This window comes from Salvia hispanica, chromosome 1, assembly GCF_023119035.1.
Source record: "Salvia hispanica cultivar TCC Black 2014 chromosome 1, UniMelb_Shisp_WGS_1.0, whole genome shotgun sequence".
NCBI classification, from domain to species: Eukaryota; Viridiplantae; Streptophyta; class Magnoliopsida; order Lamiales; family Lamiaceae; genus Salvia; species Salvia hispanica.
This window is the reverse complement of record NC_062965.1, coordinates 42,782,506-42,926,684: the sequence shown is the minus strand read 5'-3', so window position 1 is coordinate 42,926,684 and position 144,179 is coordinate 42,782,506. Positions and strand designations below refer to the sequence as shown.

General features: G+C 35.5%; 10 protein-coding genes and 1 pseudogene across 16 annotated transcripts; 7 read left to right on the top strand and 4 right to left on the bottom strand.

Annotated features, from left to right (window-relative positions):
* Positions 1-9,662: 9,662 nt before the first annotated feature.
* Positions 9,663-12,835, bottom strand: LOC125202800 (protein CUP-SHAPED COTYLEDON 3-like). Its single transcript, XM_048101273.1, has 3 exons — positions 12,516-12,835; positions 11,411-11,676; positions 9,663-10,257 (listed from the first exon to the last, which is right to left on the bottom strand). Exons 1-3 carry the CDS (start codon positions 12,682-12,684, stop codon positions 9,856-9,858), a joined length of 837 nt encoding a protein of 278 aa, XP_047957230.1. The 5' UTR covers positions 12,685-12,835; the 3' UTR covers positions 9,663-9,855.
* Positions 12,836-33,492: 20,657 nt separating this feature from the next.
* On the top strand, positions 33,493-40,613 carry LOC125201587 (annotated as a pseudogene).
* Positions 40,614-50,169: 9,556 nt separating this feature from the next.
* Positions 50,170-52,780, top strand: LOC125223226 (ABC transporter I family member 19-like). Of its 2 annotated transcripts, XM_048126275.1 has the most exons (7): positions 50,170-50,405; positions 50,526-50,686; positions 51,034-51,085; positions 51,384-51,520; positions 51,882-51,968; positions 52,184-52,487; positions 52,567-52,780. In XM_048126275.1, the coding sequence occupies exons 1-6, from the start codon at positions 50,270-50,272 to the stop codon at positions 52,469-52,471; spliced, it is 861 nt and encodes a 286-aa protein (XP_047982232.1). In that variant the 5' UTR covers positions 50,170-50,269; the 3' UTR covers positions 52,472-52,487; positions 52,567-52,780. The 2 variants fall into 2 exon arrangements, with proteins under 2 accessions (XP_047982232.1, XP_047982223.1); XM_048126266.1 differs by having other exon boundaries at positions 52,184-52,692.
* Positions 52,781-54,072: 1,292 nt separating this feature from the next.
* On the top strand, positions 54,073-63,093 carry LOC125223206 (serine/threonine-protein kinase tricornered-like). 2 transcript variants are annotated; one of them, XM_048126243.1, is made up of 17 exons: positions 54,073-54,295; positions 54,524-54,574; positions 54,863-54,940; positions 55,026-55,353; positions 56,290-56,464; positions 57,970-58,053; positions 58,134-58,375; positions 58,471-58,684; positions 58,893-58,972; positions 59,253-59,337; positions 59,981-60,112; positions 60,194-60,307; positions 60,395-60,442; positions 61,898-61,985; positions 62,243-62,299; positions 62,647-62,700; positions 62,786-63,093. In XM_048126243.1, exons 4-16 carry the CDS (start codon positions 55,118-55,120, stop codon positions 62,685-62,687), a joined length of 1,596 nt encoding a protein of 531 aa, XP_047982200.1. In that variant the 5' UTR covers positions 54,073-54,295; positions 54,524-54,574; positions 54,863-54,940; positions 55,026-55,117; the 3' UTR covers positions 62,688-62,700; positions 62,786-63,093. The 2 variants fall into 2 exon arrangements, with proteins under 2 accessions (XP_047982200.1, XP_047982191.1); XM_048126234.1 differs by having other exon boundaries at positions 54,146-54,295; positions 54,882-54,940.
* A 1,007-nt stretch (positions 63,094-64,100) lies between these two features.
* Positions 64,101-65,429, top strand: LOC125223218 (protein SCARECROW-like). The gene has a single exon (XM_048126253.1). It carries the CDS (start codon positions 64,128-64,130, stop codon positions 65,358-65,360), a length of 1,233 nt encoding a protein of 410 aa, XP_047982210.1. The 5' UTR covers positions 64,101-64,127; the 3' UTR covers positions 65,361-65,429.
* An 8,606-nt stretch (positions 65,430-74,035) lies between these two features.
* Positions 74,036-81,668, top strand: LOC125201061 (casein kinase 1-like protein 11). Of its 2 annotated transcripts, none has more exons than XM_048098954.1 (14): positions 74,036-74,704; positions 74,781-74,821; positions 75,302-75,371; positions 75,918-76,066; positions 76,157-76,252; positions 77,035-77,105; positions 77,714-77,775; positions 77,867-77,930; positions 78,096-78,180; positions 79,789-79,915; positions 80,057-80,130; positions 80,207-80,264; positions 80,787-80,917; positions 81,228-81,668. In XM_048098954.1, the coding sequence occupies exons 1-14, from the start codon at positions 74,629-74,631 to the stop codon at positions 81,486-81,488; spliced, it is 1,365 nt and encodes a 454-aa protein (XP_047954911.1). In that variant the 5' UTR covers positions 74,036-74,628; the 3' UTR covers positions 81,489-81,668. The 2 variants fall into 2 exon arrangements, with proteins under 2 accessions (XP_047954911.1, XP_047954909.1); XM_048098952.1 differs by having other exon boundaries at positions 74,038-74,704; positions 80,784-80,917.
* A 692-nt stretch (positions 81,669-82,360) lies between these two features.
* Positions 82,361-84,022, bottom strand: LOC125206137 (60S ribosomal protein L14-2-like). Its single transcript, XM_048105432.1, has 5 exons — positions 83,898-84,022; positions 83,719-83,820; positions 83,050-83,179; positions 82,856-82,968; positions 82,361-82,586 (listed from the first exon to the last, which is right to left on the bottom strand). Exons 1-5 carry the CDS (start codon positions 83,898-83,900, stop codon positions 82,530-82,532), a joined length of 405 nt encoding a protein of 134 aa, XP_047961389.1. The 5' UTR covers positions 83,901-84,022; the 3' UTR covers positions 82,361-82,529.
* Positions 84,023-91,282: 7,260 nt separating this feature from the next.
* On the bottom strand, positions 91,283-94,142 carry LOC125201700 (tRNA(His) guanylyltransferase 1-like). The gene is made up of 13 exons (XM_048099917.1): positions 93,998-94,142; positions 93,802-93,933; positions 93,689-93,733; positions 93,418-93,578; positions 93,266-93,324; positions 93,122-93,184; positions 92,660-92,925; positions 92,441-92,572; positions 92,316-92,360; positions 92,082-92,248; positions 91,870-91,955; positions 91,595-91,708; positions 91,283-91,521 (listed from the first exon to the last, which is right to left on the bottom strand). Exons 1-13 carry the CDS (start codon positions 94,099-94,101, stop codon positions 91,342-91,344), a joined length of 1,554 nt encoding a protein of 517 aa, XP_047955874.1. The 5' UTR covers positions 94,102-94,142; the 3' UTR covers positions 91,283-91,341.
* Positions 94,143-98,386: 4,244 nt separating this feature from the next.
* On the top strand, positions 98,387-105,671 carry LOC125214038 (rab GTPase-activating protein 22-like). Of its 2 annotated transcripts, none has more exons than XM_048114902.1 (12): positions 98,387-98,569; positions 98,822-98,924; positions 99,405-99,500; positions 100,394-100,497; positions 102,552-102,748; positions 103,015-103,122; positions 103,209-103,297; positions 104,000-104,105; positions 104,628-104,725; positions 104,859-105,122; positions 105,209-105,292; positions 105,380-105,671. In XM_048114902.1, the coding sequence occupies exons 2-12, from the start codon at positions 98,829-98,831 to the stop codon at positions 105,392-105,394; spliced, it is 1,257 nt and encodes a 418-aa protein (XP_047970859.1). In that variant the 5' UTR covers positions 98,387-98,569; positions 98,822-98,828; the 3' UTR covers positions 105,395-105,671. The 2 variants fall into 2 exon arrangements, with proteins under 2 accessions (XP_047970859.1, XP_047970850.1); XM_048114893.1 differs by having other exon boundaries at positions 103,000-103,122.
* A 4,523-nt stretch (positions 105,672-110,194) lies between these two features.
* On the top strand, positions 110,195-113,392 carry LOC125213067 (glycolipid transfer protein 1-like). 2 transcript variants are annotated; one of them, XM_048113434.1, is made up of 7 exons: positions 110,195-110,326; positions 110,869-110,998; positions 111,998-112,053; positions 112,156-112,286; positions 112,471-112,606; positions 112,925-113,056; positions 113,161-113,392. In XM_048113434.1, exons 2-7 carry the CDS (start codon positions 110,881-110,883, stop codon positions 113,194-113,196), a joined length of 609 nt encoding a protein of 202 aa, XP_047969391.1. In that variant the 5' UTR covers positions 110,195-110,326; positions 110,869-110,880; the 3' UTR covers positions 113,197-113,392. The 2 variants fall into 2 exon arrangements, with proteins under 2 accessions (XP_047969391.1, XP_047969382.1); XM_048113425.1 differs by lacking the exon at positions 110,195-110,326 and adding an exon at positions 110,443-110,539.
* Positions 113,393-114,541: 1,149 nt separating this feature from the next.
* On the bottom strand, positions 114,542-132,592 carry LOC125217599 (protein TIC236, chloroplastic-like). 2 transcript variants are annotated; one of them, XM_048119130.1, is made up of 24 exons: positions 130,244-132,592; positions 129,677-129,875; positions 129,504-129,563; positions 127,456-127,560; positions 126,391-126,531; positions 126,150-126,212; positions 124,061-124,291; positions 123,877-123,960; positions 123,632-123,789; positions 122,993-123,506; positions 122,024-122,191; positions 121,847-121,906; positions 121,351-121,473; positions 120,307-120,582; positions 119,310-119,375; positions 119,040-119,171; positions 117,247-118,071; positions 116,879-117,159; positions 116,502-116,758; positions 115,920-116,158; positions 115,592-115,783; positions 114,991-115,263; positions 114,744-114,897; positions 114,542-114,711 (listed from the first exon to the last, which is right to left on the bottom strand). In XM_048119130.1, exons 1-23 carry the CDS (start codon positions 132,313-132,315, stop codon positions 114,751-114,753), a joined length of 6,666 nt encoding a protein of 2,221 aa, XP_047975087.1. In that variant the 5' UTR covers positions 132,316-132,592; the 3' UTR covers positions 114,542-114,711; positions 114,744-114,750. The 2 variants fall into 2 exon arrangements, with proteins under 2 accessions (XP_047975087.1, XP_047975078.1); XM_048119121.1 differs by having other exon boundaries at positions 114,542-114,897; positions 130,244-132,591.
* Between the last annotated feature and the right edge of the window lie 11,587 nt (positions 132,593-144,179).

Here is a 144,179-nt window from a genome sequence, read left to right as displayed (position 1 = left end):
CAGCTGATGTAAGTTTATGCATATTAGGATAAAAAAAGCTAAGAAATCTAACAGGTTGTGCCTCTTGGCTTGCTGCAGGAAATTCGTAAAATTCATGAACATTTCACAGTCACTACATGCTTTCAAATTTGGACATTTCTTTGATAAAGTAAATACATATGTTTCTCTGAGTTGACATTAGATTACTCCTACAGTTTAGATACTAACATTGTATAACTAATTTACAAGCATTATGCAGAAGAAAGAAACATAGAAAATATCCCTATATCGCCATTCTGATCCTAAAGGGGTGAGCCAAATCTTGTCTTTTGTTATTTAGAATTAATTCAAATTAATTTGATATTAATTATAAATTACTAATTCAATAGGCTGCTAAAGAAGAATAAGTAGAAGAAACAAAAGAGGACACAGTGGGTGATAACAATAATGAATCAGCCTCCCCTATCTCACCACCAGCTGCAGACCCAATGGATGACGTACAGGTTGAAACGAACAAAGAAAAGCAACGGGAGAAAGAAAAAGAGAAAGAAGAGAATATTGTTAAAGTAAAATAACTAAAACTAAGATTAAATAGAATATTATTTTTATAAAATGACTGAATTGTTGTTGACATGGCTTAAAAGTGTAGTTGACATTTGGTTATAATTGTTGTTGACATGATTTGTACGTGTTGTTGACATGACTTATAATTGTTGTTGACATGGTTTCTATGTGTAGTTGACATGGCTTATAATTGTTATTGACATGGTTCTATGTGTAGTTGAAATGACTTATAATTGTTGTTGACATTCTTCTATGTGTAGTATGTAACATAGTTGACATGGCTTGTACGTGTAGTTGACACGATATGTACCGTAGTTGACATGACTTGTACGTGTAGTTGACACGATATGTACCATAGTTGACATGACTTGTATGTAGTTGACATTATATGTGCGTAGTTGACATTGATTGTACACATAGTTGACATTATATGTTTGTTAGTTGACATGAATTTTATATGTAGTTGACATTGCATATGTGTAATTGACATGAATTGTATATGTAGTTGACATGGATTGTACACATGGTTGACATTATATGTGTATTGTTGACATGAATTTGTATATGTAGTTGACATGTTAATTAAGCCATCTGTACACCCAAAATTAATAATCCAAACACACTAATCAAGATTAAAGACCCACTAATGATGATGATCAAAAGTTACTACGATGGACAATCACTCATTCACAATTTTCACGCAATGTCAACAACATGTAGTTTATGTCAACAAGGGGGTATTTTGGTCATTTTTCGCGCGATGTCAACTATGGAGACATTATGTCAACTATGATGTCAATAGAAAACGTTATTTATGTCAACTACGATGTCAACAACAAACGTTTTTTATGTCAACTGTTATATCAACAGCAACATTTTACAAAATAATTAATGTCAACAACAAATATTTTCATATCAACGACCTATATTATTTATGTCAACAACAACGTTTTACATGTATATATAGTTGACATTGTTTTCGTACTCAACAACAAACATTTCCATGTCAACAACTTATATAATTTATGTCAACAATAATATTTTAGGCAATATCACAAACACCTTATCTACACAACTCACAAATTCTAGCAACACAATCGAATTAAAAACTGCATCCATATATTTCACAAATTAATCGTGATTGTTGGACGTCAAATAAATCGCCTTCTCAAATTCATCTACATATTTCACAATTCCATCTACAAGTTCAAAGCGGGACCCACAAACCGAAGTGAATCTATCCCCCAATCACGATGAAGATGGAAGCGTGGGCGAATTTGTTGAGCCAAAACAACAACCCTTTCTTGCCGACATACAGCCCCACCGCCTTCTTACTCAAGCTCATTGATTCCCCATACATATATGTAACTACATATATGTAGTTACATTATATATACTAATTGTATATTAGCCAATAGTTTCGTTCCTCGAACTTGAATTAAGCAACATCAACTCAATCCTAAATAAAAATAATAAAAGTTATAACTCCATGCCTATTACATGATTAACAAAACAAATCCATGGTTATTACACTTCTCAACCGTTTGTATAGCACCATATACATGATTGTGGAATTATAAGCACCTTCAAGTTTCTCTAATATGTCATCCTCATCATCCCTATAACCATAATAATTTGCATCGATCTTTTTGTATATATCATACCTACAAACATTGAGTATGTTAGACAACAGTAAAGATTGCAAAGACATTTATGCTGTTGATTTATAGCAAAACAAGTAATTCAATAAATGAGTGACTATAGATCAAATTTGAGAAAAGCTATACAGCATTGCAAGTAAAACTTTCCATTGGCCATGTCCGATAATAGTGCAAGCCTAATAGCGAGAATATCGATGTCAACAACTCGTATTAAAATGTCAACAACTAAAAAATAACACTTGTAATTCACATATTAATAGCGAGAATATCGAATGTCAACAACTCGTATTAAAATGTCAACAACTAAAAAATAAGACTTATAATTCACATATCATTGCGAGAATATCAAATGTCAACAACTCATATTAAAATGTCAACAACTAAAAATAACTCTTATAATCCACATATCAATAGCCAGAATATCAAATGTCAACATCTCGTATTAAAATGTTAACAACTAAAAAATAACACTTATAATTCACATATCAATAGCCAGAATATCAAATGTCAACAGCTTGTCAACGACTTGTATAAAGTGTCAACAACTCAAAAACAATTCTTGTAATTAAAAAATATCTTAATTTTTAAAATTATGATCCTTCGATCTGTTAATTGTATAAAATGTCATGATCCTTTAATACAATCGTGTGAAAATAATTATGAGATAATGGATCCTTGTATTTCTTCTAGTGTTCTGCCCTTGGTTTCTAGAACTAGCTTTGTGATGAATACCATTGTCAGACCACTAACACTCTCACGAACACGAAAAAAGTGTCTGAACCGAAACCACCACTCTCAGATCCAACACCTTCTCCACACCAACAATTGAAAATCACAAACTAGAACAAAGGCTCACCTGCAGAGCTCCACTGTGCTACGAAGTTGAATGAATATGTAACATTCCAAGAACCGAACCAGTTAACAAGATTCACCAGGCTACCGGCTAAACCCTTGGCATGTATAGGAAATATCTGAAAAAATAACACGATTGTCAATAACACGATTGTTAATTAAAAAATAACAACAGAGGATTGACCACACCTTCTCCAACAACCAACCAGCAACGACTCACCACTTCCTCGTAGCGCCGCGAATCGATCGCGCCGCCGATTCTCGCGATTAATCACCGCTCGACAACAGCCAGAAGAACCACGTCAGCGCCGCTGACGTGGTGTCTCTTCCGGTGAGGATGAAGCAGATAACGACGTCAAAGACGAATTCCTCATCGGATTGACCAGATCTGAGAAAGCTAGAGAGTAAATCCTCCGATTCCTTTTCTCTCATGATTTTCTTTGCGAATTCACGAACCTCATCGATTTTCCCCTTAGCTTCTTCTCCTTCCCCAAACCTAGGGCATGGTTGATCTTCAGGAGAAAAGGACTGTTCGATTTGAACCTCTCGCTGATCAAATTGAGAGCGTAATCGAACACCGACGAATTGCAGCTATCAACCGCCGTAACAGTGGAGGAATCGTCGGAATTGACTGGCAAGCTCTTGAAAAACGCGTCGGTCATGGTTTCATCCGCCTTGGAGAAATCGAGCAAATCATCCACCATAAAATGGACGACATTATTGTTGTTGCCATTATCCACCGGCGAGAATTCAGCATAATCAGCCGCGAAGTACTCCATTACTGAAATTGCAGATTAAAAAAATCACAGTTTCTCTGTGAAAAAAGCGGAGTAACGATGGAGAGAGGAAAAGGAGAGAGAGGAATGGTGTCTGTTGAAAGTGAAGGAGAGGAATGCTGAAATTACTATTCTATCCTTTTATAATAAATTAATCTAAAAATATTTTTTGTGTGGAAAAATCTGGACCACTCATTTAATAAAAATGAGTGGCTGATATTGCATCTCATTTCTCAATTACCCTAAAAAATCTCAATTGATCATGGACCTATATATATATATATATATATATATATATAGCACCCTAATCCAAAATCAAGACCAAATCTCCATCCTTAGATTTTAAAATGAGTGGATGAGATTAAATCTTATGAATCTCAATAAATAGTAGACAAAATATCAACAAAAGGGTAATATCGTCATTATGTTATCATATGATAATTTTCGTGAATTTTTTTATATCAACATAGTGTATTACAAATATCAACAATGTGATATAAGAATATCAACACTAGTACAAGAAAATATCAACACATATTTTTTGAGATTTTTACATGGTTTATTTTTTGATTTATTTATTGATAAAAATCTGGTTATCAACATTTATGAAAACTAAAATAAAAAATATCAAATTTCATCATCCGAACGTCGTCGGAACATATGCAATTGAGATCTCGTTGGAATCCTTATATAATTATCTTTAATTTGATATATTTTTTGCAAAAAAATAATTTAAATTGAGAGAGTTACGTAAATTTAAAGTTTTAAAATGATTTTAATGAGAGGGAATTGACATTAATACACTCTAATTTTATTTATTAAATTTTCTTAATTAAAAATATAATCCATGTGGCATTATTTCAACCACTAGATCTTCTAATCTAATAGCTAAGATTTAGTCTTAGTTTGGGATTGCTAATTAGTTAGCAATTGATCACTCCCTATTAATAGTATACTATTTTTTCGGTTTTTTGTTTTTTTTTTAAATTTCAGTTTTCGGTTTTTCGATTTTCGATTTTTCGATTTTTCGGTTCGGTTCGGTTTGGATTTTGCACTAAATTCTGTTTTTCGGGTTTGGTTTGGTTTTGGCAAAAAATCGAACAGAAACATGAATGCTCATAATAAGCGAAACGCTTTACTTTTGCTCTCATTTTGGATTTTTTGACATAATGGCATTGCCATAATAGGGTTAAAATAGTAATTTGACCTTATTATTAAATCATTGTTTTACATGTATACTCTTTTACCTTTAGGTCATGTTTAGTTTTTTTGGATATAGCAAGAATTGGGGTTATTTCTGGGAGATTTCATCCGTTCATCTTCATGGATCTAAAACCACTAGGCCCTAAGAAAATGCCAAAGCCCGCACTGTTCCTATTTGATTTACCAAAATCCAAATCCAAATCCAAATCCGACATTAGTATTTAATTCCCTTTACTTTTGTCTCTTCACAACTTGTATTCACAGAATTAATACTAACTTATTATTCATTAGAACAATTCTTTTTATTTATAAAAATAATAACTTTTATTTGCTAGTAACTTTTATCCTCATAATATTAACTTTTATTTCCAAGGATAACAAATTTTATTCATAAGAATAATAACTTACTTTTATTGGAACAATAATTTTATTTTACTAAAACTATAACTTCTATTTGTACAATAATTTTTTTATTGATAATAATAATAATAATAATAATAATAATAATATTTATTAATTAAAATGATTATTTTTTCACAATTATAATAACTCTTATAAATAGCAAAAATAAATAACATTTGTCCGCAATAAATAACTTTTATTTGCAACAAACTATATTAGAGTAATAAATTTTATATATTAAACACTATAATTTTTCATAATAAATGTAAATTTTATCCCCAATAACAATACTCTTCATTCGATGACGAAGTGCAGTTGAGTAAGTAGCAATCTCCCTATCTATCCAATAAATCAAAGGGTTTGAGTCATCAACTTTTAAATAGATAACTATTATTGATCCTTTTAAAACAATATATTTTATTGAGTACAATAATAATATTTATTCAAAATAACAATAACTTTTCTTGAAAATAGCAATATATTTTATTTATTTGATAATAAATTTTATTAATAATAAGAATAACTTTTATTAACTAAAATAGTTACATAAGGACATGGGTATTTTCTCATAAAATTAATAAATTAAATTCACAAGATTTATAAATTTTATTTATAAGAACAATAATTTTTATTTTATATTTTTTGAAAATCACATGGGTATTTTCTCATAAAATTAAATAGCATGTACAAAAAAACTCTAATTAAAATTACAAATACTCTAATTAAGACTTTATGTAATTTAATCAAAACCATGAATACTATAAATATGAACATAATAAGCATGGTTTAATTTAATTATCATAATCTAAGATATATCTATCCAAAATAACAAAATGGTACATTAGTCTATATTTAAATTAAGCTTATGGAAAAGTGATATAGGGGCATTATGGCATAGAGACATTATTTCTCTAAATCACTACCCTTCTAATAATAGTGTAAAACCTTTTCGTGAACTTCTGTTGGGATATTATTTAATCGGGACTTTGACACACAATTTGGTGGAATAGTAATACTAGCATCTCTAAATATTACTCCCCCCATCTCACCATAAGCGAAACGCTTCATTTTTGCATTCAGTTTGAAAAATTAAGTTGAAGTAGAGAAAAAACATAAAGTACAAGATAGCATAATGTAGAAAAGATTCTTTTTAAAGATATTCTCTCTCTTACTTTACATTTTTTTCACTTTAACTATTTTATATATTATTTTTTCCAAATGAGTGCAAAAATGAAGCGCCTCGCTTATGGTGGGTCGGGGGGAGTAATTACCACTATCCAAATTATCAAGTTTAAAGGGTTGTGAAAACTCGCAGCTATTAATAAGTCAAAATAGTTTATAATGAATCATATATGTTCAATGTTATATACAAAGATTGAGAAATACTAATCACTAAGACTTTGTCTTTATGTAGATAGCATTAAAGATCAATCGCAACTTTAGATCTATTTTCAGTATTATTCAACGCCAATATTGTTAGTTTTCTGAGGTCCGCAAGTTGATTAGGGTCCAAAGACGAGGGACAAGGTTGCACGAAGACGACCCAGACCACGCGGCCGGGTGGCAGCCATTGGAGTGCCAAGGATTTTCCACCCGACCAGGTTGCTGACGCGAGCTGAGAGTAGGAGTGAGTACCTGGCTAGGTACTCGGTGTACAAATCCTACCCCGTTGGGTGGATTTCACATAAATGTCTAGAGAGTCCATCCAACCAGGTGAAACTTTTCCCCACCTTGGCTGTGTAGATTAAGAAAGACCAAAGTCTATTTTTGGTCCCCTACATTTTCCCTAAAAAACGTTTTGGTTATAAACAACCTTTTAGCCCTAAACAATATATTTTGGTTCAAACTTAACCTTTAACCAAATTAATGATTTAATTATAATCTAATTAATATAATTAACTTAATATTAAAATTTATAACAAAATTTACTTAGAATAAAAACTGATTAAATTTAAAAGAAATTTGCTTAAAATAAAAATTGAAAGGAAATTTGCTTTCATAAATTAATCATATAAATTTTAATATTAATCTAGTTAAGTTAATTAGGTTTACTAGATTATAATTAGGGTATTAATATATCACATGTTTAATTAATTTTTATCGAGAAACAGGAAAGAGTCATTACAACAAAAGGGACTAAGCTAGGGAAACGGTATATTTTTTTGTTGAAAATACAAAAATTAATCGTGATTTGACACATGTCATAATAATTAGAGTGAACTACATCCCAGAAGCTGATCTTCCCCTCACCCAAGGACCAACGAACTTTGAGAAGTACAAAATTTATAAGTTATACTCCCTCCGTCCCAGATAATTCGTCCCAGTTTTCCATTTCGGTTCGTCCCACATAATTTGTCCCATTTCACTTTTACCATTTTTGGTAGTGGACCTCATATTCCACTAACTCATTCCTACTCACATTTTATTATAAAACTAATATGTAAAGGTAGGACCCACATTTCACTAACCTTTTCAACCCACTTTTCATTACAATTCTTAAAACCCGTGCCCGGTCAAAGTGACCCGAATTATCCGGGACGGAGGGAGTAATATATTAACATCTTTCATCCATCAATAATAAGTCAATAAGACAATAACCATCGAATTGTCGATTATAATAACATGGATGCTTTTAAAACAGAAACATATTACTCACTTGTTAAAATCTTGGTAGTTTAGATCAGGTTGAACAATTGATAACATCTTCGATTTGGGCACTTGAATTTTGGTAGCTTGAAATTTCTATCAAATAAAGAAATGGTACGAGGATTACCACCCATCGAGCACCCCGATCAACACGTTTGAACGTTAGTTTTAATACAAAAGATTAAGTTTGGATTAAAACATACTATTTGATACCCAAGAGGTCACATACTTTACTTAGTACTCCCTTCGTTTCTTCATAGTTGAGCTATTTTTCTATTTTGGAAAGTTACTTCATAGTTGAGTCATTTCCATATATGGTAATATTTTTCTCTTTCTTACTTTACTATCTCTTACTTTATTCTCTCTACTTTATTCACTTTATACTTTATTCTCTCTACCTTTTCCTCTCTCTTATTTTTTTATCTATTATTTAATACAGCCAACATTCCTTTCTAAAACTCCTTACCAAAAAGTTTCGCCTCAACTATGAATAAACGGAGAGAGTATATAGGATTAAAAAAAAATTAGTGCAAATGTAGGGGAAAAAATGAACTTTAGTCTTAAAATCCAGATTTAGCATTTGAGTCCACTTTAGAGTTGTCTTCCTAGTACAAATAGATTGTGGGAACTATTTCACACTCCACTAAGTTTTAAATCATTATAAATTTTATAAAGTCTCTTCCAGAGAAAATTAAGACTTCATTTTTTGAGATCTATTTTATTCACTTCTTGTGGTTGCATTTGTTTTTCAATCAACTAGAGTAAAGGTGTGTTGCCTACTAGATTTAGTGTTCTAGTTGAGTGGAGCCAATTTAGAATTAGTCTTTGGCAAAAGTTGTCAATGGAGGTTGTCTTCAATTCTATTGAAGAGGTGTGATTCTAATTTCTAATTCACAACACTCCTTTATCTTCGTTGTTTGCCATCTTTTATTGCTTGATTTTTACGTAATTTGGTGTTGATTCAAGTCATTTTTTAAGATTGTAGATTTAGTAGTTTATTCGCCAACCTTTATTGCTTTATTTTTAGGTAATTTGGTGTTGGCACACCACTAAGTGATCATGTCAAGTTAGTTATATTAGTAATGCAATTAGTCTTAGTTGGTTTCTCACGTTTCTTCTTAGTAGTGTAGATTAGTTTCCCATGTTTCGTTATGCTCCATTATCTTAAGTAGTGTGTGGCAGAAAGATAGGGTTCAATTGAGTGGTTGATGTATGATCTTGATAGAGAGGTGAATAAAGGATTTTTTTTGTTGTCCGTGGATGTAGATCACATTGATCGAACCATGTAATTCTTCAGTGTGTTTCACATTCTTCGCTTCTTGTCGTTTGATTGTTCGAGCTCAATTCTTAACATAACAATAGATGTATGTTTTCAGATACTGCAAAGTAAGCCATTGCTCTTCAGAATCCAGAATGCCTCAGTCAAGTTATCTTCTCTCTTTGCAAAAGATTTGAATCGTTACCAACTTCTTCGAGCCTACCTCATGATCAGGTAAGACCTTGCTCCATTGCCGGCCTTCTCTATTATATGCTTATTTGCTTATTCAAATTGATATTTGATAAGAATATGATTCCTGGATCCATTGCAAGCATGATATATGAATATATCCAATTCTTTTTCAAATGTACAAATTAAACACAATCCCCATCACACATCACTAACTACAAACACATACGGACTAATCTCCGATCTAAACATGCTACATCACATATGCATACATATATATAAGTAGATACCATTAATGAGCGAGCATCAAATCCCACAAACCTAATTAGATGAATACTAAGCTACTATCATCAACAAACCGCATATCTTCAGGGCTCGATGGCACCATGTTCGAGCCATCGAAATCGAATAAGAATCCGTAGTCATCCTCACACCTTGTAGATTGATCACCCAATTTGTTGTGGATATAGTCATGAGAGCTCGAGCGATGAGGCTGGTGGTTCATGTGATGGTCACAAAATAGGTCGAAATCGAGCCCGAGAGAGGTGCTAGGGTTTGGGTTAGGGTTAGGGTTAGGGTTGCCTATGTGGTGTTGGTGGGTAATGTTGACACGTTCATTATTTGTGGAAGAAATAGTCAAATTATCCTCGAAATTTTGTGGACTCATGAGATTGTTGTAATTTTCACTTCTTGATTTGTAGAACACTCTGCATAGTACCCAATCTTCCTGTCAAAGAAGGCCATAGATTAGTTAGATAAATCAATTATTTAATCATAATAGTACCTATATTTCTCTAAGCGCATGTAAACGTCCATTTTGAAATGAGATTTTTACGATCGTTATCTTGTAGATGCTATATATAAAAGGGAAATTTGACATAAAAACCATAAAGTTTGGAGGAAAATTATGTACAATTTGGAAGTCAAAATACTTTAACCTAATCTTATACTCTCTCCATTCCAACTAAGTTAAGTCAAAATTTGTGGACACAGAGATTAAGAAATATGCTGAAAAGTACAAGAAATGAATAAAGTAAGATTGATTGCATGCTTTGTTTTTAGTTAAAAAAAGGAAATGACTCAACTTAGTAGTGACATTACAAAAAGGAATACGACTCAACTTAATTGAGATGAAGGGAGTAGTATTTTTTATATTTTATATTTAAATCCATGGCTTTCGTGAGTGATGATATACGAGCCCCCCAAATCTAAATCATTGAGGCAATTGAGAAAAATGCCTAAGTTGTGATAAACTCTATGTGGCTATTTTTGAAAGCATGCGGGATTCACCAGAATTTGATTAAACTTAGAATTTGATCAAATTTCGTGGTTTTTCTAACAATTTGCACTATATAATAGTATTGGTTTTACAAAATCTAGTAACAATCACCCATCATCTTTTAACATATGTATGTGTGTACATGTCCCAAGCCCGTGTCTTAGTGTGTGGGGAATATTATATTCAACCACTTCTATTGAAATACATAGCATATAAAAATATTGATAAATACATCAAACTTTATAGCTCTTGTTTAGGTTATATCATACTCATGGGGTGTAGAGAGAGAACATCGACAAGGGAGAATATTTAATGAATATGGTTTTTTTTTCTAGTAAGATATTTTACTAATGATGAAATTTTCAGAAATAATGTGTGTGTGTGTAGGAGCTAGCCCACAGGATGAGAAGGCATAAAAGAGAATCTTTGAGGTAATAATTTCAAAGGAGTTTCGTTCAAGTTTCATACAACATGATTGGCACCTTAAGTCGAAGTGACTGGAAATTTCTTTTTTTACATAGCTTCACACACAATCTTTATTCCCTTTAGTTACTAAATCAACACAATGAAGGGACAAGTAAGCACAAATTAAGGAACCAACCTTAGGCGGGACATGTGGGTTTTCAAGGCGAAATTCGTGCATAATCCATCCGGTTTTGGTCCCATTAGGAGCTCTATTTTTGTAAAACACCAAAGTTTTCCTCATCCCAATGACGCCCTTTGTCCGGGGATCGAGAACTGCCCGATCTTTCCCCGTGGCCTTCCAATAGCCGGAGGTGGTGGCACGGTTGGTTCTAAAGCCGGTCGCATACTTCCGATCCCGGAAGCTAAAGAAGTACCACTCCTTGGAGTTCAATTTAGCCACATCTTCAAATAAGTAATATGTCATGTCATGTTGGTTTAAGTGGAATTAATAGCTTGATAAATAGAAATAAATATTGGCAAAATTACACGTCTTTCTTAACGCGTTCTTGACATATATGCCACGAAAGAAATTAATGGAATTGTACTTAACATGAAATGAATTATTAGGATCTCATCATTTACATTATGTTGCTTATGTGACAATTTCTGCTAAATAGACAATAATTTGGTTACAAGTCACCAAAGATTCGCAAGGCATGTTTGTGGATTTAGGAAAGTAATGTGTAGTGTGTCACCCTTTTCTACATAGATGAGAGAGTTACTTCTATGGTGAGAAGTCTATGTCACACATTTGTACACACACACACACACTTTTATATATTTCGATATAGTAATATTTAATCCTAATATCGGTGATCAGATGGCAAAGAAAAAGTAAGTATGAAAAAAAAATCTATAAAAACATTCTATATATTACGTGTAGTTAAAGCTTGACACTACTTAAAAAAAAAACTTGTATTCAATTCAATCTCTTTTGCTAAAAGAATGCAACTGAGAAATCCCTTGATAAGGTTGTGAATTTCGTAGTACTATTTCTCAAAATCTTATCCGATTTCTGCATAATATTATAAATAGAATTGCATGAGAAAAAATAAATAAATGTACATATAAAAATATGCATGGCTAGCTACAACAAAAGACACATACAACAAGTAAGTTCGTCAATCAAAAATTCAGTTGTCTCTTAGATGATGAAACAAGAGAACAAAATTTTCTTGACATAACTTTTTTTTTGCATTAAGGTTTGTTAATGTAAACAAAGAAGCGATAAAAAGACCTACCGGGAAGCTGCCATGGCTCGCAAACATGGAGATCGATTTCAACCAAAGTGCCTCTTAGAACTTGTTCATTAGTGATCTTTTTGTAGAGATAATGAGAAACTAGCTCCTCGTCGCTCGGATAAAACCTGAAACCCGGTGGTAGCGTCTCTCCAATGTCTCGTAGTCCCATTTCTTGCCCAATATAATGATAATGAAATACTGATGATCAGTAAAAATAACTCGAATTTTTTTTCTCAAAAAGGGATAATCTCTACCTCTATTATATGCGTGTGCATATGTGTGTGTGTGTGTGTATATATATATATATAGTGAGAGAGAGACACGATATAGCTTAGCCAACTTGGACTTTCTTATATACATACATATAGAATTGATATAAATATATACACGTATATACGTACCAAAGTCAGAAGAAATCTTAATGTGGGCAATAATAGGCTGCAATAAAAGAGTAAACTCCAAATTCAAGAAACAAAATAGAACCTCAAAAACACTACTTTTAATCAACTAAATTCCGATATAGTAACTTGTATTTTTTGTGACCTTTTTTGAGGGGTTAATATATGTGAATAGAAATGCTACGTGACAAATATTATAGATTCACACACAATGTATTGCTCAACTACAATCTACTAATTCTGTGTACTTGGTCTTTTACTGTCCTTTTTCGTCAGTTTCCCGCAACAAATTGTGGATAAAGTTTTGAAATTATTTAATTAATAAATGGATATGTTTTGAGGATAAATGGCCTAAAGTAAGAAACAAATAGGCTCTTGTTTACTGTATTTGAATATATACTTGAAAGGCGAACCTAACTTGTGAATGAAAATATTGTTTATTTTTGTCAATATCGAATAACAAGTAAACAGACATCTACATAGAGTTGTTATATATGCAAAATACAATCTAATGACGAATTGCAAAAGCATCCAACACGACAATCATCATTAGATAACACAGAGGTTATTGTTAGGCCATTTTAGAAAATGCAGATTTTTAAATCATTGAAGATCATATAGGTTAGTTTCAGATAACCTGAAAATCATTTTTTTCTTGTTTTTGGTTCGTTTTAGAAATTTATACTTTGAGACAATGACACCCGTATTTTTCCAATTCAAATTTCTAAATGAATTAAAACGATTTAAAATAAACTTTGTGTGATTTATTAATGAACCTCTATATTTTAGTTAAATAGTATCAAAATTAGTTCTATTTTATCACAACTCGATCGACATATATGTATTTATTTACTTTATGTGTGAACTGACTTGGGTGATTTATTTAGCATATCCTTGTAGTAATAGTAGATCGACCACAATCTCATCAATGTAAACTAGATTAGCTACTCTGCAAATTAGGGACGGCAAATCGTACAGATTGAGTAACTAGTATTAGATCTCGATAATTACACAACCAAATAAGGCCTATCATGAACCCGATCTGTTAAGGATTGGGTCGCTATAGTGTCAACCTAATAACGACCCAACCCAATATGCCCACTCAAACCCGACCTGTTATGAAAATTCTCAACCTGAATACGAACCTGACCTGCTACCTTTAAAACCGCTTGCACTCGACACGAACCTATTAAATATCACGATATAATATGGATTTACACGACACGTTAACAATATGATAATGACACGAACTTGATTTACATATATAAGAACTGATATTATTCGATTAAACCCGATTTACGCGATTAAAACCTTATATTAAATCTGATTTTTTAACCTAATTACACGATAAAAACCTGATTTTCATGATTTAAGCAGGTTACTCAAACTCATCCCAGTCGGACCCGAAATTATCGGGTTTCTAACGGGTCAACCATTAATTTCATGTCATGTGACTTTAACGACATACTATATTTTAATTAAGCAGCTTAAGTATTTAAACATCAAGAGTAGAATTGCAGATTAACAGAAGATGGATATATATGGAGTCCTAGCCTCCTAGGTAATTCTATCAAGATCAACATGTATTTATTTAAAATATGGCCTATGATTTCTGAAAGATATCTCTCAAAATACCATTCTTAATCAGTCTCATATATTCCAAAATCCCAATAAACCAAGAGTTGTGTTAAATCAATAAAGATCCCTATATGGCTATAATGTTGCATCTCGAACTCCAATCAATTTGATTGAATTGTATTGACATGGATAACCATGGTAAAATTCAATTAAAGAGGAGACACACACACTACATATAGCTAGATCTATCTAAAAATTTAAACTTTGAAGGTGATAGATGAACAAATAATCACAAGGCTTACTGATTTAGAATGATAATCATGAGATAGCAAAATCCATCTTGTCCTTTCTTCATCTGCGAATAATTTAAATTCACGAATTATTTGTGGGTCCAGGACTTGGTTTTTTACCTGAAACCAACATTCCGGTGCAAAATGAGAGAAATCCTAGTCGAAAATTAAAATATTTTTTTTCATTTCTAGAATTATTCGTGTCATATGTATACGTACACGTATATGCATATACGATGCATTATTCATATATACAAATTATGAGAGTGCTGTGGTTTAGATAGGTTTTATCTCGTAGTAATAATTAAGTTTGAGAAGATTGTATTGAAAATAAGAAAATCCCAAACAAAATTATAGGTGTCATACTATGTATCATTAAATAAACAATAATTAGTGTGGAGTATATGGTTTAGATCATGAGAAAAAGTGGGACCTACTTAAATTCTCCAAACTTCAAAGTGTCGAGAATCCGTGTCGCAGTATTTGATTATAAATGAAAATAAGTGGTCACAAAATGTTTGAAAGTGTACGATTTTTCCGAACCGAGCCAAATAGAATTTTTTTTTACAAATTTAGTTTGATCTTATGTGCCTAGACGTGAATTTTATAGGACTAGTCTAAATTATATAAGAAACGACGTTGTTTCGGTGTCATAATTTTTGAATTTAACATTGGATAATATGTGTTTAATATGAATAAATATACTCCTTGTAGATCTGTCGGGTTTAAAGAATAAACAGTCGTAGGAAATTGACATCAATCTTAAAGTTTGTGATATCAAAGATTGCTTTCAAAGGTCATGACTAGCCGTGAAATGATCTATGTAGTTTAGTATATGAAACGGCGTTATTTTAATGCCCTAATTCTTGAATTCGACATTGAATACTAGTATGTGTCTAATGTGATAAAATACGTCTCGTAGATCTATCAGAAATTCGTCCAAAGTTTATCATTTTTAAAATCTGAATTAAAACTTCACTGATTTTAGTTTTTGGAAGTATCAGTCGTTACTCCTACTTTAAAGCGCCCTAAAATTCACGGAAGCAACCCTTTGATCAGTGCATCCACGTAATCATTTATTGAAAAAATTAAGTTTCCCATCGAAATTAATTTGATGATGATCTAATCTTTAATTAGTTAGAAAGATAAGGAACATTTATAATCGGTCGCTAGCTACGAAGAAAAAAGATTAAAAGACTTTAAATTAGTATTAAATAAAGGCAAAATAAAGGTATAATTACGTTTTCGACTAACATATATGCATACATCATTTTATCGCATCAAAACTGAAATTGATCACGAAACCGGATTAATTTACTTGTAGCAAAATAAATTAATTCGTAGTTTAACAAACCCTATTACGGCCACGTCTCAATGTCATATTTATTGAGCTTATATTGCTTAATATAATACCCTATTTACTCCTTATTTTCTTATTTTAATTATTGATATCATTTTTACTCCTACTAAATTTTTAGACTTTATTATTGTATAATTAAGAGTGTATTAAATATTCTGAACCATTGAATCTAGTAGTCTTGTTTTGTAGTTACAAATATTAATCTTCAAAACATTGGCAATAAAATAATTAATGAAGTGAGTTCACAAGAGCATCATTCATTTTGTCGGACGTATATATTCTAACAATTATTAAAGATAAGAAAATGTTGATACAAGCAATCAGATTACTCAATTATTCATGAAGAATCAGTAGAATTTCTTAATTTGTCTACGTCTGTTCCCAAAATTATACGTTTATAATTGTGTTTAATCGCATCACTTCAACCGCATGATTGCTCTGTTATAAACTGTGTTTTGTTATATTCTACTCATTTTCATATCAATTGATGCCACGTATGTTAATGATCACCTTAAATATACTTTAATATGTATTAAATTATCATTTAAATAAATATATAAAACATATATAAAAATAAAGGATGCCAACTTCATAATCCTGAAATATATATTAGTCTAGATCATAAAATTAGGCTTTAATTAATTATAATCGAACTTCAAAAGAAGATTGCTAGTTATGGATCCAAAGTCTATGTAGCAGTTATATGGAGTTCTATTTATCTATTGCCAAAGAAATAGAATATAAATTCAGAACTCTTAAAAAGAACTCTTAAAAAGTGCGTCCTATAATAGACTGAGATTTTAGGATATATTATTTTCAGAGGCAAATACAGCTTAGAACATCACCCTTATACAAACAAGTACTATACATGGTCTAGTCTAGCCGTATCAGTTGCTCTTATGCTTTGCACCCGTTTTGGATCTTAACTAAAATACAAAAAGAATACATTTTGTTAATATTGTTAATATTTTACCTTCCATAATTTTTCTCTTAACTTTTTATTAATCTTTTTTGCCATACATAGTTTTCTTCTCCCTTTTCTATTTTTAATTTCAACATTCTAGTACTATTTTTACCTTCTCTCGTTTTTTATTTTTTTACTTTGTCTGAATTTTTATTCACTTCTATACAAAATTTCAAAATTCTCATCCTAAATTTTTTATATTGCATAAATTATGTTTCTAATTTATTTTACTTTTCGTTTTTCTAATCTTTAATTTTCGTTATCAAATTTATGTCCAAAATTTTAGGCCTGCTTAACTGGTTCTCCGGTTCTCGGGTACCCGGAATCGGAACCGAAACCGACCGGGTAATTGAGGAACCGGGAACCAGAGAACCGGTTCCGGTTCCGGAACCGGTTCTAGTATTTTTCAAACTTTTCGGTTCCGGTTCTACCCGGAATCGACCGGTTCTTACCCGGAACCGGATAATATATTAATTTCAGATTTTTAATTTTAGTTTTAATAAAATTTAATATTTTTACTTAAATAAAATTAATCCTATTCCTAACTTCCTAGCCAGCAACTATGGAGTACATATTTTTCATTTGATATCTCATCATTTTTTGTATTCAATTGAGTTAGAAATACATCAAAAGAATGTGCTTCAAATATAAAGATATGCTTTCAATTACTAACATATTGTATAGTTTATCTAATTTTTTTCGATTAACCTATATAGTGTATATTTTGATACACATCTATATCGTTAAGAAATATATGACAAAATCAAATACTACTACTTTGAAACTATATTGATTTATAAGCCTTATATACAAATAGACTATATATATACTGGGTGAAAATAGGCTAGCATATAGAAAATTAAAAATAACAAAACTACTAATTTTGTGAATATCTCAATCATTGAAGTAATCAATTTCATGACTTATTTTTCCTTCTTAATGTTTTATTTGTTGGAAGGTATTTTGCTGAGTGAATACAAATAATATTGATAATAAAGATATTAAAGAATTGAAATTTCATGATTAGGTTTATTTTGTATACCACTTTTGAGACGTAGTTGGGCATAAATCACATGATTAGTGGTCAAAAACTATATTTTTACTCCATGTTAAAAGTTACTACTGTATTATTTTAGATTTTTAATATTTTGATTTGTATTTTTGTGTGTTTATTTAAATTTTTTGGCATTAATTGTTATATTTCTAAATGTTGAATTATTTAAATAAATCAAAATTAAAACTATAAATCAGTTCCGGTTCCGAACCCGATCCAGCCGGATCCGGTTCCGGTTCCGGTTCCAAGATTCATGAAAATTTGTAACCGGGTACCCGGTCAACCGGACCGGATAGAACCGGAACCGGCCGAATAAGCAACCTACAAAATTTTATATTTTACCTCCTCTCTTTTTTCTAATCTCTTCCTTGTCTCTCATATTATACTTATAATTTATGTTCAAAATTCAATATAAGATTCCAATAATATAATCTTCAATTAAGAAATTATTCTTCTAATTTCACCACCTTTTAAAATTTCTCTAAATTTTTTTTAATCTTTTCTTTGCCTCTCATACTGTTAATTTTGTGTTCAAAATTCTATACAAAAGTTTTCTATTTAAATCTCTCGTCAACAATTTCAACCAATGTCTATTACCTTCGGAACGAAATTGTCATCTTCGCAAGAAATTGTTCTCCGAATTTCATCACCCCTTTAAAATTATTGACTAATATTTTAAATCGTCATTCATTTTTTCACTTTGTTTTCCTTAAATAAAATGTTAAAAAGATGACGCAGTTAAAAGTATCAGCCATGTTTTGAATATACAAGTTGTTGTAATTATTTATCGTACCCTTAAATAAAATTTTTGAATCGGCCACCGACTGTTTTGATGTTTTGTAATTATATTTCAATCAAATTACATCTAGCTACTATATATAGTTAAATCAAATAAAATATTAATTGCAAATATATATGGTCGCCAAAATTATAGAAAGTCGTCATCAAACCTCTCCCGTTTCTAAATCAAATGTCTAATAAATTAACCTAATGGAAGAAACAAATATTCGCTCTATAACTTTTATCAAATCTAAAATAATATAGAAGCATATAATATAAAAATGTATATTCATTTGTCAGCAAAGGAATTTGCAGGGCCCTACACGACGGTCCCATTTAGCGAAGTTTATAGTTAACAGTTAATTATGTTTTAATTACAATCTTCTAAATATATTGTTCATTTATTGTGCTAAGAGTATATAGTTAACATTCTTAATCCACTTAATTAACAACATAATTAAATATTCTTTCTTATCCATGTTTCAGTATAATTAATGCTCCCATATTTTTAGTTTAGGGATAATATTTATAAAAATGCTTGTATCACAAGATCAAAAAATAAGTTTATGGTAAAAAATTATAGTAATGCTGTCTAATGCACCCTTTTGAGTCTTTGACGATGGGAAATTCATGTCCCTTTTCTTCTATTTTTTGTTTCTTTTATAAGGTGCGCAAGATATTAAAATTATTGCATTTAAATATATTAATTTTGGAGAGAATACAATATAAGAAAAATAATACTCCTTCCGTCCACATTAAGTGGCTCAAGTCTTTTTTTTCGTCCGTCCATAATTAAGTGTCTCATTTATCTTTTACTATTTTTGATAATGGACCTCACATTTCACTAACTAATCTCACTCACATTTCATTTTAAAATTAATGTATAAAGGTATAATTCACATTACATTTCTTAAAACTCATGTCAAGTCAACTTAGACACTTAACCGTGGACGAAGGAAGTAACTAATAAGAACACTTTTTTATTCAACTAGAGACATTATTTTATGTTTGTAAATATTTTAAAATACTACAAAATTATTGTTTCCGTCTAAAATTCACCTACTGGATTGTCGTGTTGTTGGAAATAATAGAAATTAAAAAAATATATAGCTGCTACCTGTTATTCTATAATAATTGTGCGTGGATATGTACGTGAAAATAACAAGAATATCGACATAAACAAAATGTCAATTTAATAGATTTTAACCTCATTTGATATTGATCAGAGCTAATTCCCAATTATTGAAATCCCATTATTTGGCGTATAGCTTCTATTATGACGTAAACATTTTTGATTGAATAAATTGGTTCTCTCATTTTCAGGTTTGTAGAAAACTTCCCGTAATGACAAGTGTTCAATAATTATTAATTTGCTTGATCATTTAAATTTATCATCATCACCATCTACAAAGCGTGTGACCAATGTGTTGAGCCCCAGCACCGTCGCAATCGCTATATAATTATTTTCAAAATTTTGTGTAAATAGTAAAATATGTGTTGTAGTTGATAATTATGAGGGTTTAATTGATGGATATGTTGGTTTCTGGATTTACAAGAGATAAACTAGCTGGGCGTAATACAACCCAAGAAGAAATACAAATGGAAACTGAAATTACAACTTGAAAGAAGATCGAAACAAATAGACCGTGAAAGAATTAGCCGAATCGAGGAGGCCTTTTTCCGCAAGTCGAGATACGCCCCGGTAGTGCTCTTCGGATTGGCGTTTCGTCCCCAAAGATAAAACGACTACGTCTCTGGTGAAGCAGCACCGCTATCAGCAGAGCTCCGGCGAACTGGATGGAGGAGAGGGCAGAGCTTTCGACAAAAAAACAATGCAAAGAGAGAAGAGAGTGTATGATGCAGATTCTAGTTTTCAAGTGTGTAGAATGCTAGAATGACTAGCCTATTTATAGGCTCAGTCCACTGTAGGGGTCAACGCAGCTTTGATGGCTGTCATCAATGCCAGACCGTAACGGTCGGGCGTTACGAGCCGTTACAAGTTCAGAGCTAGAGAGGTTGAATCTAGACGCTTCTAGATTCGATCATGACGTGGACTGTCACGTGTCAGCCACGTTGGCTTACCGCGTCATACTGACGAGGTGTCATCCCGCTTGGCTCGCTGACGTGGACACGGTGGTGGTCTAAAAAGAACTAGACCCACTAGCCTTGGGCCAAGCCCAAGCACCAAGCCCACGACCAGGCCCAAAGAACAGCCCAAAGACCACCCAAAGACCAATTGTCAAGATCCAAGGACAAGGAGAAGGACAAGAGCACGGGCACGGGCACGGGCACAAGCACGGGCGCGGGCACGGGCTCGGGCTCGAGGCTCGCAGCTCGCGGCGGGGCGGGCGGCGCGCGCGTGTGGGCTCTTACAGCCCATCTTAGTCCACTATAATTATTACATGTTATAAGCCTTCTTATTAAATATTACTCCCTCCGTCCCGCTTTAGGAGTCCCGGTTGATCAATTTTGGGCGTTTCGCTTTAGGAGTCCCGGTTGAGATAAATTAATAAAAAATGCCTACAAAGTGTTAAAAGTGGGTCCCAACATCCACTACAACTAATAAAAACGTGTTAAAAGTGGGTCCCAACATCCATTATAATATTTATTTATTGGACACTCAATTAAAAGTGGGTCCCAACATCCACTACAATATTTATTTATTACACACTCAAACACTTTTTTCTTAAAACATGTGCCCGACTCAACCGGGACTCCTAAAGTGGGACGGAGGGAGTAGTTTAATAAGGTTGTAACTTCCAATGTGGGATAATTAACTCTCTTAATTATTCCCTAAGCTTCTCTCATAGCTCATTAAATTTGCAATTTTGCACAACATTAATCCATTATTTCTCACTCACCGGGAATCGGATTTGAGAAAATGAATATACCACGGTCATCTACTCCGAACGTAGATCGACGCTATATCATTTAATTTCACAGAATTAAATGTCTCGTTGAAATTATAATTTGGTCAAAGTTCATTGACCGGCATAGATTCCAACAATCCCCCACATGAGTGGAAATAGTCAAATGCATATGCATGCAGACACAAGCTTAACCCTCGAGAGGTATATAAGCATAAGGATAGGTAGCTTTTAGCTTTGAATCTTCCATAGTCAACGCCATCAGATACACAGGCGGCCTAGTAGCGCGATGCTTTGAACTAGTCCCCCACGGCGTGCACCAAGACAATGATGTTAACACTTAAACACCTCAACCTCATCCGTTCTCAAGTTTTGTGTCCTTTGCGGCCTTGGACACCACTTTGGATTCATAAATGTGTAATTTGAAGCGGCCACACTTCACACTTACATAGGTTATTCCTACTCGAGTATCTTGCCCTACTCGGTCTCTTTAAGGACTTAATCTCCTTGAGATCCTTAGGAATCATTAAAAGTCATAGACTTAGCCTCACCACAAGACAAGCTTTCAACACTCTATTGCTCTATAGGGAATAGATGTAGATGAGTGTTTCAAACGAACTCTCATAGCTTAGTTTTCTCATTGAACCAAGTTCTTGGGATCTCCAGTCATCATGGTTGGGTTACCACTATGACAATTCTTTAGTTTGTGGATTTCAAACCCATTACCTTTAGCAACTTATTCATTTGGTCACGGTTTAACCCTTTGGTTAGCGGATCCGCTAGATTATCTATTGACTTCACATAGCCAATTGTAATCACACCTGTTGTGATCAAATGTCTTACGGTATTATGTCGTCGACGAATATGTCGAGACTTACCGTAATAGAAGCCATTATTTGCCCTCCCGATAGCGGCTTGGCTATCACAGTGAATCAACACTTGTGGCACTGGCTTAGACCAACCTGGAATATCCTCAAGGAAGTTCTTAAGCCATTCGGCTTCTTCCCCAACTTTATCTAAAGCTATGAATTCTGATTCCATGGTTGAACGGGCTATACATGTCTGTTTCGTGGATTTCCACGAGACAGCACCACCCCCAATAGTAAAGACGTATCCACTTGTTGAAAGTGAGTCTTTATTATCGGATATCCAATTCGCATCACAGTACCCTTCAAGTACCGGGGGGTATCTCGAAAAGTGTAGCCCATGATTTTGAGTATGCTTTAGATATCTCAAAACCCTTACAAGAGCTCTCCAATGCTCTTTGCTTGGATTACTCGTGTAACGACTCAACTTGTTCACGGCACAAGCAATGTCCGGCCGAGTGCAATTAGTCAAGTACATAATGCACCCAATGACCCGTGCATATTCTTCTTGTGCAACGGGTTCGCCCTTGTTTTTGCTCAAGTGAACATCGAGTTCAATTGGAGTCTTAACCGGCGCGTCATCGTAGGCATTGAATTTCTTCAATATCTTCTCAACATAATGAGATTGGTTTAAGATGATTCCATCGGATGTTCTTAGAATTTTCATTCCAAGAATTACATCGGCTAGATCCATGTCTTTCATGTCAAAGTTTCTCTTTAACATGGTCTTTGTCTCGTTAATCACTTGGGTGTTACTACCCATGATTAACATGTCATCAACGTAAAGACACACTATAACGTACCCGTTATCAGTGCTTTTAATATAGACACATTTGTCGCATTCGTTGATTTTAAACCCATTTGATAACATTACATTATCAAATTTCAAGTGTCATTGTAACGGCGCTTGCTTCAATCCATATAGGGACTTTACGAGTTTGCATACCTTTTTCTCTTGTCCAGGTACTACAAACCCTTCGGGTTGTTCCATATAGATTTCATCCTCTAATTCACCATTTAGAAATGCAGTCTTAACATCCATTTGATGAATCTCAAGCTTGTGCAATGCAGCAATCGCGAGAAGCACTCGGATAGATGACATCCTCGTTACAGGTGAATAGGTATCGAAGAAGTCATGTCCTTCCTTTTGTTTAAAACCCTTTACAACTAATCGGGCTTTATACTTATCCACTGTTCCATCGGCCTTAAATTTTCTTTTAAGCACCCATTTGCACCCTAAAGGTTTCGCACCTTCGGGCAAATCGACCAACACCCAAGTGTGGTTTAGCAAAATTGAATCAATTTCGCTTTGAACAACTTCTCTCCAATGTAACCCGTCTGGGCCATCGAAGGTTACTTTATTGACGTTGGCTCTTCATCCAACATAAAAACAATGTAGTCAGAACCAAATGTTTTTGGTGTTCTGACCCTACTACCACGTCTTAGTACTGCATCACTTGGATCAGGCCTCACTCGCTTGCGCGATTTAGGCTCTTCAGGGTTTAGAACTAGTGGCTTCATCCATTGTTTTAGAACTAGTGGCCTCATCTTCAATTCTTGTCTCAGAATTGATTGGGACTTCTTCTTTGTCCTTGCAAGGAAATGTATTTTCGAGAAATACGGCATTCCTTGACTCGATTGTTGTTCCTACTGTAATAGTCGATATTTCAGACTTGTGAACAACAAATATATATGCACTACTGTTAAGTGCATATCCAATGAAGATACAATCAACCGTTTTAGGTCCAATTGTGACTTCCTTGGGCGGGGGAACCATCACCTTCGCCAAACACCCCCACACTTTGAGGTATTTGTAGGATGGTTTCCTTCCTTTCCACAACTCATAAGGAGTGATGTCTTTTCCTTTGAGTGGGATTTTGTTTAGGATATAGTTGGTTGTCAAAATAGCCTCCCCCCACATGTTCTGGGGTAATCCTGAACTCAGTAGCAACGCATTCATCATCTCTTTTAGAGTTCGATTTTTGCGTTCTGCTACACCATTAGATTGTGGTGAATATGGAGCTGTTGTTTGATGAATTATACCACTTGCGTTTTATAACTCTTCAAACGGGGCTACATACTCGCCTCCTCTATCACTTCGAATCGCTTTAATATTACAACCAAGTTGATTCTCAACTTCGTTCTTATAATTTTTGAACGCTTCTATTGCCTCATCTTTACTTCTTAAAAGATAAATGTAGCAATATCTTGTGCAATCATCTATGAAAGTGATAAAGTACTTTTTACCACCTCTAGTTTGCACCATCCTTAAATCACATACATCCGTGTGAATTAATTCAAGGGGTTTCGTTTTCCATTCAACTAAGTGAAACGGTAACTTAGTCATTTTAGCCTCAAGACATATTTCACATTTGTCTTGGCTATCCACTTCAATTGCCTTTAGTAAATCTAAGTTTACTAATCTTTTAACGGCTTTTGAATTTACATGTCCCAATCTACAATGCCACAAATTTGAAGACTCGGTCAAATAAGAGGAAGTAGATGCTTTATTATTATTGTTAGCCAAAGGCTTTGGAACAAGGCGCGTAGCCACACTAAGCTTGAAAAGTCCGTCGGTTACATAACCTTTTCCGAGGGACTTCCCAAACATGTACAAAACAAACCTATCAGACTCGAATACAAGTTTAAACTCCTTATTAACTAGTATTGATCTTGACACTAGGTTCTTGCGGATGTCCGGGACATGCAGCACATCCTTCAAAGTGATTGTGGCGCCAGACGTCATCATGAGAATCACGTTGCCTATGCCGAGGACTTCGGACGATGCTTGATTCCCCATGTTGATTTTCCTCCCTTCAACAGCAGTGTAGGAGGCAAACTTGCTCCTATCTGAGCAGACATGAGCAGTAGCGCCGATGTCGATGTACCAGCCGCCCTTGTTGTCAACAATGTTGACTTCTTCAGTGACCACGGCAATGAGGTCATCTTCATTCCAGTCCTTGAACTCTTTCTCAACGACGTGGGCTGCCGGCTTCTTCTTCTTGCTGCGGCAGTCTTTGGCAAAGTGGCCAATTTTGCCACACTTGTAGCATTCGCCTTCAAACTTCTTTGTAGGCTGCTTTCCCTTCCCCTTGTCCTTCTGATTTGGGCGAGGGCGTTTGTTGGAGGGACCGCCCCGCTCCAACAAGTTGGCTTTGGCATCAAGTGGGCTAAAGCCCTTAGCCTTTTGATCGATCTTGCGCACATCCGCTTCAATGCGCAGCTTCACGATCAAGTCTTCAAGTCTCATCTTCTTTCGCTTGTGCTTGAGATAGTGCTTGAATTCCTTCCAGCTAGGAGGAAGCTTTTCGATGAGTATGCACCGTACAAAGTTGTCGGGCAAAATCATTCCTTCAGCCACGAGTCCATGGATGATCATTTGGAACTCTTGAACTTGTTCCATGACTGGTCTAGAGTTGATCATTTTGTAGTCCGTAAATTTGGATACTACAATGTGTTCAGTACATGCAGCATTATCGATACTGTACTTCTTCTCTAGGCTTTCCCACATCTCTTTGGATATGGTTACAAGGGAGTATACATTGTACAAACTACCATCTAATGCACTTAGAATAAAATTTTTACAAAGATAATCTCCTTTGCGCCATGCTTCATAGTCCGCCAAGATAACGAGCCTCGTCTCTTGATCACTTGGCGCGGGCGGCTCGTTTTCCGCGAGGAAGTTGGCGACGCTCAATGTTGTCAAATAGAACAACATCTTTTGGTACCACCTCTTGAAGTCAGATCCTTCAAACTTAGGTGGCTTCTCGGCGGGTGGCATCATTTTAGGTGCCAAAGGTGCCGCACTTGGTCCTTGGAATGAACCATTCACGTTGCCCCCGAAGGAGCCAACAACATGGTTGGGCATAGGGCCCCCATCATTCATGTTGGGCATAGAGCCCGTCATGGTCGCACTGGTCCCAAAGGAGTCAATACCTGTGCTGAACCCGAAGGTTCCAACACTCGCATGAGACCCGAAGGCCCCAGCAGTCGCGTGAGACTCGAAGGTCCCAGCATTCGTGTGAGATCCGAAGGCCCCAACACTCGATCCATTAAAGGATCCGAAGGAACCACTAAAAGTGGAACCAACCGACCCACTCGAGGTGGATCCACCAGTGAGCCCCTGGGTATTAGTATACGCCCAAGGGGTTGTTGTTGAATATGGATAGAGCCCGGGAGTTGGCATCATTGTGGTGGATGCCATAGTGGAGGAAATGATGGCGGCGGTGGTGTCCGGAGTGGTGGCAGCGGCAGTGTTTGATTCAGTCGACATCTCCAAGCAAAGGTATTAACATTTCCAAAGTATTTAGGTTCAGTTATGTCCAAATTACTTCAAAGGCAAGTTATATCTCGTCTTGCGATTGTTGGTTTCTGGATTTACAAGAGATAAACTAGCCGGGCGTAGTACAACCCAAGAAGAAATACAAATGGAAACTGAAATTACAACTTAAGATAACTTATACATTTAAACATGCAATTAACATCCATTAAATGTAAAACATAACAAAATTATGACAAAAATAATCTGTTTTATTCCTTGGAAAATAAAATAAGAGTTTTACAATATGCAATCACTCGAAACGTGATTTCTAGTATACAAACTCTAACAAATACTGTCGATTGTTCTACTACAAGTCAGAATTGGAACGGACACACCCTGATTCGAGTGTGAATTCATACTACGAGAACTTTAGGGAACCTGAATTGGTAGGCCCCAGATTCTTGAGGTTTTATTGTTGCCTCGGGCCTTTTAAATCTGGCTGGATGCGTTTTTGCCGTCCAATTATCTTTTTAGATGCGTGTTTCTTGAGAGGTATGTACAGGGGCCAACTTATGACGGCGATGGGAATAGATCCAAACAACAGTTGTTGGCTTATTGCGTGGGCGGTGACTAAGACAGAGAGCTACGAACAATGGAAATGGTTTATCGCCTACCTATCTGAGGACCTTCACTTACACGACAATGCCCCAAGATACGTCTTCATGTCCGATCAACAAAAGGTACGAGTAATGTGATTTTAGTAGAAAGTGTATACTTTAGTTGTGTTTTTTTAAATAACAATACTTTACTTGTGATTATAGTAGAAAGTGTATACTGTAATTGTGATTTTTTAAATAACAATACTTTAGTTGTGATTTGGCATTTAGATGAATATTCGTTTGTGATTATATATTTTGTGTTGTTGTGGATTAATACATGTGGTACTGGGTGTTGACATTTTGTGGCTTATATGAGCAATGGGTGATGTGTGTGTTCCATGAATTTGGTAGGTCTTGCAAAAGCCATCGTTGAAGATTTCCCACAGAGCGAGCATCGATTCTGTGTCCAGCATATATACAACAACTTCAAAAAGAGATTCATTGGGGAGAACTTTAAGGAACTATTGTGGGAGCTTGCATCGAATACAACCCACGAACAGTATGTGGAGCGGATGGAGGCATTGAGGATTATATATCCCCAAGCACATCAACCTACTCGGTGTTGCTCCAAAAGAAAAATGGGTGAAGGCATATTTCTCTTCACATGTTTGTTGTGATGTTATCCTAAACAATATCTGCGAGACCTTTAATTCGAAGATAGCAATTGCTCGAGAGTTGGCCATTATAACCATGTTAGAGGAGATCCGGATGAGTCAAATGGAGAGGATTCAGATTAGAGGCCAGTGAGTCAAGACATACGATCACGCACTGCCGACCGTTGTCAAAGAGATTCTGGATAAACTGTACGTCAGGGCTTCTTCTTGGAGGGCAACATGGAATGGAGAGGATTCATACCAGGTGACTGGACCGTCTGGCCAGTATGTAGTCAACATGCGTGATTTTACTTGCTCGTGCAGATCATGGCAGTTGACTGGGATCCCATGCACTCATGCTATCGCGACAATCAACAAAAATGGGAAGGATGTAGTAGACTATGTCTCCCGGTATTATTTACGATCCACAATGTCGATTCTGTACGAGAATGTCTTATACCCAATCAATGGGATGGATAATTGGCCCAAGACTTCTAATGTTGGATTTGAACTGGCCCCCAAGGACAAAGCGACAGCGCGGACGGCCAAAGAAAGTGAGGCGTGAAGAGCCTCAGGTTCGTCATCACGAGGATGGATCTGAGTCACTACGACGAACCTTTATACTCAGATGTCGTCGGTGCGGACAAGATGGTCATAACATGAGAACATGCACCAATGTTCCCCGTGTAGATGCTCAAACCGAAGTAGGACAGAGTTCACAGCCCAGTGAGCCAGCAGCCACGACGGATGGTTTGTTTGTTATAGACCAATCGGCCTCGTCGGGGACGACCTAGCACACGGGTAAGGTAGCCAAGCCAAGAGGTAGTATTCGGTATCAATTTATCACTTTTCATTGGTGTTGTTTGTTGTATACCAATTTGACAGTCAATCTGAAATGTGGGTTGTTTGTTGTAGACCAATCCAACGGCTGGCACACGTCGGACCAGGACCAGGACTCACCCGCAAAGCTGTGGCCGTCGCGGGGATCAGGATTGAATAATCGTGGAGATTGTTTTTGTTAGTGTTGGTAACATGAAAACTCAAAACAATGGTGATGGTTTTTGTGATGTGGTTATGGTTTTTGTTAGTGTTGGGAACATGAAAACTCAAAACAATGGTGTTGGTTTTTTATAGTGTTGAAGCCTATTTTTGTCAAACAATTAAGCTGGATATTATATGGGAAGGCAAGACCATTGTATATGTAGTTAACTGCCTTTTTATGGGAAAATATTACGACTATGTCTATGCTCCTATATGGGAAAATACCTCCATTGTATATGGAGGTATTTTGTGTCTGTAAGAAGACTATACTACTTTTGTGTATGCTTATGATTCGTTTAGTAACTTCATCGGGAGTTCTGTTCAACAAAAGGTTTTGTACATCGGGTGTTATTCAACAAAAAGGTTTTGTAACATGGAGTGTTATTCAACAAAAGGTTTTATACGTCGGGTGTTATTTTACAAAACGTTTTGTACTTAATTCAAAAATATTTTACTAACTTCAAATTCATTTGTGTTCAATATTGTGTCACTTATCCTTATACGTAGAACTTACTATGGCTATTAAAAGAGTTGAAGAAGAAAAGTGTTACCATTACATTAGGAAAATAATGACAACGCATAACAACAAAATTACGATCTTCATATTTCAGGACATTTTGGTGGTTTTAACAATTTCTAACTGAAGACCTACACACTCTACAGTCTTCCTTCTCAATTTTAACCTCAGCTCGTCACATTCCTCACTTTTTATGCGCAATTTATCTTCAAGAACACCTTCCACAATATTCTTGCATCGGAGTTGTTCTTCAAACTTGTCTCATTCAACCTTGATTCTTTGGAAGTAAGTGTCTTGACTTGGCGATAGACCCGCATCAAACCAACGAAAGAATATGCAATCATCTTCCTTCCATATTGGACAACGATAGTAACGTCGACCAGGATTAGCAGCCGTCCGAGATATCACTAACTCTGCCTCAAGATCATGATTACAGTTCACAATCTCTGGACGAGGCCAATTCCAGTTGAAACTTGACCCATAAGATTGAGAACTAGACGAAGACATTGCAACAATAATCTGAATTGATTCAATTAAAACCAAGAAATCTGAAAAATGCCCAAAAATTAGAATGACACAGATAAACCCTAAACCCTAACCCTAAATTGAACTAAACACACAATAAACATCCAACATTTTACCGGTACACATAAACCCTAAATTGAACTAAACACAACCAAAATTAGCTGCAGGAACAAACAAAACCAATGGAACTTACTTAAAATGTGATGTACGTTTACGTCTGCTGCGATATGGATGAATGAGTGAGTAAAACACGGTAGGTTTAGAGCAATATGAAATATCGTCGAGAGAGGGTAAACGACGGTAGGGGGTCTGCAGAGGTAAATAATTTTCTAGTGTGAGAAACGAAAATGCTTTCTAAGTGTGAGAAATTATGAATCCTTCCAGTTGTATATCGTCGGAAATTTCAAATATGATGACATTAGAGTGTAGGTCCGCTACAAGACAGTCGAGTAGGTCTACAGCTTTTAATAAATTGACTAAAATGCCCCTGAAGCCATTTGGGCAATTAGGTCCGAAAAATGGCTACAAATATCCGATTTGTGATTATGTAAAAGGGTAGGGTTATGTGGAGGTATTTTTTTTCCTTAGGGATCTGCAGTGTAACTTTTGGAAATGTTAGGGACTTTTGATGTAGTTCACTCTAAAATCAATATATGGGTGGTAGGTTGGAAACCCAAACCATCTACCAACATATGAGGCGTAAGAGTTGTTACATGTTGGACTTTGTAATTGAGAGTGGTAGAATAAATTGGTGGAATGTGGTTCACACATTTATATATTGATTTTGTAATAAAATATGAGTGGAGTGAGTTAGTGGAATGTGAAGTTCACTTACCAAAAATAGTAAAAGTTAAATATGACTTCTAATCTGATCGAACAAAAATGGCAAAATAGGATTTCTAATGGGGATCAGAGGGACTATACAATTTTCAAGCCAACACATTTTTTCTTAAATACCAGAGTTTACTAAATTCTTTGTGAGCTTAAATGTTTGACTAATCAGTTTAAGTTTTTTTTTGTAATCTTCTATATCTGAACTACTTTTATCGGGAAGGTGACCACTTTCCATAGACACATTGATCGGCTAACCTGCTCGATGACTCACAGTCATGGTGTATACTAGTCTGTGTAGTATTTGTTGTCCTACTGAGACCCATATTCAATTCTTTACTTTTTAGCCTAGTCACATAGATAGGTATTTCATAAATCAAATATTTATGGCATGACAAAAATTGAAACTAACTTGAGCTGTATTTGGAGAAAGTCGATAATTTATAGTTCTAAGAAAAAATTACTCCCTCCGTCCACCGTAAGGAGTCTCATTCCTTGGCGGCATGGGTTTTAAGAAATGTTAAGAAAAGTGCGTGAAAAAAGTTAGTGGAATATGAGTCCACTTCTATATATAGTTTTAAATGAAGTGTGAGTCGAATTAGTCAGTGGAATGTGAGACCATATTACTATTTATAGTAAACGTCAACCGGGACTCCTATTCGTGGATGGACTAAAATGGAAAAACGGGACTCCTATTGAAGGAGTATTAATTTGTATCCACGCTAATGTGTTGGATAAATAAAGTCCGTTTAATTTGCTTTTAAAAAGTATCTGCGCTTGAATCAACTCAAATCAAATTATTCAATAACTTTGAGATTAATTAATCAAGAGATTAATTAATTACTCCCTCCGTCCCGCTTAAGATGACACGTTTTCCTTTTTAGTTTATCCCAACTAAGATGACACATTTCCTTTTTTGGAAACTTTCTCTCTTCAATTAATACATTCAACCACTTTTTCTCACTTCTATTAAAATATTCATCTTTTTTTATCTCTCTACTTTAATACTTACACTCACCTTTTCTCTCTCCAATTAAACACATTAACCAATATTTCCTAAAACCCCGTGCCGGCTAAGAAATGTGTCATCTTAGCCGGGACGGAGGGAGTACTAGTAAATCCAAATATATACTTAATTAAATTAAGAGATTTAATTTGATGGTACTAATTTATCAAGAGATTATAATAAAATATAGATATTTTTATGGGACATTCCAAAATAGAAAATGTGTTTATTTTTATAGGATATAGAGAGTGTGAATTTTAGGGCGTTTGAGACACATATGTTTACCTTGAACTTGCTTTTGCAAATATTAAATACCCAAGTCACGAAAGCAATAATCTAATGGTTGCACAAGCTAGCAACACAAGAACTAGAATTGCATACCTTAATATTCAATCTAAGCCCGACAATAGATTAATACAACCACAAAGGATTTTGGATAAAATCTTCAAAGATAAAGATGGATGCTCAAAATGAGTCTTTGGAGTGTTTACAATGTTCAAAATCTGCCCAAGAACAAACCATAGGGTAGTATTTATAGTAGGATGGGAAAAATAGTTCGAAAAAGCTAAAATTACACACCAAAACGTGTCTCCGGACAAGTCTGACGGGTCACCGGGTTAGTATGGGTGCGAAGCTGGCAACTCGTTAGTGAACTGCTTAAAAAATGTCGTACGCAGCGGGTTGCCAGGTTCGTATGCCTTGAGAACCCGACGAGTCGCTGGGGTTTGCACTACTCTGCGTAGCCTTCGTCAAACCACCATAGCTTCTTCATCTGGGCTCCGATTTAGGCATACAATGTACCCACGCTAATCTCTTTCGAAGAAAAAGATCATGGTGGTAAGATAAGAGAATTTGGACGTCATCTTGATAGGGTGATCACTCTTTAAATCAGACCCCAGCTACAGCTTGGCTGCTTCACACAGCACCACGCACTCTCCGTAGAACAACCATATCTCTCTTATCCAGACTTTGATTGAGGCGTGCAAGGTACTCACGTGAAGCTCTTTTGAAGACGAAAAATAATGTTCTTAAATCTTAAAAGAGCATTCAGACATTGTCTTGACAGACAAATAGCAGTTTATATGAGACCCCAACTCCATCTTAGCTCTATATGTATTCACTTCTCCTTCTCTTGATTGACATCAATTAATTTCTTAATTAAAACTAATAATTTAATCATAATGAAATAATTAATCGGGAGATCGTAAATTTAATTGGATGAGCCCATCACTTAAATTGTGCACACAGCCTAATATCTTAAATTTGAAACGAAATACACCCCAACAAATACAATTTCGGCCCAAAAATAAGTACATCTTGGCCCGCAAAGAAAGGCCCAACAATAAAAGGAGTGAAAATAGTCACTCTCAAGCGAAGACTACAACGTTTCTTCTCATCAATGAGCAATCTACTGAATCTACTCTCACTTTGAATGATTCTCCTTCTTCTGATTCACTAATCATCGCCTAAATTTTCTTCAGGAAATGGCCCGAGATTTAGGGATCCTGGTCATAGCGGTTTTGGTGTTGGCGGCGACCTGCGAATCGGCCGTCGTCAGTCCGGTCTCGGAATCTCATCGATCTGCGGCATTGGAGATCTTTTCTCCTGCTGATGGATCTTATGGAAGGTTGATTATAAACACTCTCTAAACTCATCCTCTTTGCAATGTGTTTGACTCCCAAATTCTAGGTTCTAGTTGAATATTTTGGCCAATTTGATTTATTCGAGAGTGATTACGCTGGAAAAATTTGTGATTTCTCACTCATGATTAATTGGAAGATCTGGTATTCCAATGCAAGATTAGTTTAGCACTCGGTCATGTCTAGTATGTTGGTTGGACTTATTATTTTCTGAGCATCCGATATCGAGTTTTAGCTAATTTAAGTAGAATTTCTTACTTGCCTTGATTACCTTGCTTAAGATGGAGTGTCCTTTTCGAGATCGATTACATCTCTATTCCCCATTTGCAATGCATTTTGAAGCTCCATATCCATTTCTCATTGCCCACAATGCTATGCTTTCATTGTACATTGAATTTTTCTCTTATTTATATTGTTTTTTTCTTTCTGTTGTGTTCTTTCTCATCTGGTGTAGGAACAAAAGTTGGTGATTGTATAATATTTTTATGTCATTTGTATTGGGATTTTGCATAGACTTTGGCTTACTGTTTCCGTCCAAATTAATGCTTTTGTGCAATACTATTATATTTCTCCTCTCCTCTGTATATTTGCCGAGGCCAATCATTATTGTAACTTGCTTGTTAAAAAATTCCGCCTAACGCATGCGTGTATGATAGCTGGTCATCTTACTGTGTTGTACTTATTTCCAGTTTGGAGGAGACATATGAGGCTTTAAAGACGTTTAAGGTTCTTGGTATTGAAAAGAAGCATGATATAAGAACTTCGTCTTGTGCTTCTGTGGCGGACACCTTAAAGTCAACTTCTTCAGCTTTAAAGGATCTTGTCGATGCATTAAGGGTTAACAGCATACTGAAGTGTGGGATCAATAGTGAGGCTGTTCGGGTATTGAAAATCTTTATGCCATCAGCTACATTATATGTAAAATCTTGTTCTGCAAGGTATTTTTCCTACTCTTCACCCTTATGTGCTTGATCCCCAGGGAACTCAGTCTAGACTTAAGGACTCTCTGAATGGTGCTAATTTCCTTATTGATTTTTACTATTCCATTGGTGGATTAGTGCTTTTGAAGGTAAAGATCTCATCATTCCTGTTAAGATATCTTTCAGTCAGTTTTCTACTAGGTTAAAAAAGTATACGGTATACCCATGTTGAGAAAAAAAACTGTATAAGTGGTTTTAATAATTGTTCCACAAACTGATCACTGCCCCCCATGTAAGTTTATGTAAAAAATTATGAAGTCATGTAGCTTCCAGGAATAGCATTTTAGCTGTTCATTTCTGATGCTCATTTTCTGCTATATTGAATTCTTTTCGAATTCTTTTCATATGGTATATTCATCTGGTATCAGGAACAGATGTCTGAAGTTGATGTTAATCTCGGAGATGCTGATAGAATTTTTCGCTCAATAAAGGTCGAATCTGGATTTATTGCATATTTTAGGTTACTAAATGTGCTCTTTATTTACTGTATATAATACTTGAATGCCTATATTTCTGTCGTTTCTTGCAGGCACTTGGTCAGAGTGATGGAAGGGCGTCTTAGTTCCAACAATCCAGAGTCTAGTAACAATGTTGCTGGTATTTGGCTCTTTCTCTAGATATAATTACATATGCTAGCTAACATAGCCCTTTAAAGTCTGACAAATAGATGATGCTTATTTACTGGAGTATGTTTCAGTTATCATTATTGCTTAGCTTACTATTGTGTGCTACTCTTTGTACTCTATTAGCACTGTTTATCTACTTTTCTTTATTTTTCAGGGATAGCACTTGAAGCCCTGGCTGGAGTTATTTCGTTAGCAACTCCTCAGATTGACAATTCACCGGTTAGTTTTGAAGTTTTTTACTATCCAATTCTACGAAGGTAAACTATTAATTAATGTAAAGGCAGTACAATAAATTCATATCATTGAATACGTTGACATTACAGTAGAAGTTGATGCTTGTGTAGACATTTACCAAATGCATTAAGAATGTGATTGTGGAGTTTAGGCCACATTAGCTGTATGACATAATTGATTTTGTGTGACTCTGTCTCTATAGTCTATACTTTGTTGCTATACTACCATTATATCTTCTTTATCTCAAGATCTTAAAGGTAGCTATTCAGTTTCCATGTATAATCAACTATCTAAGTCTGCTTCCTATGCCAGATTACAACTCTGAAAAATGACATTCTGAAGCTCTTTGATGGTATTGAGCGATACGGTAGGGTCTTCTCTTTTTTCCTACCCATTTTAATATTTTTTTTGCTATCAATCATGCTCCATATCTTATACTAAGCAGAGTTGCTATTGGATTGTAGTGGTACAAAGTCACAATAATTTTAGTCTATTTAAAAGGATTAGGAGTTAGGTCATTGTGGTTGTCTTTAAATGTTGCACAAGGATACAATAAGGATTAAGGAAGTGTAGACATGAGTTAAATTGTACTCTTATAGATGCTTATTCGTTGGTTACAACTTCAGATTTTTACTCTCCGATTAAATGAAGAGTATTCTATTTCTCACCTGATTATGTCATATTGACATACCACATATTTTACTCTAGAAATGGTTGGTGCCCCACTGGAGCCACTATATAAGAGGACAAACATGATCAATTAGTGTGTGTTAACTGAAAATTTTAACTGTGGGAGGTCTCTACTCTTGCCATGTTATCCACTCCATGATAAATTGATAATACATGCTTTCCTTACAGCCTCTATCTTCCATCTTCCAAGCAGACCTTTTCCTCCCTTTCCTCACTTCTCTTGAAATTAGAGTATGCATTATTGTATTAAAGAAGGCTGATCTATGTAGATGTCCTGATGCTTGCAACTGTGGTGATAGTAACTGAACTTGTATACTGATGCTGCCACAGAATTTACTTGGACAATATTTCTGTTTCTGTTAGACCTTCTATTTTGTTACTTGGACAATGTTTTAGGTCAAACATTGCGTTGTGTTGTTCTTTACCCATTCTTCTGTTTAATGTTCTCTCAGATGATGGGACTTATTACTTTGATAAGAAGCATACTGGTGCGCAGGGACATCAGAGTCCTCTTTCATCCTCTGCATCAGTAGCCGTGGAATTGCAGCTGTTGCAGCAGCCACATCTGAAACTTTAAATGTATGTTTTCACTTACTTGGAATTGATTTTGTATAAATTGTTTTTTGACTTTTATCTTGTAAATTATTTCGTTTTAGACATACTCTGAGATTTTAACTTGCAGCTTCCTGGGGAGAAAATATTGGGCTTGGCTAAATTTTTCCTTGGTGTTGGAGTTCCTGGAACTGCCCAAGATTTGTATCAGCAAATTGATGCCTTGAGTTACTTGGAAAACATTAGGCAAGTGCTTTGGAAATTAACATTCTTTAGGGCTTTGTACAATAAAGCACATCCTGATTTGAAAATTTATAGCTCGGATCTTGATTTTGTAGCTGCTCTTGTAAGACTCTGTACTCTACCCCTAGTGACTAACCATGTTTTTCTAAATTTGCTCCAGGGAATCCACTCCTCTGATTTTATCTCTTTCTGCTACTGTCATTTCAGTTACCAAGAAAGATCAACTTAAGGTCCACTATCCGAAACTATTCTACCCTAATTAATTTATTCATTGCATAATGGTTTCCTCTTCTGTATTCAGTTACCTCCTTGAATTCTTTTTTACTGCACACTCATGGAAATGAGGAATGAAGTTTTAACTTCAGATGTCAGTGAACCCTGCATGAAATTACTGCCTATGTTAAATATATAACAGAATGATAATGGAGATAATTGATAAAGTTGATTGTTTTACTGAATCTTGTCCTGAAATTCTTTCTCCAATGCTGCCAATGTGGGGTTCTGTACTTACTCTCAGTTTATTCTTAGGTTTGGGTCAGCACTGTATTGGGTTCTCCTGCTCCTACTCTATCAGTCAAGCTCATGCAGATTTTTGTCTCTGGTTCTAAAGATGCTTTTGTCATTGACCAGGTACTTCCATTTGTAAGAAGCTGGAAGTTGTTAATAATTAACTTAAAAAGAGTCACCTTCATGCTTCAAACACCTTTAACTAAGGGCTTTTTGATATCCCATGATTCAGGAGCTGAAGTTTGATACAGTCAATGGAATGCATGTCTTGGAAACGTTGCCAAAAAATGTTGATGTTGGGAGCTATGTTTTTTCTTTTGAGGTAGTAATTTCTTCTGTTCATCTCCTTTATTGTTCCTCACTCTTCCATTTAGTAAAGACAATCTTCCTCTTCTCTTCTCTTCATATTTTTATATTGCTAGCTGCATTTGTCACCTGTAGGTTATATTTCATAACCCAGAACATAAGAGAACCTATGTGTCTGGTGGGCGAACAAGAGTGCTTGTTCATATAACTGGAGTTATTAAGATTGACAATGCAGAGATTGTTATACTTGACGATGATCGTGGAAGTGTAGAGACCCAGAAAAAGTAGCTCCTTAACTCTTGTTATGACACATTGACAATGTGATCTTTTACTTTACTTCTTCTTATTGTATAACAATGCTGGGTTCTGTTATTTTTTACGGTTATCACTTATTTTATGATTCAAGATGTAGTTATGTCCTGCAACTCTGTCTGCACTGATTATGCACTTTGTGGACTCTCATATAATGGCTGCATTTTTATATCTCAAATTATGCAATGCTAACTTGACTTCTTGTCCCCTGACCCCTCACTTTCATGCTTTCTTTTACATCAGCAATTTTCCGTGTTGGAGTTCTTTTATGTGATTGTGCCTCTGGTCATCATCTTATTTCATTGCTCTGCTCCCATTTAATAAAATTAATTTAAGGTCCATCGAAGTGCATATGGTTTTCATACATGATCTGCAGTATTTCTTGGGAATCTTATGATGTTTATCATCAACGGATGTAAATTAAAGTAATTCTCATGCCCTGTTATGATCCAGGCTAAAGTTACCAGGTGACGACGTTGTTGCTTTATCAGCTAATCATCTCCAAAAGTTGAGGTTATCCTTTGACTTGAGCACTCCCTTTGGAAATGCTTTCAAGCCTCGTCAGGTTCCATCAGTCTTTATAAAGTGAACTATATGTTTTCCTAGTGAAGTCTTTTTGACCTCCATGTTCCTTTCAGGCATTTCTCAAGTTAAAACGTGAAAGTGGAGTTGATCACATCTTCTTGGTGGGAAACTCAGGGAAGAAGTTTGAGATAATACTAGTTAAGTACTTTATTACCTTTTTCATCCAAATGTACTTGAGTTAAGTTCTGTCAGATATTTGATACCGAAATGGCCTCCAGTTTGGGTCACAACTTGTATGTTCTATAACTATAACTGCCCTCACTATATGTACTTCCAGTTTGAGATTCTTGTATGTTTGCAGTCCTCTTATTGGTCATTGGTGTAATACATCTTGCACTTAGACCTATATCATTTTTTGTTATTGTATCTTAACTGCATTTTTGTCTTGTAGGATTTCCTAGGGCTAGTTGAAAAGTTTTTCTACCTATCTAGTAGATACAATATCCAACTTACAGTTGGGGATGCTGACATGGTAAATTTCTCTGTCTTAAAAAAGCATTTCACTTGATATTCTGGTGAGCTCCCAATTCATTAATATAGGATTGACTGCTAATGCTGCCACAAATTCTGTTTGATCTATTTCAGGAGAATTATTTCTTGCAACCTCTAGGCTTTGTTGAGTTAGATCTACCTGATGCACCTGAAAAGGCCACACGTCCTCCTCCACAAGCTGTTGACCCATACTCTAGATATGGACCTAAGGCAGAGATCACTCACATATTCAGGGCTCCAGAAAAGAGACCCGCTAAGGAGCTTTCTCTTGCTTTTTCGGGCCTTGTACTCGTACCATTTTTCGGTTACTTGGCTGGGGTATGTTTATTAACATTTCCCTCGTGTTACTTGCACAAGTCATATAGCCACTGTTCGGATGCTAAAGCTATCTAATTTTTCTTGTGGCCCTACAGCTCGTTCAGCTTGGTGCTAACCTCAAGAGTTTCCCAAAATCAACTGTCCCATCAACATTTGCCATTCTCTTCCATCTGGGGATTGCAGCAGTTCTGGCACTCTATTCATTGTTTTAGTTAAAGGTCTGTCTCTTAATTTTCCTTTGATTATCGTTTAGCATTTTCTGTTTGCTTACCATTGAGCTGAGATCTTATATGAACATTCGTTTGAATTGGCTCTTCTTTGGGCTGTTTTTGTATTTTTGTTCCTAAAGTGCATTCAACAGGATATCAGTCTTGACTCTATCTTAATGTTTAAGCATCCAGGTTTCTAATAACTTAACTAGCCATATGAGTCAATCTGACTGCTCTTTTATGTGAAAAATTATGCTGTTTAGAAATTCATGAATCTTGAACAAGTTTTATAGTCATCAATCTTCTTGTGGTTCCATTTTCTGCCATTCAATTGCAAAGTCAAATAGCTTTTTTTTTTAATCTTTCTTGCTCATATTTGCATTTCTTCACGCAGTTGGACCTATTTTCCACGTTAAAGGCACTTGGCTTTTTGGGAATGTTCTTGATGTTTGTCGGCCACAAGACACTATCTCATCTTGCAATTGCATCCACTTCGTCCAAGTTGAAATCTGTATGAAAGTAGCAATTCTTATTCTGGGAGTTTCAAGTACATGAAGCTGCTCATCGGTTTGAAATCTAGTTCTATATTTTGTTTGAGTCTGATTACTGTATCACATGCCTATATTTTTTGACACAATTTTGATATTTACATGGGATTAGCTAGTTGCATTACCTGTTGAGTCTTAGGCATAGAGTGAAGCAGGATCTTGATGGAGGGAGTTGGTTTTCTCATATAGTAGGTGATTGCATAGTAATGTATTGAAAGCAGATATTTAGATTTTACTCTAATTGAAGTATGACCAAAATTAGATTCCCTGGCTTTTGGATTTTATGGTGCTATGTTTTTTTAACTGGGATCAAATTCATAAACTAGTGCATGGGATATGCCATTCCATCTTAATTTCAAACTTAGAAAGGTAAACTAATTTTTAGGAAGCCGAATCTGTAAAGAAGTGCAGCTTTTGCCCCAACTGATATTCTTTGTTGCACTAAGCTCTGAAGCGTGTTTAGTTTGCACACCCTTCCTTAATTAATGTACACGATGTTGAAAATGAATAAATGAAATGATATATTATGTATGTCCCTTAAAAATACAAACTATTTTCATTTATGTCCTTTAAAAGTAGCAACTATTTTCATTTTGTTTTTTTTTTTTTTTTTTTTTTTTTTTTTGATAAGAATAAAAGGCTCAAACCATGAGTGGTGAGCACAAGTTTGCAAGGCGGCAAAAGCCAAGTACTAAAACTATTCCAGCTAACAAACTCCCTTAGAACTCAAACGCTACCAAAACCCTAACAAGACCATTACACTAATGTAAAAGAACCTTAGAGAAAACCAACGAAAAACAAAAACAGCCCAAAAGAAAAAACCATGTACCTTGCCTTCAAGAAAAGGATCAACTCTCACCCAAAATCTCTGTTGGAGAAGAAGAATTTGGGTGCCAACACCTTGTCCACAATCTTAGTCGCCAAATCAAATTTTTCTTCTCAAGCTCCCAATCCGGCACAAAACCTTGGAAAATCATTTTATTCCGAATATCCCATATCGAACATGAGATAAAAAAAGAACAGAGAAATCCACACCTTTTTGTTGGCTTTGTGAAGGGGAGTGCCCAGCCATGAGAGGAAGCATGTCATCGGTCCTTAGGCAAGCACAAGGATAAATTCCATTGAGCACAACAGTAATACCATATACCACTCGAGATTCTACAGCTAAAAAAGACGTGCTCCAAAGTCTCTGGCTCTTCCTTGCAGAAAATACATCTATCATCCTCAATTCCTGGTATGCCCCATCTGATTAGTCGATCTTTAGTGTTAAGCCTTCCTTGTAAGATAAACCAGACAAGCAGTTGAGCTCGGGGTGGGGCAGAGTTCTTCCAAGCGAGGGAGTATTGATTCATCGTGGTGTTACCATTCTCCAAGCTCTTAGTGACCTGCAATACAAAGTTAGAAACAAAGAAACTTAGTGAGCCATTAAAAGCCCACATCCTCTCATCTCTCGTGTTTTCTCTCAACTCCAGACGATTCACGGCTGAGTAAAGGTTCCCAACAAGTTCCTCCTCCCAGGAAAAAAATGTTTCTTCTCCATCGAAAATTCCATTTCCATTTCTCATTATCCCATGCTCCCATATCCTTGATTATGTTATCCTTCTAATTTGACAACATGTAGAGTCTTGGAAATAATTCCTTAAGAGTCTCCTTCTATCCATCTATCATGCCAAAAACGTGTTTGGGCCTCGTTCTCCACTTTGATTTGTATGCCTTTTCTAGCCACTTCTTGGATTTCCTTTCTAAAATTTCGAAAATTCGTTAGCTGCCCCCAGATGCTCCCTTGGTTCCTCTGATTGGCCTCTTGAAGGTCGCCGAAAAGTCTAAAGTTATGATTGGAGCAAACAATTTCTTTCCAGAGTGGGTTTTGTTCCTTAAATTTACTAGCTTCTTTATATTATTTTAGAAAAATTCTGAATTACATATTATCCCACATATTAATTTATTTACAATTTATACCGTTAAAACACTACTAACTGGATAAGGGCATGTAAAGTGTATAAGTAGCATTTCTATATGCCAAGAGCTTGTAAAATTAAGCTTGACACATATTTTAATAGTGGGCAAATTGTTAAATAAATTATGAAGAATAATCATATTTTGGTGTGGCCCGTGCTATTTAAAATTGCAATGATAAATCAGCAAGTTTTAAAATTTCATAATTATCTTATGCGTTATTTTCGAGCAACGTACATGGAATAATATTTATGACATGGCGGCAAATGTGTATTTACTTGGTGAAGTTACACAAACGTGTTAAAATGGCGTTTCTGCATTACTTCGTGAAACACGTATCCATTTAGGGAAAGTTATCCCTAATTCCATGGCAGAAAATTGCACATCAGTTCACATCTTGGAGGTGATTTCATTCATCATCAAATTTAGGAATTCAAGCTTACTCGAATAGAATTGCAAAATTCTAATGAAGGAATAAGGAAAAATGTGTAGGTGAAGGAAATAAATATACAATTTTTACCCTAATTTATTCACCTAAATGGATTCACAGACTAAAACGACGTCATTTCTCAGTCAACCACACTAGAACTGGATAGAATTAACTAGATATTTTATATATAATATTATTTAGAATAGTCTAGACATTAGTTAACTAGAATTATCTAGCAATTTAAGTCGGCAAGACAACGTGACTTAGTTACCTATAAATAGACTACATAGTGTGATTATATGTGTGTACAAGAAAGTGTGCGTGTGTAGCATGAAGTAGAGTGAGGTTAATAGCTAGCCAATAGGAATGTAGATTGCCAAAAAACATAGAACTGATGGATAGGAATGCAGTCGGGAAAAAAAAAAAGCCGATCCGTGTCTCTCCCACCAGCCAATAAGAATACAAATCTAAAAAAAAACATGTAGGAACGCAGATCGCAAAACAGATCGAACGGCCAAAAATGCAGAAAAAACTGTGATAGTAACCACAGATTGAACTGCCGAAAACGAAAAACATGTAGGAACGCAGATCGCAAAACAGACTGAACGGCCAAAAACGCAGAAAAAACTGTGATAGTAACCACAGATCGAACTGCCAAAAACGCAGATTACAAAAGTAAAAACAAAGTTTAAACGATAATATTCAAATTTGGCTTAAAATATTACTGTTGCAGACTACAAATAACTTTAAAAAATCTAAAAATAAGATCAAATTGGATCTCCGATATCATAATCCAGCAAACTAGATCTCTGAAACAAAAGCAATATCTACGAAAGAAAATATAAAATTGGATCTCTGTAAACCATCATCGATTCAACTTGCAAAACAATACAGAAGTCTATTTGATTGTAAACCATCATCGATCCAATTAAACCAGTATCGGATGATAAAAATCAACATCAATCCTAATTAAATAATGAAGTCTATTTGATTTTATCAATATTCAGGTCCTTTTAATATTACATACATTATATTATAAGTACTTAAAAACAAATTATTATAATTTTTATAATATGCTTATTGGTTAATAACTTTTGTATTAATTATAGAAAATAAACTTTATATTTTCATCTTTTGGGGATATATCGTGCAATTTTGTTTTTCCGGGTTCTGTTTTTATAGTTCATATATCGGTTTTTGGGAATTTTTAGTGTTAAAATAATTTTGACTGTATAGAAATATTTTAAATATATGAAGTTTCTTTATTTAAGTAAAATTTAGTGTAATTAATTATATTTGCAAATTCTAACAATTGCTTTGAATTTAAGAAAAATCTATCCATCTCATGGGTGGAGTTTGACTCTTTAAAATACTACTACTACTACTACGACCACCACTACTACTACTACGACCACCACCACCACCACCACCACCACCCTACCACCACCTACTACTACTACTACCACCACCGATTTTAATCAAACCAGGAAAGTAATCAGAATCCGAGAACAAGGAAAGTTAGTACAACTTTCCAGGATTCTGAATCCTAACTTTTCTTAGATATTCTTTTTCTCAGTTCTAGGATTCTTACATATTTAAGCAATATAGTATATTTTTATTATTATTATTATTATTATTATTATTAATTACAATATTTTAAAAATAATTTAAAATTATAAATCATAATCAATTTCACTATAATAAATAACTATAATTAAAATTATCATAATTATAACTATATTTTATAATAATTTATAATAGAAATTAATAATTATTAAATAATTAAAATATAATTATATAATATAAATTTTATAATAAATAATAGTAATTATTATATTTTATAAATTAATAATTAATCAATAAATTCATAATGCAATTTTAATTTATAAAATTTATTTAATTATAATATCCATAAATATTATAATTATAATATAATAATAATTATATTTATTATTATAGTAAATGAATATAATACTCCATGTAACTATAATTATAATTATATTATTATATATTATGGTGGATAATCCATATTTAAACTATCCATTGTAATAATAAATATAATAATATAATTATTATTTATAATTAATAATTTATTAAAAAAATTACAATACTATTCTTTTTTATAAATAAAAAATAATAAGTATATTTCTAGTTTGGTGTTTAAAATAAATATAAATTTAAAATCTTGATATTTTCCAAACACAGAAAAGTAAAGTTACTAGGAATCATATTCCCCGGATTCATTTTCCTAGGAATCATTTTCCTTGCCAACTTTACTTTCTCGCCAACCAAACATGGTCTAAGTTTTAGAAAGAAAATAAACGGCAGACTTTTATGCATATATTACATGGATTTTGTAATCACCTCGTATTCTAGATATTTTATGTCACCCAACTTTTGGTTGAATGTATGATAAGGCTAATTTCATGCATTGGTTATGGGGATGAATTTTGTGATTTCCTGGGTCTAACAAGGTTTTATAAGCCAGGTGTGTAGAGAAATCGCCAGCCCCAGGAAAAAGATGATGATTGCCTGGAAGAAGAAGTTGGCGGAAAAAATGAGCGGAAGAAGGAAGAGTTACTAGACTAAGGAGCATCCAAATGGAGGGTAAAATGGGAATCACAAGAACAGTCTAGAAGCTCTACCTACTATAAATAAGAGCATGCGATCAACATGAAGAGATCTCTTTTTCCACTTCGGCTCTTAGCTTAGCTTTTCCATTTTTCTCTACACACACTTTGAGGGGAATCATCTTAGGGAGTTCACGTTTCGGATCTAGTTGTGGTGTAACACCGTCTCCACGGAGGCGAAGATACAATCGTTATTTGCTTTCTGTTTACATTCTGTATTTCCCCGAGTCTTCGTTGTTCGAAGCTCGGTTGTGTTTTGTTATTCTCTCGTTGGATACTTCGTATTTTGCTGTGGAGATTGCTATTTTGGTTTCAGTTATGATATTGTCCTTTTATTTGTTTGTTTTGGTGGATATTGTTGGTTGATCTGAGTTTGGAGTTTGAATTGCATGGAGATTTGTAGTTGATCGGTTGAATCTAGTTGAATATGTGAAGATCGGAGATGGGAATGGTGTTTGATTGTTGTGGATGGCTTGGATCCGGAGTGGATGAAGCATCCGACGTGTAGATCTGTTCGCATTTGCATGGTTATGATATTTTGAATTCTATTTACTTGTTTGTCTCGTCTAGTAGTCATAGATCTATGTTAATTTCAGTAGTTCTTTGTGTCAATCGGTTTAATTTCGTTTGCCCTGTTTCGATATTTGTTTGCTCTGTTCTTCACCGGTTGTTTCGTGATAAAAGTTAGAGAAGATGATGTCGTTGTTAGTTAGTCCTTTAGTTGGTTAATCTGCAGCTTTTTCCGTCGTACTATGCCGTTTAAGGAAATGGTCCCCACATTTAGCTTTTCCATGTCTAGGCTAGCTTAGGAAGTCGTTTACCCAGTCAAGTAGTTATTTCAAATACTTTTAGTCGTTATGCATGTCTCAGCCTAGATCTAACTGTTAGAGTAGAATATTTCATTTACCAAGTCTAGGAATTAAATCTCAACTCCGAAAATTTTATGGCAGCAGTCAAAAATAGCTTCCAGGTCTTCAATGTAGTATTAAATGCAATAATTAGAGATTTTCATGAGAGCTATCCTAGTTGCACCAATAGATCTGCAAACGGCTGAGGATTGTTGTGATCCTTGGTATCGTAATTGGGCATGAGGTAGTTGTTGCTGTGATGCTGTCCATTCCAATAAAGAAGATGGACTTAGCCAAATCATTATTTACGTCTTGTGCGCCACTTGCTTTTTATGTAATAGTGGACGCAAGATTTTAATACTAGGGGGTCTAAATTAATAGTATTAACAGTTGTAGCATATTTTATTGTCAATGACGCAAAAACAGTCGTGATATGAATAGTACGGAGCTAAAAGATAAATAATTTGAAAATTAGCAATATAAATTATACTTAGTATATAAGATGACAATATCAACGGTGAAATAATTGAAAAATATATAGATTTTTAAAATAAAAGTATACCTTTAAAATTAAATTTATTAACATTATATGATATACTCCCTCCGTCCCATAAAAGTTGAGTCGTATTCCTTTTTAGTCCGTCCCAACAAAGTTGAGTCATTTCCTTTTTTAACTAAAGACAAAACATCTAATCACTCTTACTTTATTTCATCATTTACTTTACTCTCTCTTATCTTTCCTACTTTTTTCATCTCTCCTATTTATTTAATATAAATTCTTAATCTCCGTGCTCAAAAGTCCTGTCTCAACTTTTATGGGACAGAGGGAGTACTACTTTGCATAGATTATAAAGATTATTATTTTGTCTTACAATAATGCTCAATTTACGCAAACAAGAAAATAAACAGAAATTACATAAAATTATTAGTATGAAAAAAATATTAATGAATTAAATACTACAATAGCTAATAATATAGCTGTAAGAATCGGACAAATGGATTAGTTACGAGACAGCTAAATTTATTTAGCTATCTCGTTAAGTGAATAGTTGAGAAAATCCAAAAAATAACAAAATGGATTAGTTACGAGACAACTAAATTTATTTAGCTATCTCGTTAAGTGAATAGTTGAGAAAATCCAAAAAATAACAACAAAATCGGCAACATCATGTTTCGAATTAGGGACGCCCAAATTAATAATGCATGTAGCGACCAACTGAGCTACAGATTTATTTGGTAATTGATGTATGAATACTATATATATAATAATATCGAAAATGGGTGGAGGTTCGGAGGGACCCCCATGCCCCAGCGTGGGCCCGCCACTGTATTTATGTGTTCAACACTGCTCTCAAAGTTCTTGATTTGCTGGTCGAATGGAAGGTTCGAGATCAACGAAACATGAAAATGTAACGTAGATACCATGTTTATCATGCAAATATGTGCATTACCTAAATACAATACCAAATGTAGTACCAGTTTGTATCTACAACTTCACAAATATTCTATATGACTAGAGAGTGGCTTCTCTGTATAGCTAGTTTTAGGTTGCATGAAGAGAGCAAGAAAAGTGCAAATATCAAGTGCAGTAAGAAATAGTAGAATATCAACTTGATTCACTAACCAAATCGGTGCCAATGACGCGAGACAACAGAGAGATTAGCTTATTAGCTATATCATCTATGAAACTCATGATATAAAGGGAAACATATGTCTCATCAAGTCCAAATAACTAGTATATGGTTTTTTGGTGATCTATGTATTCTAACGAGCGCAAAGTCAAATGATCATACTGCAACCACATATAATTATGAGAATTACATCTTCTAAACATATTGGAGAAAGAGTCTATAAGCATAAACATTATCCTAAAAGATTGACATAGCATAGTTATCATTCTAACTGCTTGCATGTTCATACTTAAAAGTGTATTTGGCAAGGATCTCCAGAGGAGGCTGGGACTCGGCAGAGCAGGAATCACCACCGGAGGAGGTGGGGGCAGGGCAGGGATTATTGAAATGTTATCTCCACCGACTTAGCTGGTGGTTTCTAGAATAAGATTAGTAGAATAGGAGTGGCAAAATGGGTAGCGAGCAATGGGTAATTCTCATCTCGACCCGCTACCCGATGATAACGGGAAACAAGGCGGGATCGGGTAGTGTGTTTTAGAGTTTTGCGGGTAGCGGGTATACCCGTTAGTTCCGACAATACCTGTTATTATTAGTATTAGTCATATTCCATCTTTTAATACTCCCTCTGTTCCATATTAATAGAGGTGTTTCAAATAGTTAAAGTGAAGAAAAAAAAGTAAATAGTTAAATAATAATAGTCATATATGCACTCATTTTGAAAAATTAAAAATAAATAGTTAGAACGGAGAAAAAATAAAGTAAGAGAGATAATAATGTAGAGAAGAGTATTTATATTATTATATTTCCCAAAAGAGGGAAGAAAATGAAACGTCTCTATTAAGGCGGAAAAGTGGGAATATTTTATATAATTTAAGAGTTCTTTTAAAATTTTATATTCCAACGAACGTACAATTAAAAACTCACCGGAACTAGCTATAGAGTGTCTCCTCACTTTTATTCTCAATCTATTCAACGTTTACCATCGATATTAATAAAGTAATTAGGGAACATTGACGGTTATCATGATTTTCAAATTTGTTATTAGGATTTCAAGTCGGGTACGGGATACCCGACACAGGTATCGAGTAATCCCGGTATGTTGCTGGGGGGTATTGAGACTACAAATTTGGCTAAAATCGGGACCGGTATCCACGGGTAACCCGTTTTACCACATGATGTCGTTATGTGGCACAACCGTTTTATTCACCTAGATAAATCTGGGTGCCATATTAGAATTACAAAATTTTGAAAATTTCAGTTTGAAAAAGTATGAGACACCAAGTAGAATTTAACTATGGATTAATTTAGCAATGGTACCTTTTTTTTTTTAATAAATTTCGGATTATGAAAATTCCAACCTTTTCGTGGAAATGTAGAGTATACCTACAATGAAATTCAACAGTAGCTAAATTTAGGACTGGGGAAACCGAGAACCGAAAAAATAAGGTTAAGGTTCGGTTCCGGTTATTAAGTATAGGATTTTCGCGGTTCTCGGTTCTAACCGAGAACCGAGAGGTTAGAACCGAATAACCGTTATTTTCTAATATTTAATTTTTATATATTTATTTTAGCTTTAAAAAAGTAAAAATTAGAATTGTAAAAAGGTTAAAAACCTAATTACCGCTCACAATATTCACACCACGCCGCTACTATCACGTTCTTGCTTACCTCCACCTCCATGCCGTTGCTGCTCTCCTCTCCACGTTGTTGCTCGGATAGAAGGTATGCTCTTCTTTTCTCTTTATGCATGCCGCTGTCCGAAATTTACTACATGTCTAATACTTCGCAATATGCAGGCTTATTTAGCAGATTAGGCAATTAACAGATTAGGAATTATCTAATGTATATGTTATATTAAATTATTAAACTTATGTTACACATGTTTAATTCTCGAGCAGGTTCCAATATTAAGTAACAAAGTAGTAGTATTTTTTTTTATTTCACGAAATATGATATTTATTTATATTTTTCCTACATTTTTATATAAACAGCTCCTGGCGCAGATGGTAGGCTTATGTTAAATCCTTCCTTCTCCATCAACCCCACCCAGGAATGAATCCTAGCAAATAGCAAACTTATATTTTTTTATTTTACTGAGTGTATTCCACTTGAGTTCGGTTCCTTCGGTGAAACCGAAGACCGAACCGATCGGTTCCTCAAATAACCGAACCGACAAAGGGGTTCGATTTTGGTTCTTAATTTCATAAAATATGAGATTCGGTTAACCAATAAATCGGTTCGGTTCTAACCGAACCGACCGAATCCCCACCCCTAGCTAAATTAATGGCGTAGTTGGTTGGTGAGAGAGTTCGATTCCATCCATAGGTATGATTCAAACCCCGTGGCATCACCATACCCGCCAAACCCCATCGCCACCCAACCTTTAAAAACCCCAGCCACCGCCAAACCCCCAACCAAATTCCTACAATGGAGGGAGGATCCCACACCATACAAGTCAGCGGCATGCAATTCTCCTACGACGCCACTTCCCCTATCTTTTTCGATTTCAATCTCAACGTATCTCCCGGCTCCCGCTGCCTCCTCGTCGGCGCCAATGGATCTGGTCCTTTTTCCCCCTTGTCGCGCCCTATTAATCACTATGTGGATATTTACACTTTCTTTTAATAGCTGAATCCAAATACGCACCATTTTCATCTTTCAATTTTGGATTTTGATTGATCAGGAAAGACCACTCTGCTGCGGATACTGGCGGGGAAGCACATGGTGGGCGGCCGTGATGTGGTCAGAGTGCTCAATCGATCCGCCTTTCACGACACTGATCTCGTCTGCAACGGTGATTTGGCCTATTTGGGGGAATCTTGGAGCAAGACTGTCAGCTCTGCTGTGAGTTCAACCTTCCTTTAACTTATATCCTGGTTATGATTAATCAATCATAAATAGGGATTAGAATATCCTAGTTGGAAATTGACCAACTCTAATATAGATGGATGGAAAATGGCGTATTATGATTGTGATTGTGTGTGAATATTTGTACACCTTATGGACTATATAGCTTGCATTGAAAGTTTGTTTCTTTATTAATCTGCTGCAGGATTGTAGAATCTAAATGAGTTGATAAGTTCACTTTTGTGTTTTGACATAATTGTAGGATTGTCATTGATATTACATTTTTAGTGTTCAATGTTTGGATGGTAGTCTGAGTTTATGTTGCCTGTTGTGCTTGATATTAGGGGGACCTTCCGCTTCAAGGGGACTTCTCAGCCGAACATATGATCTTTGGAGGTATTTAGTTATTACATGGGGTGTTTTTTATCTGTCACAGCCTTGCACCATGGCATTTATAGATAATGCATTTGGTAGTTCATGTTTTGAGTATAGAGTGCCTTACGCATTAGTTTCTTTGAGTGGATATAGAAATTCTCAAAATTAAATGCATTAGATTAATTACGCAGCATTGTAGTTCATTTTTCCTTCTCCACACGATGATAATTAACTTGTCTCCTTATTTGTTTAGTCTCGTCTTGTGACAAGTTAGGGAAGTTGCTAATCTTTTTTTCTTTCATTCTATGTCATAATCCAGTTGAAGGTGTTGACCCTGTTAGGCGGGATATGCTGATCGAACTTTTGGATATTAATCTTGAGTGGCGAATGCACAAAGTTTCTGATGGCCAAAGGCGTCGCGTGCAAATTTGCATGGGTCTTCTTCATCCTTATAAGGTAAGCTTGCACTGTTGACCATATGATGGCGATATCAGGATTTGTGTATTTGATATGGTTTCTTATGTGTGCTGCCTTATTTGGATACCCATTCTTATCAGTGACGATTGTCAAACTCTGATGGATTTCTCTGCCACATTATTGTTTTTGACTTCTCCTTCATATTTAGTATCTCTATACTCATATGTCATCCATTATTTAGTGGCCACATTATATGTATATAACTGAGTTTTTTGGGATGGTGGGTGAGGACTGACGATGAATCAGTTTGTGATCAAGTCGACGAATCTTGGGCATACAATGACTTGTTTATTGATTGTCTTATTCATAAGACGTTTTGCTAACAAAGGTGGGGATTCAGGTACTTTTGCTAGATGAAGTCACTGTTGATCTAGATGTTGTGGCTAGGATGGATTTGCTGGAATTTTTCAGGGAAGAGTGTGAGCAGGTATGCCATGTTAATATTTTCTACAGTCGTCATAAGCTACTTCATCTACGCGATAGCACATCACCATATTTTGGCTGCCAAATCTTATATCACTGTGGTTTGTTAGCATTGCATATCATGTGTTCCTTTCACCGAAGAAATCTGTTACAACAATTCTCTCATTCAAAATAGGGCGTACATAAAATATAGTAATTCATTATGGTGTCTAATTTCAGAGAGGAGCAACAATTGTTTATGCAACTCATATTTTTGATGGACTCGAGACATGGGCAACTGATCTTGTGTATGTTCAAGATGGTACATTGAGGAAGTCTGAGAAGGTGGCCGAGCTCAATGAACTGAAGCATAACCCAAATTTACTCTCTGTTGTTGAGTCATGGCTACGGTCTGAAACAAAGATTGAGAAGAAGAAGCCAATTAACTCCCCATCCCCGCTCAAAACATCTTCCCCATTCGATGCTTCTCCTTTTAGGTCTACAAGACATATGGCGTATTACCGTTGATCTACACACATTTCAGGTGAAATTCTAATTCATCATCCAGTAAGATAACTAGATGCCCCCAATATTAATTTAGCGAAGCTCTTTCGTTCTTTCAGAGGCACCGCATAGCAACATTTCTTTTACCCTATATTTTGCTGCCTCTTCCTAAAAATGTATTGTTTTGATTGGGAGATCTTATAGAGATATCAGGCCTCTGTTTATTTCAGATTTTTTTTTCTTGATTTGTCTGGGGAAACTACCCATGCAACACTGGTTATACATATAGATATTAATTATGTTTGTGTTTTTTTGTGAAAGAAGTTTGTGATTGTTGGTGGAGAGATACTACAACAAAAACTGTCGTTGTTTCTTGCCTAACACATTTACTTATGGATAGTCACATTTCTCCCACTCCATTTACTTCTCCTGCACGAAAAATACAAGAATATTGATAATTTAGTGCAGTTTAGAGTTTATACTAGTACTTAATAAATTTGGTACTACCTCATATTAATGCTCAAGTGATATGGGTTGATTATAATATTTTATAAGACTTATTTTCTGTATTATTTAGTTATATGTGATTCGGAATCGTGACCTACTCTATATCATAGACTATGTAATTGCTAATAGTTTAAAATTATGTTTATGGTTGATTTAGATTAATATGATTGGTGTTACAGAGTAATTGTTATGAAGTGAATTGGGTATGAAAAATAACTAAACTATTAGCATGTTTATTTTCTTCTCTTGCAATTAATAACTAAACATGAAATAGAAGTAAATTTTCTTGAAATATAAATTAAAATTCTTTGGTATAAAAACGACATTATATGATTATTGCTACTAGTTTATAAACATGTCAACATATTTCTTAATTTTTTAATCATTCCTAAAATAATCATACTTGTCACGAAGTTTTTGGCACATGCATATGAAATTCATGTGGTATTTTTCATCTAGATCAATCATAAGATTTCTATGATTGTCCTTGTCTTTTTAGTTTAAAATTAATGCTTAAATAAACTCTGTTTTAATTTATTCTTCTATATATGGATAATGTTGTGATTAACTACTTGGTCACTTTTAAATTTGTTTTTTAAGGGAAATAATATAATTAATTATATAAGATCAGTTATTAACAACATTCTTCAATCAAATGGGAAAATCACCTATTGGAATTACCAGATTAGATTAAAGTTTCTAACTCTAATCATCCTAAGAAACAATTTCTAGTCAAAGATTTATTTAATGTTTGTTGATGGAAAATACATAATTGGAAATTAAAATTCTCTCTTAATTATGGATAAATTGGCTAACACGTGTGACTGTATGATTCAACTATTTCGAAGAGCCATACAATAAAACAAAGATGAATAATGTCGTCGACATTAATTAGGTGTTCGCTATATTTTATTAGTACAAAAATAAAATATTAGTAATATCCATCATTACCAAAATTGTAAAATTGATAATGATAATATTGTTCACATGATAATATTGTTCACATCATACCCATTAAAAAGTGAACCCTATTTTCTTATTAGTAAAATTGCAGATTTCCTAATTAGAGAATACTATACATTTACATTTCTTTTCTTCTTCTCTTTTCCTCCAAAAAGTTGACAATATAAATAGCGGAGAAAACGTTTAGATCATGCGAGCTCATCTCTTTGTTTCCAAAAGCAGCGAAAATGGCGAATTTGTTTTCGGCATTACATATGCAGTCGTAAACAATCAATCAATTTCGAATATTGCGATTATATACATATAAATGTGTATGCGTCGTGCACGCCTGTATTTGCTTCGATCGGTTTTATCTCTCTATCTCTAAAAGCTTTGGCGGTAAGCGATCGTTTCTGCCTACCGCTCTGTTTATTTTCAATTTTTTTCTGAATGTATTTTGTGTTTTTTTGCCGAGAAGCATTTTGAAATTGTGTTTTTATTTTTAGTTCCGTCATCTTCTGGCAATTGCATTCGTCTATAGGAATCCGTTGTCCTCGATTTTTGCTGCATGTCAACCAAATATGTAATTCTAGTAATTTTGATTCGCCGGCTTTTATTTTTAAATAGGTTTTCAGCAGCGTCGGCGAGTTTTTGACATTTAGCAATTTCGGAATCAAGGTATCTCCGCGATCTTTTCGAATTAATGTTGACGTATTTTTTTATGATGTTTTTTATGCTGTGTCAATCTTTGGAGAATGTGGTGATTAGACGATTTGTGTGTGTGTGGTAAAGTTAACTTATCATTTGCTATGTGCTCCAATTTTATCATTTTTGCTCTTGTTCTGTGCTGAATCACATTTACTTTTCGACTCCAAAGTTTTTATGTGCTTTGGGTAACACGTGAGATTCATTTGATTTCATGATTTGTTGGGAATTTGAATAATGTTCTGAAATTGGTAATGTTAGTGCCATTTTTACTGGACAGGAATAGAAGTTTCTAAGTAGAATACAGAACTGTTTAGGAGGAATACACATTGTACCAAGGTAACAACTCTCATCTGTCTGTCCAGAGTCATGAATATTCAGTTGGGGATGTAACGTTGTCTAAAATAATCGCTGTCATTGAAAGATGTTTGGCAGATGAGATTATGGTGTCAGAATGATGGAAGTTGCCCGGGGAGTTACGTGTAATTTACCTCTTAAGCAGAGGAAAACTACTTGATGGATTCAGCCAAAAGTTGGTTCCACAAGTTTCAGCAAAGAGACCGTTTGAGGACATTGAGGACAGTGAGTAGGAAGAAAGACTCAATGGGTAGTGCAAGAGAAGAACCACCGGCAGACTTACTTGCTGATGATGAAGCCTCAACTCTCACAAAACAGAAGGTGGCTGCTGCAAAGCAGTACATTGAAAATCATTACAAGGAGCAAATGAGGAATCTTCAGGAAAGGAGGCAGCGGTATAGTATATTACCTAAACTTGTTTTGGCTGCATTATTTTTGAAGAAACTTTCTTCTGTACACCTCTTGTGTTAAGATTTTTTTTTATTTCAACTCAAGCACGTGCATTGCATAAAAAAAATATGTATGAGTTTCTTTACTGTAATTATTCCGACTAGAAATTTCTATTATCGTGGTTAACCTGCAACATTATTATAAAATTTTATGTCTTATTGGTATCCTCTAGCCACTATTTTTATAGCCCTTTGTGTCTAGTAATAGTTATTTGAGGATTAGGTAAATATGAAGTGAATGAACTCTCAGCTTTGTGGAATATGTGCAAAATTTCCTAATTTGTAAGGTCTTGTTAGTGAAAGCTGTTATTCAGTTTGGGCGCATTTAAAACTCAAATAGTCAAATGTCAGTAGTTCGATACTTCATATTTCCAGAAGCCGAACTATTCTGAATTTGTTTCATGGAGAGAATAAGTTCATAGACATTATACATATATTTCTTTTTCTTTATTGGGATATGTTCGCTTATGCGGCGGCAATATCCTAAATGGTTTTCTCTCCTCAAGAAAATTAACTGACTAATCTTTTCTTAGTAGTTTTGGCTTCGTCATATACGTTCTTAGTATTTTTTCTTTTTTCCATAATATATTAGCTAAATGTTAAGCTGCTCTAATGGACCAGGTAAATGATTAAATGATGTTTACGCATGATCATTAACATGTGATTAAATTCTAATGTCAGGTCCATTACTTACTTTCAGCTGTTAGAAACTAGATGAATAAAAGTTTATTTAGGGTCCAGAACTTAATTTCTGGATCCTAATAACGGCCGACCGCATTACATTTACTTCTTTGACCACATTATGTTTTGGATTTATGAGTAGGAAATGTCACTTCTCTTATATTGATGACAAGCTATCATTTTACATTTGGTTGTTAACAGGCGAAACGTACTTGAAAAGAAGCTAGCTGATGCTGATGTATCTGAGGAGGATCAAAATAACTTATTAAAATTTTTGGAGAAGAAAGAAACTGAATACATGCGCCTTCAGAGGCACAAAATGGGTGCCGATGACTTTGAGTTGCTCACTATGATTGGGAAAGGTGCTTTTGGGGAGGTAAAGATTATTATAACTTATATGCCTATCTCGGCTTTTATTACTTGCTTCAGTTGAAATTCCATATGTCAAGTTTCCTATTGATTCATATCCAGACCTCAATTCGTCAAGCTCCTAATTTCCTCAGATCTGTCCAGTTATAGACTGATTTTTCAAATTCGGTGATTATCCATGAAAAGGTTCCCAAAATGGAACCTTTTTATGTTTTCAATTTTAGGAAAAACGCACACAAGGTGTGGGTTTTTTAAAACGCCCATGCTTTAGAAATGGACACGCTTGACTTAAATGAGGGAGAATACCTTCTCCCCCATTATGCTTGAACATACCATACACACACACGAGTTTGGGAAATTTGAAACTATTTCTCGCAAATTGAGCTACGTATTGTTTGGTTTGTAATCATTCTCAATTTTGTTAAATGATACTCCCTTCGTCCCACCATAAGCGATACATTATTCTCTCTAATACTTTACACTCTCTCTCCACTTTAACTATTAAATAGTACTCCCTCTGTCCCCCAAATTTTGTCACAGTTTGACCGGGCACGGGTTTTAAGAAATGTAATGGATAGTGGGTTGAAAAAGTAGGTAGGATGTGGGTCCTATTTTTAAAGTATTAGTTTTATAATGAAATGTGAGTGAGAATAAGTTAGTGGAATGTGGGGTCCACTACCAAAAATGGTAAAAAGTGAAATGTGACAAATTTTGTGTGACGGACGGAAATGGAAAAATGTGACAAAATTTTAGGGACAGAGGGAGTATCATTTTCCCAAAACAAGTGCTTAAAAGAAGCGCCTCGCTTATGGTGGGATGGAGCGAGTACATGCAGATGATAAATGTAGGATTTAGTTAAAGTAACCTAGATTTAAGGTTACATGTAAAATTAGGGCTTGGTTAAATTTTGTGAAATTTATGGCTTGATATGTATTTCTTGCAGGAATTATGTGTTTTTGTTTTTAAAAACGCGCAGGCTGTGTGCGTTTCTAAAGATGGTGCGTTTTCCCTATAATGTAAACATAAAAAAGTTTTTCCATTTTGGGAACCTTTTTTGCGGATCTTCCCCAAATTAGAAAAGAACCAATTGCATGTCTGTGCATTCTAGCTTTGACCCTTTAGCAAATGTTTTTCTAATAAATACAGTGGCAGGAAGGAGGCTAATAGTGAAAAATAGCATCGTGAGTGTGAGTGATGGGGGCACTGAAGGATGCGTATATCATGTGTACATATGTAACTGGAAAGTTGATCCATTGATCATTTATGACCTGGACAGGCGACTTGATTATATCTCTAAATGTTATTAAAATGATTGAATATATGATCCATTTCTTAGGGGTTATTTTAGCTTTTGTCCATTAACTTGTTAATGAAAATTGTCATGGGAATGTTGAGTTGATTTGGCATGGTTTTTCCTAGAGTATTGCACACCTCAAGATGCTATTTGAGTGAATGTCTTCTGTTACTAAATGCCTGAAAGATAACATTCTAATGAATGGTTATGCTGTACAGGTTAGAGTCTGTAGAGAGAAAACGACAGGTTGTGTATATGCAATGAAAAAGCTTAAGAAATCAGAAATGCTTCGTAGAGGCCAGGTATCTGATTATTGATCTTCAGTTGGTCTCGATATGGTTATGTTTATTGTGTCATTTGACTTTCATTCTGTATTTTCTAGGTTGAACATGTGAGAGCTGAAAGGAATTTGCTTGCAGAGGTGGATAGCAATTGCATTGTCAAATTGTATTGCTCTTTCCAAGATGACGAGTATTTGTATCTCATCATGGAATATCTTCCGGGTGGAGATGTGATGACTTTATTGATGAGGAAGGATACATTGACTGAGGATGAGGCCAGATTTTATGTAGCAGAGACAGTTTTGGCTATTGAATCTATTCATAAACACCACTATATACATAGGTATGTAAAATTTCAAGGTTGCGTGCTGTATATCTGCATTTCAATGAGCTACCTCAGTGCTAACTTCTTTTTTCCTTACATCTGATTGGTTGCAGAGACATTAAGCCTGATAACTTACTACTTGATAGGCATGGTCATTTGAGATTATCAGATTTTGGCCTGTGCAAGCCTCTAGACTGTAGTACTCTAAAAGAAGATTTTGCAGTTGGAGACGGCGTTAATGGAAATTCAAAAGGTGAGGATAGCTCAGCTCCAAAACGCACGCAACAAGAGCAATTGCAACATTGGCAGAAAAATCGGAGAATGCTTGTAAGTTAAGCAATAGCTCTCTTGTTTTTTCTTAACGTTAATACTATGCTAGGACAACAGTGGTTGGTAACTGATTGTGTTTTGGTTAGTTAGTCTGTGCTTCATTCTTGTAAGGAATGATGTACACTTGAATTGTCACGATATTGTTCTTACTATCAGAAATACTTAGTGTGCAACCTTTTTCGTATGTCAAATTCACTGATTGCAGGCTTATTCAACTGTTGGTACACCCGATTATATTGCTCCAGAAGTTCTGTTAAAGAAGGGCTATGGAATGGAATGTGATTGGTTAGTTTATATATACCCGTTGAATTTTTTTAGTTTTACTCAGTTTTTGGTTATCCTATTCCCATTCTGGACTATAACTCTTTTTAAATATCTGCCACATTCTTGTAAATAATTTTGCTTGCTCCTTCCCATTTCAACATCTTTTCTCCTGCCATAGGCATTAATTATCAAGGATATCGTCTCAAAAACACACCCATACTCAATTGAAGAGGCTAATTAGCCGCGGGTTACTTTTCTTCTACCCACTACTGTAAAGTGAGGGTTTGTCCTTGTTATGTAGGTGGTCCCTTGGTGCTATCATGTTTGAAATGCTAGTGGGTTATCCTCCCTTCTATTCTGATGATCCTATGTCTACATGCCGGAAGGTAAGACAAGGAATTCCCTCTGATGTGGCAGAAATTCATAGCTTAATGCTTTGCTTTTTTACGGAGTTTGATGTTTCTCTTATGTGTCTGTTGAATCACTTCACTTCAAGGATCTCTGCACGAGTAACCTCTATCAATTAGGCTCACTACCCGTGCCAATAGAAACCGCTGGGACGCTGGGACCTTAATTCTGCTAAATATTAAAAGTAATATTGTATGAAAGTTATGAATGATTCAACTGATGTGTTTTGCACTAAAATTTGTATCCAGATATGAATTGGATTAATCCTATAATTTAATAATCTCAGTGAGCTCATGGACTTGAGATGTTACTTCCAGCTACCTATTATTAGAGTCTTGGGAAATTATTTATCTATGTGAGTGTTCACATGGTTTTTATGAGTTCCAAGGTTGCTGAAGGAAATATATTTGCTCCTGCTCAGGCATTTTCCATTGATAATCATTGAAGTTGGATTAGTTGGACTTGGATCTCTATATGGAATTTTTAGTGAAAGAAAGTGTCATCATGCTTTAATATTCCATCCTTTGAGCAATTTGGCATATGAAGTAATTTTAAATTGTGTCAAGCTAAATGAAGTAATTTTAAATTCATTATTTTTAGACTTATTGCTCTCATTCGCAGATAGTGAACTGGAAATCACATCTAAAGTTTCCAGAGGAAGCTACACTTACTTTTGAAGCAAAAGATCTGATAAGCAAACTACTCTGTAGTGTTAATCAGAGGCTTGGTTCAAATGGTGCAGATGAAATAAAGGTGTGGTGTACAGTGTGATATGGCATGTTCTTTGGACTTACACAAGTTGGTGAGAAACATCATTATGATCTGTTTGTTTAGGTACATCCTTGGTTTAACGGGATTGAGTGGGATAACATATACAATATGGAAGCAGCATTTATTCCCGAGGTTAAAGATGAGTTGGATACCCAAAATTTTGAGAAGTTTGAAGAGGTATTGCTATCTGTCCAAATAAGACTTTTAGTGTCTTCTTTAAAATCTTTAAAAGGTGTAGCTAATCAGACCTATTTTGTGCTGCAGGCTGAACACCACACTTCAACTTCATCAAAATCTAGTCCATGGAGAAAGGTACTTTTTATGCTTAAAGTTTTTGAATGTATATTTGGAAAGATGTTCTACTTCTATATATGTTATGCACAAATTATAACCATATATTCTGAGTGCTTTTTGCCATTTTCTACTACATTTTTGCGTATTGTGTTACTTGCTCATGGCATTCCCTGAGATCTGTGGAAGAATGATGTTTTAGTTTTACATAGTGGAACTACTTTGATGTAAAAATTAGAATGTTGTCCTTGCAAAATATAAGGAGATTGTGTTGTACTTGCAATGTTTAAAATTTTTGGCTGCAACCCAAAAAGATTACTAACAAAATGATGAAACACTATCCTGTTGTAAATAATATAGATACTAGGTCATCAAATTTGAGTAACTTTTCTGGTAGTTACACATGCTTTTCATTTGTATATTTTTTATATATTACTGTTTTGCCAAGGGTGGGATAGTTAGGATGGACTAGGGGTGGGTCGATACGATATATCGTATCGAAAACGTTGTATCGTGTATCGTATCGAAAATTTCGATATGAAAGAATTTCATACCGTTATCGTATCGAAAGTTTCGATATATCGAACTTTCGATATAAAAAAATTTCATATCGTTATTGTATCGATATATCGTACCGAAATTCGATATATCTTTAAATATCGATATATATCGAAAATAAAATATCGATATGATATATCGCAAATTTTCGATATATCGCAAATTTTCGATATATATCGTATTTTCGATATAAAACGATATATCGCGATATAAGGAAATTCATATCGTTATCGTATCGAAAACTTACGATACGATATCGTATCGTATCGAAAATTACGATATATCGAAAATTCGATAATTTTTCGATATTTTTCAATACGATACGAGCGATATATCATTTTTTCGATATTTTTCCCCAGCCCTAAGATGGACCCAATTATCATGTTGTTGGTATATGCTTGGATCTCCACATGACATTTGGCTGAGTGCATAGTAAAACATGTTTTCATTAGTCCAATTAATTGTATAGTTAACATTTAACGTACTCTTAACTTTTATGTATATCACAACAAGTCAAACTGTAAATTTGGGATAGCCTATATTTTTAAATTTTCGTGATACATCCACTATATTCTCGATATTTTTAGCAAAACTCTGGAACAAAACATCTTTATCTACAATCCAAATTCGTCTCCTGAAAAGTTAATACCCCTTAAATATCCACGATAGTTAACAATAACTCAAACATTCCGAGCGATAGATGCTTGTTTCTTGAACCCTTTGTTTCAATAATCCCTGGCCTGAAAAAAGCCAACTTTTACTGCAAAATGTTTGATGAAGTCCATATCTAGTTTTATCTGTCTGATATTACACTACAATTACTTCCACTTAGGTTTTTCTTTCTATTATGAATATTACTACCACAGTATTGGGTACTTTTTCCCCCTCCGTTGTTAATATTATCTTTTCATTTAACAGAATATGCTTTCTTCCAAAGACATCAACTTTGTGGGGTACACATACAAGAACTTTGAAATTGTGAATGACTACCAAGTTCCTGGAATGGGTATCTCTCCCTCTCTCTCTCTCTCTCTCTCTCTGGCTATGTGTTGTGCATGCTTTATGCACTTAGTCTCGTGCTCGTGAATTTTATATAGCATTTGTTGTTTTGTAGCTCTGACAAATACTTAGTTTATACGTATCAGTGCATTTTCCATGCAATATGGAATAGCTGATGATATCAGCAGTTGCATGCTTCTAAGTTACATTTCGTCCTTTCATGGTGACTGATACTTGATCTCTTTAATTTTATTTCTTCTACAGCTGAATTGAAGAAGAAAAATACCAAGTCAAAGAGGCCAACAATCAAATCACTTTTTGGTAGGTCACGTATTTTCATTTGATAGCATCCTCATATAGTCATATTTGAACAAATACCAATTTCTCTGTTGCATAATTGCATTAGCTAGCAAAAGTATCCATGATGTTTGGCCCGTTTAAGAAAAAACCCTAAATATGTAAAACATCCTCAACATTGATTCCTCAGCCATACGAGGCCTGGGCCTTAGTAACATCTGCGCATTATAGGCCACAGTATTTGCTTGTTTCAAATACTCAGTAGCCATATAAACTCTAGCTTTGGATTGAGCTTCTAACTTCTTGTCTTGAACTTATATCATTTATAAAATTGTGACTTATCATGTTTATTTGTGTGTGACTTGTAACAGATGATGAGTCGGAAGCGTCTGAGACTGGTGGCAGCCAATAAAATGACACCTTATGTATGTTTCACCTTCTCATTCCTCTCAAAGATATGGCATGACAAAACATATTAATGCGGTTGATCTCTTTCTCTCTCTCTCCCAGCCTCATGGTTTCAATAGATGTGGATTTTCTTTCATTCAAGCTACTATTCTTTCGTCTTCAACGAATGTAGAGTTTGTCAGGTTCCAGAGAGGGAAAAAGATTTCGAGTGGCTCGTTGCTTTGGATCTGCAGCTGATTTGCTGCCCTCAACCTTTTCTTTACATAAAGCAGAGATCATTGACTGACTCATTTGTAGGATTTTTTCTTGTTGTCAACCTTTCCGGGAACCACAGCATATTGCATGTAGAATACAGAATGACCAATTTCTTGTTGAAATTCTATAAAAGTACTCCCTCAAATTGAGCTCTATTGCAGCATCGTGTTATATTTCATGCCGTATTCCACCAACATGATGCATTAATGGATGATTTACATGCTTCAAGTTGTTTTATAGTTTTTCCATACATTCAAATCCTTATGAGAAGTTACGCAATTTTGAACGTTTTTCATAGTGGCATATCCATGTTAACTAAGTGAACAAAAATTTAGTTGATATGATACTTTTCCATCAACAATCACTAGAACACGGGAGGGGATTTGCGTGAATTATAATATTAGAAAAAAAAAACATAAGCATATATGATTAGGTAAACATGTAGCCAATCTTCCGTTTCCGTATCATACTTACAATTTGGGCAAATTGTTGGAAAAACGACGAAGTTTGGTCGAATATAGTCTATCATGCAACTTTGTAAAATATCGATTGTATCGTAACCTTGATATTTTTTTAGCTGTCCCGTTTATTTCTATTTGGAGGAAATTGTGTATGACGTGGAAGAAATGATCCATAACTTTTTTTTTGCAAATTTGTATATTGATTTTAGTATGAAAAAAAATATATATAAGATTAGGTTAAATTAGTTTAGCTTCTAAATTATAGAGTACTTATTTATCCCTTCAAATTTAGATTGATGGGACAATTAAGTAAAATGTTAACATTATGATATACTACTACTATACTACTAATTGGCTTATTTGTAAAGTTTGACTAAAATTTAACCAAAATATGGTCATGTAGCCTTATAATTAATACACTCCTCACCCTGGTGAGCAAGTAACATCAAGATTAATTGAAATAGAAGAGAAGCACATTAAAATATTCAATTTAACAAAACTTTGTAATTATTACACAAAAATCACTACCAAACCGACGTGTTTTCGTTGGCATTTTCCCATTAACTTGTTCCCTCTGTCTCTCTATGCCGGCCAAACTATCTTCCTTATTTGAGCTCCCTTATTCCCTTCTCCCTCCTTTAAATACTCGCCTGCACCACACATTTCCACCCCTCCCATTATTCCATTTTAATTAACACATTTTGATCAAAAATTGATGTGTTCATGTAATGCAACCTCAAGAAGAGCAGTTGAACCACTCCGGAAATCCATTTTCCCAATGGGTCGAACACGTCACCAAGCAGCTCATCGACGACGACGCTGCCGCCCTCCTCAGCCCCATCGCTACTGATCAAAACGACGCCGCAATGGGCATGCTCACGGCTCTCTTCGAGTGCGCCGTGGCCATCTCCCTCGACAACCTCGGGGAGGCCCACCGCATGCTGCTTGAGCTCTCGCAGACGGCCTCCCCCTACGGCCCCTCCCCGGCCGAGCGGGTCGTGGCCCACTTCGCCAAGGCCATGTCCAGCCGCGTGGTCAACAGCTGGATCGGGGTCTGCACCCCGATCCCTGTTGACTTCAGGGGCGTCCACGCGGCCTTCCACGTCTACAACACCACGTCGCCATTCGTCAAATTCGCGCACTTCACTTCCAACCAGGCCATCCTGGAGGCCTGCAGCGGCCACCGCAGGCTCCACATCATCGATGTTGACATCATGCAGGGCTTGCAGTGGCCGGCCCTGTTCCACATCCTGGCCACCCGGGCAGAGGGGCCCCCTCATGTCCGGATGACCGGGATGGGGGCATCCGGAGAGCTGCTCCTCGAGACAGAGAAGCAGCTCTCCAGCTTCGCTCGGCGGCTGGGGATGCAGTTCGAGTTCCACGCCGTCGAGGGGAGGTTCGGGGACGTGGCCGACGTCTCGGCCCTCCACGTCCGGAGGGGCGAGGCCGTGGCGGTCCACTGGCTGCAGCATTCGCTGTACGACGCGACGGGGCCGGACTGGAAAACGATGAGGCTGCTGCAGGGGGTGGGGCCGAGGGTGGTGACGCTGGTGGAGCAGGAGATGAGCCACGGGGGTTCGTTTTTGGACAGATTCGTGGCGTCGTTGCATTACTACGCGACGATGTTTGATAGCGTGGGGGAGAGCGGGGAGGGGGAGAGGCACGGGGTGGAGCAGGGGGTGCTGCAGAGGGAGATAAACAATGTGGTGGCGGTGGGAGGGCCGACGAGGAGCGGGGAGGAGAAGTGGATGAGGTGGAGGAGGGAGATGGCGGGGAAGGGGTTTGTGCAGATGGGGATGAGCGGGAACGCGATGGCGCAGGCGCAGCTCATACTCAATATGTTCCCCAGAGGGTACAGCCTTGTGCAGGGAGATCATGGAACGTTGAGCCTTGGATGGAAGGATACCAGCTTGTACACGGCCTCTGCGTGGACTTGGCCCAATCATCATCATCACTTTTGAATCATCAAATATAATGCGTGGCCTTAATTAATTAATTAATGCTATATTCTTGTTATTCTACTCATCTAATCCATCACATATTAATTAAAGGGACAATTGTCATGAAATTATGGGCTACATTAATTTTAAAAATTTGAATGATAATGCACATTTTTTTCTGAATTTTCTCATCCAACCTAATATTTTCCTGTTAAATTGAAGCTGAAATGGATCTTACATGAATTTCTAATATTGATGATGTGGATACTTGATTACATATTAAACGACGTCATTTGATTTATTGAAACTAAAAAAAGATTATAGTAGTAATAAATAAATTTTCTCATCACCGTGCATCACTTCCACATCACAAACAACATTGATGTCGCCGCCACCATCTTCGACCACCAAAGAACAACTAACATAAAATTGACACAAAATCTTAGTGTTCCTAAATGAGAAGATATTAATCGTACAACCCCTTCCTCCGAAAACGCTAGACCTAATACACTGCTAAGGAACTGCGTACAAGATAAACACTAGTCATACATAAAACAATACTAAGGAAATATTTTCCCATCCCATAAAAAATAATACACTTCTATTATAACTTTTTTCTTTCTAATAAGCACGAGAGATCATGTATGCAAAAATTTGTTGGTGTGTTGATTCAGAAAGATGACTATCCTATTTATAGACGCTCACACTCCTAGAGAATTAATGTAGAGTCAACTCTGCCATTATGGTTGGAGTATAACAGACGGACATTACAAACATCTATCATGGACGCGTACAGATCATGAACTTGGACGAATGCATCTAACGCGCCTCACGTTGTTCGTTCGAGGGGCATACCTGGCGACCTTTTCAATGTGTACATGGATAGCTACGTGTCAAACAACGTAGGTTTATTTGTTATGTTGTGTTGGACTACGTGTCCAATGCAAGATTGAAATCTTTTAAGCTAGGTTCGGATAAAGCTTAATCCCAAGAACAACTCAAAAACCAATTGACAATGCACTGAGGCAGACCGGCGGTGGTGTGCGTGTGTGCTTTACAACCCATTTTTGCAAAAATTAACTACTTACATATATTAACTTTGCCTTTTAAAGTACAAGTTTAGTAAACACTCTTATTCGAATTTGAGATTATTTAACACACATTAATTTGATAACTTCAAATAACTGTGATCAACTTTAATCCAATATATCTCATTCACCCTCAATCAGTTTAGGAAAGTGAATATACAACGTTCATCAATTCGAAACATAATAATTATAATAGTATGGCCCTTATAGGCCCAATCTGCTCCACCAGTAACCGGCCCATACTTTGTTGGGCTTGAGCCCAATCTCCAGTGATGCCCTACACGTGGCAGAATGTGGTGGTGAGTTGGGGTTGTGTCTTTTATATACTAGATCCTTCTCTCTTCCGCCTCACTTTGACTTTGCCTCTCTCTTTTCTCTCTCGGTTGTGAGTGGAAAAACTAGGGTTTTCTGTTCCCTTCTCCTATGGTGTTCTCTCTGTGCTGTAGGCTTGAGAGTGTGATCTCTCTACTTCCTCCTCTGTGTGTGTATACACTGGTGAGTGAGTAAGTTGAGTGTTGGGGAAACCTCTGGTTTCTGGTCAGACAAATCTGTCTCTGTGTGAAGCAGTTTCTTTTGGTTCTAGAGGATTGGGTGACTAGTGTTTGGCCGTGGCTTTGCCTTAGATTGTCTTTGCAACGAGGTGGTTGCTGGATCTAGGGTTTCAGTGGATACGGTGCAATAGATTGGTTATCTACTGGGTTTCTCCATTGAGGGGCAAATCAATTGGTGACTAAGGAATTAGATGGTCGGATTTATAGACCTGTGCAGTTGTACCTGGTGCAACTTGAGCCTATAAATTGTTCTTGATCTTGTTTCTCTTCTTTGGTTATTTCTTAGTTCTTCTACTATCTATTGCTGAGGTGAACGCTTTTGATCCGTGTATTAAGTGTTTCAGGTACAATAGAAGGAGTTGAAGACTGTAGATCTAGTAGTGAAATAGCTAGATCAGTTTCTTGGTTGTATTACTTGTAATCTTGGCTGAAGTATAGACCTTACAGTGGCATCAGAGCCACGGTTGGAGTTCAGCCGAAGGTTCGGTGTGTGGTTTCCGCTGTGTTGTTTCTCTGTTGTCTGTTTTGGTTGTGATAGTACCTGCTGGACTGGTTTTGTCTTTCCTTTCTTGGTTAACAGTGGAAGTTTTAAAACGTTTGGTTGCAACAGAGCTGAGAATCTCTGTCAGTGACCCCCTGCGCCCTCGAATAATCGAGTGTTTATGAACTGAGAAATCCTAACCTAGATGCACTGTTGTGTAACTTCTTGTTGTTGTTGTTTTTTGGTTAAGAATAATCATCCAACAGATCCTATCTTAATCTTCTCTTGGTCCTGTTGTTTTGTTTCTTGGGCCTTTGTTTCTGTGGTTTTTCAATAATGTCTAACCTCCCTTTTGGCCTTGTTCCCTTCAATGGGATGAATGATTTCAGCATCTAGAAGCAAAAGTTGAAGTGTGTTCTGGTTCAGCAGAAAGTCTACAAAGGTGTGGATGAATCTGTTATTGAAGATGCTACCAAACAGGCTGAGATGAATGAGTTAGCCTTATCTACTATTTTCTTGAGTTTAAGTGATCATGTTATTAGAAAAGTTGGTGTGGTTGAAACTGCTAAAGCTCTTTGGGATAAGCTTGATGAGTTGTATACTAAACCTCTCTGTCCAATCGCATGTACTTGCTTGAAAAACTTTTTAAGTACAAATTAGATTTATCTAAGGATATGGATGAAAATGTTGACTGTTTTTCAAAGCTTGTGTTAGATATTAAGAGATCTGGGGACAAGAATATTGATGAATATACAACTATTCCTCTTATGAATGCTATTCAAGATTCCTATGGTGATGTTAAGGCTGCAATTAAGTATGGGAGGGACAATGTCACTCTTGATACAATTATTATTGCCTTAAAATCAAAGGAAATGGAATTAAAGGAGAAATCTGACACTAAAGCTGCTCTTGATAAGGCTTTGCAGGTTAGGGGTAGATCCAACACCAAGTCAAAGGATAAGCAATCAAATGACAAGACATCTGACAAGGGAAATAGGAAGAATCATTGGAGTAAATCAAGGTCTTCCTCTCAAGACTATAAGAAGTCCAAGAGGTGTTTCAAATGCCATGAATTAGGGTATTTCAGTAAGGAGTGTCCTTTGTAAAGGAACAAGAAGGCCGATTCTGACATGGTTGCAAGCCTTGTCAAATCTGATGATGACAATGGCACATGCTTTATGCACTGTGATGTTACCTCTGTTAATGTTTCTCTTAATTCAGAATTCAACAAGTCTAAGTGGCTTGTTGATTCTGGTTGTACTTATCATATTTCACCTTTCAAGGATTTATTTACTGAATTAACTCCTGTTACTAATGGTTTTGTGTCTATGACAAATAATAAGCAGTGTAGGATTGAAGGCATTGGTCAAGTATGCCTCAAGTTTGATTCTGGAGCTACCCACACCTTGAAGAATGTGAAATATGTTTCTAGCCTCTACTACAACCTCCTATCTTGCTCAGCTCTAGAGTCAGAGGGGCTAGAGGGCAGATGGGGGAATGGGGTTATGAAAATCCTTAAGGGTTCTTTGTGCATATTTAAAGCTGTTAGGAAGAATAATCTTTATGTGTGCACTGTTATGCCCTTAAGTGATTTGCCTGTTGCCAATGCTGTTAAGTTGAATTCTACTATGCTTTGGCATAATAGATTATGACATATGAGTGAAAAAGACATGCATATCCTATCCAAAAATGGTGTTTTATCTGATAATGATGTGAGCTTGCCTTTACCTTTCTGTGATACTTATGCAAAGGGAAAGCAACATAGAGTTGTCTTTCCCTCTTCTATGCCTACATGTTCCAGCACTGCTGTTCTTGATTATCTGCATGCTGATGTTTGGGGGCCAGCTTCTGTTACTACTTATGGAGGGTGCTCTTATTTCTTGTCTATTGTTGATGACTTTTCAGGAAAGGTTTGGGTGTTCTTGTTGAAGTATAAATCTGATGTCTTTGAAAAGTTCCAGAACTGGCTGTGTTTGATTGAGAACCAAACTAGGAAGAAGGTTAGGACCCTTATGACTGACAATGGCCTGGAGTTTTGCAACCAACAGTTGAATGATTTATGTGTTAAGTCTGGTATTAGGAGACATAAAACTGTTCCCTATACTCCTCAACAGAATGGGGTTGCAGAAAGGATGAATAGGACTTTGTTAGATAGGGTCAGATGTCTTCTTTCTCTAAGTGGTTTGTCAAAAAAGTTTTGGGGGAAAGCTATTAACATTGCTGCTTATTTGGTTAATAGGCCCCCCTTGTCCCTCTTAAGGGAGAATGTCCTGAGTCTGTTTTTTGGGGAAAACCTGTTAATATTTCTCACTTGAAAGTTTTTGGATACAGTGTCTTTGTTCATTCAAAGACAGATAAGCTGGAGCCAAGGTCCTGGAAGTGTATATTCTTGGTGTATCCAGATGGTGTGAAAGGATACAGGGTGTGGCTGAGGGATGAGCATGGCTTTAGAGTCACTGTGTAGAGATGTGATCTTCAATGAATCTGAATTTCCATGTTTGGTTGATTCTACGTGTTCTAATCCCAAGGAGACTTCAAATGAGATGGAGCCTACTTCAAATGAGGCGGAGTTTACCTCAAATGAGGTGGAGGGTGCTAGGCCTCCTGAGTTTGTGCAAACTGATAATTTTTTGCAGGATGATTTAGAGGCTACTCCTGAAGTTCCTCAAACTGATCCTATTGAGACTCAAAATACTGATAATACTAACCCATCTGATTCTGTTGTTGTTCCCCCTAACTATGTATTGGACAGGGATAGAGCAAGGAGGACAAATGTGAAAGCACCAAAGAGATTCAGTGATGAAATGAACCTGATAGCTTTGGCCTTCGATGCTCATGAATCAGATGGAGATGAGCCCCAGTCATATAAGCAGGCCCTTAAGTCCATATTTTATCCTAGCTTATAACCATGGAAGATGAAATGAAGTCTTTAATGTTGAATAAAACTTTGATTTTAGTTCCTAGACCTAAAGGTTGTACTATTGTTGAGTGCAGGTGGCTATTCAAGCTGAAGCAGGAGCTCAATGGCTTAAGATATAAAGCCAGACTGGTAGCTAAGGGCTTCACTCAACAGGAGGGGGTAGATTACACAGAAATCTTTGCTCATGTGGTAAAATTTACAACTGTTAGGTTAATGCTTACCTTATGTGCCTTTTTTGACTGGGATCTTAAGCAAATGGATGATAAGACAGCTTTTTTACATGGGGATTTGGATAAGCCTATTTACATGAGCCAACCTGAAGGGTTTGTTGACCCTACGTACCCTAACCATGTGTGTCTCTTGAAAAAGGCTTTGTATGAGTTGAAGTAGTCACCTAGGAGATGGAATATTAAGTTTGATCAGTGTATGCAATCTATGGGTTTTACTAGAAGTGCCTTTGATCACTGTCTTTATTTCAAAAATCTCCAATCTGTTCCAGTGTTTCTTCTTCTATATGTTGATGACATGCTTATTATGAGTCCTAGTTCTGTTGCTGTTAAAAGTGTTCAAGATATGTTGAGTACTAACTTTGACATGAAGGATTTAGGAGATGCACAGAAAATTCTGGGCATTGACATTGTTAGAAACAGGAAGAAGAAGGAGCTGACTCTTCACCAAAGTTACTATGTGAAAAAGATTCTTAGTAAGTTTAATATGGTGGATACAAAGTCATCCACTGTTCCCCTGGTTGCCCACTTTATTCTTAGCAGGGATCAGTGTCCTAAGGATGAGAGTGAGATCCAAAAGATGAAGAGTGTTCCATACTCTAATGCTATTGGATCTGTTATGTACTTGATGGTGAGCACAAGGCCTGACATTGCTTACTCTGTGTCATGCCTATCAAGATACATGTCCAATCCTGGACAGCCACATTGGGAAGCTCTTAAGTGGTTACTTAGATACCTTAAGCATACTGCTTATTATGGTTTGAATTCTTCTAAGTGTACAGATAATACTAATCTTTGTGGTTTTGTAGATTCAAACTATGCAAATGACAGAGATAAGAGGAAGTCCACCACCTCTTATGTTTTTACACTTGGTGGATCTAGCATTAGCCGGAAGTCACAATTGCAACACATTGTGGCCTTATCCACTACTGAATCTGAGTACATTGCAATCACTGAAGCAATGAAGGAAGCACTTTGGTTGAAAGGGGTTATGGGGGAACTTAAGTTCCTCAAGCAACCCATTGTGGTTTATTCTGACAGCCAGTCAGCCATACAAGTGTGCAAGAATCATGTGTTCCATGACAGGACCAAGCACATTGATGTCATATTTCATTTTATCAGAGACATAGTGGAAAAAGGTGAGGTCCAGCTGGAAAAGATCCATACTGATCACAACCCTGCTGACATGGGGACTAAGTGTCTCCCTGTGGAGAAGATGCTCTACTGCATTAGGAAACTCCACATGGATTCTGGATAGGTAAAGTGGTCAGGTATCTTCCCTTGTGTATTTTCTTTGTGTTATTTTTATGTAACTGTTGATGGATACATTGTGGGATTAATGTCTTCTTAGTCCTTGACTGGGTAGGCATCAATAGGCGATGATGAAAGGCACAGGTCAAATTCCTCACTAATTTTGATAAGATCCAAGGTGGAGAAATGTAATAGTATGGCTCTTATAGGCCAAATCTGCTCCACCAGTAACAGCCCATACTTTGTTGGGCTTGAGCCCAATCTCCAGTGATGCCCTACATGTGGCAGAATGTGGTGGTGAGTTGGGGCTGTGTCTTTTATATACTAGATCCTTCTTTCTTCTGCCTCACTTCGACTCTGCCTCTCTCTTTTCTCTCTCGGTTGTGAGTGTGGAAAAACTAGGGTTTTCTGTTCCCTTCTCCTATGGTGTTCTCTCTGTGATGTAGGCTTGAGAGTGTGATCTCTCTACTTCCTTCTCTGTGTGTGTATACATTGGTGAGTGAGTAAGTTGAGTGTTGGGGAAACCTCTGGTTTCTGGTCAGACAAATCTGTCTATGTGTGAAGCGGTTTCTTGTGGTTCTAGAGGATTGGGTGACTAGTGTTTGGCCATGGCTTTGCCTTGGATTGTCTCTGCAACGAGGTGGTTGCTGGATCTAGGGTTTCAGTGGATACGGTGGAGTAGATTGGTTATCTGCTAGGGTTTCTCCATTGAGGGGCAAATCAATTGGTGACTGAGGAATTAGAGGGTCGGATTTATAGACCTGTGCAGTTGTACCTGGTGCAACTTGAGCCTATAAATTGTTCTTGATCTTGTTTCTCTTCTTTGGTTATTTCTTAGTTCTTCTACTGTCTATTGTTGAGGTGAACGCTTTTGATCCGTGTATTAAGTGTTTCAGGTACAATAGAAGGAGTTGAAGATTGTAGATCTAGTAGTGAAATAGCTAGATCAGTTTCTTGGTTGTATTACAGTATTACTTGTAATCTTGGCTGAAGTATAGACCTTACATATATCTTATTTAATTTCACAAAATTAAAAGTTATGTGTTACTTATATGACCCGATCAAATTGCGTTGATGTAACTCTAGATTCCAACTAGTTAATGGTGCACTCACTAAGTCTAACGTCGAGGTCTTGGAAGCATGTAAACTGTCAAAAGAAAAAGTAAAAACACTACCTTTTTAATAATGATTTAAGAGATATTTTTGGTTTAAGAAAGATTTTTAATTAAAAATTTTATAGATAGACCACAATGGTGGAAATAAAACCCGTCCCAAAATTTGCCACAATCCATTTTTCACATGCCACGTCGCTATTTTAAATTTCATCTTCAATCTTTGCAATAGTGTAACATTTGCCCCAAATTATTTTTTCACTATTTTTCACCTTTTTTAAATTATTAAGGTAACAGATATTGTAAAATAACAAAATAATATAAATTAAACACAATACTAAAACATAATGATACTAAAAAAAATACAAAGGAAATAAAAATTACATAGTAAGAAAACACCTAGTAGAACGAAGAAAAAGACAAATCAATTGTATCCCAATTATGTGCAAAGCCCGTCATTTATGTCCTCTTAGTTGGGGAAGACCGGGTAACATTGGGGGACCGCTGGAGAACATTGGAGATCCATCGATATTTGTTGGGAAACTACTGGGATTCATTTTTGTGGTGTGAAGAGATAAATGAGATGAAAAATATTGTAGTAAATGAGTTATGAAATGGTATGAAGTGAGGTAATTATAGAGTAAAATAACCAAATTATATTCTGTACAACATTTTTTTTGAAATTCGACGGCGGATTCCGTCCGTGCATTAGCGCCACGGAGTCCGTCGATCCCCGAACGGATGGACCGCAGATGTGCCCCTTGCCTTCCCACTTGCAATAACACCCCGAAAACAGCCACATGCAACTGACGCTATTACACATAAACGATCCAGAAACTTGAAATAATTTATAAATAATACTCCCTCCGTCCCCAAAGAATATGCACTTTGCACGGATTTTAATGTAAAATTGGTAAAGTAAAAGAAAGGTAGAAAAAAAAATAATTAAAGTATTGTTAATGGATAATATACTTCCTAAAATTAAAAAAATGCATATTTTTGCGAACGGTATAAATGAAACAGAGGGAGGAGATTTATTATCCAAAGTTCGAGAGTAGCTTCCAGACTCTAACGAATTGAACACTTTGCTCTGTACTCCTTTTGAAAAAAATAAAAATAACCAAGTAATCAATCATCAACAATCAATCTTTAGCAGAGTCTTCTCAGCATCTCATTTGATCATTTCGCTTTTCCTCTCTCTCACACAGCGCACACACGCACAAAATCCATTGCGTTGCTCTTTTCCATCCTCTCTTTCCATTCTCGCTCATTTGTCTCCTCTCTGTATAGTTCATTATTACGAGTCTTTAGATTCGTTCATTTGCGATTGTAATCATTTTTGTTGCTTACTCCGTCTTTATTTTGATCGGTCGTATTCTGTATTTTGATCACTGAGATCAATGACGAGTGACTTGCAGTTCGTGATTTATGGTTTCGTCTTTCCGACGGTGTAGTTCGAGCCTTGATCGATAACTTTGTGCTTATTTATTGATTCAATTGTGTGGAAGCCGGCTTTGGCATTCTTTGGACATTTCTTGGCTTCGGTTCGGGTTTTATTTATTTTTTTCCTTAAATCCCGATTAAGGCGTAGTCGACTAATTCCTGGGGTTCTAGTGATTTTTTTTGGGAATTTGGGTTTTCTTAATCCTGTCAGTTGCCATGGATCATGTCGTGGGTGAAAAATTTAAGCTTGGTAGGAAAATTGGATGCGGTTCATTTGGTGAACTCTTTTTAGGTACACCACCATTCATCGTTCAGTTCATTCTGCTGTTTGTTCTTGTTGGATTACTAATCTGTCTTTCTTTATGTAGGCGTGAACATACAGAGTGGAGAAGAGGTAGCTGTCAAGCTGGTATTATTTCTATAGATTTTCCATCATCATCTTGAAGTTTTCGTTTAAGTGCTGAAAGTAGAGGGTGTTATTTATTTTCTGCGGTGTGTAACTTGCCTTACCATTTCATCTATTCAGTCTGTTGGGATCATCGATTCATTAACTTAAATAGCCAAGTCTATGGTTGTTTCATGAGTGCTAAACCAAAGTTAACAAGTTATAGTATTTCACACTCAGCAGTACTGAGTATTAGATATATGATGATCTATGTGACGGCAATACTGACGTATTCTTGTAACTTTGACAAACCGACCTGACTAATGGCAGGTTCAACATCATTTTTATGCATGGATATCTATGTGGCTATGTTTACATATATCTGATACTGTGAAGTTTTGTTATTTCCTGTGCATTGAAGTTTGTATCTATGACTTGTATAGCTTCACACAACCACCAACTGTATTGTTAGTAATATGGTTATACTGTTGCTGCTGTTGGCAGGAGCCAGTGAAGACCAAGCATCCTCAGCTTCACTATGAATCAAAAATTTATATGCTACTCCAAGGAGGAAGTAAGTTGCGCTCTCTTCTTTATCTCCATAAACACATTCAAAATTGCATAGAATAGATATAGATATGTTGGTTAAACTGTATCCTAATTGACCATGAATTTTGATTCTCATTATGAATTTTTAGCCATGATTTTACGTAAACTGTATATTACTTATTTCCTCCAGCTCCATTACAATATATTAATTTCGTCCAGCATATTTTGGTAAACTAAAGAAATAACAGTTGATTTTCAGAATCATGGTCAATTGAGGCAATTATGCGCAAGCGTGCATTGCCTCCTCTTCAAGAAGGCATATCTTATTCTAAATGTTCTCCTGCTAAACTCATTTGGTTCGGAGAGTGGTAAAATCTGTTTTTCTGAAGTTGGATGTTGCTGAAAATTTGTTTCCGCATTCATTATATGAAATTTTCTGGCCTTCTTGTTTTGTTTCTTAATAAATTACAAAATTATAACTATTAATACCATGTAATTGTTTGATCAGTGCATGCAAACAAAATATACTACGGCGTATGAATTTAAAGATTTTTCTCTCTCTTGTATATAGCTGGCATTCCCAACTTGAAATGGTTTGGAGTTGAGGGCGAATATAATATAATGGTGATAGACCTCCTGGGGCCAAGTCTGGAAGATCTTTTCAACTATTGTAACCGAAAGTTTTCCTTGAAAACAGTGTTAATGCTTGCGGATCAACTCGTAAGTGGCTGTGAATTTAAAAGCCTGTTCGACGGCTCTGATTTTTGGATCCACTTCACTGTAAATAAATGTTTTTTTTCTTTTTTCTAGATTAATAGAGTCGAATACATGCACTCAAGAGGATTCCTTCACAGGGATATAAAGCCTGATAATTTTTTGATGGGCTTGGGTCGCAAGGCAAATCAGGTAGACCTTCTATTATTTTAGGCATCATCTTTTGTTTATGTTGTGCTAAAGTGGTTCCCTTGGTTTTGTTATGCTTTACTTATTTCAAAGACTGTTGTTTCATTGTGTCACCTGCCACTCATCTGCAAGGATCATTGAAATTCTTATTACTCCGGTCCATACTTTAAGCCACTAACACTCCTTGTTGCTCATGTTTCCATTTTGCAATTTCTGGATAGATTCCACCTCATTCACTAGACCACGTAGTCCAAAGTTACCTTATTAATTTTGTGTAATGTAATACTCCTATATTCAGAACCACCTCTTTGAAATTTGCTTTTGTTTAGAAATTCAAAATCTGTTGTTACTAATATCATGATTTTTTAAACTCCTAGAAGAGTCTAGCATTCTTGTAACATCACTATAAGTCACTGACTCACTATATATTGTTTGACTCATATTAAATTTTGGATGAAACTTGAGTCTGGTGTCACTTGGCTGTATGGCACGAGCGAGATATGACAATCGATTTGATTTTAGAGTTGGAAGAACCGAAGAAGAAGTGGTTACAAAATGAGCTCATTCTTGAAAAAATATAGGAAACATATTGTACATTGGAGATACCTAATTTGGGGTTTAGATCACAGTATATCATCGTTTCAGTGTGTCTATTTTTCATTTTCAACGATATGAAATGTGAGCTGGAATCTCTAACTGATATTAATACACAAAGTGGCTTCTGCCTTATTGTTATCTCCAGGATTGTGGCATCTTTTTGTTACAGTATTTCGTATTTATTGCAGGTTTACATCATTGATTTTGGTCTTGCCAAAAAGTATAGGGATCTTCAAACTCATAAACACATACCCTATAGGTACCTGCACATATCTTTACATGCTTTCAATTTGTGCAGCATAATACTATGCATATGTTTTGTACACCCTTCTTGATGAATTGGCAATACTTACTATGCCAGAATTGTTCATTTCAATCCTAGAGTCAGTAGTTTATGTAAAGTGGGAGCATGTAGAGGTAGAAAACTAGTTGAACAAAGCTGAAGTACTTCTGTTTTTGTAGACATATGCTCATTTGTTATTATTGATTTTGCACATGGCTTAGTTGGTAGGGCCAAGAAAGCTTTCAAAGGATTCTGGCAACCTTGGTAAAATAATAAGCTTCTGTAGTTTGCAAAAATCAAGATCTGAAAGTTGAGAAATTGGATTTCTTCATTTCAAATTTCACACTTGCTTTCCTAATGACAGATTAGATACGTAGGTAGTTAGTTGAAGCATGATATAGACCTTTAAAGTCTGGTAGAACTTTGTTTTTGTAATTGGTTTTATGACTTCCTGCACTTAAATGACTATGCCAACTTACTAATTATGTTGTTTTGATCACAAGTTATATTTGGCAATCGACCATTTGTGTAATTTAATATTTGCATCAAGGTCTTACTATTTCCCTTTTAACATTTCATCCCAGGGAAAACAAGAATCTCACTGGTACGGCTCGCTACGCCAGTGTCAATACACATCTTGGGGTTGGTGAGTAATGTATTGTGTTCCAATGGTTATTCCTTCTTTGAGATGTGATAGAATTTCCATAATTCTTTTTGCACTTTATTCATGCTTTCAGAACAAAGCCGAAGGGACGATTTGGAATCTCTGGGTTATGTTCTAATGTACTTCCTGAGAGGCAGGTTGGTGATATATATGTGTCAACGTAGCTCGTGCAACTTTCTAAAAATAATAATAGTATGATTATCAGTACAAACCTTTTTTTCATTTTGCCTTTTTTAAAATTGTTATCTAACAAGTGTTTCAATCTCTACTTCCTTCCCTTATTCTTTATCTTTTCTTGGCAGTCTCCCTTGGCAGGGGTTGAAAGCTGGCACCAAAAAGCAGAAATATGAAAGGATTAGTGAGAAAAAAATGTCAACTCCTATCGAGGTCTATATTCTTTGCTAGTCTTCTCCTTTCACATTTTTGTTTATGTTTGTTATTCATTTTTGCTGCATATGTAGCTCTCTAGTGGTAACATAAAACGGTAATTACCTGTTCTACTTTTGTTACTTGTTTGCTCTTTGTAACTGAATGATGAAGAAATGGAGAATATGACAATACAAGTATGGTTTTAATTTATCTAATTAAAGCTTTGTTTATGTAACATGATTAATTTATTTGGATGTAATTTTGCTGCCTAAAAGGTTACTGTTAATATATTTCTTAATTTGCTATCTTTATTTGCTATGAGTAAAGAATAACTTTTCATTTCACATAGTTATCTTTTATGGAAGAACTTATTTAACATTATAAAATATGGTTCGATTGTTTGTTAATGTGTAAATCTGGATTGTGGATTACTCATCCATCTTCTTTTCTATGTGATTGGATGGATGATCTCTCAAGGGTTTGTTGGGGTTTGTAACTAGTATGCACTTCATGATTTTAAAAAATACCCAATATTAACAAGTCCTTTAACCATATTCATGACATCCAATTTAATTTGTAATGACAATTCCTAGTAGTAGCAAAATCCCAAATATATGAGGAAAGTAGAAACCAAGCCCTAGTTCTGGACAAACTTCACCTATCATGACTAAAGGTAGAGATTGGAGATTCAAATTAGATATTAAGGAAAGTAGTCAATTGATATGAAAAAATTAAGTGATCGCTAATGTCTTGTGTCATATCGAGGCAGCCAAAGATTTAAATAATGGTCAAGGAGATATCAGATGGATTTATCAGCCAAACCCAAACATGTTAGTGCTCAACCTATGGGATGTGTATTAGTCCCATATTGGCCAAAATAATCACTCAACTCTAACCTCTACTAATTGAAGCTAAAAAATCTACAACCAACCTGCCTTGCTTCTCATCATGGGTCTTCATCGGATTATGTGAACATGTCATTAAATTGTCAATTCCTAGTAGTCTAGCCTAATCACAACATAACTAAACATGCTCTGAACTGTATGATACAATCTTCCAGTTTCCCGATGCTCTTGGTTTTTCAACCGCCATGTTTCGTTTTGTGGGTCTGCCTCAGTTGAACACAGCCAACAATACGTTGATAGGTACATAACACCCACCAGGTTGTGCATATCATGCATGAAAGAAGCAGAATGGGAATGATGAGTTTTCTATTGTACTCCCTCCATCCCACAATAAGAATCACATTTGGTGTGGGCATGGGTTTTAAGAAATGTAAAGAATAGTGGGGTGGAAAAGTAAGTGGATGGGGCCCACTTTTTTATATTGGTTTTATAATAAAATGTGAGTGAAGTGAGTTAGTGGAATGTGGGACCTACTTATCGTTTATGGTAAAAGTGTGCGACTCTTATTGTGAGACGGACCGAAATGGCAAAATGTGACTCTTATTGTGGGACGGAGGGAGTACTTTTGTATGATCCAAAATACTATAAGGACTAAATTTTGTTTATTTGGGTTTGATATTATTGGCTTAGTCACATTCAGATTCGATGGTTTATGCTTGTTATAAGCACTTAATTATTCACGGAAAGTTTAAATTGAATATTGGATTCATAACTACCACAGGTGCTTTGCAAATCATATCCACCAGAATTCACATCGTACTTTCACTATTGTCAGTCATTAAGATTCGAGGACAAGCCAGATTATTCCTATATGAAGAGGCTTTTCCGAGAGCTATTTATTCGTGAAGGTAATGAATAGTCTAATTGTGTCTTGTGATCTTGTGTGCTCCATTTTTTTCTTTTTGAGATGTTTTTGTGGTATTTAGCCATTCATTTCCTCCTTGAGCGACTTGTAATACAGCATGCACTTTATGTAAACATTTGTGCAGGTTACCAATTTGACTATGTGTTTGACTGGACTATGTTGAAGTATCCACAAATTGGTTCAAGTTCCAGAACCAGGGTAAGTTTTTCCTTTCCGCATCCTTGCTATGTGTACTTTATGGTGTGAACCTAATAGCTTATTGGCTTACATACAGAATCTCACTGGTAATGCTGTTGCTGGACCCGCTGGTGAAAGACCAAGTAGAACATCAGGTATACCCCCTCATTCATAACGAGTATTAATTTTTTTTAATTGAGCCTCGGATCACATCTTTGTATTTTTATATATAGGAAAAAAAATTCAATTTATTTATTACATGTTCCATAGGAAAAACCAAGGGAAAATAGTTTCACATCAATACATTATTATAATGAGCTGGAGTGAAAAGAAGGGACAAAGGTGGATTTTTTTTGCCATTCTGTCCGGGGAAAATTATTCACCGTACAGAACATGTAAAAAGAGTGGGGAAAGGGTGAAAATATAAGTTTTCCACCCATTTTCATCGAAGAGAACGCACACGTAAAAGAAGTTTTAATGTGAAAAGAAGTTTTAATGTGATCGCGTGCACTGACAATATTCATGCCTTATTTACAAACTAATTTTTCTCTTATCATTAAATGCATAGATTACCTATCAATTGGTATATAGTTATCAGCTTCTCATAAAATCTCCATATTTTAAATTGCTGCTAGAAACTCTATTTACTACTGTGGTTTGGCTGTATTGTTCAGTAGGGCAAGATCTTCGGGATAAATTCTCAGGTGCAGTCGAAGCTTTCTCTAGAAGAAAAACTACGAATACGGGTCGTTATGGAGAACAGTCCAGACACAGGACATCTGAAGATGTACCTTCTTCAATGAATGTGGTACTTTTTCTCCCCTTTTCACTAAAATCAGCTATAATCGAATTGCTGCACTCATGTTTCCTAGAAGTTGTATCGTGCTGCTCCCTGCCCCATCATGTCTAATAGAAAAATGTAACATTAGAAAGGGCAGATGAATCTGATTTATAATGGTCAAACATGCATTGCAGCAGCACATCTACATGCTATGCTTGAGTAAACTGCCATCATCTTTTCATACATTGATGTGAAATCTATCTGATTCAATTTTCAGATGTAAGCAATAGTGATTGTAATTTGGGGCATTATTCTGAGTTTTGTTGTTATGTTGCAGCAACCAGATTCAGAGAATCGCACTTTGCAAAATGGAAGCTCTTCAAAGAGAGCAGCCATTTCAAGCATCAGGCCAAGCTCATCCGGGGAAGCCATTGATGGCAGCGCTGGAAGATTGGTCTCGAGTGGGGGCCGTGTATCAACGACACAAAGAATTCAACCCGGTACCGATCATAAACCATCAGCTTTTTCTCGTGCAGCAGTTAAAGGCAGTCGCGATGATCCCTTACGGAGCTTTGAGTTCCTCTCTATCAGGAAGTAAGATGAATGAAAGGTAATGCGAAGCTGGCAAATGGCAGCCTCGTATTTAGGGCGTTATCTATACCCTTGTAAATGTGAAATGTGTTTTGAGAGAATGTTTCTTATGAAGAGTTATCCAAGGAACTCAATGTGCGACACATTTTCTATATATTTTTAAATTTAGCCAAATGCTATTTTTCAAGTTTTCGAAAAGTGATTGCTACGGATGATCTTTACCCGAAGAGTGATTTCAGATACAACCTATGTGTCGTAGTCCAACAGATGATCTTTATCTGTTGTATTCAAGCAAAGGTATGAAAGATATGGCAGCAAATCTTTTAAATTGATGAAGGTGCAAAAGTGATATATGTATTGTGGCAAACCATGTATGCAATGTAACTGAAATCAACAACCAACTAGATATACTAATGCTCGTTAGAGAGGCAGATTCAATACCCAAAATTGGATATACTAATGCTGGTTAGATTTTTTTCGGATAAGATTAGTTTAAGCGAGACTGTAACTTTGTTTCGACTGTGTTGAATCTTGATGTAATATCCTACTCGTGTTCGTGGGATACTATAATTTTCCCATCACAATTCTCGATTTACATAGTCCACTCATCCATCTATGTTTTTTATATAGTCTGCTTGTATTACCTTCACATTTCTAATATCTACGTTGCATCATATCATCCTTTGCTGTATGGCATACATTTACACCTACTAGAAGGATCACTTTACACCCAATTTACACGAAAAAGAAAAAAGAAACACAGTGAAAACAAATGAATTTAGAATATATGTAAAAAACAATAAAAACACTCAGTTATAAAATTTATCACTTGTCTAGAGTCATAGAGCTTGTGGGTGTGGGATGGTAGTGAAAGGGGAATAGTCAATACAGCCCCCCACCAAGGGAGCATTTCATCAAACAAAAATATAAAACTTTCGAGTTCAGACATGAATAGGCAAAATTGGAGCATCCTTTACTGTTACAAGTATTCAAGAACAATTTCCAAAATCCTAAGCATTGCTCTTGTAAAATACAGAAAATAAATTTTCTAAGATGAGGTCTCTTTCTTAAGCTTAGCAAGCTCCTGCCTGACAACACCAGCCTTCTGCAAGAGCCACAAAACATATACATTAGAATTGTACAATCTATAGTGGTAGATGTCCAAGAAACAAAGCAGTAAAGGGAACCCATTTTTAACATCATTTAACAGTTTACACTGTTGGTATTCGATGATATATATGGATTGCAAAATTAGTTTTGACATATCTATATTTCCCTTATTCTTATCACATCAACTGTCCAGTTTAAAATTGATGTGCTTTTAGTATGAGAAAATCAATCTGAAATGGCCACAGTATAAAAATGTATTCAAACCTTGATTTTGGCAATCATAAGCTTAAAGCGGTCAAAGTCATTGAGAGAGGCTCTTCTCTTCTGAACAATGAGCTTTCTACCCCATGAGCTCTTTTCCCACTTTCCTTTAACATCTGCAATAGCAATCAGTAATTACACTATAACCCGAGTAAAAGCATCAAATGGATATAAAGGTCTCCTCGTTGAATACACACCAGCAGCCTCCATAGCAGCAACAAGAACCTTCTTCTTCGGAACTCTCTTGATGTCAATCTTAATATCTGTGAGAGAAAGTCTCTTGAAGTTCATCTGGCTACGTACCATGTCAGAAGAATCAACAAGGGCCTGTCAATCAAGCAAACAGATAATTAAAACACTACTCAGTGCATTGATAAAAAGAAACAGTGCAAACAACAAGTCTTCACAACAATTCCAGATACTGAAACACATCATTCATCAGGGTGACTTAAAGCCAATAATGAATAACTCATATACAATTAACATCAAAAAGAAATGTAAAAAACGAATGATAAAAATAAAAAAGAAGCTAACAGAAATAGAACAAAATCCATGTTAATCAATGCAAGCATGAAACATTGTGCTTCATTTTAAAAACACTAATCCTCTAATAGCTGCCAATACAAACTGCATATCGAAGTGATGAAAGCAAAGTATTTCTATACTTCAAACTATTATGCACAGTCTAACTTAAGAAATTTAACAAATAAAAAGTTCTAGTTAATCGCCTCGAGCGGATGAAAACGGGTAACCACAACAGTAATAATTGAAAATCACCACGAAAACAAAATTGCCCTAAGCAGTTAATCATAATGAATACACATGATGAAAAAATGAAATCAGAAAAAAATTGAAACAAGACATACCCGGTTCTGATCGATGACATCGACAATGACGACAAGCTTGCCGTAGTCCTCGCCGTAATTGACGAGGGCAACCCTTCCGATCTCCACGAACCTCTTGAACGGCTACATAGTAACACAATCAAATCGACATTAACGATGATCACCATATGTACGCAGACATTTGAGAGAGAGAGACTAACCATGATGAGCGGCGATCTGCGGCGGGAGGAGGAGAAGATGCAGGTGTTCAGTGAGAAATAAAAAGGGTTGAAAGTGCAGATTTTGTGATGGGGATTAGGGTTAGGTTTTTCTGCGTGTTAGTTGGGCTTTACAAAATTATAAGGTCGGGTCGGCCCATCAGTAGTATTTATTTTTGAATTAATTAGTTTTATATATCCACAATTTTGAGATTTTTTAAAATTGTTTCAAATACTATTAAATATTACTACTATAGTATTTCAGTATTTTTATAAATATCTTGCTATACAATTTCAGTGAAGAGTAAAATTGATGTATTAGTTTAATTTGAGGTGCATTTGTTTTTTCACCCAAACATATGAAATTGTACTTTTCGTTTGAAGATGGTTAAGTTATTTTCTCCTTTTTAGCATTTTTTTTTCTTTTTTGCATGGTTTACTCTCTCCTTCTATCTTCACTTTTAACTATTAAATATTATGAGTAATTTGTTAAATTTTGTGTATAAAAGAAATGCATAAATTATCCCGGAACGAATGAAATATTATCTTGACAAAAACTAATATTCCCTCCGTTTCCTAAAAATAGAAACTTTTGAAATGACATACTCCCTCCGTCCCAATAAATATGCAACATTTGCTTTTCGACACGAGATTTTATGTAGTGTTATTTTGTGAGTGAATGAAGAGAGAGTAAAGTAAGAGAGAAGAAAAAGTAGAGAGAGTATTGTTTCCATTTTTAGAAACGTTTCATTTTTAATGGGACAGACCAAAAAGGAAAACGTTTCATTTCTAATGGGACAGAGGGAGTATATTTTAATACAAAATTGGTAAATTAAGAAAAAAAGAAAAAATAAGTGTGTTAGAAGCAAATTATCCCACCTCATAGAGCGAAAAAAATTCCTAAAATAAAAGGGTTCTATTTTTAGGAAAAAAACGTACAAAAATGAAAGAGTTTATGTTTTTAAGAAACTAGTATTAACATCTGTGCTATACATGGGACATATTATTTTCATTTAATGTATGCAAATTCTAAATAATAATTTAATAGAAATAAAAAACAATATCATTATGTACTCTTGAAAAAAATGTACTTCTCCCTTCTCACTCTAAAAGTGAAGCATTTCTTATTCATCATAAGATTTTATGCGTTTTTATTTTGTGAATTGAATGGATAAGGAATAAAGTAAGACATACAATAAAGTAGAAATAATTATGTTTCCGTTTCAGAAAATATGTTAATTAGAATAGAACATTTCTCATTTGTATACTAACTGTTAGTATGCCTTAAATAGGTATTGTTTGCCGCTAGCCATACAGGAGTCTCTTTATCTTAGTGGATCTAGCCCGTCGTTCGTGTGTCTATAAATATAGGCGTAGGGCACATAACTATGTAATCCGAAAACAATCTGAATATAATTCGTTCTGCATTTCCTGTCGTGGATGTAGCCAACTCAAGGTTTTTGTTTTGTCTTGATTACACAATTGCTCTATTATGTCACAACACTAACACTATACTTCGTATTAGATATATACTCTATCTGTCTTATAAAAATATGGACATTTCCATTTATAGAAAGTTGTCCCCAACTCATTATCCACATACATCAATTTATTTACAATTTATACCACTACGACCCACCATTACAATTTACCAAACATTAATAATATTATTGGTCTCACTATCCATTAATACTACTTAAATTATAGTAATAATTTAAGCACATAAAGTCCATAATTTTGTTTTATTTAATACTATGTACTACTAATTTTGATAGTGCGTAGTTGTTGTCTTGTTGTGGGAGTGATTTACAATTGAATTGTCAACTTATCACACAATTTTGTGCAAGCATTTATTTTTAAAAGCATGGGGCAAGCCTCCCTATAAAAGAAGGGCAGAAAAGTCAAATCGTGAAGGAAGTCTACCCTAAAAGCAAGGGCAAGCCTCCCTATAAAAGAAGCCACTTGGAGAGAGAAAAGAGTTCGGTTCGGAGTTCGCAAGCTCTCGGTTCTCATACACACTTAGTAGAATTCTCTCTAGAAGATCAGTCCTTCAGCATTATCCAATCTCTCGTTCCTCGCCACAGCTATGGTCACTTGACGTCCAAGAGTCTGCCGGAGAAATCATCGTTCCACCGTTCCAGCCAGTTTGTCGTAGTAGTATAGCAGTATCATCGCCCGGAGTGGCAAAACAATCGTTATTTTGCTTTCTAGTTTAATCTTTACCTGTTTTCATCGTTGGATTCGTTGCAAACATTTATCGTTGTTGCCTTTTGAAGTATTTTGTGAAGATCCAAACGTTAAGTTATGAAGTTTTTATTTCGTATGTCACTTTGGTTCGAGTTTGCTTCATTCTACCTAGGAAAGTTAGATCTAGTCGTTGCTTTTAATTTCTAAGTGTTTTCTTATCTGGAGTTGTTGATCTAAGGTTGTAGTTATGTTTCAGTTCTAATTTTCGTGCATGAAGTCCTTGTTCTGCGCTGTGATCGCCACCTTGCATGTTAGTCAGTAGAGACAGTTTACAATTTCAGTTGTTCATCTTTAGTTAAACATTTTAATCGATGGATCTTGAGTTTGAAATTATAAATCTGAGTTTAGCCATGGAGTTTGTGTTCATATGATTTCTGTTAATGCTTGGTGAAGAAGAAAACGTCAAAATCAACTTTAGCCTTGGACCACTTTTACTTTTTGAGTTACTTTTGCTTTTGTCCACCACTTTTCAGTTGTACCTTCCAGACCTGTCAGAGAGCCAACCAGCCATCAGATATACCTTGTTGTCTAAATTTCCTCTTTTAGTAATTGTCTACTTTTCATATACCTCTGAGATACCTTGTCCCCTATTTTCACGAACACAACCATATGCCTGTTATTTTCATGTCTACTAGTCAGTAGAGTACCATCTTTATTTCTTGCCTAGGTAAAGTCTCAACCCGAGCGTGGTAGCTAACCAAAAACACCCAGGAAAGTCACCACAGTTATCCGAACGTGTCCATCCTTGTGGGATTCGACCCTTACCTCCACTATACTAATCAGTAGAAGTGGGTTGAGGAAACTTGTTTGAAATCAAGTTCCGGTTGTCGTGCCAACGACTCAGCTAGGTCGGGAATATTACCCTGATCAGTTGGATACACTCTTGCAGTTACACACTCGACCGAAAACCTGCACTCTCAGTATTTATTACAAAAGCTTTATCATTTGGCTCCAATCGATTTAAATGCGATAATGAATTAAAAACTCCCTTGGATATTGTTAGAGGTTGCGCTAATCAACAACTCATTTTGGTGAATTACCAAAATATAGCCGTTGGAGAAGTGAAGACTCAAATTTGGAAGTAGCCGTTGATTACAACTGATTTTGGGAGCTGAGCTAGTTTGGCAGTTGAGTTGGTTAGTTTTCTTATAGAGTGAATGTAACAACATATAAATACCGTGATGTTCATAGAGAATCATTCATTTATTCAAGCGTGAAAATCAAGAGTGAAGTAAGGAGTTCTTTCGATTGTGCGTGATAGCTCTCGAAGCAAGTAGACTTTGAGCGAGTTTAGAAGAGTTCTTCATCTTGCAATTTCTGTGAGAGATCGAGTGTTTCTTGTAATCCATATGCTTGTTTGATAAATAAAGCATGCACTAGTTCTGCCCGTGGACATAGGCCTAAGTGTCGAACCACGTAATCGCCTGAGTTCCTTTTGTTTCCTATTCTTGGTTGAGTACCGTTGCACATTCACAGATATCTTGATTGGAATCCTCTTCAACGACTTTTTTTTTTGCCTAAAAATACATACGGAGTTGTATTCTTGCTAATTTGGACTATCCTTGTTACAACATAAAGGGTTCAAACATTACAAAATACGGGACTCTAGGATTAGGTCCAATCAATTCATCACAAAAGAGGATTGATTCAGGATCGAAGATGCAACGAATTTAGTCCAAAATACTTCCTCCGTTCCATAGAAACATACTCACTCTGTCCCAAAAGAATATGCACTTTGGGTTCGGCACGAGTTTTAATGTAAAATTGGTAAAGTAAGAAAGAGGAAGAGAGAAAAAGTAATTAAAGTATTGTTAGTGGAGAATGGATCCCACCTCGTTAGAAAGAAAAGAATTTTCAAAATTAGAAAGTGCATATTTTTGTGGGACGAACTAAAAAGGAAATAATGCATATTCTTGTGAGACGGAGGGAGTATCATTTTGACACGGAGATTAAGAAATAGATATATAATATGTGAAGTATTGAGAATAGAGTAACAAAAAAGATAAAGTAGGATATATGAAAAAGTATGAGACAGAGTGTGCATTGCTTTTTACCAAATATAAAAATGACTCTATTATGTTGGAATGTATCAAAAAGGAATACAAACTCTATTATCATGGAACAGATGGGGTACCAAATAAAGTCGATTGTTTATTTTTCATTTTATTTTGGGGAATCATCTTGAATGCGCAAATATACAAATTCACTCCAGAAGATTCAACTCCAACCATTTTATGACGAGTATATGATGACACTAGCAATGTCGTCAGCTCCGGAAGATTGGACTAGGAGTCTATAGAAGCTCGTATTAGGGTGTTCTTCGTGCCATTGACGGCGAGTCAGAGAGTGGTTCTTAGCTAGAGTGGCTCGAACATCTCATATGTGGAAAATTGACATATTCACTGCACCGTGTTGCCGTGTTGTGAATAAAAATGAAAGAAAGGAAATGGAAATAAATTGTTTTTACATAATATTTAGGTTATTGTTAATTGGTGTGACTACAATATTCAGTTTTCATAAGCGGAGGACTACTATTCTGGACGAATGAACGAATGAAATAAGCGTGGAATATATGCTGTAGCACATCTTTTTCCAATGTGAAATTGGAACCTTGTGCTGGATAACAATGTTAACTTCTAAGATTGAATATTTCCCTTATAAAAAAAATTAAAAATGAATTACTTATATTTAGTATTTAACAACTTTTAGTTTAAAATAGATTTATATAGAGTTTAATAATATTGGAATTTCAACTTTAAACAATTCAAGTATATTATTTTTGTATGAGATCAATATGTAGCTCAATTATTATGACACTTGATAAGGGGAGTCATTGTATTGTATAGTAGTATGATGGTACCCTAATTAATTTGCATATAGTTCTCTACTTGAACAATTGCCAAAAAAAATAAATCTTGGTTTTCTGCATAAGAAAGACAACAAAAGACATTGACATATATATGTAAGCACGGTTACTCATAATAACTTAAATACGTAATTGAGTTTTGGGACAAATGGTAAGCACTACACTTCCTATACTCTTAGAGTGTCCACAATGGTTACCCTCTTGGACATACCCAAGCCATTATTTCTTGGGCATGCTCAACAAACTTGGCACTGCCCATGAAAATTTGGTCACCACAATGGTGGCCTTACAGGCCACCAATTAAAATTATTTTCTTAACATTTTTTATTACATTTTAATTTTAGCTAGAATAAAAATTATTGGAGTATAATAAATAATAATAATCTAAATTAATTTTTAAAAATTTGACAATTACAAGTAATATATTTATTGAAAATTCGAATTTTAATTATTTCCGTAATTAGGATGTCAATTGAAATCACAATCTTTAATTAAAAAGTTGACTAATTTAATAGGGATTTAGTTTTAAGAGATGATTGTTTCCTAAACTAATGCTAAATTATTTTTTTGAAAACTGCATCTCCGTCGCACACACTCTCTCTCTCTGGCTCCACTTCATCTTCTCCAAAATGCTAAAATTAACACAAAAACTGAAAAAAAATTGAAATCATGGCCCGGGCCGTAGCTCTCGGCCCGTGCAGTGGCGAGTCGCGCCTCACGCCCAAGGGCCTCGGCCTGGCCGAGAGCTTGGCTCTCTCTCATCCACCCCCCCTGGGCCGACTCCATCTCTCGCCTCGGTAGTAGGGGACCGCGTGTGGGCCGACTCCGGGCCAAGGGCCGCGACCCTCCCACTGTGGACACTCTTATATATCTAACATCCTACTATTTGGGTCCTTTGATATTGAGATGGTGTTGTGGATTCCATAACCTGGTTGCATCGTTTCTTAATTAAGTTGCACCCGAAGGGTAAAATAGCCAGTTTGCAAATTTAAACGGTTCTTTCCAAATTGAAGGTGCGAGATTTCAAGGTAAAATCATATTCCATCCAACCTTTCAACTCTCTCTCTAAATGATCGCACAAATCTTTCATAATTCTTTCCCAAAAATGCGTAAACAATAGTTGCATTTTACACCACTGATTCACTTCTCCTACTCCGAAATCTCTTATCAGATATGCAATTAATTCATATGGGGTAATCAAATGCTAACTAATTCCCAATTCAGAACCCAGAACTTCAACATTATGTTGGAAATTTCTCAACATATAGATATAGATATAACTTTATCAACATAACATGTAAATTTAAATCTCAACACAATGATATAATTTTATCAACACAAATCTATTGAGAAAGTTTGTCTTTGTGTTGATAATTTTAATACATAATATTGAGATAGTTCTAAGTTCTGAATTAGAAGGTTGATTTTATTTTAACGCGACCCTAATTCATATAATCACATACTTAATCAATATATGTATCTACACATAAAGCATATAGTAGGAGTGCAAGAACTATTTAATTTATTTTTAAATATAATTCAAAATATAAGTCAAACTTAACTAATGTTATAGTTTTAATTATATTTAATTAATATATTATTATAATATAAACATCTCGTAATTAATCAATAATTATAATATATTTATTTAAATTATGAATTATATAATAATAAATATTATTATTATTATTATTATTATATCTTATTAATAACTAATTAACATAGTCTTATAAAATTTAAAATTATAAAATTTATAACGATATTAAATGATTGAATATTTTTAATTAGATTTTTAGTTCTAAAATGATATAAAAAAATTAAATTAAGAATATTTAATTGATTTAGTTAGTTTAAATAATTGATTTAATTAAGTATTTTGTTCTTATTTTATACTATTATGAATGTGTATTAAGTGCATGTATAAAATATTTATAAAAAAAAAGAAAAAAAAAGAAAAAAGGAAGAAGAGGAAATAGAAACTAAGAAGAAAAAGGAAAGAAAAAAAGAAAAAAAATCACATGTTTGATACTCCTAATTGAAATTTTCAAATATACCCTCTATGACTTAAAAATCACATGTTTGGTATCTGAGATTATTTTTGTCACGAAGTACCAAAAATGATATAAAACAAAGATCGTACTATTTTCGTACGAAAATGAAAGATCAAATACTATTTATATAGTTTACTCTCATTAATTAATTTATTTTCAGTGGTCTAGTTTAGAATTCGTATTTCATATTCATGAATAAATTTCAGCTGACCATATTTCTGAATAAGAAAACTTCGTTCTAAACACCTATTGGGACTTCTCTTAAATACTTTTTTTTCAAATATTAATTAGAAAATAAATTAGTCACTAATAATGCTAACATTGACGAGGCAATAAAAAATATTAAAACGATGTTTTGAAGTGCTTTAAAACGATCCACCTTCTTCTCTAGTATCTGAGGGTGCGCTTCCCAGAAGCCTGTCTCGATTATGTTGCAATTTTCTACAACAACTAGCTTCGTCTCCTACATAAACACAGGCTACAAGTTAGCCTTGATGCCACAGATAATTAGTAATCAAATCAAGTTTCGTCCTCACTTTGTCCCAGAAAACGGACGAACCCACGCGGAACATAGGTGGCAATGTGTCGTAATAGTTGGGAACTCCAGTGAGTCTATCAAGAATTTCATTTTTCTCCGGAGTTTGAGTCTTCTGCAAATTACAAATAAGAAAAACAAGGTATGAACCAATAGAGAAGAATGGAATGAGCTTGGTCGAAACCTCAAACAACAGACTCGAATAATCCATGTGATCATTATCAATCATCACAAGGACGTTTTACACATCTGGAAACTATTTAAAGGCCTGACTACCTGCAACTCGTTTTGTGCCTCGCCCTTGCTCTTTCCGGACTTCACGAGCAACCAGAAGCAAGTATTGTACTGATTGTTTATGTGACCTGCAAATAAGGAGTAGTGATATACAAGAATAACTTGATAATTCTTTATACATGCATTAGAAGTGGAGCTTCCATTTAATTACACAAGTCATATCAGAATTTTGAGGATTGGCAAACTAAGCTTACAATCAACTTGTCTCCATGCTAGATAATCTTTGATCTCACTAGATGGGTAGCAAACAGCACGGCCATCAAAATACGGTAGGTATTTCATCTCTTTTTCCGGGAAAAACTCATTCCATCTCATTATGTATGTTGAAGAGAAGAAAGATACTACAGAAGAAACTATCTCACTGCACCACAAGTGAAGGTATTTTACCGAACACAGACAACAAGATCGTAATAGAAGAGATACCATACCTGGCACATCTTTGATATAGCCGGGAGTCCTTATTCAAAACAAAGCTGATGAGAAAGTACCAAATAACTTGTCAAAAACATACACACATAGTTAAAGGGAGATGAAGTGCAAACTGATTAATGACCTGTACTCATCACTAACACCATAAGCAAAAACGACATCCCTAAACTCTTCCAGTACAGCAACCGCGCATGCATTCATTAGATTGAGAGCTCGTGCATCATTTGGCTTCTCAAACTCATGATCGTCAGAAAAGCTACAATGATATCCAAACAAAGTAGGGCTACTGAGTGCTATTGTCTGACCCAATATGGAGCTACAGTTGAAGTAAGAAGTTAGTAACCTGTGGAAATGACGGCCATCAATGCGAACAACAATCCAGGTGGACAGCTTCAATCTGCTCTCGTATTGGAAATTCCAATATTTGATGTACTCAGGTCTAGTTTTCTTCAACGCATTACAAAATTGTCCCAGCTCTTCTTCCGATAAACACTTATTTTCATTCCAAAATCTTTTTGATGCGATATTTTCTGAGTGAACTGTTAAGACTTTGCTCCTAGGTCTTATGACAGGGGAGCCATCAGCTTTGTGCTTCACAATTTCTTCAACCTAGTCACAACAAGAGATAGTTTAACTAGTGTAAGTTGTATTAATCACGCATCTAGATAAGCACAAAAATCGATCCATTCTGCTCATTTGAAAATCAACAAACACAAAGCCCTATCATTAGGTATGATAGCAGCTCCAGTTCAGCATAGATCTACAGAAACGAAGAAGGGGACAAAGAAAATGAATTAGCAACTACCTTTGTCTTGAGAATGCATGTACCTTGGCGAAAGTCGATGTTAAAAGACTGGTAAAGAGACCCCTGAAACCAAATTTCTACTTCAGCAGATAAAACTACACAAAACAAACAAATTGAAAATAGCAAAATTCAAGTTTACCCTACCCTCAATGTGGCTTGTGCTTTCTTTTTACTCTTTCCACTTTTAATCAGCTGCCAAAGACCTGCCAAAAGAATAGTAAATTTCAATTTTCTACATAGTTCAATGACAGCACTACAACAAAACAGGTGCCATTTGCCTGACAAAATTGACTTACATTCCTCTTGCCTCCATAAAAGATAAGCTTGAAGAAGCTCACAGCAAAAAACTCGAGCCCGAAATGAAGGGGCATATTTCAACTCTTTCTGAGGAAAAAGAGCCCTCCACTTGGTAACGTAAGTGGATGTAAAGAAAGACACAATAAGAGAGAGTATCTTGCTGCAAATTAAGTATACTTTTAGTCAGCAATCATCATCCTACTCATCTTGTATCATACTACTTCAAAACTCATTTGCATAAATTTATAGTAAAAATTGTTTTGAGTTCACCTGCCACGGCGTTTGTAGAAGTCGGTTTCCTTTTTGAATATGAAACTACAAACAAGCAAATAAAAGTATCATAGACCAAACAATTGGAAAGAGATTTGTGTTTATTGATTTACCTGAACTCAGCACCGTAACCATAGGAGAAAACAACTTCTGGAAACTGCTTCAAAACAGCATTGGCACACTCATTCATCAACTCCAATGCTTTCTCATCATTTGGTTTCTCAAAATTATGCAATTGAGAAAACCTACATGAATGAAGGGATCTTAAACAACTTTGTCTACAAAGTATGCTTCAGATTGAGAACATACCTGCAGAAATCACGGGCATCAACATGGATGATGATGGTGTAGCGCTGCATGATCATATCATCCACCTCAAATGACTTCACATATTTGTACTTGCTATTCGCCATATTGCACACTTGAGAAAAGAGGGAAGAAGCGGAACAAAGATTAGGCGGCAAACAAAGTCGCGGCAACGATTTTCTCAAAGTGTGACTATTTATACAGTTTGTGATGCTAGGTTACGAGTTATGGGGCTTGGGCCTTCATTACTAGTGATCCATAATTTAATATGGCTAAAGAATATATACCATGAATTTAATTTTTAATACTCTGAAATTGCCGATGGGATTTAAAATTGTTTATCAAAAGTTTTTACTCCAAGTAAATTTAAATTAATTAATGTATGCAATATTAATACACAATAATATTGATAATTAACTTTTTAAACTCCATTAAACATATTGTATAATAGAATACTATGAATTTAATTTTGAACATAAAACTGCCGATGATATTTTAATATCTTAACAAAAGTTATTATACATATTTTAATTTAACTACGATATGGCATTCAAGAAAATTTTTAGAAAACTCCACTTTTAGATTAGTACTTGTAAGGTTTATTAACACTTATGGAATATTCTATCTGAGATTGTTAATGATATGAGGATATTCGTATCAGAGGATAATAATAACTCGCCGGATAGGGGTGGTCTGTTCGCGGAAGAAATTCTGTCGAGCAACCAGTAAACAACTGCTAACTAGGATTTGGCGAGGAATAAAATTGTGCCAAAGTAAAAGACAGAACATAAGGGAAATTCTAATATTATTGGATGAATAATATGATGGTTTCCTACACATATTTATAATATATGTGGATATAATAATATCCTACCAAAATTTAGTAAATCAAATGTAATAATATCTTAAGCAAAAGATATTATAAATCAACAAACTTTGTAAAAGATACGATAAATCAATACTAAATAAATTATAGTAGAAGGATATTGGCGATATGCCCGTAGATATACTCGTATGAACTCCCCCTCATTGAGAGTGTAACATCCCACTTTTTCGAACCCTAATTTTTGAGACGTGAAAATTTTTGGCATTTAATGCTTTTAATGCTATGATATATGTGGATTAAATGATAAGTGATTTATTGCAATATTCTTTGTGACCTAATTGCTATATGGAATTGAGTTTGAGTTGAATAGTCAAACTTGTTGAATATGTGACGTGGCTATTGAATAGTCAATATTGTGGAAAATATGACGTGGTCGTGGAATGGTCAAAGTCGGTGGAAAATGTGAAGTGGAGGTGAAATTCGAATATGTGAATGTTTTGATGCGGGGTGAAATAATATTGTGGTGAATTAATTTCCTAAGGGATGAGTGAGAATTTAATAGGAGCATTATTTATTTAAGTGGAATTTTCGACCCCTCCTATTTAATGGAGAAGAAATCCTATTTTTCTTGGATTTAATTATTGCTTGGGATAATTATCCAAATTAAATCCAAAGTCCGATTATTCCCTATATAATTGATGAAATTTTCGGCCCTTATGTTGTTTCTAAAGGAGATTTTTTATTTTGTGAATTTTTGTGATACTCGATGCTATTCTTTTCAATTAAATGCTAAACCTCGAGTTCACTATGGTAAGGGTGACATAACTATTAAAACGTTTTGGCATGAGTCCACTGAGTATGTTTAAAATACTCAGCCCTGCATGTGTTTTCCCTATGTGCAGGTTGAGCGGCGACGGGCGGTCGGTGGTGTTGAGACAGTTGAATCGAATAAAATGGATGTTTGGAACGTTAAGTGTAGTCGTGTCTTCATACATGACTCTGCTTTCTCTTGGATTGCTTCCGCTGAATTTTTTGAAACTATTTATCTTTGGTTAATTTGAACTTATTGGAATATTGGAAAATATTGCGTTTTGTTGGAGCTACAATAAACCCTTGACTTTTGAGCTTAGCCTATGTTATCTATTAAATCTTGATTTTTGTATTTAAGCCGTTGACTTATTGCCTTGATACTTCACTAAACACTTGGTCAAATCTCTTTAAATGAAACCCTAGTCTACATTCTTGTTGCCTTAAGTTCGCCTAGGTAACAGTCGCCGTATTTATTATACCCTAGAAATCCGGGCTGTTACATAGAGCCTCCTTGTCCTCAAGGATCAAGTTAAGATATTCTTTTGTGGCACTTCAATTGGCTCACATCACATGTACTGACTCATCTGGCCAACGGACTAACCCTTGAACCACTGGAGTGTCACCCTGCCAAGTCACTCGACAATCAAGAAGCCCCATCGGTTGCACCGCTGGTTTACCACGAAGAAACTCTTTCAGCAGTGACGCTGCTGTTGTCATCGGCTCGCCCTCCACAGATTCGCATAGGTGACTCACATGGATGTTATCAGCCGCAACGTCCATGGTGTTGTCTGTCTACGTCTCCTGCTCCCTCGAGCTTTCATTTTCTCATGCCTCCATGTCCACCGACACTAGCCGATAACCCGCGTAATTTAGAATTTGGACAACGAGCTTTAGCATCTGCCTTTGGCACCTGGTTTCGCGGCTTTAGTGTAGCATGAGCCGTTACCAAACAATTCTACTATCTTTCCAATTTGGTGTGACTTGCTCCACTTCTGTTGTACCTTCACGAAGGCCAGCAACAGGAAATGTCACAAGAGTAACCTCCGTTTGGATACTACTCTCTGAAATTCTACCAAAGTTGTTCACAAGAGTAACCTCCGTTTTGTCATATGAAGTAAATTTTTTTTGAAGCTACTGCAACATGATTCTCTGAATCAATTTTTCTAACAGCTAGAGAATTAACAATTGGGCCCCAATGTTGCTCAACATCTTTCATTGTAGTTATAGCCAAACCAGGCTCATGTACATCTTCATTGTACTCCAAGTTAGCTCCAGAGGCAACATCATTAAACGAGTTGTAAAAGTTGGCACTCACATAATCTTGATGACTATGGAAAAGGGGCCTAGATATAAGCTTGAAATTCTGAATTTTGCCGACTAAGATCCAATTCATAAAGAAAGTTTGCAACAACATGTGATTTAAGAAATTGTGTTAAAAATTAATTAAGTAAAGCGAGAATAAAGTAAAAAATGAAATAGGTAGAGAGAATAAAGTAAGAAAGATTAAATAAGTTTGCTTTTTGCCTAAAAAAGAACCGACTCAGCTATAACGAGACAATCCAAAAAGGAATATGACGTTGCTACATAGGAACAAATGGAATATTAGATAACGAAAATTGGTAGTTCATGAATAAAAATTGGCCCCTACCAACGGGTTGTAGTACAACAAGCAGCACAAAGTTATGGTGACCTTGAGGTTACTGGTTCAAACTCCGTAACTCGCTAGGAGATTTTTGGCATTAATTCGCAAAGGTGATCGAACTGTATTAATCGAATTCTCACTTTAAGCCAATTTTTTTTTTTTTTTTCCTATTTGAGCACAGGTATTCTGAACCCGCCTTTAGCGAAATTCGACTAATCCTGTTTGCTCGACCAAGTTTGCAGACTAAAGCCGAAAGTCTCCCAGCAAATGATGAAGTTTGAACCCGTGACGTCAAGATCACCATATCTCCGTGCGGCCAACTGTGCTACAAGATAAATTCGCAAGTACCAATTAATAGATTTGCATAATTTTGAACAAAAATAAAAATTGCTAGCTCAAGATATATTTAAAAAATAAGTCGAAAATTTAAAATATACTAGTACACCCTCCATTCGTAATTATAGTCCCATTTTAATTTGCACGAGATTTAAGAAATTGTCTGACTTTGTGATGGAAAATAAGAAAATGAATTAATGAAATACTTTTATATATTGGTTTTATAATAGAATATGAGAGTAATGATTTAAGTGAATGATAGAGTCCACTTATCTAAAATGAAAAAAAAGGTAAATGTGATTTTAAATTGTGTACATTTAAAAATGAGGAAAACGAGAAATTTTTTTCCTGGATGGAGGGAATACTTTTTAAATATTTCATGTACTACTCCCTCCGTCTCACTTAAGAAGACACGTTTTCCTTTTTAGTTTGTCCCAACTAAGATGACACATTTCCTTTTTTGGAAATTTTCTCTCTCCAATTAATACACCCAACCACTTTTTCTCATTCCTATTAAAATATTCTATCTCTCTTTCTCTCTTTATTTTAATACTTACACCCACATTTTCTCTCTCCAATTAAACACATTAATCAATAATTTCTAAAATCCCGTGACGGCAAAGGAATGTGTCATCTTAGCCGAGACGGAGGGATCCTATTTAGAATTTAGATAACGAGAATTATCGGACGTCCGATTTCAATTTTCAAAGTATTGAAATAGTATAAACTTCAAATTTGAAAAGAAAGTTACGGTAACAGAATTATAGAACCAGCTACTTCTTTCAAAAATCATCATTACGAGTCTACGACTAAATCAAATCAACCATTATTCTATTCTTCATCTTTCTCATTCAACCCTAATCGCAATTTTTCAGCATTAATTGTAAAATTCGCCTGAAATTCAACCAAACTTTTATGAGCATCGACGTCGCCGAGATTTATTACTCATATTAATAACAAGGTACCAATGATACTTGACATTTATGCGCTTGTTTAATTTATGGATGAGTTTTTCCCTGTTTATATGGTTCATATTTGTTAATGTATTGAAACTCTAGCTGCAAATTAAATATATAGGGGCTTCGTTGATTTATTGCATTCATCATGTTGGTGATGATCTTAATTTATAGTCTCTTGTAAGTACATTTGGAAGATACATGGATGTTTATGTTAAAAAGTTTCTGTTTAAGCAACGGTTTTGATTCTCATTTAGGAACACAATGTTTTTCAAGTCGTCCTCTGAGGAGTTGGGTTCATATTATCCTGTGAGAGCTGAATGTGCAGGTGATGTTCCCAAGACCCGGTTTAAAGCGAGGGTATGTACACATCTCTTGATCAAATTTTAATTTTTGATGTGTTGTTAGATAGTTCAGACCTGTGTGTTTATTGGTGGAAGATGTTTAAGCTATCTAAATGAATTCTTCATCTACTTCACTGAATTAAAAGCTATGGAAGATAGATAAACGTTCTTGAACTTAACATTTGCATATTGGATGATGAGTTGGAGTCTTGGAGAGCTTAGGACATAACGTTGATGTGCTAATGCAAGCCTGGGTTGTCAATGTGGATGTGTTGTACTCGTATCGTGACTAATGTCCCAATAAGTTTGTTTATGGGTAGCGATGGGCATTGGATTGTCGAACTATTAATTCATGGCTGTCTTTGTTGGACATGGAAGTCCATTGAAATAATACTTGCTTTCCTGTGCTTCAATTGCATATGATAATTTTACTTTCATTCACTAGAAGTCTACTGCATATTTTGAAATACAGTTACTTACATGGGCGTATTGACAGGTTGGTAAAACTTTAAGCCCAAGAAGATGGAATGCGGCATTTACCGTGGATGGCCATTTGGATATAGCTGCCATTCTTAGAAGAATCCAAAGAGGGGTTAGTATGCATTTCTTAATTGAAGTTTGCATGAGATTCCGTGTTCATGGATCCAAACAGCTATTGTCCTCAAATTATTTGTTGTCATCAAGTACTGTGGAATCTTCAAAATGCACCATTTTCAAGTACTGTGGAATCTTCAAAATGTGCCATTTCAATCGTTTTAATGTGTTTCATGTTTTCTATATTGGGAAAACATCGCTAGTTTGAATCTTAAGTTATCTCACAAGAAAAATCCTGTTTGTTTCACTGGGATAGACTGATGGGGTCTACAATGGCACAATGGTGTAATTATAAAATTATAATCATCACCTTCTATAGGTTTTCAGTAATCAGTCTTCGTCAGTGAAGAAATCGAGCTTCAACACCAAGAATTTATTGATCATATCACTCTAAAATGGTAATATAAATGTAATCCATTCCATTGAGTGCCTGAACATTATGCACAACATAGCTTTCCAATAAAGCTACTTAAATAATTGGAAAACTGGAGTGTTATAATTATGGTGGAAGAAGAAGAGATTTATCCTTGTATAATACTTGTTTCACTTACAGTTGTATCTTAGCCTGGAGACATTTGCTTAATGGCAATTGGGGCAAGCTTACAGTTAAAAAGCTCTACTGAAACCACCTTATGTCCAGCCTTGTGCAAGTAATGTTTTTGACTGTTGATGAATATTCTCCATGCAAATTGGAATTACTCCTTAAGGAAGGACATTCCGGGAAATATATCAAATTAGACAGAAAATGATTATCTGCTTACATTTAGTTTTTAGTAGAATTGGTACAGTGTACAATGAAGTGTTTTAACTAGCTTATAAGTTCTATCAGTAAAATAAAATTACTGAAATATTGATAAAATGCTATGTTTCTTATATTGACTATTTTATTAGGGGATTCATCCTACCATTAAAGGGGTAGTCTGGGAGTTCTTGTTAGGTTGTTTTGATCCCAACAGTACATTTGATGAAAGAAATGATATCAGGCGACAAAGAAGGTATGTATGTAGCCTCATTTCTATAGCTTTGTGTAATATTACTAGAATAGCATTATAGCAGTACCTTGTTTTTGGCCTGGACAAAATAAAATGATACTAGGAAATCCTGCTCTCCTACTCTTACAGAGTGTGTGGAAATAAAGACATAGTTTGCTATAGTTTTGTTTGTTAATCTATATTATTCTACTGTGATATGTCAATAAGAATAAATTATCCTTTTTTTAAATTCAAGAAGGATATCGCACCATTTCATAATTGTCTTCCCTTGCATACACGGCAACATGGGTCAAGTTCTGCCTGAATCCTGTCCACTCAATTCGGTTCTAAATTTTCTGTGGCTGCCTTTTGATGGCTTTTTCTTGTTTGGGAAAAAAATTAGAAATCGAGGTTCCCAATAGGAGAACCTTTTATTTATTTATTTATTTACAACTCTATCAATAGCGCATTCCTCAAATTCGTATTCAATGGACCACAACATTCTAAATGTGTAACTTAAACTAAATGCATTGCATAGAACACACATTTCGGAAATGTGTTCTGTCCGAAAATGGAGAAGTTTGCTTATGATGATAGTAGGTTACGCATTTTCCAAAATGCATGTACCACGTTACGCATTTACGGAATGTGTTACGCATTTGAGGAATGCCCCATTGCCAAAGTTGTACTAAGAAAAGGTTCCCGATAAATTCTAATTTTGTCCCGAACAAGAAAATGCCCCTTTTGATATGGTAATCATGCCCCCAAATTAAAATAATCTCAGATTTGTCGATAAGAGGTGTGCGTTCAGCAGCAGAAATCAACCGCCTTGTGTTTTAAGCGGGGAGCAGATCTTGTTGGTATTTTCTCAGCATGTAATATCCATTGACATTTAATAGATTTATCCTTGGATTGAATTTTATCTTCTTTGAGAAAAAAAAAAATTATTGACCATCCAGCTAATAAATATTACTACCATTTATTCAAATATATAGAACCTAGACTTGGGTCCAGACTTGGCTGACGTCCTATGCAGAGACATTTCTTGAGTAACGAGTCCAACTTATTACTTCTTTAAACTTTGAAATATGTTGACACAGCTACACAAGGATATGGAATTATAATAAGGGGACTTGCCTGTGCATATCGTACAATACTTGTGAAAATCATATTGCTCAACAGATATATCAACTTGTGGCTAAATGGAAGAAAATGGTACTACTTGATTTCCGTTTAGTTCAAGATGAAATATTTCAAAGGACTATGAGAAATCCTAACCACTAAGACAAGCAAAACCACCAAAAAGAAAAACAAAGACAAACCCAAAAATATATTATAACTGAACAGAAAATACGATATAAGATAATGACTTCGAAAGAGCCACACATCAAAGAGGGCAGCACACAGCAAACGCTGGCAGGACATTTCAATTAAGAAACACAAATCTATTTTATAGATTCTACTAAAGACTCCAACGTGAAATAAAACTCTAACTAACTTTAAGGCTTCTAAACATAAAAATTGAAAAGATGATCTAAACATACTTAGAGATAAACTTGAAAAATCTGCTGGAAAAGGACAGGATGATATGTATCAGGGTGTAACCTAAGGAGATGCTTTCAAAAATGAATAGTCAGAGCACATAAACACTGACCAACAATTTTGCATCAATATATCAACTCCGGTATAGTGATTCTTTAGAGTGGAGTTGGTGTCCCTCTACTTTTCAATAAAACGATGCTCTATTTTGTCTAGATTCTATTACATGGCTAACATACTTTGTTCTGTTGATGATGATACCTCGGTCAATTGGTTGATGAATTTTTATGCGATACTGAAGTTACAACTTAGTTTATTTGACTCAACTTCGAAAATTGCCTTTCAACACCAGACATGATCTCAATTCCTACTGTGATAGGCTAAAGGTCCAGTACGCAATCTGCTAAGATAATATCTTTACTTGATTGCCAACTTGGTGGGCTGCATTTGTTGAATATTATGTACCATATGATATGGATACTTGAAGCTATAATATCAGTGCACTGTGTATTTGATTATATTGATCTATACATATTCAGGGGACAGTATGATGCACTGAAAGCTGTATGTCAAAAGATGGTACCTACTGTTGGCAGTGGAAAGTTCATCACAACGCCTGTAGTTACTGATGATGGCCAACCAGTACCAGATCCTCAAAACAATACTTATGCCATCACAAATTCTGGTCAATTAGACCAAAGGGAGATTCAATGGATGCTAAGCCTATCCCAAATTGGTTCGTGCTCAGCCATGACTTGATTTTCATCTTGATTTCTAAAAGTAAATATTTGTCAACAATAATTGTTTCTACCTATCTCCCCTAATGTTTGTTCAGTCTGATATCCTGTGTTCCTCTTGGTGTGGTTCTGATGCTTGGCTTACTCATGCAAGTGTCATTTGTAAAATTATTGTTTTATCTGACATTTGGCCTGCATTCGAAGTTGTACAGTATATTGCTGATTCATAGAGCTAATATAACAAATCTAGGTTTGGATGTCGTACGGACTGATCGCACGCTTGTATTCTATGAGAATGAAGCTAATCAGGCAAAGCTTTGGGATATTCTAGCTGTCTATGCTTGGATGGACAAAGATATTGGGTATGTTCAAGGTAATTACTTGGGCTGTACCGAGGTGTGATATCTATTAGTGAAAGATCTTTCCTGTTCTTATGTATTATACTCCATTTTTGAGCAGGAATGAATGATATATGCTCTCCCATGGTTATTCTTATCGAACATGAAGCAGATGCCTTCTGGTGCTTTGAGCGAGCAATGCGTAGGCTTGTAAGATTCCTTTATCCACTGAAAATTTTGAATCATATAATGCATAAGACAATTTTGTTTTGACACGAGACGATTTTGTTACTTTGGAAGCAAGTAAAAGCAGCAAATTATTAAAAGAATGCTTAAGATCCCTTTAGTCAACAATCTCGTAGTGCCTCTTTCTTCCTCTTGTCCAGCAAGTGAATAATATATAGCCATTTCATATTTCCAAATTTCCAATTTAAACTTCCTTATATGGGTGAATTAAATAGTTCAATGAAATTTCCATTTATCCGCGGTCTAGCATAGCCAGCAATCCATTTTCTAATTCTTCTCATTCCCTCTCAAAGTAAAATGATCTCACAAAGAAAAGAATTGTCTAGTAAGAAATAACATAAAAACAGAGTGATTTGCAAAAAGCAAAGTTACAGGCTTTCTATTCCATTACAATTCTTCCTTTTTTTTACAGAAATCAATGTCCTTTTTTTTTCAGAGAGGATTATTACTGTCCTTGATGTGTCTCAGACTCTCAGTAGACTTGTTCTATTTTGTTAAAAACATATAATCGATTGCACCTTGGTCCCCTGTATCCAACTGTGAGAGTGACGTGCTAATAATTATCAAGTCGGCTTGTTTCTATTTTTGTCTGAAATTGAGATATATAATGTTTTTTTTATCTTCTTGTCTTGAATTGGTAATTCATTCTCCATTTTCTTTTTGAAGAGGGAAAACTTCAGGTGTACGTCGAGTGCTATGGGTGTTCAATCTCAACTGGGAACCCTTTCACAAATTGTTAATACTATTGACCCAAAACTCCATCGGCACCTTGGTATGGCTGTTTTTCTCTGTAGAATTTCCATTCTTCATTAAGTAATTTAAGACAATACATATTAAATCTTCATTTGGAGAGTTATTGAAATCTGCCATAAATTCTTAGAAGGTCCCCGTTTAGTTTGTATGGGAACTTATGCATCATGAGGCGATGCTTTCAGCTACATATAATGAACATTGGTGCACTGACTACTGAGAACTATGCACCCCAGTTCAAGATGTATCAATGCAAATTCCAGATCATTTAAGGCTTCTGCAGTGATTCCAACATGTTGCCTTTCTTCTGCATGTAAACTGGCACATTCAATGGAATCTTATCCTACCCAACAAAAGAACACTGAAAGGTGTTAAACAAATAAGCTAACATCTGGTTCCTGCACGCGAAAGAAACATAAGAAAAGCTAATCTTACATATCGATGTGATAGCCCATGCTACCCCCACCCCCCTTCTGTATAATATATGTGTATGTATGCATGTTTCATCTTTGTGTGACTGAAGGCCACATCTCCATTTTGATAGAGGAGCTGGATGGCGGGGAATATTTATTTGCTATTCGTATGCTGATGGTTCTGTTTCGAAGAGAGTTTTCGTTTGTGGATGCAATGTATCTCTGGGAGGTACAAACTCCTATCATCCATTCAAACGATTCACTAAACTTTACCTTTTTCACTGGACACATTTAACAGGATTCTGTGCCAATGGTATTTTGTAAATATCTATGTTACTTAACTGGAAATTTGGTGGATGTAGGTCATGTGGGCGATGGAGTACAATCCAAATATCTTTACATTATATGAGGAATCAAGGGATGCATCTTCTTCCCGTAGTCAAGGTGAAGGTAAAGTGAAGCATAAGAAGATGCTCAAGCAGTACGGGAAATTTGAGAGAAAAAATTTAGAAACTGGATGGACAGACCAGAGAGGTGCTCTCGCGGTGTTCCTTGTTGCTAGTGTACTTCAGAAGAAGAATAAGAGACTCTTACGAGAGGCTCAAGGCATGGATGATGTCGTTCAGGTACTTCTTCTTCTTCTCCTCTGTACACAGATGCATGTTCAACCTAGTGCATGTTATTTCTCACTATATTTGAAACAAATCTCTAGATCTTGGGCGAAATCACTGGAAATTTGGACGCGAAAAAAGCATTAAAAGAGGCATTGAGCGTTCATAAGAAGTATTTAAGCAAGGCAAGCTTTATCCTATATTCATCCTCACTTATGCACTGATCCATCCATTTTTTTTTTCTGATTCTGACTGCTTCCTATTCGATGCAGTCGAAAAAGTCGTGACGTGGCCTCGTCTATTGTGAGCACATTTTGCTCATGGCTCCCCTACATTTCCTTGAGCTTTTTTGGTACATAAAATTTTGATCCCAAGTCATTGTATTCGTATCACTCCAATTCTATTTTATTGTTTTTCATATTTGAAGAACTGCCTGATCGTTATTGTCTATAGAAATATAAATCTCGTTGTAGTTGAACTTGTGATGATAGAAATGAAAGTGAGCTTAATAATTCTACCTAAAATTATGACGTTCAAGAAAATGATCATTTTGAAGGAGAGAAATGGAGTGTCTATTTATTATAGTGTCTATTTTTAACCCTCTACATAAGAACATTCTTTCATTTAATCCCCAAACTATATGTTCACATGTTTGGAGTATCACAATAATTCATGCTATTTTTTGTCATTCTTGGACAAGGAAAAAATAAATGGTCAACACTAAAAAGATCAATTTACTCATATTTCAAGGATTAAAAAGATCAATACTCATATGTAAATAGAAACACCAAAAGATCCAAAGAAGCAACGATGCAATCGCTACAATCTTGGTCTAAGATGGACTAAGAACATTTAACTCTAAGAATCAAGTCTAAATATAATAATACTCCCTCTGTCCCCGAAGAATATGCACTTTGGATTCGGCACGGATTTTAATAAAAATTGTTAAAGTAAGAGAGATATAGAGAGAAAAAGTAATAAAAATATTGTTAGTGAAAATGAGTCTCACTTCATTAGAGTGAAAATAGTTTCGAAAATTGGAAAGTGCATATTATTGTGGGACGGATTAAAAAGAAAAGAGTATATGTTCTGATGGACGGATGGAGTAGTAGATTTTGATCATATTTGGGAGGATTAAAATTTAGAGTGAACTGCATAAATGGTACCTTATCTTTCACTTTCGCACATAAATGGTATCTGATCTTTATTTTATATCGTTTTTGGTACCTCGTGACAAAAATAACCCTAGATACCAAGCATGAGATTTTTTTTGTTATGGAGGATATTTTTGAAAATTTCAATTAAATAGAACCAAATATGTGATTTTTTCCCTTCATTTCTTTTTTTTTTTCTTCTTTAATTTATTCTTCTTTCTTTTTTATTCACTTTCTTCTTGTTTTTTAGTATTTTATCTTTTTTTCTTCTTTTTTTTTCTCCTTTGTTTATGTTTCCTCTTTTTCCTTTTCTCTTCTTTTTCTTCTTTCTTTTAAGTGTTTTATACATACATCTAATTGCATTCATAATAAAAATCAGTAACAAAACACCTAACTAAATTAATTATTTAAAGATTTAAATCAATTGAATATTTTTAATTAAATTATTTATACTCATTTTAGGGTTGAAACATATAACAAAAAATATTCAACTCTTTATCACTATGAATACAATTTCACAATTTTAAATTTTAATTAAGAGTATATTGATTAGTTAATAATTTAATATAAAATAATAATTATTATTTATTAATTACTACTAGTTTTTAACTATTGTAAAAATATTATTATTATAATAATTAAATATAATTATAACTATAATTATGATTAAGTATATTTAGATGATATTAAAAAATAAATTAATAATTAATTTATAACATCATAATAATAATATTAATATTGATAAAATAATAATAGTATAAAGAGTGAGGAGAATGAGAGAAAATATTATAATATCACTTTTGGTACTAGTCTTGTCAATGCCCAAAATACCCTTTATGACAAATGGAAAAATGAATTTGTTTAGTGGGTATTTTGGGGTGAAAATTGTATCAGGTACCAAATATGTGATTTTTAGGTACTAAAAAGGATACTCTATAAAATAAAGATCAGGTACCATTTACGTGCGAAATGAAAGATCAAATACCATTAATGTTAAAACTCTAATATTTAAATTCAAATTTTTACTCATTGATGGTCTCGCTTCCTATCAAGCAAGACGAAGTCCGAGGTTGCGAGCTCCTCACTGGACAAGCTAATCGCTAGGACATGTGAAACGGACTGTGAATTATCGATCGATCTTGATGTTTATTTGTTGTTCAAGTTGGACCACACAACACATACTCATGTCAGTCGTTGTTGGTGATGAGCTTTGGCACCGATTTTAGCTAAATTGGTTGATATACCGGGATTATCCGATACCCGTGTCGGGTATCCCGTACCCGGCATTGCGGGTACCCGTACCCGACCCGAAATTCGAATAAAAAATTTGAAAACCATAATAATCGTTAATGTTCCCTAATTTACTTAATTAATATTTATGGTAAACTTTGAATAGATTAAGAATAAAAGTGAGGGGACTCTATAGCTAGTTCCGATGAGTTTTCAATTGTATGTTCGTCGGAATATAAAAATGTTTCAAAAGAACTCTTAGAATCATTTCATTTTCTTCACTCATTTTGGAAAAATAATAATATAAATACTCTTCTCTACATTATTATCTCTCTTACTTTATTTTTTCTCCATTCTAACTATTTATTTTTAATTTTTCAAAATGAATGTGTATATGGCTATTATTATTTAAGTATTTATTTTTTTTTCTCTAATTTAACTATTTGAAACGCCTCTATTAATATGGAATGGAGGGAGTATTAAAAATGATATATGGCTCTAATACTAATAATATGGGTATTAACGGGACTAACGGGTATACCCGTACGGGTAGTGGGTATACCCGCTACCCGCAAAACTCTAAAACACACTACCCGATCCCGCCCCATTTCCCGTTATCGCCGGGTAGCGGGTCGAGATGGGAATTACCCATTACCCGCTACCCATTTTGCCACCCCTAGTTTCTCTCCACAATAGGAAATCTAAACATAGGGAAAATGTGATGGAAGTAATGTTAGTAGATTGTGTAGTCCACATTTAGAATGATATGTATGGTTAGTATTTGTTTAAAACTTTCCATATTTAGAACTGATCTAATTTTAGTGGATATCTAAAATGGTAAAATTAGTCTATTTATGTAGTAATATTTTCTCTTACTTTAGTTTTTTTTCCTTCATATTGTAAATACCCTCCATTTAACATACTCTCTTCGTTCCATAGAAATAAGCTAATTGAGGATAAGGGGAGTGTTATATTGCTAACTTAATGCTTAATTGTTAACTACAACTCAATAATAGCCATTAGATATTCAAATTAAAGGCTTGGATCATCAACCACGAAATGTCAATACGATCAACAAAAAACGTCAATAAGGCTATAGGATTAATTCTAATAAAAATCAATAGGGGTATTAATGTCAAGTTAGTTATAACTAACTTTTAAAAGAAATCCTATAACTTTAAATTCATATAACATATATCAAATTAAAGATAATTTTATAAGGATTCCAACGATATACTACATGCATATGTTCCGACGTCAAAATTTGAAAAAAAAATTGCATTTTTTTTTGAATTTTCGTATTTTTTACGAACAGATTTATGTCAATACACCTTACATAATATGTCAATATTATGCTTGTAAAATGTCAATATGAAATTGTGTTGACATTATTATGTCTTCGTGTTGATGTATTTCATACACTGTATTGACATTATATTTCTAAACCCTAAATTTGATAATTGCTATTATCTTTTTAATATTAAAAAATGAAAAACGAAATTACACATGGCAAATTGTAGACCACAAAATTTCTAAAATCTTATGGTCTTAAATTAGTTATAGTTAGGAACTAAGGGATGAGTTAGCAATTGATCACTCCCCTTGAGGATAATTGGTAAAAGTAAGTTAGAAGATAAAAGTAATTGAAATAATTTAGTAGATGATGGAGCCTATAAATAATAAAATAAAAGAGAAGAAAAAAATATTCATATAAATAGATTTCAACTATTTTTATAGGGTGGATATAAAATAAAATTCATCTTCTTATATGGGACGGATGAAGTACTGTCTTTTCAACAAAGAACGAATTGAGAATGTTCTCATTTTATAACTACCACCAAGCGTGCACTCATTTATTTCGGTTCATATTTAACTAATTTTTTCAATTTCTAATTTTTTTTCATCAAATGTGACTCGTACAGTGGAACAATGGAATATTATTTATATTGCTGATATTTTTGGCTCATTAAGAGCATCTGCAATGGTCGGCTAGCGACCGGCTAGCTACTCCTCACTAATTTATTAAAAAAATACATAAAAAAATGTTAGTATGCCTTGAATCCGTTATAGTTTGCCGCTAGCCGAACGGTATGACATGTTTTTGTTTTAGGTCTTAATTTTGTATTGGGCTAGTTGTTGTTGTCCATCGCTAGATGTTGCTTTTGTACAGAAATTTAGAGATAGAGAAAATCGCGTTTATATAATTTTTCAAAAATAAAAAAAAGAATAAAAAAAAATTTAAAAAAAAAGAATTAAAAAAAAAATTAAAAAAAGAATTAAAAAAGAATTAAAAAAAAAATAAAAAATAGCGCTGGCCGATCGGCTAGCCGCCATTGTGGCATACTAACATTTTTTTATGTATTTTTTTAATAAATTAGTGAGGAGTAGAGTGGGGCGGTGGCTCGTGTGTGGAAGCCCGGATTTTTTTTTATTATGCAATTTTTTTTATTTTTAGTTAATATACTTTTTAAAAAAATAAAATTAATGAATTTTCCCGTATATGTCTCGTAAATTTAATTCGGTAATTTAATCGTGATTTTAATTTCGTAAATGTAGTATATTTTGAATTATTTTTATTACGGTGGCCTATGGCTGGCCTAAATCTGATGTGGCAGGTGGATTTTTTAGTGTTGCTGACGTGGCAGGAGAGAGAATGGCTAGCCTATTGCTGGCCTATTGCTGGCCTATGTACCATTGCGGATGCTCTAAATAAGAGGGACGCAGATCCGTAGAATAAAACCGAAAGAAGCAGAGCAGCGTTTCATCAAAGCTACTCCTATTTGCAAACGACACTGCTAATAATTTGCAGAATCTACTCTCTCCCCAATCTCTCAGGCACGCTCGAATCTCTAGTCCCTTGCATTTCTTCACCAATTTATCTTTCATGTTTGTTGATTTGATATTGTTTGCTTGTCCCTCTTCTTTTTAATTTGATTAGATGCTAGTTGCTTGTTGTCAACGATCACGATCTCTCGTCTACTTTTGAGCTAACGGATGTTAATCACGCTATGTTTTGGTTAAGATTGAGAAGATTTTGAGAACAATCTGGTCGGTCAATTCTTCTGAACCATAAGCATCAGTGACATTTCAATTACGTCACTTGAATTGGGATCCTTGTGTGTATTTTTGATCTAGTAATTTGGAGTTCGGAGATCTAGTTAATATAAGCAGCTGTAAATCAAGATGAATGTGAAATTAGGCACTCTAGTTTAATTCAAGATGAATGTGAAATTAGGCACTCTAGTTTAATTCAAGATGAATGTGAAATTAGGCGCATTAGTTTCTTATTAGTCTCTGAGATCCAGGGTTGCAGTGACCGCTGCCCGTTTTTCTATTTTCTCTGTATTTTGTAAGGAAATTTTGCTTACTCTATGCAGTAAAGGACGGAAATGGAGGGCACGGTGTTCAGACCTGCATTGGAAGGAATGCAGCATGTTAAGTCGGAAGATGGAATAATGCTAACCAAGCCATTCTTGGATGTATGCAAGCTTATTTTACCTGTGATCGGTAATTTCTCTTAAGTTTAGGCTGAACCAATGTACATTTTGAGTTTTGCACTTTTTTAATATACTAGGAGACATTCATTTGTTTATTTGTGTAATTGTGTTTTACTCCCTGCATATCACGGGAACTAATGCGCAATTGGTAAAGTAAGAGAGATGAGGAGAAGGGTAGTTAAAGTAGTGTCAGTGGATGGTGAGACTCATATTATTATTAGTGTTTAATGGGTTGTAATGGTGGGCCATACCATCGTGGTATAAGTTGTAAATAAATTGATGTATATGGGTAATGACTTGTGGAAACTTCTATAAATGGAAATTCCCATATTTTTATGGGACTGAGGGAGTACCTGCAGACTATAATTAACTATGGTTTTGATGTTTGCCACCAGCATTTATTATTATAAATCGGCTGTTAGATGTTTGGGTCCTTATTTACTTCTGCACCGTAAAAATGTCATGTTAAATGTTGAGATTTAGTGTAGTGCTAGGAACTTGAGCTGAGGTCACAAGTTTGAACCCCACATTGTCTCTTTCTTATGGTTTCTGGTTTGTTGCATGGGATTGAGGATTCTTTGGTGCATACATTTGGATAGTGGCTGCTTATTCCTTTGCTACCATATAAATGTATATATGTATGCAATCATTTAAACTAGTTGATCCGTAGATCCGTTTTGATACAGTTTCCATCATGGATGATGGATCTTAAATAATATTCATTCTGTCACAAAAATGGATGAGTTAAGGGGACTATACTCAACATCAAATCAGGGTTCTTAACTTGAACAGACTTTTATGTAAATCTTTCAAGTCAATTTACCATGAAGCAAATTGTAAAATGTTTGGGTGATGTAATAAGCACTTGGTGTGTGTCATAAGGCACATTTTTTTTATTTTCTCAGTAAGTCACAATAATCCCATGGCTCTAAAATGTTTCAAAATATAAATATTCCTGTGATGGTAAGAAATTGCCGAGTAAGATTTAACTAGCCGTGAATGTCTGCAGAAAAATTTGGAGCTGCTATGGCAATTGTCAAATCTGACATCGGAGGCAATATAACTGTAAGATGATTTACGTCTATAGTTCACATACTTAACTTCCATTATCAATGTTCTTTGGATATAGTCTTATACCAAATCACATCTTCACCTCTTGAACTCTAGAGACTAGAGAACAAATATTTGTCAGATCCAACAAAGTATATCCATCTATACACTATGGTACAAGAAGAAGTTGATGCTAAGACTGCTAAAGGCTCATCTAGTTGCACCAATGGCCTCCTGTGGTTGACAAGGTAGAGATGATACAAAATCAATTACTTTCTCTCTTCTCATTAATTCCAAATTGACTTGCTAGTGTTCCTTTATATCTTCATTTGCTTAAATGTACATGTTAGAGACTTACAGTAGTATGCATGTAATCTCTTGTTACTTATTTGACTTACAAAGAGACTTACATAAGAGCTTTGTAACTTGTAGGGCAATGGATTTCTTGGTAGAGTTATTTCGGAATTTAATTCATCATCAAGACTGGTCTATGTCTCAAGCATGTAGTGATGCCTATGCGAAGACCCTGAAAAAGTGGCATGGTTGGCTGGCTAGTTCAAGTTTTTCTGTAAGAACTCTCAATGCTTATTATTTACAGTTAAAATGCTCCAAGCTTTAGTTGAGTTTGTGAATTGGGTATTGATGGCCCATGTGGAATGTTCTCTGTGCTTTCTTGTTAATTAAGATCATATACAACCAGAGAATGTCAATGCAGGGAACTGAAATCTGTTACTACTTTATATACTCAGAAACCTGATAATTTAGTTTCTGATACTATTTTATTTCTGAATCTTCGCATTCGAAACTTGTGATTTGTGCATGTTCCAAGTTTTCTAAGTAGTTCAATTGTACCTTAACAAAAGCTTATTATGGACCTAAATTTCAGCTTGCTATGAAGCTCGCTCCTGATAGGAAAAAGTTTTTGGACGTTGTTGCTGGAGATGGTGATGCTAATAGTGATATTGAGAAATTTTGCACCACTTTCTCACCATTTCTTGAGGAGAACCACAAATTCTTGGTATGATCTCTGGCTGTGAAACATATTTACATTTCAAATCAAACTCCCTTAGTATCTGTCTTTTGTGTTTCTATATTGTTGAAATGTTGTTCTCCCTTTGACAGGCTAGCGTTGGCTTGGATGATCTAAAGGCATCTTAGACTTGGATGAATGATGTGAGGAAAATTATCACCCGCGGCAATTATTTACTATATTGCTATACGAATGCTGATAAATTAAACATAACATATTACATCTTAATGCATATGTAACATTTGACTCGGCAAGTTATGTACTCTTACTTGGTTTCAGTTATCTGAAAATTCAGTTTAATGTGAAAATATTGTCCTTTAGTTATACTCTTGAATCTTGGTTTTACTTTTGCTCGAATGTATCGTCTCTTTTGACGTTTGTGTACCAGTTGTGAATAAAACATATCATATTACCTAATAGGGATGTGTTAAAATGACAACCCATCTTAAAATAACATCATACCACCATTCCTAGTCAATTATTTGAACACGTGGATGAATAATCAGCTGTCATGTGGCAATCATAAAAAATTTGCAAGGGTAAATTTACGCGGACTGCAACATCCAATACTCTAGACTGCAATATCCAATACTCTAAACTACAAGGTGACGCGGCCTGCAATATCCAATACGCTAGACTGCAATCTATAGATTGTTGTAGATTATTGTTGTCTAGCGTTTATACTATTGCACTCTAGCATATATAATATTGCAGTCTAGCGTGGTGTCACAGTGTCATTTTAAGAATGTTGTCATTTTAATGCACCCCTATCATAATATATTAAAATCTTATGTTATGCGTAATACATTAGTCGGAGAAAATAAAAATTTATGCTTAAAGGCCATAACCTAAGAACCAAGCAAATATATTCCATCAATTCAATGCAAAACTATAATTTCATTTCAAATTTAATGCCATCCATCAATTACGGGATTATTTTTTCTTATTGAAAATGACTCGATTGAGTTTATTTAGGGAAACTGGTTTTCTAATGAACCAAATTTGAGCATGGTAATGTTTGGTTCGTTAGCTCTTAGATAACTTTGTATAAATAAAATAAGTAATTTTTAAATCTTAGGAACAATAGCTTGAAAATGAATCGAGAACAATAACTAAGAATATGAATACGTGGTTCGATTAATTTGATATATTTTCAAACGGCTAGTTTGCTTCCTAGCTGAATTGGTTGGATCACCTTATCTCTTATCTCCTGAATTCTTCACATTCATTTCTACAAATCTCCACCTTCAAGCTATTTCAGCACAAACAATATTTAAATTTGATAGTTGGTATAGCTTTTGTCAACATATCAGCTTATTGTGATCTATGTCACATTAATTACCTTGATTTTTTTTTCACATCTTCGTAAGTGTATTCTCACATCTATATGTTTGCTCCTTTCATGAACACACTTTGTGTTTGGCTAAACACAAAGCATTGTTGCTGTCACATTGTATGCTAACTATTTTCTGATTGATACTGAAACCAGCCACAATCCCTTTCAACCATATGCTCTCCTTTACAGCTTTCATTTGAGCAAAGAACCAATATTTACAAGAAATGAATATACACTGTCAAAGAATAAAACTAAACATGAACAATCTTCAGCTTTGGAGCTGAAGGCCTACTTCCCCTACCTAGCTAAATTCTACTTAATTTTCATGGTATAATGGAGTATTATCCTAGTCCTGTGAAGTTGTAGAATATTCAAACAGAAGACGTTTGGATGGAGCCGACTGTAGCAGTACCCGTAGACGGCTTGTCAGCTGGTAGATCAACGTCCACTGCATAGCCATCTCCGAATCCTTCATCTGCCTTACAACAGAAGCCTGCATTCAAACATATCGGTAAATCCTTGAACCGCAGTGACAAGACCGTGTTGAATAGCATATGTTATTTTCTTTTGAGAAAGTGAAACCAACCTGAAGACGCTTTCCCAGCTGAATTTCAACTTCCGTTCCAAACGAGATGTTGCTAGCTAGAGACCTAAGAGGATCGACTGTGGGGTCAACTGAGAGCAGGCTGGGAATCTGAGGAGAGTACACCAGCCTCCACCGTGCATGTCCAAATTCTCCCTTGCCCTCTATCCTTGGCATTAATGTCTCGAGCGTTGCAGTAGCAAGCTTCTTAAAAGCAAGCTGGCCGTCACCTTCCAATATTGATTCAGCTAATTGACTCTCAAAGACTCTAGCAGCCTGTTCAATTAGACACAACAGCTCAGTTTCTCAGATGCTGACAGATATGCATAATTCAGCATAAAGTTATCCAAGGCAGCAAAGGTTGTGTTGACAGAATGTGCATAGCAACAAATTCCGGCATCAAGAAAAACTGGCTGATGACGTGTAGACGCCAGGTATAAAAATGCATTAGTGTATGACAGCAGAAAGACATTAGTCATCCATTCACATCTACATGCACATGTTAATAGACCATTTATTCCTTCCCATGAAAGTACAATACAAGTTTTACAATGTGCTCGTTACAATCTTTCATAAGAACTTGAGATTTCAGCATTGGATTTACCTCAGTTGTTGAAAGGAGATCTTGCTCCACTGAACGTGTTGAAGTCACTACCAGTTTTTCCTGCCACTTGCTAGCTCGACTTTGAATTCTAAACTGCCACTCTGATCCTACCAGGGCTAGATCCAACGCAGGATCAAGTCCATTGTCAGGCTCAAATTTTGCTACGTTAAGATGCTCTCTCTTAAGCCTCACCTAAATTAAGGACACAAAAAATTAAATAAATAACACACATCAAAACATTACATTTTAATAATATCATTCATAGATCATAAAAACCACCGAATTGCACCAGCAACTTCAGCGACTTCCAAAAGTATATGAAGATTACCTGAGTCGCGACAAGATTCACATCACCATTCTCAAATGTTAAAGCTCCTTTTGGTTTAATCCATTTTGGATGAGCTGGACCATTTAATTCAAGCTCTCCACTAATAGCAAAATTAACTATCAAAGGATAAACTATCCTCAACTCAGGCCCAAGAGCAATCCTCAACTCCGAAAGGCGAATATCTAGCTTCGGCTTACCATTTACCTGCACCATCTCCTTTTCAGCTTCATCATGTTCAGCTGCAAATAGTCATAGTTAGTCAAAGCATTAGATGTAACAGCTTTAAGGTACTTTATTTGCATGAAAAACTTTGATACAGCATGATATAGGTACCAAAGTCTCTTTGAAATTTATTTAGTCAAAGCATTAGATGTAACAGCTTTAAAGTAGTACTTTAAATCTAGGAGGTGCAATAAAAAGTCCTTCCGATAAAAAGTCAATTCATTTCCTTGTAATATAGCCAGCAGCAACTTTCGCTAAAAAATTATGTTAATGCAAATCTTTAGGCTTACATCAAAGCAGAAATTACACTGATTCAAAGTTCTTAAATCCCAGCTACAAAATCTCAGTACTCAAACTCACCAGGTGAAAGCTGGAAAGGGCTATTTAACGATGCTGGTATTAGGTTGAGAAAACGTGAGACATATTTTGTAGCAACCATGCGACCATATGCACCAGCTGGAGGCCTTGGTTCATTTATTATATCATTAATGAACGGTGCAGTTCCACTACCCTTGTCATGTGGCAGATAAACTTCTCCTTGGCTTATCTTTATCTTTCCAGATATGTTTGGTTGCATAATTGACCCAGAAATTTGCAACTGAGAGTCCACCTGACCACTTTGATACACAAGATTTATGTAGATCAGATTAAGGGAAAGAAACACACAATAAACACACATAGATTCCCTACTGAAAACCACGACAGGAAGAAGCCCTGTCTTTTAGAACAAAAAGTACCTCAAGACATTCCTAGCACGCACTTCCAGAACCTCACATTTTAGGTCAAGTCCATCACCGATAGATGCTTCACTTGTACGTAACGGAAGATTCCCTTTTAGTGACAATTTTCCCTTTCTGCTAACTTTACCCTCCAATGAGTGAATTCGCAGTCTATTTGAATTTACAAGCACTGTTCCTCCAAAATTGGTGACTGGTTTCCGAAGCACAGGTGAAGACACAGTTGCCCTGTGAAAATAGGCAGAGCCATCCAGTAATGGTTGTTCTACTGTGCCTCTTACCTGAAAAAAGTGAAAAATCAACCAATATAAAGATGTTAAATACTGTATTATGTTAAATAAACATAAGTTATGAACAGCTGTATCAACCTGAAGCATAACTTCAGCATTGCCATGGAGCCAATTAGCATAAGGAGATAAAGCTGTAAGCAACATCATGCCACCATCTTTGATATCAGCATCTATCCTAACTTCTCCTGCATCCAGCAAGTTCCAGTTTAAACCTCTGAGGCTTTCTGCCAATTGCGTATCCCAAACTTCTTGACTTTTATCTCTGGATCCCTTTCGATCATTCGGCTCATCACCGGATGCTTTATTTCTCTCCTTGTCCCAATCTCGCATCCATGAGGCTTCATTCCTATCCCTTTCTGCACTTTCTTCCTCCAGCATATTGCTCTGAACAAGTGATAAAGGAACGCTTCCTTGAATATGTACATGGCCATTTTGAACAATGGGTTCAAATTTAGCATTAAATAGGAAGCGGGTGGTTGGGGTTAAAGATGCAACAACTTCAGCCCTCCCAAGTTCGATTCCCCCAACTGCCCCATCCAGGAGCCTTACTTGGACATCACATTCTGGTTTTGCAAGATTGCCTTTAAGATCACCTTCCATGTGAAGGATGCCCCTGATCGGTGCTAATAACTGCCTAAGAGATTGAACAGCTTCGGTAGCTGAATTCTCGATAACCTGAAGAAAAGTTGGAAGCAAGCTGACAGGAAAATTTAGAACAGCAAAATGCAAATTTGTCTTTGGGCCCAATAGCGTTCCATCTGCATGAACCGTGGCATTGTCCCTCTGGATGAAGATTTTCTCAAGACGCAAACCATCAGTGTTGCTGTACATACCAGCTGCTAGAATACGCTGGGTATTATATGTTCCCCACTCCCATTCCTCTCCATGAAAGTCAAAATCCGCCTGAAGTAGACAGGGAGCAAAATCAGTTATGTGGTTAAAAATTGGCATGGATCAGCCGCTCAAACTGGGAGAAAGGAATCTTATTGCAGTTAGTTCCTTGTGAACATCTTTCAACTATGCTCAATAGTCACTAGAAATTTTTATATGTAAAGCAAGAGACCCATGACTGATGAGGATGCATAGAAACAGAATTACAAGATTTTGATAATGGAACATGAGGCTAATTGGATTATGAAAAGGAATCAGCAGAGTGAAGATCGATGAAGAATATATGCTTCTGTGCTAAAAAGTGGCAAGGAGAATGATATAGAGCGAAAGGTGCTGGAACTGACAAGCTGCTTATAGAGCCACAAGAAATAACAAGGGCTGCTGGAGTAATAGAGATGGGTGCAGGGAAGGCACTTAATTAAGCGGGTGCATACGAAACATATCTCACTACAGGCATGATAAATGGGCTGAATGAATCAAGATAAATTGCCCAACGTATAATAATGTGATGTGGGGATTATGGAATGAAAGATAGCAACTAAAATAGATAAAACGGAAGGGTTTAATCCTTAACCAAGAAAGGCAAAAGTCCAACCTCACGGCACTTGCCGGACACAACTATTTGATCCCTTGGATAGCTCTCTTCAAATGTGTGAGAAGAATTTATAGAGACTTTCATAAGACTCCTACTCAAACTAAATCTCCAAAAACAAACCCAATCCAATCCTACTTGCAATTGAAAATAAATCCTAACTAGAGATAAACATGAATTAATAACTAGACTCCAAAGTCCAAACATAAAGATAAAATTCTAGATTAAAGAGTAATCCTAAACTAATCTACTTCTTGTCCATATCTTTTGATCAATATCAAAGAAGCTCTTAGTTACAAACTTGGATGGGAAGCCTGATTGAAGAAAAGAACTTTACACAGTTATCACACCCATGAAAGCACAAGGTGGAAATTGTCAGAGTTATTACCATTGTATCCCCATTGCCTCCCCCGCTTGCATCCAAAGAACCACGCCAGCGACCTTTAAGTTCAGCTAAACCGGGAAGGTCAAAATCGTCCAGTACAACTTCATACGATGTGGCACAATGACCATGAAATTCCTTTAAGGTTTCACAAAATTAGATAAATTTGAGAACAAAATGAACAGGAGCAAGGAAACACCATTTAAGTAATTCCAATTTCGGGGCCCTAGATATTCCAGTAGATAAAAACTTAATATCTCTGCAAGTTAAACGTACCTCGAGCAGCTTTTTAAGATTTTCGGCACACATTCCAACTGATTGCAAACTTTGTATGAAAAGATCCTGTATAAGAAAAGGACGTGCATATTAAAAACTGTAGAACTCATCAAGTGTATTGTTAGACTAGAAAAAGTAATGGAGACAAAATAGGAAATAGAATCAATAGGGTAAAGGGATAATTTGCTACTACTGATAAAAGCTAGACTAGTTATTTCACAATCAAGGCTTGCAAAAGTATCATGAGGCAAAGAAACTCCTCCAAACAATTCAAATAACAGAAAGGAGTCAACCTCAAGAGAACATGTTATCAGTCTACAGTTATCAACTCAGTAAACCAGCTTTAAAATTTCATGTTTAATACTGTCCCTTGACACTATTTTTTCATCTGATATCCATCGAAATGGTTGAAGAGAAAAAATATAAAACGGTATATGTCTTTAACAACTTAAGAGCTTCTAGATGAGGTGATCATTCCATTCCAAGCAAAAAACCATGTCTAAAAGTTTAACTACTAGGAGTACCAATTAATAAATGATTTTCATGTGCAAAGACTAATACAAAGTAATATGTCTGCACAGGGAGTTTTGAAAATAGCAAAAAACTAAATAACAGTGTTAAGCTTTAAGATGAGGTGGTAATTCAATACAAATCACGGGCAAAAAAACTGACATTGATAAATCATCTGAAGTCCCTAAATCGAGAGCCATTTCCAAACCAATGCAAGCAATATATAAGTTCATCTATTCAAATATAGTTACCATGACTAGATCACTGCTTAAAGAGTTTAGGGGGCATGCATGTCACCACATAAGTAAATTAAGTTTCTGGCAGAGATGGCAGGGCTGCTAATCACTGCTTAACGAGTTTAGGGCATGCATGTCACCACATAAGTAAATTAAGTTTCTGGCAGAGATGGCAGGGCTGCTCTCACAGTTAGCAGTGAGACAGTTTAACACAAATTAATATTTCGAGATATCACAAAAGTAGCCACAACCTTCGATCTAGATTGAACAGCAGGATCTGAACTTCGAGAAAGAAGCCTAGCAAGCGGAAGCATCTCAGCAATCTCAGCATTAGGGACCTCTAATCTCATTCTCCATCTACCCATAGAAGAGATCATACTCCCAAGATGACCAGTCATTACTTTCTGAAACAGGCTGCCTTTTTCTTTTCCAGCCGGGTTTCGGTCGCGGGAACCAGGCAATACATACTCCCCTTGTAGTTCATATTTGCTATTGCTCTGCTCCAAGATTGCTTGTTCAACTGTGATCTATCAAATTATGAATAGACCAGAAACAAATATGATCAACCATCTTATTCTATTTATGTAGACTAAAAGACAGCATAATGCTTCCTTCAGCTATGCAATATGATATTTTTTAATCAACCAATCCATAAAACTAGTACGGTGTACAGTTCAAAGCAAAACAATTCAACTACATCAGTTAGCCCAAGGATACACAAAATCAACCTGTGCCTTATATTCAATCATATTATGTTATTAAAAAATAACGAATTCATGAGATATTACTGTGCTCCTCTTATTGAGAACCCAATCTGCCTCAAGGAAAAATACAAAATGCAACTTGTTTCCAGGCGCCAGCCAAATTGACCTGATAAAGCACAAATGAGGTTTGCAATATTCTCAGGTTTTCAAAAAGAGAATCTTATACCCTCTCGAAGACAAAAGAAAAATGTTAAGACGGTCAGCACAGCTCCATTTCTCAAAATTTCTCAATACATAGCAAAAGTCTACCTTGTCTTATCATGGGGGGAGGTGATTATGTTCTCCATTAAGTAGATAATAGCAAACTCACATTTCCAGCTCATTTAAGATGGAGTTCTAATATGTTAAAACTAAACTTATAATTAAACATTAAATATATACAACAACCTAATGTCTTCAGTGGAGTTATTGCCAACAGTAATATCCTTAACCAAAAGTTGCAGTAATTTCAAAGAACTGTTGCTAGTCCTTGAAGTGAGGATCTAAAACAAAAACCAGAGAATTTGAAATAGATATGACAAAGGTACTGACCACATCCCCACTCCATCTGGCAGCCACATCTAGAGCTTCACCCAACACACCACTGAATTTTGGGCGAAGAACAGATAATACACCATGTCCCCTTCGTTTTTGAAAATTTAACTGCAGCTCGGCCTAAAAATGGGAAAATTTTAATAAAAATAAAAGATAAGAGGTTCTGCTCAACATACACAATAAGTACTTATTCACAAACTTCGTGTGGGAATAATACTTAGCATTTTTCCACTTTAAGACTGCTATTTATCCAGTCAAATCAAACAAACATTTTTCAGTAACACAGGTAAGCAAATAAAAGAAAAAAACCAATAACCTAGGCAAGTTCTGGAAAAGTTAATATGCAAACTTAAAAAGAATAACTAAACAAAGTAATGAGTCTAATATAATAGAATAATAATAATAACAAATACATATATATAAACAAAAATTCAAAGCATTCTATAACCAGTGGCACCAAAAATACTATTTAGCACTCCAACAAGAAGTTTACTCTTGAAATTGCTCCACGGAGTGATGCTAGCTCCAGCTCATCCAGTGGCAGATGGCGAACCTGATTGCACAAGGAAAAACACATTGTATAAGTATCAAGGAAATCTGTGCATGGTAAAAAGTCACAAGGAAATATAAGTTAAAGAAAAGGAAGTTACTAGGAAACAGTAGAATGGACCTCTAAGGTAGTTGAGTGCAGTGGTCGATAGCAGGCATTAGCTTTCAGGTGACCTTTCTGCAAAGAAAAAGAGAGCAATTTTCCCGCAAGGTTGTCTTCAGAAGTAGATTGCAAAGGTCCTACAATTTCAACCGCAAGACTTTCATCTGGCCGGCCAGTAGCATCCAACTGCATGACCGGAAAAAAAGGAGATACTGGAAGATTTATCGGTATTTTTGGCTTCATATACGGAGAAGATACTCATTATCTAAACACATCCTCCAGCTACTTGAGCTAGCAGTCACATGTCAGAGCTGAACCCATTTTAAGCATGAGTATCTAGAGCCAACATATCGAGTCTTGAAGGATTACTAATAAGAAATGCGGGTAATCATGTTTTGAGTCATCAACTTTTAGCATTTTCAAAAAAAAAAAAGTTCGCAGCTTATTTTTTCTCTCAAAGAATAAAATTTCATGTCTCGCTTGTCATCATTCGGTGATGGAACATTAGGTTGGCTATCTGGGTTTTTTTGGTGGATTTTTGAACCCCTCACCAGCTACATGGCATCATTATACAATAGAAAGAAGTTCCACCAAACATTAGAGGCATCACAGAAGTCCTCTAATACAAAACATGTAGCATTTCTCATTGAGACCCTTCAACTTTGCGAAAAGTTTGATTTTCGTTCCACTTAACATAATCCGGCAACGGAACAATGAATCAGTCCTCTAATACAGCAGATTTAGCATTTCTCTTTGAGACCCCCCTGACTCACTAAAAGACGTGTTATGGGAAAAAGGAATAATTAAGATATCAACCTAACATTTGCGACGTCACAAAAGTCCCTAACATCAGCAACATCACATAAGTCCTCTAATAAAAAATGTTGTGGACCATCATTCGCTATAAAAAATGCTAAAAGTTGGGGACAAAACATGATTAAGCCTAAAATAATAACTATTCATCAAGCAAATGGATGTGAGACAAACCTTCATACCCTTAGATGTTATATTGAGCACTCCAGCAAGTTGAGGAGCCAACATCAATTGATTGAGTTTTAGACCTGAGATTGAAATATCACCAGAAATACTTTTTTCATTATCATCACCTTCCTTTGGTATCATTTCTGAGTTTGTATCAGACTGCGAAACTTGGCTGTGGGAATTCTTGTTGATCTTCCCTTGAAACTTAATTTTTCCAGTTGCTTTCAAATGAATGGGCCTCAAAGAATCAAATGTATAGGAAGAAACCAAGTTGCAAAATTCAAAATTGCGCATCCGTAGATCTAGTTCAACTCCTTCGACAGAGAAAGGCATGTTAACCACTTTCTTTGTCCAGCATAACTGGTTTTCATCAGGATATGATGTTAGCACTCTTGTGTACAACTCAAAAGCAGCAGATGAAGAACTAACACAAATGTGATCGTGTGAGATAATCACATCTCCACGGGCGTCGGAAAGTGACCCCTCCGCTTTCGGAGCAATCCATTTGATATCAAATCTCCTACATCCATAAAGAAATTTCCCATTTACAAAACCTGTGAACAAACATCTCCAGGAAATATCAGTCTATCTAGACAAGATAGCCGATTCCATCAACTTACACAAAGAGACAGCATGAAATCTTACGGTCTTAACAATGAGCCAGAAACTTTTGTTTCTCCATTCAGATCCCCTAACTTAAATGGCATAGTTTGGAGGTAACCAGGTATATAGCGATGCACAATTTTGTCAAAGCACAAGTTTCCTGAAAAGTTGATATCCATTGCTGTCTCATCAACCCCACCCTACAATAATACGCTTATTATCGTTAGATCAAACCCGAAATACCTAAGTGTAATTTAAGGAAGAAAATAAACTAACTATACTTCTACCTCGGGACAAATCCATGCATTCCCGGCTCCACGAATCTCGCCACCATCAACAAGTGTAGCTCTGATGCCATACAGATCAGCGACCTACCATATGCAAGCGGGAAAATAAGCATGTGTTGTTAGAAAAAAGATAGAGAACTTCGTCAAACTATGAACCACTGATTACTATTTAATAATTACTCACACAATTATCAGTGTTAAAGGTAAAATTGGCAGAAACATAGGAAAGTGGAACATGATCAATAGCTGCAACTGCTCCAGCCTCTTTATTAATCACCATTGCCTCATATGCAGCTGATTGGGCAGAATCAGCAGATAAATGAATAATTTTCCTCGAGACCAATGCACTCCCAACAAAAACAGGAGCATCCAAGGGGCCTTGACAGTTGAACACAGATGTTACTGATCCTGCCAGCTGGTGAATGGTGAAAACTCATTAGGTTGGTTTTGAAAAACGGGAGGGCCAACCTCAATAAAGTGGCACCAGGAAATGGAAATAGACCAAGACCAATGCTCAGCGAAAAATCAATCCAGGAGTATCTAATAGAAGAGTTCTCACAATTAGCGGAAAAGATAGTCAACAATGCATAAAAACAAACAGAAGATAGATACATGCGTCCGCAAACCAAGTTTATGCATAAACATTTATGCATGTACTTCAGCACTATGTCTACGTACTTGCAAATGCAAACAGGTAATGGTTTTTAGGTTGACTTCATGAGGAAATAGGGGTATGGAGTAACGATTGCTTACTTTTGATAAAGGTAACAACACAGAAAATTTAGTTGTAGTAGTGGTAGAGACAGGAGTCTTTGTGCTATGGTTCAGTGTTTACTTTCAGGGACCTAGAATCTGATAGAGGTAAGGTGATTGAGAATATGAAGCCAACAAAATAACAGATAAAAGAACTGAATTCTCCTCTGAAGAGGCCGCAAAGTATTTGTGAAACTATAGATTATATTTCTTAATGGTGAAGCTTAGGAAACCATAGTCCTATGAAAAGGGAAACTGACAAAATTCTAGACAAACCCTAGGTCCATATACTTATGGGCACAGCACAAGTCAATAGCAGCAATGTGTAGAACAATTACGACTAGAGGTCTAGAACCCACAAAAAAGAGAAACTCGGCATCAAAACCATGTTAGGAAAAGCCATGTTGTGCGGCAGGGGCATGGTCGAACAGACATAGGAGCTGTCCAGGTGAGATTGAGTGTGTCCCTAGAAGGTTTACGTTCGCAGGAATCGCACAGTAGCACTGAATTACTCCCTACGCCCCCATTAGTTGGCACCAATTTCCTTTTTTATCCGTCCCCCATTATTTGGCATCTTTACTTTTTACTACTTTTGGTAATGGACCCCACATTCCACTAACTCATTCCACTCACATTTTATTATAAAATTAATATATAAAAGTAGGACCCACAATCCACTATCTGTTTCCACCCACTTTCCACTATATTTATTAAAACCTGTGCCAAGTCAACCGGTGCCAATTAATGGGGGGCAGAGGGAGTAACTAAGAGTATTTCCTTTAATTATTTGGAGTCAGTTTATGTAGTGTCCAAGTAAAGGAATGAAGCCTGTTTTGCATGGGCCTAGGATTAGGGTTTTGTTAGTCTATATTTTTGGTTCTCCTTTCTGTTATTAGGGATCATCTCTATTAATGAATTTAGTTGAGATTGGTGCGTCTTCCTGGCCCCTTCAGAGGAGCATACAGTATTCTGTTTTCTTCTTCGTTCTACATGCTCACTCTATCAGAGTCACATACACAAGCTACATCTCTATGATATGAGTCATATGACACCATAGGTGGAGTTAAGCACAACCTAACATCGCCATGTAGCAGGGTAGATAATCCAGAAGATTGTAAAAGTAGTCGTGTTGATTTGATTGATTGATTCACACTCTACATAACAATTATTGATGATCCAGGTATGATTGGTTTAGATTTTGAAAGATCTAAACCAAATACAACCAATAAATTAAACGCTGTGCATTCAACAGCCACATATACATAACAGCAACATGATTACAATCCATCAGTAAAAATGACTGGTATTTTGGTAAAGCTTAACAGGTTGGGAACTTCATATATCATACTACTTGCTCCATTCTGGAAATTCAGAACTCAGAACAGGATTTTCGTAGTAATTAGTGGTTGTGCAAACAAACATACATTTATGATGACAAACAGAAAGAAGAAATTAAGAAAGGCATCAATATTCAAAAGACTAATGAATTTAATCATTTAGAGGAAAATTGAGACACATACTGGAAACAACAGTGGCTTCATCTTGAATGTTTTCATCAAACCATTTACTTCTACTGATGGAACCTGCAATGCAAACATGAAGTATCACATTGTCAATAATTTCAGCTTTCTAGAGGAAAGCAAATAAAAACCGCTCCAGAGAATGCAAATCCCAGCGCTCAGTTCCGAAGCGCATCAATCAGATTATTATAACTGTATCCAATGTTCTCATCAATAAAAGAGAATCAATAGATTGATATACCTGACACATTACATGATATTCTCCTTGCTCTGGATCAATGCCGAAATCCCCAGATGCTTCTAAAGGAATATCACCAAACCATCCCCTGGCATTATGCAAAAATATCCGCTGGGCTCGGAAAAACAAGCTTGCATAAACATCCTGTACACAATAGTGGCGTATAACCTTTAAAATATCCATACAGCAGGTAGGAAAAAGATACTTCAACAACGACAATAATTGAAACATAAGCAATGAAGCAACTCAAATTTCTCTTCTGATTCTTCATATCATTGAATAGGCAATCATAAGAAATACCAGGCCATTTCATGTACTTAAAGAAATTGACATGAGATACTATTGATCATTCAATCTCAATACAGGAATCATTCATCTGACATGACAGAATGTAAAATTATATTCGAGAAAGTAACTAATATTTTAAGCTACACCTTGAGATTAATATGAGAGATCTACAAGAACTGGAGTATGAGTAGTTGAGTAGAACTTAAGAAGTTTAAGCAGTAGCATGTCGATCTTGTGGTGCTATTTTCCATTTATAAGATAATACTCAAACACTGCAGGTTAAATTTAATTTACCGAATTCAAAGTTCTTTATATGTATTTTCTATTTATAATTTTACACAGACAATCTTGTCTGACCACTAATCACATAGATGTGCAATGTAAGGTTCCACAGGAGGTTGGTTATATTATTGTTTAGGAAAAAGGAGTAAATGGTAGACATGTCTAGCAAAGCAGATAAGGCTCTATGGAAGGACATTTACAATAATTAACCCTATGAATACGACGAGCTTCAACTCATCCAAACCATAAAATCCTCTTGGAAGACGTGACACAATTGATTTCATAGTAACTTCTTATCACAGATAACAAATTTAAGATCGAGAATGAAAGAAGGCTGATCATGCATCTGATTGCAAATGCAATAATTTTTCATGACCACTGAGCATCGTAACACAGCTGTAATGATGTTTACTAATCTGATGAACAAAAACAATCCTAAAACAGTCCAAGAAATAAGAGACGTAATAAAAAAGATAGGGATAAATAGTAGCAACGTACAGAAAATGCTGATGGAGCATCATATATGTGAAAGGCCAACCCTGTCACATCAAGTTGTCCATGAAGATTAGGCAAGCTTTCTCCTCTTGACATGCATATGTGAATCTGTTAACAACCGACGTACAAGCTCAGATAACATTCATCAGATTTTATGACATCTTGTGGCAGAACTTTCCTTCTAAGAAAATTTTATAATCACGAACCAGTTGGGAGAAATGTCATAGGACATGGCAATCTAAATAAACAAAAATGACCCTAAATATCTTTTGACGTGGCATTTTGGAATTATTAACTTTAAGACAATCTAGTTTTGTATTTCGTGTCTTCTGAAGAGTCTGCTAATTAATAAAGAAACAACAGAAGAGTACTGGATGTCTGGTCAGTGCATAAGTAGGTAAGCATAAGCTTTGACAATTGACAGGAAAGGGATTTAACTATTGAGCACTGCAATAAGATGAACTCAACCCACTTTAGCATCAGCTTACTTTAGAAAATGGACAAACGAACCAGTGATTTTCATGGCATACAAAAAATAACTATGACAAACTTATATCAAGAAACTAACCCTGTGAAAGGGAAAATTACCATGAAACAGTTTCTGGACCCAAGAAGTACAAGGGGGGAAGAGTTTCAGACTGATGATCATACATATATACATAAACAATTCTATTAAAAAATATACTCCCTCTGTCCCACCTCAAGTGATTTGTATTCCTTTTTGGGCTATCCCAACTAAAGTGATGCATATCCCTTTTTGGAAAAAACCAACACTTTTTTTTTATCTCTGTTACTTTATTATTTCTCCTCTTCTCTCTACTCTTTTATCTCCTACTGTATTTTCTCTTTATTTAACCACTAAACAACACTTCCTAAAATCTCGTGCCCAAAAGGAGTGCCACACTTGAGGCAGGACGGAGGGAGTACTTCCATACTCTTCTGCTTGCATGCACTTAATTATTGAGTAGAATCTTTAATTTTTCCTAAAGAGTCACGTTTAGAAAGAGGTGAGTTATTCAAGAATAATTCTGTGTAGCAGAGTTCTGAGATGACATGCCCAGTGTGCATAAAAAAATATCTAGTCAAGGATAAGATCTTGAAAATCATTATACATTTAAAACTTGTTTGATTGACATAAGCAATGTACATTAATGATATTCCTCCCCTTTGTCTGGGTCAGTGACCAAGGTACAAATCTCAATCCCACCATCCCCCAACTCAAAAACAAAAAATGGAACTTCCTTGATTGAAATAAAAAACAATTCCACATCCAGTGCTGTTTCTTGGAGAAATTTAATATTGCAACTACTTTTTTTCAGTCTGAACAGCACATGTTTCCTGGTATCACTAACATGTCAAGCGACCATGAAATATGACAAACTTTTGTTCACTCTGATTAGAGTCCTCTGATGACCAGAAGTAAACAAACCACTCTTAATTTATAAAATTGTATTGTTTCTTAGACAAATTTATTTTCTGAACTTATTTTCCTTCATACTGAACATCTAGGGAGTGGGGACTATAAACTTTCCTGGTACAATAGAAATGTCAAATGCTCAAAGACCAGGAAAAATACAAACTTCTGTTTTGATCAAAATTTGGGTCCTCTGTTGGACAGGGGATAACAAAGACAAAAATCACATATAAACTTTTACCCCGCAATAGCTCCAGAGCAATTATCTTCAGTTAACAAATAACAAACCTTATCCTAAATCAACCGCCCACACCCAGTAGTGCAACTACATGGGTTCAAACAACTCCAACAACATAATTATGTATCAGACAGAAAGAGAAAGTGGAAACTGAATCAAGAGAAATTATGAGTAACTGTAACATCATCAGTTTTTTGGGCTTTTTACATGCAAAACTAAAATGCTACATCAAACATAAAGATGGATCTAGTATGGGTCTACAGATTTGTATATATGAAAATAACAAAATAATAATGCTACTACTTATTAGCATAAATCCAGCATCACTATGAAGGGGTTATGCTTATCACATGTAACTAGATTCAATTTAGAAGAGAAATTATGAAGTCAGAGAAGCACCTCGCCACTAGCTCTTCCTTTAGACCATGAAATCGGAAGGTCTAATATCCGCTCAAAAAGCTAAAACACAAAGATATAAATATTAGGATAGTCTGGTTGAGATGGGGACAGCATATACTCCTCAAAAGTAAATGAAGCTAGATTCTAGAAGTTCACATTTTCAATGGACTTACTGGAACAAAGAGATTTGCAATTTTCAAATTGGCATGCCATTTCTGTTCAATGATATCAACGTAAACATCAGTTGACAACCATCCACCGTCTTCCGACATAAAATCTGATCTCCACGTCTTACAATTTCCACTAAGCTGCACATGTACACGCCCGTAGTGATTCTGGAACTTCACATGCCCACTGGAAACTTCCATTTCTCTATAAAAGGAACAACAATCACAACCAAATACTTGGAGTAAGGAATCCCGCATCTGTAAGAAAATCAGCATAAGACATGGCTATAAACGTATGATCCGTACTCAAATAGAGGATGAACGACCATATAATTAACGTTTCAATTTTTTTCCTTAAAAATGTATTTTCAATTGAAAAAGACAAGCAAGATACTATATCAAAAGATACTTAGGATTTTGAAATCTTTAACGAAAAAAGTATAGTTTCAGATGAGTAAAGCCAAGCATCATACGCTCCAAAGAACATGATGATGATACATTGATGACTTCCTTATGAAATAGCCTAGGCAGCAAACGGGAATTTGAATTGATCCTTCACACCGCTATTATTACCTTGGTTCTGCATCACCATATGCAAGCAGCATAAGAGTGCCGCCTTTAAAATGTACCGAGTCAAGGACTACAGGAATCATTTTCTCTATGCCTGAAGTATTTACTTCACCCATCTCGTCGACTATTTCTGTGGATATTTGTTCAAATCCCTCTTTGATCTCCGACTTCAGCCTTTGCCAAGGATTGTCAAGTATAAGAGACCACACGTATGCGATGTTTTTAAGGGCAGGGGATGGGCTTGATTGTAAACCCATTGGTGCAACTTTTCCCAAAATGCTAGATGAACTTGAAGAATCAACTTCAGTAATAGTAGAACTACCCAAGGCACCAAAGCCTTGAGTATCCGAAATGTCACCTTCAACATTCTTCACCTTCTTGACCAATCTGACATCAGCATGGATTGTATCATCTCTTTCAAAATATTCATTATCTGTTTCACAATTGTTGGTGTTTGTTATTCCTCTTACACTTTTTACTGTTGAAAATTTATCACCAGAGTTTGTAAATTTACTAAGTCTCTTCGAAGTAAAGAGAAATGGATCTCGAGCTCTATCCATCTGATTCCTAGATGGAATTTCTAAAATTACTCTAGAAACAAAATCAGTCTTCAGTTTGTTGTCCGCTTCGAACACATCCTTGTTTGTCAGTAAATCTTCAACAACTTCAACGTTTTTACCACCAACACTACGGTCAACCTTTAGATCATGATCCATAGCTCTCTGATTTTCTTTGAACTGGGTCCCCGCAGAATAAGAAGGACCAGCATCATCACTGCTTCTCATGGAAGAATCCATCCTAGGAAAATCAAAGCATACAGATCCATTAGCACAGCTTCCTGAGTTTCCCAGTGATTTTCCTTTGAAAAATGAACAAGCTGCAAATGCACTGCATTCAAGGAGTCGCCTTTTAGAAGCAATATTACTCATAGATAAATCCCTACAATTGGCCTTCCTCTTGAATTTCTGCCTCATAGATCCAGGCACTATCCTGGACCACATGCTGTTTTCAAGGCTTGAAACTTTTGCACCAAATGATCTCTCTAAATCAGCATGCTTCAAATCATACTCTACACCAGCATCCATACAGTGATGGTCTCTCCACTGCAATTTCTCATCTGTATAAGGGAAAGTATCGAGAGTCCCTAGCCTTGTCCTTGTTGGTCGAGCCATATGCTCCTTGAAAGAGTCATCCTCGGGTTGGACAGATTCACACTCCGAAATGATATAACCATTCTCAGCAGATGATTTAGCTGCATCATCTCTTTCCCTTTCCCAGCGAACCATGGCTTCCTCCCTTGCAAGTCTCCTTGTTCTTGTACGATGATCAATTCCTTCTTCAGCGGACAAGTGCCTCTGTGGTACTCCTTCCAAATAGGGTATTCCCAACCAAGTATAGTTCTTTTTCTGTGCTACCAACAAACTTGGACTGGACAAAACAGCATCAATAACTATTTTCCCCCTTCTGAGGCTTGCAAACGGACGAATACGCAGCTTGACAGTGGGAACCTCACCACAAGAGAACTCTTCACTGTGAGGCCCAATCGAGCACGATTCCAAAGTAATACTTAAAGGCGAGATTCTGCGAACCTTACCAAAATCAAGCTCCCTCTGAAGATGATCACTCAACAGGGCACAAACCGATGGCAGCAAATTGGCCTCGACATACACTTTCGCTTTCGACTGCCCATACCAAACCAATAAGCACACCCCAGATATCACCGAAAAGAAGACGGAGCACCTGAACAGAAATAAACCCTCTTCCCATAGCGGAGTCACAAATTTGACAAGTCTCTCATTCCTCACAATTGGCTCCCTAACGGAACTGATCACTCGACCACTCTGCAATTCCAACTTATTCCAAAGTAGCTCAGCATTTCTCCCACAAAAATGCTTCAATTTGTTACCATAAAATACAAAATCAACTTTTTTGGCACATTTACACGATAAACCATTTCTGGAGGGCTTTCGTGCAGCTCCTCCCCTAAGATAAGCATAATCTCTACCGCTCCTTGCTTGAAACGTAGTGCAATTAAGCGGAACCCCAATAAACGGGCTGCGAAGTTCGAGACTCATTACCTCAGTATATTCCGAAACTCATCAGCTCAAGCAGGCGGCTTCTGCTACGAAGAAGAAATAGAACGCGGCGGCCGCCAAACAGAAGGAGAAGGAACATCACAAATTGAGATGCGTTTGTGTGGTTAATAATACAAGTTTTGTGGCTGCATTGCTTATTGACTTGCTGTTGATGTTGCTGTGTACTCTTCCTCTGCTGTAGATGATTGATTTCGTGATAATCTGACGTCGATTTCATTCACACGAAATCGATCATTCCTCATCTAGGTTTTGGCCTCTGGGATTCTGATCTACACTTTTTTTTTGCATAATTTAAATTTTAAATATTGATTCTGTCCTATTAGAAATGAAATAATTTTTTTTTTCTTTTTCTCTTATTAAAAATGAATCATTTCTAAAATTGAAAACAACACTCTCTTTATTTTCTCTCTCTTACTTTATTCTCTATTAATTAACTCATAAAACAATATTACATAAAATCCCACGCTGAAAACCAAATATTTCATATTTAATGGGACGAATAGAGTATCTGATTATGTATTATCATTATCAAACACGTACATAATGGACCTTCGCTTGTATTTATACTAGTCAACACTTCATCAATCAGCTAAGAAAATTGAGACTATTCAAGAAAGGCAAAAATAGGAGCGGAAATCTTGTTGTTTGGCACACACAATATTAATTCCAATTAGATGTCGTTCAGAGCATCAGCAGCGCAGCTCGCCACTGGCTCGATCTCGTCCCGCCGAGACGGGTCGGCGGCGAGACCGCGTTGCAAAACGCATCTCGTCCCGCAGAGACGGGACGTCTCGTCGCGCGCGGAAGAGGCTGGGCACGAGCTATCTCGCCACGTGGCGCGCGCTGGCGCTAGGCGTGACGCCCACTCGCTGGCCCGCGAGTGGGCGTTGTAATTATGACGTCATATATTTATTATTATTTTTTTAAATCCTATTTTTCGAAATAAAAAAAAAATTAAAAAAATTAAATTTTTTTTACAAACAGTCATATGACCGTTCAAATGGTCGAATTTTTTTAAAAAATTTTCTTTTAATATTCTATAAATACTCCCTTAATCTTCCATTCTCCATTCTACACACAAACACTACACTCATCTATTCTTCTCTCAAATATCTTCTCTCAAATATCTTCTCCCTTTTCTCTCTAATTTTTGAAAAAATGTCCGGCGATGGAAACTCCGGCGGCGGCGGCCGCGGCTCCGACAGGTTTGACTTGAACTCGTTTGGCGATTGGGCGGGCATGTACAACGTTTTTGGGTACTACCGATATTGGTTCGTCGTCGGGCACCCAAGGCTCGACGACTCCGGCGGCGTACCAAACAACACATTTTGATGTGGATGCATACTCTCGTCCCTCCCCCGAGAGGTACGGGCAATCACCGGGATTATCCCAAATTCCGGAGAATTTTTCGGATGAACGCACTTTGGGATACCGACCGATAGGTGGAGGCTCCGGCAGGATCGGCGTCAATGCCGAGGTGGCCGAGGAGGAAGAGGGCGACGACGAGGTTCTGGTGGACGCTGGCCGTCATCCATACAGCCAAAAGGAGACGTTGGCTCTGTACGACGCTTGGATCACCGTCTCGTATGATCCTGTCGTCGGGAATCAACAAACCCGCTTGTGTTTCTAGGAAAAAGTCACCGAACTTTACAACGCACGAAGGCCGAAGAAGACCTTTTGCCGCAACGTGAAGATGCTCCGCAGTCATTGGGACCGCCGGCGGAGTAGTTTCCATAATTTAATTTAGAGTATTTTAAATTATGTATTTTTAATTTTTTTTAGGATTTTAAGTATGTATTTTTTTTATTTTTTAGGATTTTAAATTATGTATTTTTTTATTTTTTAGGCTTTTAAATTGTAACTTTTATTTTATTTAATGAAGTTTGTTTTTATTAATTGAATTTGTTGGAATTAAAAATAAAAAATGAAATTGAATGAATAACTAAGGGATGGGATGGTTAAGAGATGGAGGGATGCAGGTGTTGTCTATTAGTTAAGAGATGAGGTGAAAAGTACAGTAGGGGGCCCATGAATAGTTAAAGAATGAGATGATTAAGAGATGAATAAGAGATAAGGATGTGGATGACCTCAGTTGTTATGACTCATTATCATATGACTATCCGTTTAAGATTAAGTTGTAAGATTAGTTTAGTTGAAGTGTATGATTTATCATCATATAATTATCCATTTTAAATTAAATTGTGAGATTCAGTCTCGCAAACCAAATATAATATATATATATATATATATAGGGGTGTACTAGTATAACAACTAATTTTAAAGTTACAACGTACATCCAACCACGTGCTTATTAAGAAATGTAAAGGAAAGTTGGTGAAAAAAGATAGTGGAATGTGTGTCATACTATTTTATACTCCCTCTGTCCCACTAAAAATGAAACGTTTTCCTTTTTTGGTTGTCCCATTAAAAATAAAACGTTTTCTAAAATGGAAACAACTCTATCTCTACTTTTTCATCTCTCTTCTTTCACTCACAAAACAACACTACATAAAATCTCGTGCCGATTCCCAAATGTTGCATTTTAAGTGGGACGGAGGGAGTATTAGTTTTATAATAAAATATGAGTGGAAAAAGGTTAGTGGAATGTGGGGCCTAATACCATTTATGGAATATTCCAACCGGGACTCCTAAAGTGGGACACCCAAAAATGGTAAACCGGGACTCCTAAAGTGAGACGGAGGGAGTAATAAATTATTGGAATGAAGTATGTGTAGAAGCATTTGAAGTCCTACCGGAATGAAGTAAAAATCTTATCCAATAAAGTAATAACGTTTCTGAATGAAGTAATAAACTTACTTGAATAAATTGCATATTTAAATGTTAATCAAGCAAAAACCCACGTCAATGAATTTGAATGAAGCATATGTTGAATCATTTCAAAACCTACTGGAAGCAAGTAAAATCATGTTGTATTTTCAAGGTATTACATACAGAATGAAGTAATAAACCTATACAATGAAGTAAAACGAGCTAGTAATGAAGTAGAAAAAATTTTCACAGCAGCACATCTCATTAAAAAAACTAGATCTAATGGCCCAGATTTGATCTCTAGTTCGGTCTTTAAAATTGGTTCGACATTGATCACAACTCTATATATATTCAATCATAAGATTTAATTTTTCAAACCAAATGGACCATAAAATGATTCTTTCAATTGAAAACATTTTCATTTACTAATTGTAAATCAATAATATTAGGGAAAATATTTAACAGCTTAAGTTTTAATTACTGTCGAATGATTTAAATGGAACACATTGATTATTTAATTATGTTATAATTGAAAATCCAAAAATAAATGATTAGTAATTGATTTGTGATAGTAAGGTTTTGATATGGATTATGTGATTATAAATATGAATAGTACATGATAGAATATAATATGAATCTATTAATTGTATCTCAATCTTATTGGATATAGCTGGTTCGTCATAATTATGTATTACTATACTATTGATGTGTCATGTGTTGGTATGATAGTTATGCTATGCACCATATATGGGTTATCGAAATCTAGGCATTGGTTATTGGCACCCTTGTGTGGGTTATCAGCACACTCGTATGAGTTATCTTTTATGAGTAAAGATCTTAAATCCAACTCAATCAAGAGTAGAGCATAGCTCAAGACGGGCTTAATTAAATAGTTTGATTGAACAGTTCAAACCACATCAGCCTATGAAAGGAATATGTACCAACCTGGATTTCAAGGGTATAATAAATACGGCGACTGTTACCTAGGCGAACTTAAGGCAACAAGAATGTAGACTAGGGTTTCATTTAAAGAGATTTGACCAAGTGTTTAATGAAGTATCAAGGCAACAAGTCAACGGCTTAAATACGAAAAATTAGAATTTAATAGATAACATTGGCTAAGCTCAAAAGTCAAAGGTTTATTGAAGCTCCAACAAAACGCAATATTTCCCAATATTCCAATAAGTTCAAATCAACCAAAGATAATAAGTTTTCCCAAAAATTCAGCGGAAGCAATCCAAGAGAAAGCGAAGCCATGTATGAAGACACGACTACACTCAAAGTTCCAAACACCCATTTTATTCAATTCAGCTGTCTCAACACCACCGACCGCCCGTCGCCGCTCAACCTGCACATAGGGAAAACACATGCAGGGCTGAGTATTTTAAACATACTCAGTGGACTCATGCCAAAACGTTTTAATAGTTATGCCACCCTTACCATAGTGAACTCGAGGTTTAGCATTTAGTTTAAAAGACAACATCGAGTATCACAAAATATTTCATGGACTGGCCAGTCAAACAGTACCTCCCATTTTCTCATCAATCAACAATATTATGGTGCGACGAAGTGTGGCCACACTTTCGCCCACGAGACCGGCTGACTAGCAAGGACGGCTCCCGATCTCCCGTATACACTAGCCTGATAGGGTTTGCAGCCCTACTCAGACACGAATTCGTTTATATAGCCCTATAGCCTAATGGAGCGCACTCGCAAACTAGGCATCAGGCACACACAATATCCAAAATAATCATAGGCATGGCATAACAGTTTAATCCACCCTTATTGCTCCACTATCACAATTTGCAACATAAGAGAGAGTTAAGAATAAAGCCCACCTCGATTCCTAGATTTCAAGCACGTTCTTCTTCTTGTTATCGCACCGAGATCCCGAGCTCTCACCTTTTATTTATGTATTTCAAGTAAGTCTCAATCATTGATCAAAATCATGCATGTTCTCACGTTTCCCTTCTTCCCATCGATTATTTTCAATATCATCATTCAAAATCAAAGTACGATTATCATATCGCTTTTATTCGCACAACAACTCCAGATTTATCATCAAATCGTGTCACGCATGAGTGTTTCCCACGCTCAACACACGCACACACACGCAACACACGTGTGCACGCATACCGAGGCATGCACACACACACACACGGTCACACACACATATGCATCCCAAATTCATTGATTGTTTTCCCCTTCACTCAATCTAAATGCATGTGGACTCAAGAACAACGATTGATCGGTAGAAGAAGAGAAGATCAAAATAAAAATACCTTTTCAATAGAACAATCGGTAGGAAACAAATAGGATCTTGATTCTTCAACAAATTCTTGAATTGCAACTTCAATTCTTCTCCAAAAGATGAAGAATTAATGGAGAAATTAGAAGAAAAATTTGAGAGAGAGTGGGAGAGAGAGAGAGAGAGATCGAAATTTGGGAGTGGGGGGCGTGATTTTGTGATGCTAGGTTAGGTTTCTCACTCTTATTTATAGAGTGCAAGATATAATCCTATAATTAAATAAATCAAGATTTGGAGGAGATTTGGTGGAGAAGTGACGTTAAATTTGGTTGAGAGAATAGGGGATTTCGAATTTTAGGCCTTTTAATTTAGCCTATGATTTAATTTGAATATTTCACAGAGTAGAATAAAATATCACGGAGTAGAATAAAAATAATAAATCTCCCCAATTAAAAGAAAATAGGCGTGATTTTCATTCCTCCCACAAGGAATTTAATTAAAATCCTAATTTAAATAGGATATGACAAGATCTTCTTAGATATGACAAGATATGCTAGGATATTTGAATTTATTTATGGAAGAGAATAAATAAGGGATCAAATAATAGAATAAAATAATCCCTTCTCCCATAATATAGGAGATTTCGAAAATCTCCTTTAGAAACAACATAAGGGCCGGAAATTTCATCAATTATATAAGGAATAATCGGACTTTGGATTTAATTTGGATAATTATCCCAAGCAATAATTAAATCCAAGAAAAATAGGATTTCTTTTCCATTAAATAGGAGGGGTCGAAATTTCCACTTAATTAAATAATGCTCCTATTAAATTCTCACTCATCCCTTAGGAAAATAATTCACCACAATATTATTTCACCCGGCATCAAAATATTCAAGTATTCGAATTTCACCTCCACTTCACATTTTCCAACGACTTTGACCATTCCACGACCACGTCATATTTTCCACAATATTGACTATTCAATAGCCACGTCATATATTAAACAAGTTTGACTATTCAACTCAAACTTAACTCCATATCGCAATTAGGTCACAAAGAATATTGCAATAAATTATTCATCATTTAATCCACATATATCATAGCATTAAAAGCATTTAATGCAAAAATTTTCACGTCTCAAAAATTAGGGTTCGAAAAAGTGGGATGTTACAGAATAAGAGATTATTGTAATTGAACAAAGAATACTCTAACTTCAATAAAAACAAGTCAAGCTTAACCATAAATAACCAATTGATAGAAATTTAGATAAAAGCATACTCTAACTTCAATAAAAGCAAGTCAAGTCGAACACTAAATACATGTAATACCCCTCCGTCCAAAAAATAGACAAGTTTTGTCATTTTGGACCGTCCACCAAAATTAGACTAATTTAAAAAATGAAAAGTTTTATAGCAATACTAATCATATAGTACAATATTCTAAATATGGACTCCACAATCCACTAACACTACTTTCACCACATTTTTTCCCTTCTGTTCTCTTACCGATTATGCATTTCCATTCGGTTTCTTCTATTTCTCATTTTCCTTATTGTGATTTTTGTTGTTTTTTCCTTGTTTAAGCTGTTTTTATGGATGATTTTGCACTTAGTTTAGCTTGAGATTTTCAATTTGGCATTATGTTTGGTTTAATCTTTAATCATTATGAATTTATGATAGAGGAATCACTGGTTTTTGAGATGAAGTTCGTGAGAGTCCACATTGGTGCATGAAATTTGTATCATCGAGATATAATGTTGGGAATGACTAAAAATAGGGGTTATAAGGAGGAAAGGGAAGTGATTCACTTAAGTTTCTTTGTATTTTGTGTTGGATGATTATGTAAATTTGTTTGTCATTTTTGGAGAGAACAAATGAAAGATCGATCCTGTTTTTGGTGACACACTGCTTGGTCTCCACGATAGCCTGAATATTCTGCTTTATTATGATGCGTTGGTCAATCTTTCATTTTGGGCTGCTTTTGTGACTTTTTTTATGAATTAAACTCCTCTGTTAGACATGAGCTTTTGTTTTTATAAGGACTTTTGTCGTATGAACTCACCAGCTATATAAGTTAGGGATTTTTTGTCGTATGAACTCTTAGTACTCAACGATATCTAACTATTGAATGTGATTGATTGTCCCAGGTCAACCGTGCTAGACGATTTTATGAGAACATAGTTCCAAGTTATGCTATACATCTCCTTAAATGATGTCCTAACGTATTTTTTCATAAGTTCACCGACGATGGAAACTACCTTATAACCTTCCCATCTTAATAGTCTAAATGAACTTTTAATATTTGGATTAGGTTTAAAATGTAATGTGATTATTGGAAAGAGCATTGAGATATTATGTGAGGTATGTTAAAAATTCTCAATACTCATTTTGTTGCTGATTCGTTCAACATCTCTTTCTTGCACGAATAAGAAATAACATCATGATGTATTAGCTTTGGGTAAAATCCATTTTCGGTTCTTAACATATGGTCGAAATATCTTTTTGATCATGAATTTTTACTTTTTGAAATTTGGGTTCTAAACAACTGAAATTGTCACCGGAGGAAGTGTCTAACATTGACGGTCAATGATTGATTAACGAAATTTTGACATGGGTTAGTCGCTAATACATGTTTAATTAACTATGTAAAAATTATCTAATTTAATTTGGATTTAACTATTTCAATTTGAAAATAAAATATAAATTAAAAACACTGAACATTTTAACACTTGAACAAAAAAAAGGCTGCTATTCAGTTCATCCCCAGTCATTTGTATCGTCGCTCTATGAACAAGAACCCTACACTCTCCATTTCGCTCCAGAAACCATCGCTCTATGAACGAGAACCCTACACTCTCCGTTTCGCTACAGAAACCCCACACTTTCTCGCCGACCGCATATTGTCGTTCCTTAGGCATACTAAACCCTAAACATGCCCAAAATGTTTAGAAGCAAAAATCTGGTCGCCCAAATTTTCGAGCGCCAGATTTCTTCCCCTGCTCCCGACAACTCTATAAGCTTTAATTCCATTCGGTTTCTTCTATTTCTCGTTTTCCTTATTGTGATTTTTGTTGTTTTTTCCTTGTTTAATCTGTTTTTATGGATGATTTTGCACTTAGTTTAGCTTGAGGTTTTCAATTTGTCATTATGTTTGGTTTAATCTTTCATCATTATGAATTTATTATAGAGGAATTACTGGTTTTTGAGATGAAGTTCGTGAGCGTCCACATTGGTGCATGAAATTTGTTTCATCAAGACGTAATGTTGGGAATGGCAAAAAAATGGGGGTTAAAAGGAGGATAGGGAAGTGATTCACTTAAGTTTCTTTGGACTTGTGTTGGATGATTATATAAATTTGATTGTCATATTTGGAGAAAACAAATGAAAGATTTGTCCTGTTTTTGATGACACACACTGCTTGGTCTCCACAATATGTGTTGGTCAATCTTTCATTTCGGGCTGCTTTGTGACTTTTTTATGAATTAAACTGCTATGTTAGACATGAGCTTTTGTTTTTATAAGGTGTTTTGTCGTATGAACTAACCGGCTATATAAGTTAGGGATTTTTGTCGTATGAACTCATCAATACTCAATGATATCGAACTATTGATTGTTATTGATTGTCCCAGGTCAACCGTGCCAAGTAATGCTATACGTCTCCTTAAATGCTGCTTTAACGTATTTTTTCATAAGTTCACCGACGATGGAAACTACCTTATAACCTTCCCATCTTACTTGAGTCTAAATGAACTTTTAATATTTGGATTACGTTTAAAATATTACTAACTTCGTAGCACTAGTAGAATGAGATTATTTAGGTGAGTTATGTTAAAAATTCTCAATACTCTTTTTGTTTGGTGATTCGTTCAACATCTCTTTCTTGCACGAATAAGAAGTAACATCATGATGTATTGGCTTTGGGTAAAGTCCATTTTTGGTTCTTAACATATGGTCGAAATATCTTTTTGATCATGAATTTTTACTTTTTGAAATTCGGGTTCTAAACAAATAAAATCGTCACCGGAGGAAGTGTCTAACATTGACGGTCAATGACTGATTAACGAAATTTTGACATGGGTTAGTCGCTAATGCATGTTTAATTAACTATGTAAATGATATCTAATTATTGATTGTTATTGATTTTATGAGAGCATAGTTCCAAGTAATGCTATACGTCTCCTTAAATGTTGTCCAAACGTGTTTTTTCATAAGTTCACCGGCGATGGAAACTACCTTATAACCTTCCCATCTTAATTGAGTTTAAATGAAATTTTAATATTTGGATTACGTTTAAAATGTTACTAACTTCGTAGCACTAGTAGAATGAGATTATTAGAAAGAGCATTGAGATATTATGTGAGGTATGTTAAAAATTCCCAATACTCATTTTGTTTGTTGATTCGTTCAACATCTCTTTCTTGCACGAATAAGAAGTAACATCATAATGTATTGGCTTTGGGTAAAGTCCATTTTTGGTTCTTAACATATGGTCGAAATATCTTTTTGATCATGAATTTTTACTTTTTGAAATTCGGGTTCTAAACAAATGAAATCGTCACCGGAGGAAGTGTCTAACATTGACGGTCATTGACTGATTAACGAAATTTTGACATGAGTTAGTCGCTAATGCATGTTTAATTAACTATGCAAATAATATCTAACTATTGATTTTATGAGAGCATAGTTCCAAGTAATGTTATACGTCTCCTTAAATGCTGCTCTAACGTATTTTTTCATAAGTTCACCGACGATGACATTTCCATCTCAATTGAGTCTAAATGAGCTTTTAATATTTGGATTACGTTTAAAATGTTACTAACTTCGTAGCACTAGTATTATGAGATTATTAGAAAGAGCATTAAGATATTATGAGGTTTGTTAAAAATTATCAATACTCATTTTGTTTGCTGATTCGTTCAACATCTCTTTCTTACACGAATAAGAAGTAACATCATGATGTATTCGCTTTGGGTAAAGTCCATTTTTGGTTCTTAACATATGGTCGAAATATCTTTTCGATCCTGAATTTTTACTTTTTGAAATTCGAGTTCTAAACAAATGAAATCGTCACCGGAGGAAGTGTCTAACATTGACGGTCAATGATTGATTAACGAAATTTTGACATGGGTTAGTCGCTAATGCATGTTTGATTAACTATGTAAATGATATCTAAATATTGATTGTCATTGATTTTATGAGAGCATAGTTCCAAGTAATGCTATATGTCTCCTTAAATGCTGCCCTGACATATTTTTTCATAAGTTCACCGACAACGGAAACTACCTTATAACCTTATCATCTTAATTGAGTCTAAATGAACTTTTAATATTTGGATTACGTTTAAAATATTACTAACTTCGTAGCACTAGTAGAATGAGATTATTGGAAAGAACATTGAGATATTATGTAAGGTATGTTAAAAATTCCCAATACTCATTTTGTTTGCTGATTCGTTCAACATCTCTTTCTTGCACGAATAAGAAGTAACATCATGATTGTGGATACTTTGTGGGAACGATTTGATATTTATAGAAGTGATTGGGGGCTTAAAAAAATAGAAAACAAATTAAAATATTGGAAAAAACGGCTATAAACGACTAGTATTTTTGGAGATTTTTTTTTTCATAATTTTTATTTAATTTTATTTTTCAACGGATATAAACGACGCCTCCTCGCGGGCCGACGAGTGAGCGTCACGACCGCATGGGAGCTCGCCAGCCTCCTCTCGATTGGGGGCTACGCGACGCGACGTCATCCTGCAGCTCTGGCTCGATGCTAGCTCGTCTCGGCGAGACGAGATCAAGCTGGCAAAGAGCCAGCGCTACGGTTGCTCTAAGAAGTATATTGTATACAGTAGAATATTGTAGTTTGTTTATTGATTCTAAATTCTAGTAGTATCATTCACTTGTGCGATATATGTTACATTGTACTTGCTTCTAAAATAATACCACCTATGTTCCAAGGAACTTGACACATTTATTTTCTGCACTCATTTTGCGAAAATGATTAAGTAGGAGAATAATAAATTAAGTGAGAAAATGTAGAGAAGATACATTTTTCTCCCACTTAATTTATTCTCTCTCAACTTTAACTATCGTTTTCCCAAAACGAGTGAAGAAAAGAAATGTGTTAAGTAGTATGAGATAGAGGGAGTATCAAATTACTATGCATCACAAATATTGAATGAAAAATCATTTATTATAATTAATATATATTTTTAATTAAAGTCATGTTGATATCTAATACGAAAATTGCAAACACACATCACCAACATATAATTAGTTCCTAAACCCTAAATCTAAACGACCCTAACCCTAGACACTAACCCAATAAATACCTAAACTCAAACCCTAACTAAAAAAACCCCAAATCTTAACTTAATCCGAAACCATCGGATTCTTATTGGATTCTAACCCATTAGCTATAAAATTTCAAAGTGATTATGAAAACAAATTTCAACATTAATATGTTTGAATGTTAAATTTGTCAACAAACATTTATCATACTGTGTTCAGTTTGCAAGATAAAATAATACCAAGATACCATCTAGGATTGAGTTGTGAGATTATTTTAGTCATAAGGGGTTAGCTATGACTAATTATCTCATGATTATCCATCTAGGATTAAGTTGTGGGGTGGAATTTCATGAACCAAACACACAACAAATTTAATCTCGGATACAATCTTGCAAATTGAACGCCCCCTAAGAGCATCCATAAGGGACGTCTGCACGCCCTAGCCACCGGCTAGTGGGAAGGGCGTGGCGGACGTCCGCTATTGGGTGCGGAAAACAGGACGGACGTCCGGAAGACGGACGAGCGGTCA

Bases quoted from the DNA above. Each gene is read 5' to 3' on its own strand.
- LOC125202800 (XM_048101273.1), bottom strand. From the start codon at position 12,684: ATGGGACTACGAGACATTGGAGAGACGCTACCACCGGGTTTCAGGTTT. The intron at 11,677-12,515 runs GTAGGTCTTTTT...ACTTATTTGAAG, and splicing joins CGAGCCATGGCAGCTTCCCG to ATGTGGCTAAATTGAACTCC. The intron at 10,258-11,410 runs GTTGGTTCCTTA...CTTCTTTGACAG, and splicing joins ACCCACATGTCCCGCCTAAG to GAAGATTGGGTACTATGCAG.
- LOC125223226 (XM_048126275.1), top strand. From the start codon at position 50,270: ATGGAGGGAGGATCCCACACCATACAAGTCAGCGGCATGCAATTCTCC. The intron at 51,086-51,383 runs GTATTTAGTTAT...GTCATAATCCAG, and splicing joins CGAACATATGATCTTTGGAG to TTGAAGGTGTTGACCCTGTT. The intron at 51,969-52,183 runs GTATGCCATGTT...GTCTAATTTCAG, and splicing joins TCAGGGAAGAGTGTGAGCAG to AGAGGAGCAACAATTGTTTA.
- LOC125223206 (XM_048126243.1), top strand. From the start codon at position 55,118: ATGGATTCAGCCAAAAGTTGGTTCCACAAGTTTCAGCAAAGAGACCGT. The intron at 55,354-56,289 runs GTATAGTATATT...GGTTGTTAACAG, and splicing joins CTTCAGGAAAGGAGGCAGCG to GCGAAACGTACTTGAAAAGA. The intron at 59,338-59,980 runs GTAAGACAAGGA...TCTCATTCGCAG, and splicing joins CTATGTCTACATGCCGGAAG to ATAGTGAACTGGAAATCACA.
- LOC125223218 (XM_048126253.1), top strand. From the start codon at position 64,128: ATGCAACCTCAAGAAGAGCAGTTGAACCACTCCGGAAATCCATTTTCC.
- LOC125201061 (XM_048098952.1), top strand. From the start codon at position 74,629: ATGGATCATGTCGTGGGTGAAAAATTTAAGCTTGGTAGGAAAATTGGA. The intron at 74,822-75,301 runs GTATTATTTCTA...TGCTGTTGGCAG, and splicing joins AAGAGGTAGCTGTCAAGCTG to GAGCCAGTGAAGACCAAGCA. The intron at 76,067-76,156 runs GTAAGTGGCTGT...TCTTTTTTCTAG, and splicing joins TAATGCTTGCGGATCAACTC to ATTAATAGAGTCGAATACAT.
- LOC125206137 (XM_048105432.1), bottom strand. The intron at 82,969-83,049 runs GTGTGTATTCAA...TTGCTATTGCAG, and splicing joins TGCTGCTATGGAGGCTGCTG to ATGTTAAAGGAAAGTGGGAA. The intron at 82,587-82,855 runs GTTTGAATACAT...TGGCTCTTGCAG, and splicing joins TTATGATTGCCAAAATCAAG to AAGGCTGGTGTTGTCAGGCA.
- LOC125201700 (XM_048099917.1), bottom strand. From the start codon at position 94,101: ATGGCGAATAGCAAGTACAAATATGTGAAGTCATTTGAGGTGGATGAT. The intron at 92,249-92,315 runs GTATGGTATCTC...CTTGTGGTGCAG, and splicing joins CTATATCAAAGATGTGCCAG to TGAGATAGTTTCTTCTGTAG. The intron at 91,956-92,081 runs GTAAGCTTAGTT...CCTTATTTGCAG, and splicing joins AGCATGGAGACAAGTTGATT to GTCACATAAACAATCAGTAC.
- LOC125214038 (XM_048114893.1), top strand. From the start codon at position 98,829: ATGTTTTTCAAGTCGTCCTCTGAGGAGTTGGGTTCATATTATCCTGTG. The intron at 103,123-103,208 runs GTAATTACTTGG...ATTTTTGAGCAG, and splicing joins AGATATTGGGTATGTTCAAG to GAATGAATGATATATGCTCT. The intron at 104,726-104,858 runs GTACAAACTCCT...TGGTGGATGTAG, and splicing joins ATGCAATGTATCTCTGGGAG to GTCATGTGGGCGATGGAGTA.
- LOC125213067 (XM_048113434.1), top strand. From the start codon at position 110,881: ATGGAGGGCACGGTGTTCAGACCTGCATTGGAAGGAATGCAGCATGTT. The intron at 112,054-112,155 runs GTAAGATGATTT...CTTGAACTCTAG, and splicing joins ACATCGGAGGCAATATAACT to AGACTAGAGAACAAATATTT. The intron at 112,607-112,924 runs GTAAGAACTCTC...CCTAAATTTCAG, and splicing joins TGGCTAGTTCAAGTTTTTCT to CTTGCTATGAAGCTCGCTCC.
- LOC125217599 (XM_048119130.1), bottom strand. From the start codon at position 132,315: ATGAGTCTCGAACTTCGCAGCCCGTTTATTGGGGTTCCGCTTAATTGC. The intron at 126,213-126,390 runs GTATATCAATCT...TTTGCATTGCAG, and splicing joins AATATCATGTAATGTGTCAG to GTTCCATCAGTAGAAGTAAA. The intron at 123,790-123,876 runs GTAGAAGTATAG...GTATTATTGTAG, and splicing joins ATGCATGGATTTGTCCCGAG to GGTGGGGTTGATGAGACAGC.